The 144,179-nt window shown below is 36.9% G+C and overlaps 1 protein-coding gene across 1 annotated transcript; it reads right to left on the minus strand.

Annotated features, from left to right (window-relative positions):
• Positions 1–1,421: 1,421 nt before the first annotated feature.
• Positions 1,422–118,372, minus strand: LOC307147641 (leucine-rich repeat and fibronectin type-III domain-containing protein 2). The gene is made up of 5 exons (XM_079852538.1): positions 117,524–118,372; positions 75,834–75,971; positions 31,700–31,804; positions 7,860–9,255; positions 1,422–3,178 (listed from the first exon to the last, which is right to left on the minus strand). The coding sequence occupies exons 4-5, from the start codon at positions 9,233–9,235 to the stop codon at positions 2,212–2,214; spliced, it is 2,343 nt and encodes a 780-aa protein (XP_079708664.1). The 5' UTR covers positions 9,236–9,255; positions 31,700–31,804; positions 75,834–75,971; positions 117,524–118,372; the 3' UTR covers positions 1,422–2,211.
• Between the last annotated feature and the right edge of the window lie 25,807 nt (positions 118,373–144,179).

The raw sequence follows: 144,179 nt of genomic DNA on the forward strand, positions 1-144,179 counted from the left end.
AGGCAATTAAACAGTTAGCTTTTCACAAAATAGAAAAATAAAGATTTTTCAAAATAAGAAAAATAGACATTGTATGTTATGATCCTTTGGGTAAAACTTCCTAGGAACACCGGATCTATAGTACACAATATAGCTAAATTAAATATGTCTGCAATGCAAATGAACACTGAATTGACTGAAGATTTTTTACATATAATAACTCTTGCTAATTTAATTTATAAACCATTACAACAAAACAATGCTTCATACAGTATGTAAGAGAATTCTGGGACAGGATAAAGGTAAGATCACAGAAACGTGACCCTATACAAACTCCTGCATCCAGTTTGTCATAAAACCTCACTCTCATAATAACATTCAAAACTACTTTAAAATGTATGCATAATGCAGTATAGATGTGTCCATAGGAAGTATCACCACATTTCGAACTGGTCAAATTTGACATGATGACTGATTTATGGAGGTCTTAAACATCATGTAACCAACACTTTTCATCCGAAGCACGAAGCTTGCGCTACGCTAATAGGAGAGTCCCCGTGGAGCAACCTGAGGTTAAGTGCCTTCGCTCAAGGGCACAATGACGATAGACAAGCTCAGTTTCCCTCCAGTTCATGATTCACCTCTGTGTGAAATCAAGCTTGCCACCACCATTTGGCACTAATAAAGGTTTCTACACAAAACTGTGATCCAGAAATATCAGTCTTTCACAACATATTGTCTGGTGTAACACTCTGACCTACATTTCAGACATTTCAGACTTGACTTTCAAGTCTTGAGGGGCTTGCTGTGAAGAGTACAAACGTAAATCACCAACACTAACAAACTAATAGGGTATAGATGTATAGTTACAGTGTTTGAAAATCATCATTCAGTTTCTAAAAATCCTAAAACTTTGTCTTACCAATACCATGTTACAGTAATTGTGTAAGATGGTAAATAATACCACACTCTTAAAAAACAAATGCTGGGTTTCAACCCATGTTTAGGTCAAATATGGACAAACCCAACCGTTGGTTTACATTTTTTAATTACACTTTTTAAACCCAATGGTTGGGTTTGTCCATGTTTGACCCGAACATGGGTTGAAACCCAGTTTTTATCAGAGTGCATGTACTCACTGATTCTCACATTCACGTACCAGCTTGGTATTTACCATTTTTATACTTTTTTAATAAGGGTAGCCCAAAGGGACATCAAACAGAGCATCTTTTTGGTTGGGTATGCAATGTATTGGTTGGATATTTTGTAAATATCCATTTGTATAAATAATATGTATCTCAAACAGACTGACCAGTACTGTTCTGTACCAGTACTAAACAAAAATTGCAGCAATTTAATCAGACGACAGACAGCTTTCAAACTTAATAACTGATAACAAATATGATAGATGCACTGAGAAAAAAATAAATAAAAAACAGGCACATAATGTTATGATCCCGGAAAATTAGCAGATGAAGTTTGCAGATATGATTATGACAAAGAAATCCTCCTGAATTACAGATTTGTGTAAAATACATATGACATTGTATTGTGTTCTTCAGAAAAAAACATTGTTTCTGAATCTGATGTCATTAATTAAGCAAATGAATGGTCTAACACTGGGGTAACACTAGAATTAACTTAAAAAGTAGAAATGACAACAAAACAAAAACATAAGAACCTACAAAATTTCATTACATTTGCATTTCTTTCTCTTTTTTTTCATTTCACCTGCTAAATTATGTAGTCCTGTCTCATGGGAACACTTGGTCCATTGTGATGCACATCCACTTAGCTGAAGAAAATCCTCTTGGCAAACTGCAGAGCACAGTCGGATAAATTCTCTCTTTTATTCCCCCTGCTTCTCTGAGATACCCCCTCATCCCTTGTTCTTGGGTATTAATTCATATCTGCATTAATGCTTGAAGGCAACTGGAGATATCCTTCATCCAGGTCTCAATAAACAGGACCAGCCCTGGCCTCGGCTGCTCAACTAACTCGGACACAAACCTCTGAACTTCTTTGTGATCAAATGAACAGAAGGACAATATTGACATGGAAAATCATGCATTACACAGTCATGACCACTGCTGAGGTGTCTTTTCATCACAGCCATTTGAGTCCTTCTTGTCGTCATATGATGCAGCAAGTTCATATCCTTTTCACCTGACGGGTTCGGAGAATGTTTTTTTTTTTTTGTTCGTTTTTGGCAGAGGTAATCCGATGTCTCTGTCAGACTGTACTCTCCATGACCCACTCAGAGCTATCAAATGTTGCTTTCTCACCTTCCCCCTCGCTCTCGTCACACTGCAGGAGCATGCCGTTGACCGAGAGACTCCTCTTAGTCCAAATGTTGCTAATGCGTCGTGGGTAGCTAAGGCACTGCGAAGCACCAAAGTCGCCCATGTCGAATGAGTGGCTGCGCTTGGGCTTGTTCTCTGATGGCAGCATTACGAGCTTCCCAAGCTTGGAATCTCCTCGGCCTAGAAGAGGCTCTTTGTCAGTGGCGGGTCTCATGGCCATTGCCATGGTTCCTGAGGAAGACGGTCCTCCCGGATCTCTTGCGGGAACCCTCAGGTCCAGAGAGGCAAATGCCCCGAGTAGGTTATCCAGGTTTGGCCGTGCCTTGGTTGACGACTGCTTCCACCGGTTGGGCAAGGTGTTAGAATCCCCATGTCGGTTGTAGGACTCAACTTTCTGGCTTCCAAGGGAGTCAGCCGAGGAGGATGAAGAGGACGAAATGCTACTCTGCAAGGAGCCACACTTAAACTCCACCACCTCATCTCGCATCACCACTACAGTCTTTGGAGCCTGTGGTGTAGGAGCGGCGTTGTTAACTCGTTGTGCGGCCTGCATTCTCCCATTGGTCTGGGAGTAGGTGTTGCTCACCGTCACTAACTTTGAAACCTGCAAACCGCTGTTCACTTTATAGCGGACCATAAGGATGACGATAAAGACCAACAAAGTGGCTACGATCACTCCGCCAATCACCAAGATCATAGTCCCTCCTAGAAACTGACTGTTCAGTGACTGGCAGCGGGGGTACTCGTCACTTGTCTCGAATTGCACACAGCCAACTATGTTGGTCGCAGTGAGTGTGGTGGCGGTGTCTTCCCAGATGGCCAACACGCACAGGTCATACTGCATCCCTGGCATCAGGTTGTTGACCAAGAAGGATTTGCTGATAGCCGGAATCATCCTGTGAACAAGATGACGTTGATGTTAATACAGACTCTCTAAAATCATTAAATAGATGCAGTAGCTTGAAACCACAGGTATATGATACTGAAGGTAGTTATTAAAATGCTCAGACTGATTGCTCATTGCTTTATTGTGGATGCACACGATGCTCTGCGAGTTGGCAGAAAACAATCATTAATCTTTTTATTATGGAGAAAACTTAATTACTTGGAAAGCACTGATCGTATCAACCTTGGAAGTTCATTTAGATTAAATGATTTTGAAATGAGGTCTATTGTGCAGTCAATGGATCCAGAAAAGAAGTTGTTTTTGACTGACAGGAAGCAATGTGTGGATTGCGTAAATTTGAAAATATACTTCACACATGCAATTCTTGTCAACACTGAATCATTTAAACGGAACACAGTGTTTTGGAGCGAATAAAAAAATAAATAATAATAAATAAATTACTATATTGAAAAAATGTGTGTAGGTTCCTTGATTGGTTAGAAGAAAGATATGGCTTATGTTAATGAAAACATATTTCTGTAAGGTCATTTTCTGTAGTACTTCTCCACTCAACCTCTAAAAAGCACATCGAGTACAGGGGCCAAGTAATCAAAAATTATCTTTTTTCTGACTGCATTAGCTCATCATTATCTAGAATATTCTTTGCAGATACCTGGCAGTGGATGTAGACTGAGAATACTAATTAGAGTACAATCATTTACCCAACTACCCTGCTCAGTGAAGGTTAAGTAATTGAATAGAAAAGTGTCTAACGCTTTTTTCGTCTTCTTCAGACTCTGGACAAATGGAAAATAAATCGTACAATTTCATGCATTTGGAGAATTTTATTTCACAAGTTTAAAATATGTGAAAAATCATACAATAACTAAAAATATGATTTAATAGATTATCAAGACACATAGCCTACCGAGTTTCGTAACGGTACACCAATGCATTCATAAAGTGTAGCATTTAAAATCATGACATTATATTGTAATTAATGGCAATGTCCTTTTTTGATCTATTATAGCGCCACCAAGTGGAGCAGTTCCACAGCTTTTTTGTATGTGTTCTCAGAGTGAGCCCATACATGCGTGTGTCAAATTTGGTAAAAATATATAATTTTGTTTTAGAGTTATAGACATTTATTTGTATGAGAGCTTAAAAAAAGGACCCATGGGCGACTTTGATTGGATCTTTTGCCACTTACTATCAACATTTTGACATTTGAGCATTTGTGTTTAGCCAGCGACCCTTTTTTATCGATTTGGTTTCGTCTCGAACGGACTAGTGGTTTCAAAGATATTTGCAAAAGTTTTTTAAGCGCTAATTTACAATGTTTTGCTAACCATAAGGCGAAACCTAGCATGTTTGGTATTGTTGGACTCGGCAAGGATTCAGGAATATTACGCTGGTCCGAAACTTCTCAGGCTCCTTCAGGGCATCGTACTGATGAACCATACCGAGTTTCGTAACGATACGTTCATAAAATACAAACATTTTAGTACAAAATTCAGAAAGGCCGACGCCTAAAATGGTCGATATGGAAAAATCTGATATCAGTCAACTCGGCATGATGCCCTGAATCTAACAATACCACTTTTTATGATTTTTGGACAAACCGTTCAGAAGTTATAAGCAAAAATAGTCATTTTTCGTATCTCCGCACCAGTAGGTTGCGCTGTGCCGAAACACAGCAAGCAGCCTCAGGTTATGCTTGTGATGACATGTACCATGTTTGGTCTGAATACGATAAAGCGTTGCAGAGATACAACTTTACGTCTGTTTTCGCCAGCGGTACGTAAAATTAGTTTGCGCGGTATCCGAGAACGGGTTGACGAATCGACATGATCTGAAGACGATCTGGTTAAATTTTCATGAAAATGAAAACGGCCTAGGAGGAGTTCGACATGAATTCCATAACTTTTTGTCGACATGGTCTGAAGATGATCTGGTTAAATTTTCATAAAAATTAAAATGGCCTAGGAGGAGTTCCTGCCCTGAAAATTGCAGGACACCCTACGCACTTGCTTGCCCAGTGCTTGGCCCCTAATAATAAGAACGCCAACGGATACAATAGGTGCCTACGCACTTGCAGTGATTGGCCCCTAAAAATAATAATAATAATGAGAAAACAATAATATGTGCAGAGTATCATGGGGGAAGATTAAGAACCCCATTAAGAACAATGTGGATTAACTTTTAATCTGTTACATATTTAGATATACAATAAGTGCAGGATGATGATACATCAGCCAATGTGTTATTATAGGAAATAGATAGAAACATTTGCTAATTTAGTTGTTATAGCACAAAATATTAAATATTAAAAGAGGGGTAATTTGGCCCCCTACCTGAGTTAAGAAAAACAAAAACAAAATTATAACTTTTACTCCACATCTAAACATATTGATGTGTCCGCAAATCCCTCATTAACAAATAGATTCAAAACACTTTGATATTCAACATAATGCAATGTCATAGATCACTATTTTCCAGAGACAGAAAATTAGATCAATTAACCTCAAAATGGTGTTGACTGACTAAATCTCACAAATGTTGATATTCAGATGAAATGTCAAAATTAAAAATAGCATAGCCATTTATCAAGGGTGCTGAAATGGGATTTTGTGCCATCTATGATTATGAGAAAAAATAAGGTAGGGGGGCTATCTTACCCCATGTTACCCTATTTACTAGGGTTCTATGCAGAATGAGATTAAATAAGTAACCCAAACAATTAAAATGCTGTGATTATTTACTTACCCTCATAACAATCCAAACCTCTAACTTACTTTCTACTGTGGAACACTAAAGTAGATATTTTAATGACTTTTCTATTTTCTTTTTCATGCAGATTAGTGAATACATTTTTCAATAAACTGTTTATCCAGTTCTCAAGTTCAGCGATCAATTTGCAGCACTTTTTTCACTGCATAACATACGTTTTGGCTTATTTTACAATTTACACAAAGCTATCGTATGGATTCAGAAGAAATATAGTGCATAAGTCAAAATGTTACTATGCTTTTGCATTCTTTGTTGAAGCTTGAAAGTCCCCAGTCATTGTAAGTGCATGGACCAGAAAGCATAGTCTTCAGATGTTCAGCTTGTGTGTTGCACAAAATAAATAGGCATGATAAAGTAAAAGGGTGAGTAAATGAAGAAATATGAAAAAATGAAAAAAAAAAAAAAACTATATGTCTGGTTTGATAAGCAATTGATATGGTTCTTATTCGTATGCTTTTCCTAGAACGACCACATCATGGGATCCTGCATTTTGTGTTAGAGACATCCTTTACAGCACTAAAACCACATCTAGCAGGGCAGCCTGACACATTGTCTACAGTAAGCCTGTATGCCAGCTAGTCCATTACTCATTAATAATTGCTTTCCCATCACAGGAGAAGACGCTACATTCTGTGGTGACAGCTTTACGAGAGAGCCCAACCTTTTCCACTCCAGCCCTAGTGATTGATTTTTTTTTTTCTTTGTTGTTGCCAACATCCAGGTTAACACTCCTCTTCCAAGACAGGAGGAAGAAAACAGATCTCTGAATAATGCCACATGCAGTTTAACATCATGCAGTCATTAAGTAATAGAGAGGCACCAGTAAATGAACATATTGTGTAGATTATGTAATCTTTCCAAAACATGAAAATCTGTTCTTCGCAAGTCAGAGAAACTAGACAGCCTAATGGTTTAAAATGTAGGCAGTTTGATAAGGGAACCCATCACTTTGATTATAAACTGATGTAGATCATGTAGATGAAGAAACGTAAGTAAGGAACGCGAGTTGAAATGAAAATCAAAAGAATAGAGCATATTCTAATAGCTCCTGTTGCCTCAGGCTTGTAATAGTGATGATCATGCTGGTTGAATTATGTTAAGAAAAAAAGCCTAGAGGTGATAGGGGTTTCTACACATTATTTCACATAAAGAAATTGTTGCATTTGATTAAAAGATGGTGAAATCGATCTTTCAACAGCTAATAGAGGTTCATTTACATTACAAATTACTGTGGCACCTCTGTGCCTTGTGACCTTTACCTTTAACATAAAAATAATTAAAATAAATAAATAAATACATCTGTATTATTGTCCTGTTCTACAGAATCTACAAAAATCTAATCATCCTTAAGATATTAACTAGATAAAAACTATTTATTAACAAAACGTTCAGAACTTAATTATTTTAAGTGTAAACAACCTTTCAGACCTCTATAACAAAAATTGATCAAGTGCTGTTGGTGCATTTTAGACAGAATTTGTAGGTAACTGACTGATTAAAGGGTAAGCAAATCAATGGTAAGGCACCTTATTGTCTTCGCTATAACAGTCACAGAACACCATTAACACAATTTGGATGAGCCTATAAGTATGCATGTGACTGGTCGGTTGAAAAGATGCCAAAACAATGTCTCACCATAAGTGATCCGCCTTTTAAATGTCACTGCATTAACTATCTTCAGCATTAACCTATTTAACCTATTAACATTATCTGCCTAAATGAAGTGAATTCAAAGTAATTTACAAGACTGAATTGAGTTATAGAATACATTATTTATCTCTAAATTAAATCTAATGATAATTTCCACACATATTCAGTGAGAAACTAAAAGGCAGGTGAAAGTACATGCCTAATTAGTGTGTTGTTGGGTGGTTTAAAGGGAAAAGAAACTGAATATTTACCTATAAATCAGGACATCATCCTCTGAACAGTTGTATTGGAGCTGGTACATTTTGACTTTGGGTGCCACTTTGCTAACCGTCCACTTGATCAGAGCAGAGACTGCGGTGACCTCTGACACGGACACTATCTGTTCTGGTTGGGCTTTGGTCTCCCCTTTACCGGTTTTAGTGGAGCTGGTGATGTCAGATAGTCTGGACTTTGGCTGAGATGTGCGGTTAGTTCCATTGCTTAGGTGGGGAAGCTGGATGATGGAGAGCTCAATTGAGGCTGTTGATTCTCCTGCTGCGTTTGCAGCAATACAAGTAAACGTCCCGTAATCCTTAGAGGTGGTGACCATAATGTCTAAAGTACCATTTTCATACACTACAGCCCTGGATGAGTTACTGATTAGTCGGTCATCTGGAGCAACCCAATGTATGAGAGGCATAGGGTCACCCACAGCCTTGCAGCGTAAACTGGCTGTCTGTCCCTCCAGGACCAAAAGCTTATGGGTATGCTGGGTAATTAATGGTGGTTCACAGACAAAATCTTCCTCTCGAACATACCAGAAGTAGCGACCCTTAAGATTTGGAGGGGAGGCGCATGTTTCCATATCGTCCTCTCGCTCTAGACGCCGTAACCACAGAATCTCACAGTTACAGTGAAGAGGATTCCCACCAAAGCTGAGAGACAGGATCGGGGCAAATGGTGTACTAAGGACGGTGTTAGTCTGTGAGCGGGCAAAGATGGGATCTGGCGGAAGCTTCTGGAGACGGTTTGACGTAAGATCCAACCTTGCAAGCTTTTCGAGATCAGTAAAAGTGCCCTCAGCAATGTGGGTGATGAGGTTGTGGTCCAGGCTTAGTTGGTGTATATTGAGCATTTTGCGAATGGCATCCCAGGGAACACCCCGCAGGTTGTTGTAGGAGAGATCTAGGTCCTCCAAGGTGAGCAGCAGATCATCGAAAGCATCTTTGGAGATATGAGTCAGTTGGTTGTTGTTTAGGATGAGGTGTTGCAAGTTCACTAAGCCTCGCAGGGCATCTGGGCCGAGCTCGGTCAACCGGTTACTGTCCAGGTGCAGCGAACGCAGGGTTTCAAGATCTACAAAGGAGAAGGGCTGGATGAAGCTGATGGTGTTTCGTGACAGTGTGAGGTCCACAAGGCCCGTCATGTTAGTGAAGTCCTGCTGGGTAATTTTGATGATGTAGTTTCCTCCCAGACGTAATTCCACGGTTCTTCTGTCAATGTCGAGGGGCACGAACAGCAGGCCTTTGGACGGGCACAATGTGCCCAAGGACTCTGAGAGGTTCTGACAGACACAATATTTAGGGCAGGCGGTGGTCATCATCACTGCGCTTCCCAGGAGAAGGAGGCTGCAGAGCACTTTGGCCATGGTAAATCACAAGCAGGGACCTGGACAGACAACATAAAAAAAACAATGGTCAGTCATTTCTGGTCATACAAAAAACAATTGAATGCTTCTGCAGTGGCTATATGATGAATATAGTCCTCATTATGAGCAATTTTTAGTCCCCATTCTGAACCAGCTTAGGATTATCTTAGGCTCTTAAAGCAGAGAGCTTAGAACCCTGCACACATTGCTCTGGTTTTTAACAGATTTTAAACCCTGAGTAAAAAAAAAAAAAAAAATCCTTCATGAAAAGCTATTGTTTGGATGTGCCTAACTCCAAACTATGGGATTTAAAAGTTGTGCTATTGCTGTTGTCAGCTAACAAAAGTCTCATGTGCTTCATTTGAACTTTACTGAGATAATAACTGAAGCAATTATGAAGTAATCCTCAATTCCCTGTCAGAGCATTGAGAAGAAACTGAGGTATAACACATGTTTTATAGTTGCTGGAAGCAGAAGTGCTTGACGTATGTGAAATCCGCAGCAGGCTCCATACCTCTGACACAGACAGAACGGATGACTGCGCTTGGCCTCAAATGACAGCCCATAATTCCTCTAGACATTTGTATCATCAATTCCAAACATACTCAAAACTTAAATCAATTTTAATCAGCGCTCTGCCAGACTGATTCTCTAATGGTAGGAGCTGTTTGGTGGAGCTGTTTAAGGTGTGTGTGAGAAGGAGAAGGGGTGATTTTTCATTTCCAAGGATTAAAGGATAATAGTTCTCCCAGCTGGCAGCATTCACACAATAAATCTTAATTGCTTTATCAATACCTTCAGTTATATCTTCTATCTGAGATTCCTATAAAACCCCAGTACACAGAGTTCTGGTTGGAACAGCTTATGAGTTTTCAAGCACATCTTTTTGGCGAGCCTCAAGTTTATTGCATGCCACATCAATATACTTACGAAGAGAAAGTATGCAGATCTGAGTATTTTTAGAAAACAGGGAGTTATACAGAAGGTGACTGACATTGGAAAGCTAGTCTAAAAACCAGAGAAAATCAGCAAGCGTAATATTATGATTACCCTAACCATGCAATCAAAATTGTCTGCAACAAAACAAATAAATTGGTAAATCGAGAGGATGGATATTTTCACTTTGACTGACATGCAATCAGTGTCTGATAATGCCAGATATTTATGCCAGGGCTGTGTTTTGCTAGAAAGCAAATTCATTTGCCAAAACTATTTGCCCTCCAAGCTGCAACAAAAACTCAGAAGACTACTAGCACATTAACACTCAACTTCTTGTTTTAATGTCTGGAGATATGCAGCAAAAAAACAAAAAAAAAAAGGATTTAAACAGGGAGGAAATTTCCAAGTTAACTGAAAATGTGATGCATCTAATTATAATAATATCTGTAATACTATAATTTCGTCTATAATAATCTCACACTTAAAGCAGACATCTTGCAGAGAATTAAAAATAGTTATGTTTTCTGAGCATGAATATATTTCCTTTTCCCTTCTTGTGAGAATATTTCCCAACTATCAATCACTCATTCTCAGGAAATCAGATTTTTTTTTTTAATTTTATGAAAGGGCAACAATGCAGTAGACCCGAGTGTTGATAACACATACAATCCAACATGCTCATGTCTCAAACCCATTTCCTATCTTGCTCCCTCCAATTTCCTCTCCCTCTCCATTTTCGTGTACAATAAAAAAGGGCAATTGACAGACAACAGAAGTAATATGCATAAGAATGCAAAGTACACAAATCAAGCATAAACATTGGCACATTGTTCTAGCATGTGAAAGCCGTGCAGAACACCACAAACTTCATCTTAATAAAGAGAGGAGGAAGCAAGTTAAACCATATGCATTTGCAACATTTCATTAGTGCTAGGTTACTTGGAATTTATGACCACACCATGTTTGATCAACTGAAATATACCCTATGCTGAATAAAACTTCATTTTCAATGTTCATTCAGGACTCACTGCGTAGCATTTTGTAAAGTTATGAGAAGTATGCTTGGGACAAGGGGATATTTGTCATGTCTGACAGCTAAAACCTGATTAGGCTGAATACAGCAGAAGCTTGCCCTTTAGCAGGCCCGTATTTCTGAGGTAAGTTTCCTGCATTACCAATTCTCTCATAACTGCTTGTCAAGCCTCATCTTTATTCATTCCTTTTGCAGCCTGCTAACGGCACAACCACCAAACACATATATAACAATTGCTGAGGAACTCAACCCCTAAGAAGATTTCACATATCTGCATTTCATCCAAATCAGACGGAAAAGGACGGAATGGCTGTGTGCCATTTGGGGAAAGGAATTTGCTTCCCCTTATCAAATGAGCCAAACATCTCAGCTTGTTTGTTGGAGAAAGTGTTTAAATGAGCTTAGCCGGGTCACTGCTAACTTCAAGGAAATCAACAAAAGGAGATCTAAGGGATGTGAGAAATCATAGAGCTTTCTTTTTTTTTTGTCAGTTCAGCAGACATTAAGGCCAAAGACTCGTATCTTTAATAAATGAAAGCGTGTAAGAGCACATCAAAAAGTCTTTTATCAAGCAAAGGAGAAGGTGCCCATGGAACAGCAGGACTTGAAAAACTACAGAGACTGCTAAACATCCAAAGGCGAGGTAAAAGCTTAGGCTTTGCAATCATACAGCACTGAAGCGCAAGATGAAGGTAGAGCTGCCATGATATGGAGGGCCATTTACTTGAGATCCAGGGGAGAACTCCCCAGTGCAGACGCCTGATTGGACATGGGCTAACCATTATGACAGTAGGCAGTCAGTTTGACAGCGCTGCTCTGAAGTCCTCATGACGTCTGACTGCGTGATGGATTCTGCACCTGGCATAATATTGGCGCAATGGACTTAGATTTCAATGTTTTTGTCTCAGCAGTGTCTTCTACTTCTACTTTATTATCGTGCAGTATGATAAAATATGTATGATAGAGTTCCTATTTTCAGACTGAAAGTCTTCAAAACAAAACCACTGAATGGACTTTTTTCTTAAGTCAGTACATTATATGTTAATTATTCTTATTATTATCATTGTTCAATTGAATCACTGGCCTACAGTCCAGTACTGCATCGTATTTTTCAATCAGTACATTGTCACAAGTTTCACAGTGGTTGTCAAGTGAATTTCTTTTTCTTTTAGGTTAATTATTATTTACAAAAAAAACAATTACATGTGGATTGTAGCTACATAAATTGTAGGTATAACATCTTTGCCACTAAAAAGCCACATCTGGCATCTTACAAAGAGTTGTGTGACAAAGGTGTAAATAAATGGAGGCTTACAGCTTAAAATATTCATTTTAGTGAAGTTTGTTTCTTCTTATTAGTCTGTTTTGCTTGTTTCTTTGACACTCTGAGCTTGCAAATTAGCAAGCTGCTCTCCAACAACACTGAAAATGAAATCCCGAGTGAGGAAACACATACATTTCCTGTGAATTACAAGCTTGCCAAGGTTACTGTCTTATCATTAATTTCACACATTGTCTTGGATTACCTAAAGTTCAGCCTATACTTCATCATTACAGGTTTATAGAAATCCTTTCCTTATACATTAAAATATTACAATTGCAGTAAATGTCATGCTGTCTTTACACTCTGCCAATCATGTTCTTAAATCAACACTTCTGCACTCTTTTAAAAGTCATTTGCAAAGATGACAAATGGAAAAACGAATGTAGAGGAGAGTATAGTGTCGGAGAGAATGTTATTAGACAATGGTGTCCCAGAAGAAAACTTTTTGGTAGTTTGGTAAGCCTTTGTTTTAATGGTCCACTTTCTACTAACTATAAGTAACTTTGCAACTACATGTCAACTAACTCTCATTAGAGTATTAGTAGACTGTCTGCTTAATATCTGCTAACTCTTTATTGTGATGATCCTCCAAAAAACATTCTACTGACTAAGAGTAACTTTGCATCTACATGTCAACTTATTCTCCAAACCCGAACCTTACAGTATACTAATACTCTGAGAGCAGGGCTGCCCACGACTAAAGATTTTCCAAGTCCACTGTTTGTAGTTAATTTAAGCCATTGGTTGATAAGTCAGGGGAGAAATACTAAATCATAATAATGAGCATTTAAAATATATATTAAGTGCTCAAGGCTTTCCGCAGCGACACCGTAAATATTGCATTAACTTTTATGAGATCAGAACACCAACAAAATAAATAAGCTATAATATAAACAACCCTTGATCTTGACACACAATGTCATGATGGCAATTGACGCCTCTCGCGGTTCAAACAAACAGAGCTGGGAAACTGCGTTTGTCATTACGTTGTGCGTCAAGTTCAAGGGTTACTCTTTTGCCTTTTGCCTTAAAGAGTTCACCCAAAAATGAAAATGCTGTCCTCATTTACTCACCCTCATGTTGTTCCAATTCTGTATGACTTTCTTTCTTCTGCTGAACACAAAAGAAGATATTTTAAAGAAAGTCGGTAACCAAACGACTGATGGACCCCATTGACTTCCATAGTAGGAAAAAAAATACTATGGAAGTCAATGGGGACCAGCAACTGTTTAATTTACCAACCTTCTTTAAAATATCTTCTTTTTAGAAGATACACCATATACGTCATATACACCTAGGATGGCTTCAGGGTGAGTAAATCATGGGCTAATTTTCATTTTTGGGTGAACTAACCCTTTGATGTTAAAGTGGGCGGTTTTAAATGTTTTAAAACCTCAAACATGACTTATATTTAAGTCACCTTTTTGTGGTCATTCTTTACTATCTGTAAATATATGGCATATATATGTAAAGGTATTGACAGTATAACTAATTTTCATCAAGTTTGACTTCTGAAAACGTATGAGACACGAATCATGCAAATATTAAAGTTTTTGGATGTGTTATGACTAGAAAAGCTGTATATTGACAGAAGGGCTTAATGGACTACATCTGGTCAACATGTCCTAGCCTCCATTCCACCAGAGATTATTGTCAGAACAACTCAATGCACTGTTTCCACCAGAGACATGAAAGCTGGATGAATCTTGGTGTTACCTGAGGTAATCTATGCTCAGAAGCTCTGGAGATAATGGCTAATCTTTGTGAAGTATGAGCAAACTACTGTAAGTAGCTTTTGGGGTGAACGTCTTAGTGCAGTGAATACCTTTTCATTCTCTGCAGCTCAAAAGTCTTTGGCAGAGTTTCACAGTTAGAAATAAGTTTTACATAACTGCATGAATCCATGCGCTCTATGACGACAGCTTTGAACCAGTTGGATTTGCTTAGAAGCTTTTTTTATTTTTTATTTCTACATCTCGTTTATTAAAAAGTTACACAAAAACTGTAGGCCATAACTTAGGTGCAAAAAAATGGAAACATTGAGAAAATCTCCTTTAAAGTTGTCCATTTATATTTGCGGTTACAAACTAAAACTGCACTGTAAAAAGTGGTAACCTGCAGTTATGTAAAGAGCTATTTCTACCAGATCTTGCCCTTAAACGTAGCTTTGTTGGTGTAACCTAATATATTTAGGTTGATTCAGTAATGTTAATATGTATATATATAAGCAATTTTTTTTTTTAGGTGTAATGACTAAAAACACTGTATTCTGCTGCCAGGCCAGTAGTTGGCGATGTCACTTTGTAAAGAAACACTAAGAACCTAATAGATTGAATATGTGATTCGCATGACGTCACCGTTTTTTTACAAATTAGCGTTTTTTACACTGAGACAATAATGTTATCTTTGTCAAAATCTTGCTTGCTGGAACCTGTTTATAAAAGTTTGCATTTCAGGCCCTCAATACGCTGTTGTCTTGTAAAAGAACGTCCAAAACGCATTGAAAAGTTTTCCGTTTTTAGTTTTTGTGTAAACGGCCCAAATTTGGTTATTTTGAGTGGCTGTATGACATCAGTTACCCCAACACATAGGTGTCCAGAGTATAGGATACACTGAAAAAGTGAAACAACTGTTTTATTTAGTGCATTTTCATATTGGTCCAAACAAAAATCATGGTTTACGGTTTAAACTCAGCTAGCAAAAACACATTCTAAAAATGTAATTGACAATTATGAAAACATTATTTCTCTGGATGGTCATAAATAACTAAATGCATAAATACATGTAACGTTGTCAGTCTGATGATGAAGACAAAAGGCAGAGATATAAGTCATTTTATTTAAATAAAGACAAGGAAAGTAGACTCAAATAACCCAAAGGTTAGAAATAGCAACGAGACAGCGTGTAACACACACACAGTACACCAACAATACCAGACAACTGAAATGAGCGCACAGAGGAACTTAAATACACAGAGATAATGAGACAATGACAAACAGCTGTGACAATTAATGAGTTTCCATGGAAACTGATGGTGGCGGGAAACAGGCAACGGATGAATACAAACTAAAAGTCCATGAAAACGAAACTAAACATAATTGTGACAATACATACATAAATTATATATATATATATATCTTTGCTAGCAGAAGTTCTGAATGGCAAGTAACTTAAAAAAATGTTGTAGCCAAATTGGCTGGTGAGTTCATTTCAAACCCTGATCACGCACATAAGGAGAATCTTCACAGATGTTCTTCTTTCAAACCTGAACACACTACAATCACTAACCCTACCCACCACAGAAAACTTTCGGCATGTTTACATTTAAAAAAAAAAACGAATTCTGAATGATTTATAAGCTTGTTTCTTTAGGTCCCCATGAGTCAGTGTGCATTCAGGTTGAGGTCCCCACACATACACCTGAAATAAGTTTTGTCTTAATTTTGCACATCGTATTGTTTTAACTTTTTAAACTTTTGTATACTTTAAACAGCGCAACATTTTTTTTTTTTTTTTTTTTATTCTAATAAAGATTGCTTGCTTGTGAGAGAGTTAAAGAAAAAAAATAGTCTCTCTCCACAGTGCTTCCATTCGGTTCTCTCAAGTCATTCGAGCAATAATTCACACACATCGACTCATATAAATCCATATCCAGATACGTGACCCATCGTATTTTCCTCTCAACCGCCAAATCCTCATCCCCTCAGATGTCTCATCTTCAGCACACTGGCATTCTATCTCACCGTTGCCTTGCAAATGGTCTCCTTGCCCCTTGCTTTCATTTATTCCCGATGCCAGCATCTTTCATAACAAGTGCACAACAGAAAAGGTCAGATTTATTAAAAGCTCTCTCTCTATATATTTTCGACCTCCCTCTCTTCCTCAATCGGTTTAGTCACATCCATGGCTGCTAATCGTTTTCGCCTTTACACACAAACATCCTGAATCCCCCTTTCCTTTGATTAATGTGCAGACGACACACAGCGCCATTTTAGCGGGAAGTGATGAAAGCACCGAGAAGGAAAGCGGAGCGCAGCCAAAGGGGAGGGTGACAATGGGTTTATTTCATACTGTGGCCAAATTAATTTTCACAGCAGGATGCGGGGGTTAAAAAATCAGATTGCTTCTCTGCTCGACGTCAGGCTAATTAACCTTAGCAGCTTTTGTTGTGTCTACGCTACACTAATCTACAATTTTGTGTTTATTGTTGCTAAAGCGTGCGTATGTGTGTGCGACTCTTTCACACACCATTAAAAACACTCCATTTAAGTGTGCCTTCAGTCTATAATTTGCTTGTTGATAATGAGATAATGTAACATGGTAGACATTCAGAGCTGATTAAGATTGTGTTTTTCTATTAGCATTACCATTGTGTGATGGAGAAATTAATATACATTTTACACAGTTGACAGGCAAATGTTATTATGTAATTGCCATTGAATGTGGCATGTACACAACTGGGACCCGTGTTCCCAATGGAAAACTTTAGACAAACTCTTTTTTACCTACAATAATCATGCAACTTAATTATTAAATATACAAATAATATTTCATCAGAAGCCTAGGGGAGGGCAGAAATCATTTGAAGATTAAAAAAATAAACACTTCACCTTTAAATGCATCACTGTTAATGTTATTTGATGTGGTTGCTATTACACACATCTAAAGCAAAGCCTCATAAAAGTGTATGCATAACAGGACAACCAGTCATCCATCTGCTCCCTTTAGTCATTTATCAAAAAGAGTTGCTCACAGGAGACAAATTTATTAAATATTACGTCCCTAAAAGCAGAACACAATAATAGGGATATTTGTCTGATACTGTCAAGCTCATGAAAAAGGGAAGAGCTATCTGTCACATTTTGTACTCCAGTGAGTATTTCCCAGGGTATATTTTGGAAAGTCAATTTCTGTACACAGATACCTTAGAGGCATGGCTCCTAAAAGAGATTTTGATCAAGTATGTTATTGCGCATGGAGGAGAGGGGGGAGGGGAGTTATGCTGTTAGAATATCTGGGGCAGGTTGTCACAATGGAACATACCAAATACTGGAATTTGAGGCCAAATTTAAGCAGCAAAACGAAATGTAAAATGTAACATATTGCTTTGGCTATAAATATTTTATTTATTACAGTTGCAACTTGCAAATAAGGGTACGAACACGGAGACGATGACGGTATTGTTTTCAAAAACCTGAAACCAGTCTTCAAAAGTTTGCATATTTAGGCCCTCACAACGCTGTTGTCGTTTAAATGAACGTGCATAACACATAAAAAAGTTTTCTATTTTTAGTTTGAAAACGGTGTTGCGTGAACAGCCCCCTAAAATTTCTGCTAAATACCTTGAGAACATAGTTCAGCCATATATATATTATATATATCTTGCCTGAATTTATGCTAGTGTGGCAATATCATTAAGACAACTGTTATTCTATTTAATATGTTTTAAAAATGCTATTTATTCCTTGATGCAAAGCTGCATTTTCAAAAGCCATTACTTCAGTCTTCAGTGTCACATGCTCCTTCAGAAATCATGTGCTGATTTGGTGCTCAAAAAACATTTCTCATTATTAACATTAAACATTTCTTATTATCAATGTTGAAAACAGTTTTTTGAAAACAGACAAAAAGTAAATTAGATAGATAGATAGATAGAGATAGATATGTGACAGCTTCCCTGTGAGACGTCTAGCCTCAAGTCTGCACTATTAACATTCATGTTTTCTACTCGTATGAATTCTCCAGTCTGTACAGTACCATATTCTCCACATCATTGAGTTTTCCACCAGGAACCTCAGAACCCCTGAAGCATAACAGAGTGAAGATCAGAGGGCAACAGACCTCTTAAGCACAGTGGACATATACGCGCATGAATCTGTGAATACTTTTGACAGCTTTCTAACTGTGCATTTATGGTGCAGAATGAAAAATGGTAACAATTTTTTTTTTTTTTTTTTTTTTTTTACTGCATAGCGCTTTTTCTGTTGCCTTTCAAGCAGAGTGGGCTGTTAGCGGCATTATCAGTGGATCCATGCTCTCGTGTGTTGACAGCTGAATAATGGATCCCAAATTTCAATTTGAGGAGCTAACAACTGTCTTCATTTTCTCCTGTCCTCTCCTCATCCAGTACGTAAGCTGATCTGCAAGTAAGACATCTGCCATGACAGATACGGCTCTTTAGGGAAAAATAATCCGTCTCCATATTGCATTTTGGACAATGACTCCATTTGTTTGGTAATGTAAAGTATAATAAGGGCACTAAACATGAATTAAGAAGCTCCACTGCGGGAGGTGAACGACAGGTCGCATATAATCACTGAGCCGTCCAACTCACTGTCCTTCACCTGTATCTGTCCACAAAAACAATATACTACTGTACTGCTCACTGCAGAATGTGCAACAAACTCAATATTAGCAATAGTGTTGTAAATTAACACAGTATTTACAATAAACATTTCAAATATATGCCACAATATGCCACATTTTCGCAAAACATTTCACAAAAGCTAATCTTTTTTTTTTTTTTTTCAAACAACCTCATTAAGTGCATGTTTAATTCAAGGAGGTCTTTAATATGTGGAGAAAGCTATCAGCATTCACATGTATCACAGATGATCAGCTGGCGCAAGAGCTCTCAGACAAATGTACAGGATTTATGAGGAATTTAAAATGTAATTTATTCCTGTAATGCAAACTGATAGTTAAGTAAGCTTTCTATCTGACCCTGCAGAACTGCTGCGAATAAAAGTGAATGATACTGTTTGGTAACAGGGTTAACTAATGCATCAGCTCAATTCAAACAATTAGCCAACATTTGAAAGAAAAAAGAAGAAGAAAAAGCTGCCTGCTCAGTTTAGTTTATTAAAATGAGCAAACATGACACAATGTCATTTGAATTTGCTCTCAATTTCATCAAGTTCAATCCACCTAAATGTGTAAATTAAAAGTTAACTTAATCGTGTGTGTGTGTGTGTGTGTGTGTGTGTGTGTGTGTGTGTGTGTGTGTGTGTGTGTGTGTGTGTGTGTGTTGGGACTACATGAATCATTTCTGTTGCATTAATTGAACTGGGCTGCAGATTTCAATTTCCTTTGCATGGCGAACGTGATTTCACTAAGAACAACATGTTCCTGGAACATGAAAGTAGAACAAAATTCCAATCAACCAATCAGATTTGAGGGACAAGTTTACAGTTAATGTAATTTAGGCTTACATTCAGTATTAGGTAATTCTGCATCAGTGTTATTTACCTATCATTTCCCTCTGATTGTATTACAAATTATGGGTAGGGTTAGGTTTAGGGGTAGGGAAAGGGTTTAGGACTACATTTTCAGAATGTTGTTCTAGGATCAACAAAATATGTTGATCCAGGAACGTCTTCCTTAACAAAATCACGGTGACCCCTTTGAATACGACTGCTGCTCTTCAGCACAGTAGTAACCCAAAAAAACTAGCCTGGTTAAACCAGACCATTCTCAGTATTAACTGAGTTATGGTCTGGCAAAGCTCCATAGACAAATCATTTCCAAAGGGGCGTCACCAACGGACGTCGCTCAAATGCCTCGTCAAGAGCGATTGTCATCGTGTAAAGCTGCGTCCCAATTCGCCTAAGTTACACTACGCCATAAAAGTATGTACTCTTTTTGTGAAGAAAAGGTATTTACTTTTGAATGTGTAGCAAAAAAGTAGGCAAGCTTTGGGACATACTACTTCGTCATCTTTATCGGACGGATCTGTCGCGTGCATCCTGTCACTTAAACTGCCCTGTCAATCATCGTATCACAGTTAAAATTCTCTATTAAATCTAATTTAATTTCCTACCGTTTTGGAGAGAAATGTAGTAGCACGTTCATCTGCCAGTGGGTCTTTCATGGAGACTGGAGCATGGAGCATATAATAATGCATTTAAAAGTTGAACTGACGTCGCTCAAATGCCTCTGGGCGCAATTGGATAGACCAAAAACCAATCAGAGCGATCGTCATTGTGTAAAGCCCGCCTCAACGTTTCTGATTGGTGCCGCGATTTCTAGGCCATGGAAATGGGCTTGAATGAGCTCTTTGCCAGACTACTTCTCGAGCAAATCTGAATTTGCCGGAAGTTGTCTGGGTTTTCCCAGGCTACAAAAAAAAACTGCAATAACTCCAGAATCTCTTTCAAATGTCCAACATTACTAAACATTAAGCACTAACTTCTCTTTCACTTTTCTCAAAAAACTCACAGAACTCTGTGGCACCAATTTGACCAATGACAGCACTGACTGGATTAATGAAAATGAGTTACACACAAAAGTACAAAAGGTATATTAGGTACTAATATACAAAGTCAAAATAAGACACTAAGTCCCGGTTTCACAGACGAGGCTTAAGCTAGTCCCAGGCTAAAATGCATGTTTGAGCTGTTTTTACTGAAAACAACTTGCACTGGCAGATCTTAAAATATCTCAGTGACATTGTTTTGTCTCAAGATGCACACCAGAGATGTTTTTTTTCTAAGGCACGTTTATAAAAGCAGGATACATGTCCCAATTGAACTAAGGCCTTATCCTGGCTTAATCCAAGCTGTGTCTGTGAAACCAGGCCTAAAATATTAGATTAAATATTGTATCTATTTACCTGAATGACACGTTGCCATTAAACCGTGTGAACCGTGAACATGCAAATGTGTTGTTAAATTATTGAAATATTAAATGTACAAGTAAATATTTTATCTCCAAGGGGTTTCGACTGACAAAAACAGTATGATGACATATCATCAGTATGATGATAAGAGGGAGCAATGGTAGACTATCAGCTTCCATGTTCCTTTTTTTTTATTTCGAATGCTTTAGCAAGGGCTCTGGTACGTAACTGCCTATGGGCGACCCTCCCCAACCAGGTATGAAGAACATGTACATTGTACACTGTAAAAGACCAAATCCCGGGGGATTTCCTATCACAGCCATGCTGCACAAGCACCAGTCTCGACCGCCCACGTCCTCAATAGATTTTAGCACAGCACCATTGATGCAGTCCACAACACCCCCCCCCCCCCCCTCCAGGTCCTGCGGGTGGGAGAACCAGGTCCTGCTCTTATCTGAGGCTGCCAGACATCAACCTACCACGAGCATCCCACGCACAGCCTCCAGACACGGCATGAAGGGATGGCACCCATATCACAACCACTGAGAGAGAGAGAGAGAGAGAGAGAGAGAGAGAGAGAGAGAGAGAGAGAGAGAGAGAGTAAAAGCCCGTTGCCTGAGAGGGTTTGACAAAAAACAAAAAATCTTGCTTTTCCACTCAATGGAAGAATCTGGTTCTGTAGGAGGAGGAGAGGTTGGACCACCCCCTGCCTTTTGGCTCATCTAATGTGGAGAAATGGCATAAAGCCCCCTCACTCTTTGAGAGAGCACGGCACAGCACGTTCTTAAGTGCTGTGATTTATGGCTGTCACTCGAACTCTACAAGTCCTCTATATCGACAGCAAAGATGCAGATTTAGGGCAGACCTAAAAGCTCCATCCATCATTCTCTACACCTCACTAACATATAACACCTCTGGCAAGACACGACTCACAAGAGGCTTTGACTCAACAAATGAAGGCGAAAGAGCCGTGGCGCAGCCATAAGCTGACACATATTCTGCGTATATATTCTATATTTAACCTTAAACGCTTCTATATATGTTGTTCTGTTCTGAAATGTCAGCATGCAATACATAATCCAACATAGGCAATGTTTTCTCAGCATTTCATTGAAAAAATGTGCATTAGCATACACTATCTTTTTAGTCTCATCCCCCCCCCCCCCCCCCTCCAAAAAAAATAAATAAAAAAATATTTATTTATATGTATATGCATTTTTTCAGTGTAATAGAATTGATAAATTTATGTATACATTTTCAAATATGTTGGGGTGCATAAAGTAACAAATGTTTAATTAAAAGGGAATTTGCTGTGGAAGTTCTTGTAAGCCAAATCTGTGCAGATTTAGCGCAAATACTCAACTCATGAGATCATGATATATTAAATACAGCGTATTGTGCCGAATCTGCGCATATCTGGCTTACTTGAACATGCACGTCACTACACAACAAATAACGGCGCACTTGTTCATTTGGATTGAAGCAATAGAGAAGATTAAAAAGCATTTCTTTGCATTGATCTGACAACCTAAAATACATTTTTGGTGATGAGGATGAAAGAGGAAGGGAGGAGATGGCTGGATGACATGATTTTGTTTGAATAAGAAATTAATATATATATATATATATATATATATATATATATATACACATCAAAATGTTCCAATTAAGTAAAAATATCAAATTACTATTTGTTATATTTACATATACGTATGTGTACATTATATATAAAATGGTCAATCATTTTTGTCATTTAAAGATTCATTGCCTTAAGAAAATAAATGAAACTGCATTTGGATGAGCTCCTCTTTGCAAGTGTTGAAGCTTACAGAACTGAATATCCCAAACTATTTCTATTCCAATCTGCCAAAGCATCCCAAAATCCCTTTCTCCACAGCCAGCCCGCTGTGCACTTCTCCAAGTTCCACTATCATTCCACTAGAAAAGCTAATTAACAACTGCCAGAACACCCTTTCAAACATAGGAAGCTGAGCTTGTGAGAAAGAAAGATGAATAAAATTCAGGAAAAAAAGTGATATAGATGAATAAAGATGGAAGAAGAATCCAGAGTGGAGAAGAAAAAGAGGAGCAAATATAAGACTGCAGAGATGTTTATTGGTAAAAGATATAACAGCACGCTAAAAGCTTTGCCTTTTGCGGCTTCAGGCAGGAACTACCAGGAGAGGAAAGCAATCGCAGTCTTCTCTATACGGAAGGTTTCCTAGTACCTCGTTGAGACAATCACAAATGAGAAGCTTTCAACCAAAGGTCTCAGAGCCCTGCTCCATAATTGAGGCCGTGTAGCACAAACAAAACACGCTTGGCATCAACAGCAGCTGCACTTGTTGTTCATTTGTGAGCCCCATGTAGTTCTGTCGCAGAATCTGTTTGTTTATGCAAAGATAGGCAGACCCATGGGAATGATGTTATATAATTAACACTGCAGATGCTTGAAGACAGAATCCAATAATAAGGGACAAACAATCCATAGATTTGCATGTTGTGCTCTGCGTGGTTTTGATAACAAACAAGATCGTAAGCAAGACCGTCAACACTGCATTGATGAACAACAGTGGTTCTTTCTAGATTCCAATTCCTTACATGCAAATACAGTAGCAAATACTGAACAATGTCTCAATATAATTACTGGGTGGAACAATGCCCTTTTTATTTATGGATAATTCTCTGGTCATTAGAGAAGAAAGATCTTAACGAGGTCATGCTAACCTGCCAAACCTTGATCCCTTGACTGAATCCATGAGATGATTCATTTCTAGTGACTGGTCAAATCCACATTTTTCAATTGGCCTAATTGAATTTGTTCCAAATTCAATGTTGTAAAAAGTGATACTACTACTACTAATAATACTTTAAAAATAGTATTATAATTATTTAATTAAAAATAATAATAATAAACAAACCAGGAGGTTATCTAACGATCAATCAGTGCCAAACAAAATGTGATTAATTACCATGGACATCATTGCACGTACAGTAAAATTTCACACTTCACAGTAAAAACTGCAGGGAGACTAACTGAGATAAAACAAGCATGCTAAAACTGTAACCTCATTATGCACCTGTGGGTCATTCTATGAACACCCCATGTAAGTCATTTGTACAAAGCCCTCACACTCTGGTAGTTAAGTTACAAAAATAGTAGGCTTAAGTAGGCCTATGTTCTGGGAAGATGTTACATGAATATATTCATAGAGAGCAGTGCATAGAAGAAGACTATAAAAGGCTGACACACCAAGTGCACATTCAGAAAGCCGGCGTGCCCTGTTTTCAGCAGAAAGGAAAACTGTAGTCTCTAACTCTTGTATGTAGCCAAAAGTAACCCCTGTTTTATTGGAGTTCAGTTTAAGCAAACAAAGGTTCTTGCAAAGACACTGGGCGGCAACCGTGGCATTTCGGGTGCATTAGTTTCACGCTGATGCTTTTGTCACACTGATTCCCCGGGATAGAAAACTTATGCAGCTTTCAGTAGATCAATGATGCTGCTCCTCCTGGGGAATTTCTGAATTGTGTGCACTGCTGTGAGAAAAAAAAACAAAAAAAACATCAGTGGTGGCCTACTTTTGTGATTGTTCTTTCCCGAGTTGTTTAACTGATGAGCGCTCTATTGGAGAGGAATTAAAATGGAGGGAATTGTTTTCTCTGAGACTGATTAATTACCACGGAAATAATTATCCCACAAAAAAAACAAAAAAAAAACAGGACAATCTCAAAGTAATAAGAGACAATACCCTGTTGAGGTATGACTAAGGACTTTTAGTTGGATTAGTCATTTTGCAGAGTCAGAGTCTTTTTTTGTAGGTGGTAGCAAAAGATGATTAAGATTGATAAAGACTCAGGGAGAAAAAAAAAAAAAAACTATTACAAAACAATTCATCTATTTGCATTTTGTTTATAGTATTTGTATATGGTTTGTTAACAAATATATCTCTACAAATCAATTGAAGTCCATTAATGTTTCAATTCAACAGAATCGCATATGTTTGTATAATATTTGGAAAACACTGCAACACTGCCATGGAACATTATTCAGTTGAAGACAGAAAAAAGCAAACAATGAAAATGCTTTAATATGTAATAATATTACATAAGATGAAAATGATCTGTGATTAACACCTAATTACAACAGTGTCTCTTTTTAGATAAAGTCTGTTGTACTTCTAATCTTCTAATCCTCTTTGTTGCTATAATACTATAATTCTACAGAAGAAATTTAAACACACTTGTGTTCACTTAATGTAATTGCATACAGTAAGTGCCAAGCAGAGGATACTTATAGACAAATGGGTACACTAGTTACTGTACACTATGTCCCAGTCTTGAGTACAGGCACGCTGAGATGTAGTTGTGCTTTCTGCTTGTTTTATTTATACGAGGATTACTTCTCTACATCCTTCTTCATTCCTCAAGTGCATAAGGATGAGCCTTCAATATGAAATATGAATGCAAATCTTGAAATGGTCACCACTGGGGCCATAGCACAACAACATGAGCAAAGCAAACTCCAAATCGACAACACAACAATATCACAACAGCATTAATATAATGTTTCTGCACTGTTAAAAAATACAATCTTTATTTATTGACATGCAACTGATGTAATTTGCCAGTGTTTAACGTCAGAACCATGAACTCTTGACAGACACAGTCCCCTCTTGAGAAACCTTGGGTTAAGTGACTTGCTCAAGGCCACAGTTCTGATGGATCCGGTCTCATTTCCACAGGGATTTGCGAGGGGTCAGTTTAACAAAAGGAGCAGTAGCTGGATTCCTGAAAGTGATTTGCCTGCAGTTATTTGACACTGAAGTACAGATTGCATGTCAATGAAAATGTTCAGTAGATAATGAGAGTGTTTATAAAAAGTTTTGTAAACATTCAAATAAAAAGTAACTGAATTGATTGAATGGTTGGAGCATTTCCTGGCGCTCCTGAGACATTGACTGCACTGCACAACACTGCTAAGTGATGTGTATTGGTATTTATATAGATTTGTCTTTGTGTTTGCTTACAACACCTTTCAAGTTTTTGAGGTTGACTGGTTCTGGAGTCTTGTGTCAGTCTAGCTGGTGCTTTGAGCCACTGGGATCTTTCCTTATTCTACTCTGAGCTTGTCTGATGTACAGTATTTGCATGTGCATTCATTATTCACTATGTTTGACAAGAGTTTATATTTTAGTTTTAACACACCTGGGGTGCGTAACAGGAACTAACATGGTTCAAGTGACGTAAGTGCGACCATGTTACTACAGTTTTGAGAAACATAGCTAGATTATTTCTCCAATGTATCATATAGTGATTAAGCAGTGAGTTAAATCAAGCGTAGCGTCAGTTCTGGCAGGACACGTTAGTCAAGCTCTCATCAGTGACTCTCAGCTGATCCACGTCTACCTACAGGAATACAACACCTATCACTGTATACATATATAAGCTCCTTCAGCATTATCAGCAGTGATCGCGTTTCTCAGGAGCTAATAACCCTCCTCCATCCCCAGCTCCTCCTTTCGTCCAGTCAGTATTTGGCATTCTGATTCCCCTTGAATCAGAATAAATTCTCAAAATTTGTTGTACTTTAAAATCTTGAATCAATGATATCTGCAATACATTCATGTTGGTTCTGTTTTGTTCAGGGTTATTGCTTTTCTCCCTTCTCTTATCCATGCAAGGCTGCATGGATGCGCAGGGAGTTCTCGCCCAGAACAAAACTATACCGCCAATCCAAACTATATGCTAATTGTCAATCGTATTTGACGATAGTGGTCCTGACAGAACTTGTTGTATGTGAAACACACACCTGGTTGGAAGCCTAAAAGTTGGCTAGCTTGGTTTGTTTCTTTCACCATTAAATATGGACCCTCCATATCCATGCTAGTTTATGCTGGTTTGGTGTTAGTCTGCCTGGTAGACCAGCACAGTCATTCTGTCCACTAGCAAAAGGCAAACACAACAGTGTAGTGATACTCATTACAGCATGATCTTTCTGATGAAGCTGGTTGATCAAATTGGTGTGAGTAGTCAAAATGAAGCAGCACTCGGTGGTCAAATAATGTGGTATTAATTTAAGCAGCCCACTAGAACACTAGAATCCAATGCTGAAACCGACATAAAAAAAAACATAAGTAGTCACTTAAAGTAAGGACTGTATTTTTCTCTCCAGAGATCTCTGGCCAGTCATTTATCTGCTGCATTAGAGAGTTGTGTGTTGAGGTTGTATTTGTACATGTATTTTCTTGTTTAAGCTGTTGCTGGGTCTGCTGAGGGTTTCTCGTGGTTTACTGCAAACTTAACTCTGAATCGTTCTTTGGAGAACAATGCGTTTATTCTTTTAGCCTCTGATTCTTTAGCACATTTTAAAATCCCTAGTGAAGTCTTAGGTTAGGAAGTGTCAGCTATAAATATGCCATTGAGATTTTAAGCAGCCAGGTGCTTTCCGTAGACAATAACCTTATGTTTCTTCACAGATCCCACAAGTATGTATCTTAGCTTATTTTAGTGTATTTGCTGCACTTATGTATACCATAAGTCCCTTTGGATAATAGTGTCTGTGAAATGTAAAACTGGATCCATAGTCAGTGGTAAATGTAGCCTATATGCAGCTGTTTTCACAGCACTGAGAATTGAAGGTAGATCCATGGAAACGCGCTGATACTAAAACTCAAGCCTTACAATGTGCTGATTCTTTGCTTAAATACTGCCATTAATTACCAAAGGTTTCCAAATGCATGCGCTCAAAGTCCATGAAAGTTGAACCAGTCAAGTCAACAGTTAACAGTTAAAAAAACAATACCTGCAAGTGACAAGTGAAGTTCTATACAAAATATGAGGAGGACTACACATTGTTGACAACAGCAACTTCTCAGCCTCCCAAAACCGTCTTCAGCCCAATTAGACCAATGCTGACAGATTTGTGTGACAGCTGATAGCTGAAGCGAAGCAAAATAATGTGACAAGTAAAACAAAGTGAAGATGGTGAATGAATGACAAGGAAGGACAAAAAAAAAATGAACATACAGTACACAAGAATATATACAGCTATGTTAGTTATTAGTCGCCAGCCGCACACCGGCTCCAGACAAACTGTGCTGTTACTAGAGCTAACATTACAACAACAGTATATCTCGGTTCTGTGAAACAGCAAAACCAATGTTACTCACGTATGGAGCAGAAACAACGCAACCTCACGTCCATTTTCAGGCCTTCCCGCTGGAAAGCTTTTCTAATATTAATGCGTTTCCTAAAGCTCTTGGCTGATCATCACCCTTCTTTTCCCAGTGATATTCCTCTGAGCTGTTCTCTTTTGTAATGTCTCTCAGCCATCTCTCTTTCTACAGTCTTTCTTCAAATCTCACTCTCTCTCCTCCCCCATCATGAGAGGACACGCCCCCCACTGCTGACTGGCTACAAGTGTGTTTTGCTGCTCAGTCCGATCCACTTTCAACAGTGTTTCTCAGAAATTGCTTACTGCACCTTTAAAGGAAAGTGCAATTTGTGGCTTTTAGTTCATTTTTGTTAACTTTGAAGCTATATGATCTTACACTGGACCAAACAAACTTTTAGCATATATAAAGTTCTAACAGATAGATTTCTCAAAATATTATATATAGACATCCTTAAAGAAAACTGTGCCCACCCAGCCATTGTGCCCATGTTCTTCAAAACTCAAAATCAAGATATTTTCTTCTCTGCATATAAACTGAATGTAACTGATCTGTTCTGATAGTTTTTTTTGTGCCTACACAAGCTAATTTGCCACAGAGAAGCAGAATAATGTATTCTTGGAAAAATAAACATTAAAAGGTTAGCTGTAAAAGCCTACTGATGAAATACATATATTTTTTAAGATCTAAAGGCCTCTTTGTACGTATGCTGATGCTTACAAAAAAAAAAAAAAAACTTTTTTATTTCCCCTGATGGTGCATCTGTGAAGTTAGATGTGTCATAGCATAAGACTTTTTTAATTTGATATGTATACTCACAATGTAGACACAATGCTCTAAAGGTAAAAATATATATGACATTGAATATCCCATTGTGAAAGAACTGAAATACGAACGTTAATAACATCTCTGATTATGTAATAAAAATCCCCTGAACTGAAAGAACAGAGTGAAACATCCACTGCTGTTATTTCAGTCGCAATGAATATTCAACAGACCTTTTTCTGACAGTTGACGGGCACAGAAAATTGAAGAAGCCATTGTGTCACATTTTCTCATGCTATGTGCACTTCAATAATGTGTCATGTCACATTATTACCAAAAAACTACCATGACAGAACACACAAACTGATGGAGAATACAAAAGTATCCTTCCCTGCTAGCTTTTGTTCCTGCTCTACAATAAATAGCAGGGAGACCAGTTGTAGCATTTTTACTTTTTCTTGTATAACTCAAAAACTACATCTACTACTCCTTTTGGTATAAGAACCATGTTCCAAAGTGACTGTAACATTAATAGGCTTATAAACAGATAAGATTATAATTGTAAATTTAATAGAAGACATATTGTGATAATAACCCCTGCAATATGGACATAGTTTGGAGCAATTGTAAAAAAAAAAAAAAAAAAAAAAAAAAACCCACCTATTATAAGAGCACAATTAATACAACTGATGCTGTAATATATTTAAATATTACTAATTACAACATTATGGGATTGTTTCCATTTGTATATCTTGCGCGCGCGTGTGTGTGTGTGTGTGTGTACGTGCGTGCGTGCGTGCGTGCTTGTGTGTGTTTCTGGGGACAACATTTTTCCACAAAGATGGCAGTATCCAAAACCCTTGTCCTTGTGGGGAAATGTTTTGGTACCCACGAGGAAACCAGTTTATAAATCATACTAAGTGATGTTTTGTTTTTTGAAAATGTAAAAATCCTGTACGTTTTCTGTGAGGGTTGTGATCAGGGGTAGGGTTAGGGTTGGGTGATAGAATATACAGTTTGTACAGTATAAACATCATTATGTCCCCATAAAACATGGAAACCCAACATGGTAACTGTAACCGGTAACAATGCAAGTAAACATCTGTCATTCATGTTATCTTTTACCCAACAACATTGAGACAAAATAGACATTAGTTCGAATTCAAAGATATGGAAATGTTGGAAATCGTAGTAAAGTGAAACGATCACACTTCGTTTTCACAGGCAGAGAGAGGACTTTACTGAGCATGTGCTGTGAAACTCATTTGTACTTGAACTTATTTGAAATTGAATACATGTAGTTTGCTACATTTGCCCTTGTTATGATTTCCCTCAGTCTCCCATACATTTTTTATTACAACAATCTGGTTAAAAAATGGCTTAACATCTGTGCATCCTGCTTTTGAAAAATGAATGCAGGGAGACAAAGCTACATGCAGACAGACAGATAGTAGTCTCTCTGAACATGTCTATTGCTCTTGATGGTAAACTCATCTGCCATTGCTTCCAGTGACTTTTATCTGCGGTTCGTTTTCTTTTATCTTTAGTAAGTCGAAGGGACCGATGCTAAATTGCCATATGGATTGATATTTTATTGTAAATTGCATTGCATCTCTGGGTGTAAATGAGAAATAAATTAGATTTACTGTCACAAATATTTCTATGTGGAAAATGATGTGGATCAAAATACCATCATACTCATACTTTTAAGTAAAAGATTCCTGTAAAATCATAGATATCTTGTGATGTGAGAAGAGGGATATGACATTATTTAGTAGAAATGTATTCAGATGCAGATGAAAAACAATGTGTGAAACAATGTTACTGTATATTCTGAACTGCCTTTTTAAATGGAGTTTGAGGCTATTTTTCCCCCAGGCACATGTACACTATAGGTATAAACTAATATTATTTCCAAAATATTATTGCTGCTTTTGAACAGTTAGACTTTGTAGATATATGATAACAACATATTTCTACAACTACAGCTTAGGGAGAGCAATTCCTCAACCTTGATCCTAAAGCAACCAGACATGGACACTTACATATTCCATTTAATATCTCATTATATATACATATTCAATGCACATACCATGTCTATAAGGTGAATAAATGTCCAGTCCCAGAAAAAAAAAAAAAAAAGTTGTGGTTGATTTTGGTTCATACAAAATCATTTTTGGTTGATTTTGGTTAATTTTTTGGTTCATACAAAAAAGTATGGTTGTAATATGCTCTCTAGTGTCAATCACAGACGTAACAATCCTAAATGCTTCATTGTCCTTAAAAAAAGAAAAGAAAAAAGAAACCCCAACTTGACCACTAATTCAAGTTACAGTCAATTAATTTTAGGGACCAACCAGAAGCCAAGCGCCCTTCTCAAGGGGACAATGACAATACCATGATCTTTAAAATAATCCAACTAATCTTCAAGGTCTCTCTCCTAAACAAACAAAAAAATTATTGAGCGATGTATAAGCTTAAACCGATAATATCTCTCCATCTTTCTTCATCACTTTCATAAAACGAAAAGCACAGGTAAAGCAGGTGTAGATTGGCTGAATCTAAGGGTGTGAATACATGTACACTTCCACATCAACAAGTGCTTCATTCTTACCTATATTGTGTTTTGTGCCATATGGTTCCTTCTCGCAGCCTTGATTTCACACACTCTCAGACGCTCTCAGCAGGCTCACACCTTATCCCACAAAAAGCTCTCAGTCTACAACAAAAAAGGCAGAAAAAATATCACAATTATTGTCGTTCAACAATGCATACAGTACTAAATGTTATCGCCTAAATGTTCTTGCTTTCGACGCAAATGCAAGGATGTTTGGATTTAACAAACAAGCTATCTTTAAAATGGTGATTTATTTTCCTTTGACGTCCATTTTTGCTTCTACAGCAGTGTGATACCATTTAAATCCCCAGGACGTCCAGATAAAAGTTTATTTATTAAATTACATGTTTACAGCAGGGGTTTGAACAGCAAATAAATGCAGCTTTGTGGTCACAATAAGATTTATGTTAGCTCAATATAAAGTATTGTGTAGCATTCTCCACGATGTCAGATGGCCTGTCGATCAACACGCTTCTACTATAATGGAACATGACACGCTGAAGCGGAGGGAATGTGTTTGAAAGCTCACGGCCTCTTTTTATTACTATTCTTATTTTGTTCTGTTCTTTTGTGTAGTTGTGTGGAGACAGTGTAATGTGCCATAATTTTTGTACCTCACTGGAGAGAGTCTCTTCACTTGTCATGGGTGGACAAACAAAACACACTCATTTCCAAGTAATGTTTATTTGAAAGAGGGAGGATGTCATTTCAGATGATGAGACCAATAATAAGAGGAGCTCCAGTAATATCCTGTTTCTATGTATGAATTCTTATCTTTATACCTCTCCTGTAATAATAATGCCCAGCCCCCCCCCCCCTCTCTCTCTCTCTCTCTCTCTCTCTCTCTCTCTCTCTCTCTCTCTCTCTCTCTCTCTCTCTCTCTCTCTCTCTCTCTCTCTCTCTCTCTCTCTCTTTCTTTCTTTCTTTCTTTCTTTCTTTCCATAGAAAGTAATTTCTAGGGCAAGTATCCTCATGTTAACACTTCCTCACTTAACAATAATGCATTTTCGAGGAAATACTGTCTATTTTTTTCACTATAATAAAGGGTGAGTCAGGACTGTGGCTGTCAACCTTCAAAACCTCCACATTCTGCACTGAAAATGCATTTAGTTTGTATAAAATCAAAGAAAAAAGAAAGAAACATACTGGATATATATATATGGTATGTTCTTTTTTATAAATTATCTTTTTACTTTGTATGATTTGTTTATTTATTTTTTCCTTTGGGAAAATAAATATTTATAGGCTCATAATTTTGTTCAGGGAGTCTACTGGAATACATTTACATTATTTATTTAAATCTTATAATTTACATTGTTGCAGCACCTGTTTTCATATTCTGTTTTAGTATCAGTGTCTTTAAAACCTTCTGAAAACTGTAGTCTACTCCCATTGGTCTGCCAGCCCCATTCTGTTGTGATTGGTCCACCACTCCGAACATGTGTCGGAAATGTAATGACACTGTAATTACACTACGGTGTTACTGTATCAGTTTAAGCCCAAGTTCGATATTGACAGTCAAGAACAACAAGCTGATCAACCCAAATCACCTTCGGAAGCTCAACATCTTTCACTGTGGTCACTTTTTATTTCATACCTCTCTTACAATTCAGATGTTAGGTTATGTGTAATTTCTCTGCATCACTGTAAAAACCGCATGTCCGTTAATGCACTGACCTGCTTTGGACTGCACAGTTTAGAACGCAGTCGTTATAAAAATAGTGAGAATACAACAAAAAGCTGTGGTTGTACTGCTGAGGAGTGCTAAAAATGCATTTAACCTCGGATTCTTCAAATCTTCTGCCTTTGGAAGTCCATGTAACTCCAGGGCCTTATAATAACCTCAGTTTGAGGGCTGAATACATACAATAGAAATGTAAGCAATTATTCACTGAAAATCTTCCAAGGACATCCACCCATTTCTTCTTGCCATATTCGTGAGAGAAACAGTGATGTTTGGTTTATGAACAGATCATTTTATTGAGTCAGATCTTTTCAATCACTTGATTGATCCAGATCATAAAACTAGTCTGAATTATTATTATTTTTTTATCTATGAACTGAACTGATAAGATTCTTGAGACTCAATATCCCACTTGCAGTGTTATCAACCAACTGGAGTGAATTATAGATCATCAGTGAATAGTGTATTCAATTTCGCACAATCATAGCTTCAGAAGACTTGGGACATATCACGTGTCACATGAACAATATTTATGAAAATATTATTGTCAGTCCTCATTTACTATCTGGAAAAGAGTGGTCATCATTTTGTGTATTCATGCATTGTGTTCCAAAGAAGAAAGTCGTGCAAAAACAACATGAGGGTGAGTAAATAATGGCATGAATTTCATTCTATCCGAACATTTGTTTGTGATCCCACTTTATCAAATAATTCCAGCGAGGATGCCGATAAGAGCAAAACATGACAATTTGGAAAACAATTTCCACACTCCTCCATTTGCATTTCTTTTTGCTCTGAGGCATCAACAATTTCCATATGCTCAGAGTCGGATTAGCAGCACGCTTGCTCAAGTCTAGCTAGTGTTCTTTTTTTTATTTCCTTCACACCAGTTTACCGCATCACATGTGAAGCGTATTCCCTATTCGGCTTCAAGTCAGTGCAGCCATGCAGACGACATCAGATGGGTCGGGTATTGACAGCTCTTTAAATAGAACTGTGTGTGTGTGTGTGTGTGTGTGTGTGTGTGTGTGTGTGTGTGTGTGTGTGTGTGTGTGTGTGTGTGTGTGTGTGTGTGTTTGCATACTATGATGCAATCTACTTTTGTGGGACACAATAAAAATCAGCCATTGTGCATTCTAGGAAACGTATGTTTAAATCTCACTATGATCCTAAACTCAAGCTCAGTGATATGTGAACTGACATAAAATGGTTGACCTGCACTTAAATGCATTTATGAAACACCAAAACAAAAAACAAAAAAATCTAAATGACTACAAAAGAAAACAATTGTTTGAAGTATTTTGAATACCCACAATTAAATGAAACAGTACAAATTGCTGGTAATATCTAAAAGCATCAGCATCTAATGGAGGGATTTGACCTTTTTAAAGAGACTTTAGAGATAAATGAGGAAAGATGCAGTAAAGCGCTCAGTGACAAGCTCTGACATTTGCATTCAGAATAAACAAACACCCCTGTTTGGCTAAAAGAGGCTCTTGAGATGAACACTGTTGCTGAGCCTCAAGAGAACAACTGTTGAAATATCATCAATTAACATTAGATTAAACTTAAAAAAGAAAAAGGAAAACACCCTAGGCCGTTCACATTTTAAGACGACAGATTTTCCATAACAGCCTGTTCCATATCATTACACACCGCCTGTTTTGCATGCATCTTTGTGTTTTTTTTCAGTCACAGTGAGAACATTCTGAGATGCATCTTCTTTTGATGGATGACTGGCTCCATTCCATTGATACCAATTTTAGCTAATATGAGAAGATGAAAAAAATCCACATTTAAATATTTGGTGGGTCGCCCCTTATTCACAATAAAAAAGAAGAAAAAAAATATTTCTGATCTTAGTAAACTGAACTTAATTTATCATGTTTATCTAATTGATTTGACCAGTGTATTTGAATTGATGAAATCATAATTTAAAAAAGTTATCTCAATATCTGAAAAAAAAAACAAAAAAAAAAAAACAAACATTTTGTACAGTGTGTCTGCCAACATGTTGATATCACATGGCCGTATCATGCAATTTACCAAGTTACTACTAATAATAATAATCACAATGTTTAATTTAAAGAGCTTACTGCTCATTGTGCTTTACAAAGCATAAACATAAAAGTGCATCTAAACAGAACAAACCAAGTTGTAACAACAAATATAATATACTATACGGTAAGACAGGGTAAGGTGACTATCACACCACCTTAAGTTTTTTTTATGGTCTCTTGACCATAGATGGCACAAAATCCCTTCTGATGAATTGATGATGATGTCTGTTGTCTTCTCTTTTGAAAAAATGGGTAGAAAAACTGCAACACCCATAATGCACTGGGCATGTTGCCTTCCAAGGCCACTCCCACCAGTCTGCTCCTATTGGATAGGCTTAGTAGGAAATACTTCTTAGCAAACTTTTAGTCATGGCATCGACTTGTATTATTCTTGAATGCAATAATTTAAAGAGTAAATGATTATCAGGAATGAGTTTATTTTGTTTCCAGTGAAGGATCCAGTGCGGTGTATTCGGTGGCTCAAGGCTGCACAGAATCGTAAATGCAGAGAGAATGTAGCAACGGAAAAACTGATAGTGTTTTAGGCCACCCGAAGCAAAACGCTGTCGCATACGGGTAAGAAAGCTGTAGCCATAGTGTTCCATTTTTACCATTATGCCATTTAAAAAGTAGACAAAGTATGATACAATTTTCAGTGATAAACCTACTCTTACAATAACTGTTTTGTTAATAACCCTCTGTTTATCCGACCGTCCGTGGTTAGGGATACAAAAATGCGGATGTATAATTTAAAAGATACAGTTAGGCCCTTAGGGTAAGTTACCCCAACCCAGAATTGTTGTGTGTGGGCTTGTTTGAATCAAGACAACCCGTTCTAAATAAAGATGTGTGATTTACTATGGTTTACTGATGTTTTGCATAGGAACAAACCATAACGTGGTGCAAAAGCCTCATCTGTATACTGCTTACATGTGCGTTGGTGGCGACTTTTTATGGTTTTACATCATTAAATTGCAATCGGCTCGTGAAATCAGCCAAGTTTTGTGACTACCGATCGATTCATAGAATGTGATTATCGGCCGATTGATCAGAGCATCCCTAAAAACAATGTTGATTCAAGATTCGAAATAAGAAGTTTCAAAGATTCAAAACAAGCAGTTTCTTGAAAAAAAAAAAAAAAAGAACAAAGAAATGACTAAACAAGAATACTGAGAATGGCGCATCTGAAAGAACAGTCTGTTCCACATGGTCTGAGACAGCCTCAATTTGCCTGCGTCAATACAGAGGCTTTATGGGGGTCAGAGGTTTCAGAGCAGGCTCCGCACACAAATCCAAACACAAAATGGGAGTTGCTCAGCCACCTGACAAAAACAAGCCCGCTCTTATTATAGAAGTAACCTGGGCTAACCTTTGCGCCTCTGTTCAATAAGTTACACTGGCTGAGCTAAGAAACACAGATGTTATTTTCCTGAACTCTGGAGGCATACAAAAAGTTTAATAGCATGAAGCTATTGGCTCTATGCATGATCGCTTCTGCGTTTTGTCTCAGCCGCCCAGTTGCATCCGGTGCTGCGTCGGAAGCCGTTTATGCATTCGGTGGAGATAATGGCAAATTACACTCGCTGTTTACAAGAACTTCCAGCGGTTAACGTGAATGATGTTAACAATATTATGAGGCAGTTAGCTGTCACACCTAAGAGTAAGAAAGAGAAGGGCTTTAAATTATATATTTCGAGCAACATCGACAACTTTGAGGGTGAGTATTCTCTCAAATCATGCGAAATGCGACTAGCGAATCGGTTTCTAAAATAGTTGTCTCCGTTTCTGAGAAAATGAATTTTATGAAAGTTTTGCCGCTAGTACACTTCGCTATAGAACGGGCTATGCGGAAGTAAAGACGCTGGCTGAGATTCTACCGGAAATACGTCAGCAGTGTTCGTGCATAGAACGTATTATTAAGTTATTATGTGGCATAAAAAAATAATCATGAAAATCCTTCACACTGGAAAAAAAAAGTGACAATAAGCTTTGCCAGCTCATTGGTCCAATAGGAGTTGATTTGATTTCAGAAGGACATATAGTATACGATCCTCCATTAGATCTATGGTCAGAAAACATCTATAGCTTTCAATATGGCCAACAGAACTAACATTTTTACCTGACTATGACCTTTATTGTGAAACCAACAGCTCACTGGCCCTTTGATTAACCTTACATCACCATTGATCAGCTGCAAAATACTGTATATTAAAGACAAAAAGTACAATATGCCTGCAGAGGTGTAATTCTCATTCAAAATTGTTAGCATGTGTCCCTTTAGATTTTTTTGCATTTAAAAATCGGAAGGAACATGTGCCCCCTTAAATAAATAGTGTCATCAAAGTCAATTAGGTGAATTTTGCCAAAATGTAAATTTTAAGATAAAATATGTTATTTACCCTGTGTTACCTTTTTTTTTTTTTTTTTTTTTTTTTTTCATGCAGATGATTGAGGGAATTTAAAAAAAATACTGAAAAAATACTGTAAGAGGATTACAGAATCAAGACATGTAAGTCTGTTTGTGTGACATTTATTTCTTTATTTATTTTATATTTATATATTAATATTATATTACATTACTTTATAATATTTCTTTATTATAATTATGAAGTAGATATTAAGTAAAATAAATATACATTTAATTTCAGCTTCATGCATGTATTTTTACTATCTTTAAAGGGGGGGTGAAATGCTATTTCATGCATACTGAGTTTTTTACACTGGTAAAGAGTTGGATTCCCATGCTATACATGGACAAAGTTTCAAAAACTAAGTTGTACGTTTGAAGGAGTATTTTTGTTCCAAAAATACTCCTTCCGGTTTGTCACAAGTTTCGGAAAGTTTTTTTTCGAGTATGGCTCTGTCTTACGTAAGATAGGGCGGAATTTCCTTATATGGGTCCTAAGGGCACTTCTCCGGTAAGATCGCGGCCGCGCGCGCACTCGTAGACCAGAGCAAGAGAGTGAAAGCAGTTCGCCATCAAAGCGCCCTGCCCGGCTTTTGGGAAGTCAATGTCACCAAAGAAGTGTGTTTTTGGTTGCCAGGGCAAGACAACCCTGCACAGATTCCCAAAGAACCCAGCGTTAAGGAACCCGTGGATGGAGTTTGTTTTCATGAGCATAAACGGAGTTGTGTGTAAGACTGTTGTTCCCTGCATTTCGACGATGATTGTTTTATAAACAAAGCCCAGATCCACGGATTTGCAGATCGTCTAATGCTTAAGGATCGAGCAGTCACAATGATAAAGGTTCGCGGCCGTGCGTTGGAACCGGACGGTGAGTAAAACTGTTTGTTGAACAAATGTCTCTGTGTGTTGTCACTAGCTCGGCGCGTTAGCACAGCTAAGCTTCGCCCACACGGCCCGCCCCCAGCCGCTCGGTTTTATCCGGAAAGACTGGGTACAGCCTATCTTTATGTTAAAAATTTAATAAAACAAAAGACTTTTTGGAGATATGAAGGATGCAATATTACTCTATAGGTACTCAAGATTAACAGGAGATTGAGTGAAAATGAGCATTTCACCCCCCCTTTAAATTAGTTTGACATTTAGGCCACTGTAATATATCTGTATGTTAATGTGTTTAAATCAAATATGCTTGTAATAAAAGACAATAAAAAACAACTTAGTCAAGATCTGGAAAGTGGTTTTGATGCACTATGTCGGGATTGGCCATCAATAAAATCAATATCAGTCAACCACTACATGTAAAGGTAAAGGTAAGGTTAAAGCACATGTACTATTGTGACCCAGATAATGTGAATTTGATACAACTGTAACTTTGATACTATGAAGTCAGACAGTAAATAAAAATTGCTCTTGTCATGCCATCAAAAGAGATGCCTTTGAACAGAATCAATATCATGAAGTGACTATTACATTTCATGAAGTTTCATTTGGCTTATGACCTTGTGTTTGGTCTCAAGAATATTGATGTAAAGCTAGTTCCACAGTGTTGCAGCTTATATAGGGGAACATCCTCAGGGAAATAGATAGTGAACATGTAAAGACATGCTATCTCCCATGGACATTCATTTATAATATTATTTTAAACCCCAGTGATTGTTTTTTTTTATCAATGCTGTGATGCATAGATACAGCTAACATTGATCATAGCCCTCAGAAATAGATCATATATTATTTTTCTTTACCAATTGAAATCAAACTGCAAAGTTGACTTCTCAATGCAAGAATTCAGTGCAAGGCCTAATATAAGACATAGCCTTAGTTCAGGAGGCTGTTTTTACGACTACCTTACACTCTCGGTTCTCCTGTAGAGAGGTGTAATCACATTTTCCACTAGGTTTGGGACAAGTGCCCCTCAGATAAGAGCTTATCATATTCCTCCATGTTGTTATTATGTGCCTCTTGCTTGAGGCCCATGGGCATGTCCACTTATCTAGGTTCTGCAATTTGAGAGGGACCGCTGGGTTCAATGCAATGTCTCTTTTCTTGCTATGAGCAGCATGTCGGAAAGAGATGCTACTTGGGATCAGTAATGTTCACTGGGTAATAAAATAACCTAGACATATAATGTGCTTCCTATTGAAGAAAGGCCACAAAAGTAATAAAAATCAGGCTCGCACATTGCATTTTTTTTATTTATTTCAATACCACATACTACCCTTTTCTAATGCCGGAGTTCTTGCAGACTACCATGCTGGACTGCAAACATTCACTGTATTATGGGCATGTGTGTATTATCTCAAACAATGAATACTGGCAAGCCTAATGTCGTCAGTTCAATCAATGTTTAATGCATAATAAGGATTTGTTCTACAGTACCACATCCATCGGGTCTGAATATAATATGTACAGAATATAATAAAGAGGCTTATTTTTTATTTGTACTGTAGTTCAATATTGGTGACTCCTACCTGAAATGCTGAATATAAATCTAAGAGGAAGGATAACACGGTTCTAGATAACAGCAAATCCTTATAGTGACAAAATGAAGCCAAACTGAACTCTCATTTGACTTGACACATGCCATCTTTCTTGGTTATTTGTATCGATTGGATTGCAGTAATACTTATGTTATAAGTGTATTGTGTGTTTTTTCAATACACTGCAAGGATATTAAAGTAAATACTACTGCTTGCAAGGCAACACTAGAATACTCTGGCAAGCTTAAGTTTGAGGTTCTGTGTAAGCAAATGTTGCTTGTATCATTGCATCATCGACATGAATACAAAAATTGTAATGTGACTAACATCCTTCATATGCATGACAAGGTAATGGATAAAACCAGAATGTTAAGGTGTGGCTGGTTAGCATCATTAGCATTAGCCCCCCTGGTATTCAACTACGTGAGTGAAACATCAGTGTATCTAGACCAGAATGATGAAATCGGGGCATCTCACAAAGGCAAGCTGTTATAAAGTCAGCAGTAACCCGTAATAAATTAAACCAAACTGCAGGTGAACAGAGAGTGTAAATCATAATCATACCCAGACCCAAGAAATGATCCTGAATGTCACCTTGTCCTTGATTTCCTTTGTTTAAACCACAAAAATATCCAGAGGCTCATTTTATTCAAGAGACAATAAAGGGATTGATTTTTTTCCTGCATTAAAAATGGCATTGAATAACTTTTTAACGTTTCTGTTGGGAGATTTCAAAATGACGCTTGTGTTGCAGGATTGGGCCTGTTTTACACATCTTCTCGAAGTGGTGCAAATTCAGTTTGGCAGCCTTATTATGTGTTTTAAACACTTGTTTAAAGTGCACCAATTATGCTATTTTAAAGGATCCTAATTTTGTTTTGAAGGTCGCCTAGAATAGTTTTACATGCAAGGTAAAAAAACAACAACAAAAAAACACACGCACATCACCTCATTTCTCAAAGAGTCTTAAAACGGTTTATTCGAAGATTCAGTCTCTCTAAACCCCTCCTTTCCGTGAGAATACTTTGCTCTGATTGGCCAGACGGCCCAGTCTGTTGTGACTGGTCTACCTAATCTGAATTTCAGGTTTCCTCAGCGCTTGATACACAGCGATACAAACAAGAACGATGGCGTTCTTCGTGGTTTGTAACAGGAAACAAAACTGGAATTGCTTACTCTTTTCGGCAGTTCAGAATCAATTATTTCTTTTAGGAGACAACTTTATTTGTCATGCATTTCATTTTTACATTCATTACATTCATGAACAGCTATATTACACACTGCATCAAAGGACATTTTTGAAAAAGCATAATGGGGCACTTTAAATTTTGAGCCTTTTTTTTTCTTTAAGAGAGAAACAAACTTTATGGACAATGGGCACTGGATTTGTCCATGAAAATCTTTAGGTTGTAACAGCTGAATATTTGACTATGTTGTTGTCGTACTACCCAACATAAGGGGGCGCTAATCTTCTTGTTTGTTATGTTTAAATACAGGCATGTACTAGAAGATACATAGAGCTGTTTTGGAAGAGGAAAACCTTCCAATTCATGCTCCTAGCAGAACTATTTAGTTTGTATTTTTAACTCTTTTGTATATATTTTAGATCATTTGTACGACTGGTATATTGAACATTTATTAATGAAGCTGTCATGAAGATCCATCCCAAAAGAATTTTAGATGTATAGCGAACTCTTACTCAAAGAAATACGAGTTGGTTATAAGGTTTTTGCTTGAGGTCTTGGCAATGGGAAATCTTGTGTTAAAGAAAATGAAATTATATTTCATGTTTGTATGCTGAAATAAATCAACTGGTGTTGGGTTGTGAATTGAATGTGTGCCCCCTGGCAACCGACACAAAAACAAGCGTTAAAGAAAAGCCAGTAAGGTGGGCTTTCACAGCATGCAACATTAAGTTGACATTTAAGAAGGGAGATTTTTTTGCAGCATAACCACACAATACCTTTCAATTTATTTCCACTTGCTACCCGTCCCCCTTTCCCTCCCCCAGTTCTGTGTAAACTATTTAAAGCCTGAAAAATGGCATGCAGTGTGAATAAGCTCAATCCAGCGTGTTGACAGGAAGATGTTTAGTGTTTTTTTTTTTTTTTTTTAAGCTCCTGATATTCAGTACTTCAATGCATTTTCTCAGTCTTCTACCGAACCCCAACTTACCCACCCTTCAGACTGGGATGCATTACACATGGATTTTAAACCCCATTACTTCATCCCTTTTTCCTGTGGAGGTTTGAGAAAAGCTCCTCTCCAAGACTTTTTAAGTAGCTCATCTCATCACTCTAAGCATATTTGTAATACATCGTATAATCTCGCTTAACTTTCTGATAGCTCGTCTCTGCGGATTATGAGCAGCCAGCTGCCACTTCTTCTTGCCTGATGTAGTCTACCAATTACATGTAACTTTGATTTTCTTAGGACTCCACGGTCTAAAGACTAAGCACACTGAAAAATGGTGGTTGGTTTCTTGTTCCTAGAGTTTCCTTTGAGCAAGTCACGTGAATGATGGTTTCATGAAGCATATGCAGAAAGGCTGTTAAGATGCTTTCACTCCAAGCTTGTGATGGTTGCACTTCTTGTGCACTTACAGGGTGTTAACCTTCTAAAGTACTGAGTAATATAAGGTAACTACATGGGATAAGATTAGGTTTAGATTTAGGCTCAGGGTTAGTACCAAGTTGTAGGTTTGAAAATAATCCAAGATGTTTTAAATGAACAAAGACATTTGCTTTACTGGTTTCCAACCCCTCTTTCTACCACAAGGACCATTTAGAGTTCCTAAAGACGCCGAGGGGCTGATAGTGATCAAGGCCTGTTGGCCAAGATGTGTGTACTTTGGGGGTCGATGAATTGTCACACCTTTAGTACGGTGGGGGAAGTTGTAATTATCAGTTTGAATGTCTCACATTTGGGTTTTAGTCACATGGTCAGGGAAAGGATAAAAGAAGATTGAAACTGTTGCTCTGCCTCTTTTATGCTCTGGCTCTCTTATTCTCTGGGTCCCTTTCTTGGGTCTCTCTCTCTCTCTCTCTCTCGTTGGTATACCGTCGTTGGTATAAGTAGCAGTGGGAAATCCACCCTTACAAAGTCATTACCCAGTTATAAGTACAATAAGTACATAGTATGCATATGCAGAACTAAAATAACAGTCCTGTGTTTAAAGACAGCAGGACCTATCAGATGTGTCTGGTGAAAATATTGCTTACGTTGCTGTATTTCAGACATTCTCTTGAAGAATTGCAATCAATGGTTTCTTTATCTATTATAGACTCACATTAGGTACAAGGTAGTTATTGTGTTGTACATCAGGGGTGTCCAAACCTGCTTCTGGAGGGCCACTGTCCTGCAAAGTTTACTTCTAACTTGCCTCAACACACCTGCCTGGAAGAGAATCTGGTTTGGGTTTGCTTAATCAGGGTTGGAGCTTAACTCTGCGGGACAGTGGGCCTCTAGGAGCAGGATTGGACACCCCTGTTTTTTCTTTATTTCTTTTTTTGTGTGTGCAAAAAACATTTGCTGCTATGTAGGTGGGATATGGTTAAAGTTAAGTACAGATTTTGTGGTGTGGTTAAGTTTAAAGGTGGTTTAAGGGGTATGATCAACAGTGTAAGTATAGCTGTAATTGCATAAATTAATTATAGATTTAATTACATGCAGGTATTTTTTTTCAAATACAAGTATGACATAAAAACGTGTGTACACAAATGCATTGTATCAAATCATTAATTTAAATGCTAGTACATAGTTAAAAACACTTAATATAACACAGGTAACCTTATCAGCATGGCTCATGAATATTAGGTGACATGATGTTCACTTGGTAGTTGTACTTGATTTTACTGAATAGCAAGTGGCCGCTATCCATGTTAGGATTATGAATTACCAATTGTAAGGTCATTTGATGCACGAAAAATGATTCCTGCTTTGTCTTAAAGCTGTTGTTTCATGTAGCCAGATTTAATAATTTTCTTTTCACTATATGGCCAAGCAAAATATCGCTCTTATACTAATTATTACACAAGTAGTTATAAAGGTTGCTACACCCCCCGGAATTAGTATTTTTCTGTAAGAACAGGTCATAATGATTAAACAAACATCCATATGCTGCCATATATCGGTTATGGAGGAATTTACTGTATGTATGTGGCCTGAGCAATCAGATTAATTTAGCAGAGTTGCATCTAATATAAGTACATCTCAAACCACCACATTCTGCTTGCTGTCCATTTCAATCGTGTCTCGACGGGCATTTAAACTTGGTCTTTACTTGCTCTGATGGCTGCCCGATCAGTAAAAACGTGTGAAAAAGTGACCAAGTGTAAATAAACCCCAAAAATGTCCAAGATTTGTGTATATGTTCAACCAATTACTGCACACCCAGAGGCATAAAACAAATTCCACTAGTATGCCTGTATAAAAATCATCTTGTTCTACACAGATGCTCGATGTTATCATCTATGCCCTGCAAAAATGGATTCTGCTCTCCAAGTGACACTTGAAAATGCGGGTGTCTTGAAGATATGAAATGTTGCAGATTGAGTATGTCTGTGTGGAAGTTTAAGCGTATATGAGAGAGAATGAGTCAAAGAGCGAGGCGGAGAAGGAGCGAGAGAGACTTACTGTGCAGTCTTAACAGTGGCATGTTTGTTCTTCTTTCAGTATGTGTGATGCCTTGAGACATCAGTGAGCTCACAGCTGCAATGCTTTGGACACCGGCGAATGAAATGTCAGACACCCTGGGACAAGGCACAGATCTCAGCCTCAGCGTATCGGAATATCAACACAGCCCTCAAGCTAGATAAAGAAATGAACTGCAAAGAAAGGCGTGTTTTCCCAAGATTCTAGTGAGATGGTTTCCCTTTTCATGCATAGCAATGTCCTCTGTGTTGAGAGAGATGGATGACTTTAGTTCATAGTCGCTCTACCAGTTACGGTCCCTTCACGTGGCTCTGATCATCCTTGTCCAGCTCAATTTCATACTGGCTGTCTCAGGTCGCATATCAACCAGATCATACACTATTTATGTCTCTGTATCAGTTTTATATGTGATCCGAACAAATAATTTCAAATTAAAGTTGACTATCAACAAATTCCAATTACATTCTCGCAGTGCAAACAGAAGACAAAAGGTTATACAAAATGATGTCATGCTCATATTATAACATAGTGCACTGCAAAATAGAGTAATTCATGTTTTTATTTTTTATTTTTTATGTTTTTGAAAGAAGTCTCATGCTCACCATTTATCATGCTCATTTATAATACAGAAAAACAGTAATATTGTGAAATATTATTAGCATTTTAAATAACTTTTCTATTTTGATATAGATTTTAAAATGGCAAAGCTGAATATTCAGCAGTCTTTACTCCCGTCTTCAGTGTCACATTCATCATTCTAATATGCTGATTTGGTGCTCACTTATTATTGGTGACGTGATTTACCCTAATGCGCTATCGATTTGAGACCAAACTCTCTCCATCTCTTTCAAAAATATAGCAAACCAGTTCCAAGAGGCCGTAGCACAGAGCGGCTCTGCTCAGTGGGAACTGTGACCAGAATACCAGATGTAACCATTTAATTAATAAATTCAATGCACCACATTAAATTCTGCTGTCCGCCATTGAGTAACCTATTCACGCCTCAGTCTGTGTGACGGTACTAACACTATTACCCTGTGCTATGGAGGATATTTAATTAACAGTGTGAATTTTTATGAGGAAGACTATTTTCTATGATTGAGAAAGGCAGACGGACTCATATGAGGGAAAGAATAAGAGCTTGTCTGGTCTCCAAACAACTCTGGCCACAAATCAGAAAATGTCTGTTCCAAACAAGTTATAACAACTGTTATTTATACCAGACTTTGCCTCGGTAAATGGAGGGTGCCTATTTCGTGTGCTGTCCAAATAAAAGCTGCAATTTAGACGAAGCTTGAAATATTTGAGAGGAACGATATGGTTCAAACATTGCTTTAACAAAACCTCCTTTTGAAACTACACTGCTGCCTTTTAAAAGCTTGTGCTTTTTATATGAAGCCTGGGGCTATATTTGAAATCAAGCAGCATAGCCAATAATCCTATGAGTCCGACACATTACACATTACATCTTTATCTAAGATGACTAAGACATCAGAGTTCTGACAGGAAATTACTGTGACAATATGCATTTGTTCATAAGTGCAACTCAATATGCGGAGTATATGAAGCAGAATTAGACAAAGACAAATGTGTAAACCTGAGGCAGATCTTGTGCCTAAAGTTGATGGGAAGTCAGAAAACCTGCCGCAGACATCTTATAGCTCACTGGAGGCCATGAAAAGAGGCACTGGCATAAAACTGATGGATGTCCCTGCCCACATCGGGGAGTTCAGAAAATTGATAGAGGAACAGACGAAAGAAGCTCAAGATTTCTATCATGACTGTAGTAATAAACTATGGTGTGAATGAAATATTAGCATGTTATGAAGACAGTCTGCCAAATTTATGCCACTTAGCATAATGTAATATTGAATAATTTTCTCTTCATTTGTAAGATAGACCAGAGGAAATAAGATATCAAATCTGAACCTGTGCCCTAGAGCTGCACCATTTTATTTTTTATTCAAATAGAGATCACGATTCTCCCACGATTCCGAAGTGACAACTAAACAACATAAGGTAATGCAATGTAAACGATGTAATTTACTAGAGGTTCTAGCTAATTATGTTTAATTAATTTGAATAAATTACTTAACAAAATTGGTTTGAATGAATGATTCAGTGACTCACCCATAAATACTTCACTTAACGAATCTATCGAATGAATGATTCAATGACTAATACATTATTTAACAGTCACTTGTTGCCACCTTGTGGCAAAACAATGTAATCGATACATCGTTAGTGTCAGATAGGTGATTTTGATCACTACCGTAGACATCAGTGTTTACATCCGAACTATAACTTTTATCTCAGTACTCCAGTGATAATTTGAATATTTGTAATGCAGAAATAACAATACTGTGTGGTTACAAGCAACAATTTGGTTACCATTGTAACAACAATTTGTGCAATAAAAATGATAAGCGACATTCTGTCCTGAATTAGCACCCATGCTTACATGCTTTAGGACAGAATGTCGCTTATCATTTTTATTTCCATGATGATACCTGTATGCCACTCATATACAATGTGATGAGTCATGTGACAATAACAGGTATATTTGCATCCACTAAATGAATCCAGAATTCAGATGCTGAAAGTTTTGTTTATATGAACCCTAAACATTGCAATATGATTCACATACTAATTTACATGTGCATCACGTGTATTTCAAACAAAACTTCAGTGCATGCGTAGTCCCCAGTCACCACAATCAGAACCAGAGAAAGCCACCGCGATAATGTCACAGGAAGCGAGTATAATTGCCTTGATGGCATATCTAAAAAGAAAATGACAGTTCTGTCAGAAGAGCTTTTTAGCAAATATTTAGTAAGCATTCAGTCTCAACCAGTGACGCAAATAAAAATACATGCATTTGTATGACGTACAATGTATGTAAACATGCATCACATCAATGCATGTGCGCGCAATGTATTTGTGAATATGACTATTTTTTCCTGTTGATTAGAGTATTTCAGGCTCACACCAATCGGATCGAAAAAAAATGTTTACATGAAGGCTTTTTCGGAGCAATTGAGCCATCAGTCTGATTATAAACTGATCATTTGGGTGGATGTAAACATAGCTAATGTTGCATACTACTATATATATATATATAATAAAAAATAATACTGTTTCATTGTTTTTTTTAATGTTTCATTTGTTTTTGCAGTATTCAGCAGGCAATAACCAAGTATTACATTCCACCTGGTCCACATCTTTATCCTATACATGAGTGAAAACCATTCAGCTCTGCCTTAAAATGTGCTGTCCATACCAGTTAGCAACATTAGTCAACATGACTTTGACTTATATCAACGAGACTACTCTGGCATTAAGAGTTTAAGGCCCATTCCTCCATGCCAACAAACCCTGAGCAAAATAAGCCAATCAATTCCCCTGCCAGCACTATTTAGTCTGACATCTCAATCTAGTCGATATGCCATGCCTCAAATTCTGCCATTATCTTTGCTCAGAACATCTAGCAAATCCCAGCATCCCATAATCAATTTCCTCTGGGGGTGCTATGATCCTCTCTATCCATCACCTGCAATACCTTATCAGTAATACAAGCAAAATAAATAAGCTAACATAGACTACCTCAGTGCCAGCTGGTTTTGTTTCCTCCGCCTCGGGGGAAACATTGTGCCTCGTGGGTAAGTTGTTAAATAGGTAATTCAACATGGTTTTCAAACTAGAGGAGCTTGTGGGACAAGGTGTAGGCCAGCTACCAAATTTAGTAAGAAAGAACCCGGTCAGATCTGCTGACACAAACCCTTATACTGATTTAAAATAATTCATATTGTCCATTGACAGCACAGCCAGTGGTGTAACTTCTAGCAACAATCCAATCAGTGAAAAGCTTTTTTTTTTAAGGGGATGAGAAATGGCGAGTCTGCTTTAGCTGGCATGTTCTTATGTTTAACTGAAAAATGACTTTGGCAAAAAATTTTCCTTTCCCCAGAATTTTGCTGTGCAAAGCTGTTTCAGAGTCCAGGGACTGTACTATGTTGGGCAGACTTTTGATGGAGCAGATCTCTGATACTTTATCATCTGCTCAATAATTGCATTCATAATTACATTTGAGGCAGTTATTATCCTGAAAGAGTTGATCCTGAGAGAATGGGCTAAAGCGGTGGATTTAAAAGTGTGAGGTGTCAGTGTATAGAGTATCAGTGAAGAAATGAAGTGAAAAAAAAGTAAACAATAAAAATGAAATAAAATGATTCAAAGTGAACTGAAAATTACAAGAAGACTGATACGATCAGCTTATTAGGTCAGAACTCTGCCTCTGTGCATGTGGTTGTGTGAAAATAAATCCTGGTAAACCAGGGCTGTATAGTGCGACGAAAAAAAATCAAAGTAAATTTACCACAGTAGCACACGTGCAATTCAGTTTTGCATTTGTGTGAGGCAGAGCCGTTGTTTGTGTGAACTGGGAGGGTTTGTGCTTGTTTGTGTGTGAGGTTAATCTAGGGCTGCTAAATTAAACAAAAGTAAACCAAAATCGCAATCTGTTTTATGAAATTGCAAATGCTGCAATTATTAAATTAATAGATCTGTGCGCGGATTGTTTCATGGTAAAGCACAGCACTGTGATTTTTTTTTCTCAATGGGCTTGTTTGAATGAGCTCGGATGAGTCGAGGCTCGTACCACTTTCCCTGTGATTTCTTGCACTGCACATACAGATGAGAATGTACGTTAAAATACGTATTTTAACATGCATCAGAGATGTATCTTTCGTCTCTCACATCTCTCGTTCAACGCCAAAAAACAACTAGTTGTTCAGTTCGGTTCAAGTTTTGTAAATGCAGTTGTCACCTGCATTTTTCAGGAGTTAATTAACTTCAGGAGTTGTCACTCCTGTAAATTACTGAACTGTGTGTGTACAGAGTGAGCACTAAAAAGTGAATTGACAACCAAATTTAGCTGTAAACTGGTAGGTTTTACACCTAGACATGCTGTTAGAATGTTGCAGAACATATTCTTTTTGCAAGTACCTATAGCTTGTCAGAGAAGAAGCTCACTATCTGAGACTTTGAAAACCCCTTGGGGTCATATAGTAATGAATGTTAAGACATAGTCTCCATATACCCTCCATATTTTCAGAGGAATTATTAGCACTAGCAATATTGTGTGTTCAAAACCGTCTTAGAACTGCTGTTCTGTGTGTTATTCCTTTGAAGTGTAGATGTGGGTTGTTAATGCAAGATCAGGTGTGCTGACCTGCTACTGAGTCCAGGGTCTCCGCTTTCACACTTTGCCAAACACTATTACCATAGTCTTGTTTCAAGTGGTGACCACTAAGTAGGCGAGAAGGCATCAAGCATTGAAGGGAAGAACGTAGCCTATTCACTAACACCTACTTTGAAAGAAACTGTCTTTACTTGCAGTGCACTGAATAAATACAAGCATTGTATCATGCTGTAAACTTCTTTCTTTAACTTAATTTGTGCTGCAAATCTCTGTGCTTTGTGCCTGTGTCCAAAAGTCTCATATAACGAGGCTCTAAGTAAGGATTAGCTAATGAACATCTGTTTCCTTAATTAAAGGCAAGACAAGGACCACAATGAATCTGTAAAATGAGGTCTGTTATAGCTTCATACTATGGTGCCATCCATGCTCATGGGCTCTCATTTCCAGAGACATATCTTTGAACCAATCACAACAGTAATGATGTCCCATCCAATTGGCTAAAGTTTGATTGGTTGACGGCCCCACACGAATGTGCAGAGCCCTTCACTACAGACTATTCTGAAATGTTATGTTAGGCAGCAGACAGAGAAGTCTATTTCACAGATTTAAGAGTCCTCCAGTAAAATTGTTCACTGGCAATACATAATAAAGTGAAATATAGATGATTTTTATATTGCTCACAAAAAATGTTGATAACTACTTCTGAATGGCTGTGAATGGAGACAAATCAGAACATCAGAAATCTGCCTGCTGCCAAAAAAAAATACATTTAGATTTGCTTCAATTACTGAACACATACTGGAATATAACAGCTCTGTTCCAAGTGAACTGACTGCCTACAGAATCTGCATGCTAAGATATTATAGGAAAGCTTTCGACATGAACTCTCTTCTAAAATGTATAGGCAACTTAATTATGCTGCCTCATGTTACACGCTTATATGTAAGGAAGGTTGGGAATTAACTAATTTCTGTATCCAATACGGATGCCATGCAACAATCGAATGCTTTGCAACAATCTCAGAGAAAATAAATAAATACATTTAAAAAAAATCCCAATGGTGGAGTTATATAGCACTTTTCACAATATACATGGTTTCAAATCAGCTTAAAAAAAAAAATCATGATTTTAAGGTTTATAATATCTTAATTTCTTCATAGCTTATAGTCAAATTTAGTAGATTAGAGCTGGGCGATTATATAGTTTAGGCTACATTTTGTGACAATACAAGCAATCAAGCATTTGAGATATGAGTTTCAGTCTCAACATTATTCAACCCCCTGAATAGAATCCCTCACAACAGCACCAATTTGCAAAACAGGTGTTGTCTCAAGTACACCTGATGCAACTAATCAAGGGATTCATTAGTTGCACCAGGTGTGCTTGAGCTAGAACACATGCAATATCTGAACTGGCTAGGTTTGTTAAGTGTCACGTTTGACTGCATGTAAGAAATAAGTCAAAATAATGGTCCAAAAAGTTAAGAGAAAGCATATCCTCACCCTTTACAAACAAGGAACAGGATGCAAAAAGATAGCGAAGGCACTAAATGTTCCTAGAGACACAGTTGGAAGCATAGTTCACAGGTTTAAATTTAAAGGAACAGTGGTTACACTACCTGGACGAGGCAGAAAAATAAACTATCAACGGCTGCAACCAGATTTCTGAACTTTTCTGCCCTATGGATCAGCGGTAAGTCTGGAGGAAGAAGAATGAAGCTTATGCTGAAAAGAAAACTCTGTCTACAGTTAAGGATGGTAGTTGGTGATGCTCTGCGGCTGCTTTGCATCATCTGGCACTAGAAACCTGCAGCATGTGGAAGGCAAGATGGATTCATTGAAGTATATCAGGAAATTCTAGGGAAAAAAGACTGATGCTTGTTTCGTCATTGGACCTTCCAACAGGACAATAATCCCAAGCATCCCTCAAGTCCTGGAAGATTATATAGCGGCCATCACAGTCACCTGACTTAAACCCCATAGAAAATCTCTGGTGGGCTTTGAAGGTGGCGGTTGCAGCAAGCAAACACAAGAATATTACTGAACTGGAGGACATTGCTCATGAGGTATGCTAAGATTCCTCAGAAGTGCTGCCAGAATCTGGTTATACATCTCATTAGCAGCAAGTCATAACAGCAAATGGGTGTTCTACTGAGTACTAAAGTACAGTACAGTACAACCTTCCAATACTAAATACTGTTAATAAAATATTATGTTTGTGTGTGCCATGTATTATGCATGTTAGCGCTTCACAATAATTAAGATGCACATGTTTTGCATGACAAGTGGATCATTATCTTAGCAACACTACATTGCACACTATACAGTATATAGCAAACTATTTTGGAATCAGTTGTAAGTGAGCTTCCTATGAGGAGTGCTATTTGTGTTCTGCATAATATAGACTGTTCCAAATTAGTTACTTATGAGGATTCATCTCACACATATGGTTATGAAGGCACCTTAGAAAGCAGCTGCCAGTTCACAAGGTTTTGGAACTGAACAAATTATTCAGGTATGACTTTATATAATACGAGTGCTTCACAAACGTGGCAAGGATATTTTTATATATTAAGGATATGATCGTAAAGTAGATATATATATATTTCTTCAAAACCTGCAGAGCACAACACAAACAGTTTCACCTAAACCATGACGAGGCTATATAAAAAATTCTCTTTTTTTACCTTCACAAAAAGACTTGAGATCCTATGAGCACACCAGGACTATAACAGACCTGAATATAACCCCAGCGTTTGGGTAACGCATGTATTTTATACTTTTGGTTCCTTAAATTCATTAAAGCTCAACTCCAGTATTCAAGACATCTCTGCTCTGCCAAAGCCTTTTAACTTTCGCTATTCTAAACAAATCTTGGCATATCCATCTGTCTGCGTAGCTACTAACATTTGCAGTGTAGAACATCCCAACACCAGTCATGAGTGAGTGACCGTTTGCCAAATCAAAGTGACGCTGTCACGCAATATAATAAGGCTAGCAGTGGTTCCAAGAGATGCCAAGCATAAACGAGTCTGATGTGCTTCTTTGTATCACTGTGATTACATTTGACTTAGATTTTTTTTTGGGGGGGATTTGTCAATACATTGAAAATGGCAGGGCACTTGCATTGTTGTGCTCTCTCGTCACTTCAAACTATGAGATGGAATCGATCATAGATTTATTTCTGCCATGCAGGTGCTAAATGATATAGCGCCCACTTTTATATGTAAACCATTTAACAGCGCATTGCAATCACGTACATGGAAGAACACATCTTGTTGTCTAATGAAGTTATTTTGACTTGCAAAACAATGTTCCATATAGCTAACTAATAAATAAGAATGGAATATTTAATGCCTGGTTTATAAATAGGTCTACACAACATCCACACAGGGTTTTCATCTACATGCTAAAAAAAAAAAAACAATATCATAGTTGAGCAGACGGGGAGTGTTGTACAATTTCACAAGATGTGTTCATAATACATAAGCCTACAATTTCAACAAACGCGAAAGCTTGTGCTATAGTACTCACACATTGTATGTTAAGTTTTAATTAAGAAAAACCTTAATATGCTTAAGTCAGCACAGCTGTGATCACCTGCGGCGTTCAGTGGGCAGCCTTGTGTCTATGGCCAAATTGAGATCACAATGATTTTCAGGGTAATACAGCACAATTGCAAGTGTAATATTGGCCAGCTAGTTCCTATATACCTTCTGTCAATAAAACCGTTCTAAAAGAAGCCAAAGCATTAAACGTTGTGTCACCAAGCAACACAGATCTGGAACCATGTATATGAGATTGGTACAACATCCCCCCCCCCCACACACACACACCCCCCACGAACACACACTCAAAGCATTCTATAATTGTCTCTAACTCGAATTTACATGTACTTAGAATGCAATTTAGTTAAACATATATTTAATACCTTCAACAGACCAATGTAATAAAACATTGCCAGATTCATGTTCATTTATTTTGGATAAAACTGAGCTTTTAACGCCACTAACAGCACTTTTTTATTAAATTTACACAGTTTAGAAATAAGCAGTAGATTTGTAAACTATTATAAATTGTACCAGATTAAAATAGGAATGCTATATTCAAGTTTGACAGACATACAATTACAGACATTGAAACAAACTGTGACAGATTACAGGTTATTACCTACAGCATTATGTAATTATGTAAAAATAAATAAATATTACATTACGTAATGAATACATCTTAATTTTATGATTTAACAGGATTCATATTGTAATTTAGCATTTTTTGTACCCTTACTAAGCCTTTGAGCGTCATTCAACATTGGTAAAGGCCAAAGTAAAGATACAGACTAACAAATTCAATCTGATAATGTAAACACACTCTCCACACTCACAAAGGAGCTTACAGGGCATCCTACTGTTTTCTATTAAATCAAATAGACTGCATATGATATTGTGGGCGCAAAGGACTGATAGAGGACACGATGAACACATGACTAGCCTGTATGCGTCCAGGAGAGATTTGATGGTGAGCTTTCAGCATGAGGCACAATGAACCCCCTTTGAATTGAAATAGCTGATGTCTTCAAAGAAGCTGCTTTCCAGAAGTCACCTTATGGTGTGGCGTCTGATCTCAAAGACAAAAGCTTGGTTGCGGTGTTTCCATATGGAAGGCATATGATTAGTTTCCATATTAAATTATCACTCTGAAAGAGGGGGAGAGGGGGAGAGTGGGGAGAGGGGGAGAGGTCATTGTGAGAGGTATTACTGAGAATGTCAGGATTCAGATGCACTGTCCAGGTGGTAATTTAATAAGAAGTGTGGCAATCAGGAAAATGTGTAGAGAAATTTCCACAAATCCTGTTATAACCTTAAAACACTTGTAGTAGTGGATAATTGGATAAATGTACACATAATCAGCTCCATATGTATGGCTTTTCTGATGTAATAAACTTGCTCAGTAGCTCACCTTGCAACTAGAGCAGGGTTTTATGTCGAGAAAAGTACAATTCAGTACCAAATTTATACCTAAAAACAGATACAGTATATTGTAGAATTGTAATTTATCTTAATTGCAGTTGATTGTCTTTTAAAAACAGGCCTGGTTGGGTTTATATATATATATATATATATATATATATATATATATATATATATATATATATATATATATATATATATATTTTTTTTTTTTATTTTTTTTTTTTTATTTTTTTTTTTTTTTTATTTTTTTTTTTTATGGAATAATAGAAAAATTGGATAACAACATAATAGCCAATTGGACATATTTATTTCTTTACTTGCCATAGTCGGGGTGGGTGGTAAAAACTTTTGGAAAATGCCTACCTTGTCAACCATGTAAGATGTCTCAATCAACATTCATCATAGGAATCTACAACATACATATACTGTACAGCTGAGACTGCTGTGTACAGATAGTAATGAATGTTATCTCCAGTCTGTAAACTCAGCCTGTGATTTAATGAGTTCAGGGCTGGTTGAGGTGTACTTGCGGTGAATTACACTCAACACTGTTGCATTAGTTGAGTGCTGTCTGATGCATTATTCACTTGCAAATGATGGAAACATGTAGCCCAGAATGACAGAGTCACAAACCCTCTAACACTTTCCATCTAATAATGATAATGGTGTTTTTGAGATTGTGACTATTACTGTAAACAGCAATGACCGTCTCCTGGTATTAAAACACTTTTCAGTGCAGAAAGGTGGAAATGAAGTGAGAGAGTTTGGTACAGATATAAATCTGCTTTTACTGTTGTTCATTTATTATTTTGTCCAAGCTTTTTCACTGCATTACATACTTATGTGAATATGTCATTGTTTAGAATCTGATGAATCTTTTCTGTCAGGAAGGTCTGAGAGCAAACTGTATAAAGGTTGGCATTTTTAAAGGCCAGCTCATTCGGTTTTGCCATGACCTCTGTCACCTTGAGTTCCATTTGATTTCCAAAGGAAAAACTAAATATAAACCACCACCATACAGACTAAAGTTTAATGACCTTTCTGTGTAATGAAGAGAGTATGAAACTATTAGTGGTCAGGGGAAAGGGGTTATAAAGTCAGGGCTATAAAGTTACAACTTGTCTTGTAAATGCTTTATACATAAATAGTTTGCAGTCATTCATTGAACATTTGAAGGACAACATTCAAAGCAAATTCAAGTCAATGTTTCTGCCAATTATTGAACTCAAATTTGAATGGGAAAAAAAAAATGCAACGATGCAAAAATCTATTATTTGTAACATTATTTTGCATGACCTACACAAAACAATGTTTTAATATGCAAAACTTTACATGTATTTTTTTATATACAACTTCTTTACTTCTTTACATGTATACTATTATACAATATTATATTTGTCTGCTTCTTTCATGTTTGGTGGGACGTTCAATGTGAAATGTCCAATGAGTGGCACTAAAAGTGCTCTTCAGAACAGATGAACGTGAATACGGCAACATTTTATTAAGCTTGTTGTACAGCAGTTTGGGAAAGAAATATCCGGTGAGTGATGCTAAATCAAGTTTGAAAATAACATACGACCAACACAAAACCCTACACAACACCCGAATAATAGTGTTAGCATAAGCAAACAAGTAATAAAAACACATTTGCTGAATCAATCATGCCATTTTAGTATTTGAGCTCTTTTTCGAGTCATGACTTGTGTTTCGTAACATACTGTAAAAATACGTTTTTATTTAATCAATAATCTGCCCCTGCAATAATAATTTTGTTAAAAGGAAAAAAAATCTGTTACTGTTTACTCTCACTAGTGTTGATTTGAGCTGAAATGTATATGTAGGTTTTTGTAGGTATAGATGTAGGTATAGAGGTACATTGTTTTCATTTACGATACACATTATATGATATATGCATGTTATAATAGGCCAGGCACTGTATTTCTATCTATCAAAGGTGTTTGAAAAAGGTTCCCTGCTCTAAATTAAACAAACAAGTGCCTAACAAAGTGACATGATTTATGACTTATCTGAACTATAATTTATCTGCCAAATTGTGTAATTGTATGGTAGCTTTAAAAAGAAATTGCTCATTTGTTCTGCTTTAAGTATCTTGACAATGCTACATTACCCTTGTATTCTTTTATACATATTCAAAAACCACCAACCCCAAAAGGCAAAATCCTTCCAGATTTTCAGTAACATGCATGAGAAATTAGAGCGGTGCTGGTATTTGCCTTGTTCGTGTGATGCTTAGCTAACAGAGGATTCAGCCTTGAGGGATACCTGGCCTCCAACCAAACTGGCACAATTGTAACCACAGTACTTCTGAGGGGGATCACGTAATGCAAAACCTGTTTCTGGCTTCACTGGTCTGGCTAGAACTAAAAAGTGCCAAGCAGTTGGCAGATGCCCAAGTGGTTGCTAAAATGATGGGCCAATTCTAGGGGGGGCAACAAAAAGGTCTTTGTATTACCTGCCCTACGGACAACAAGCATAATGTAATGCCATCAGGGAAGCACTTCCCACCACCCACAGCAATCCTTTCCAGTTTCAGATGGAAGATCCCCCACAGTGGGAGATTCTTCTAATGCTGAACTGGGTGTAGCCTCAATACAACAGCTACAGTTGTTGACGTAACAAACTTGGAGCAACAATGAAGAGGGTAGCACAAGTACTGCTGGATCCTCCTTCGTGGATGTTCAATTGATTTAGTCCATGCACCGTGTGAGTTGGTAAAGTTGTGCCAGATTTACTTTTACCAATGCAACACATCGTATTTGAATACTACCAAAAATGCGGGGGTGTAGCAATCATTTCAAATGCAACCACTAAACATTCACCAAGCTTTCTCTAGAGTTCTATCTTTTCCTTAATTGTCTTATAGGCAAGGGTGTCCCAAAACATCACCTTAGGAGGGAAGAATTTCTAATTTGTTAAACCTGGGAGGACACGGAATTTACTCATTTCATTTACCAAAAGCAAGTTACATTATAGAGGTCCTATTATGCCCTTTTACAATTTGACATTATTACAGCACCTCTCTCGCCACTCTGGGTTGAACGCACTGTAAAGTTCCTGCTTCGATGAAGCCCCTCCTTCTGAAATACGAAATGTGTTGTGATTGGTTAGCTGGCCCAGTGTGTTGTGATTGGCAGCGCTTAGCGCATGTTCGGGAAATGTCACGCCCCTCCATAACTGTGAGTTCTCCTCTAGTTTAAATATTGAGGATGGCGTCAATTTTAAACCAATTCGAGCCCGATTCAGACCCTGAAAATGTTAACAAACAAGAGGATTGTGCTGAACGGATTTCAAGCACGGACTTTGCAAGCACGGATTTCACAGGACGTTTCAGAGTGGTATGTTTTTTTTAATAATTTATATATCATTATATATGCAATGTTATCCACATTTTTGATATCAATCATGATATTTGTTGGAAAACTACAAAGAGTAATCGAACACAAAAACATGGCTAATTTTTCTAAGGAGTGGTGAACCGACTTACAAAAGTGCAAGCTTACAAAAGCTAGAGAAAACAAGCTGTTCTCCATGAAATGTGCAGCACACAGATAAATGTGATAGAATGTTCAGGAACAGTGTTAAAAATACATTTTAACCTAAGTTGTCAGCCTTAGGAAGGTCAAATAAATGAGTTTTGGAAAAAAACAGCATCTCTTTGACATAGCGACTATGTCTTCTCTAATGCAGCTCAACCAGGCCTCGTCCCCTTTTTTTTCCGCATTTCGTGGCCAGGGATTATTTAAATGAGTAACATCATGTATTCATAAGATCCGGAAAAATTGTGTTGTAGTCCAAATGAGCCATTCGTTGTAGTTCTTGCAGATCTTTTTTATGCTCAAACAGCAACATTACACACTGACTGAAGTTAAAAAAATGGAAAAGCATAACAGGACCCCGTTAATGCAGTGCATTGTTATTACATTGTCATTTCTCATATATTTCTCAAGATTGAATTGTTAAATGGCATCTTCTAAGCATGAGTTAATCATGAATATCCATATATGCAGCAAAGTTTCCCGTTTAAATTCTGCCATCCAACATTCTGCTATTCATTCAGGTTTATTTTCACCTTACAGTTAACACTTTCCCCTCCATAGACAGAAATTTCTGTCATTTATGAGACAACGCTTCCCTACCATTGACAGAATGTTCTGGCTTTGTGTTTTCACTGTTATACGGTAGGGGGCACTATTACACATCTTCTGAAAGAAGACTGAATCTCTTGATCAAAACACAAGTGAAGAAAAAGCAGAAACAAGTGATAATGTAAGCAGAAGCATATGTAAAATATTCCGATCATTAAATCAAAACTTCCTAATGTAACTGAATGAAATGTCGACCCAGGACGAGCTACAAAAACAGGTTTTTCCTAAACTTTTTGCTCAAAATGTTGCTTTTTAAATTAAACTTACCCACATTCAAGTGTAAAAAAGAATGCATGAAGCTAGAACAAAACTTTTTTTTGTTGATGTTTAAAAGGAGAGGGTCTGTTTTTTGTTTTGTTTTTCTTTTGATATGTTGCATGTTCAGATATTCATAATGAAAATGATCATAAATGCTGGTTCTGGCTGGCAACTTTATAAAAAAAAAAAAAAAAACGCTGGTGGGGAAAGTGTAAAGACACATATATACTTCAAAAATATCCTTGGCAAACACTGAATTATGAGTCATAATTTGTTTTAACAAAATTATTCAATGGAGCGTGTGCTGCATTGATAGGTGATGAGACGGGAAAGATCCCACAGTGAGCCATTTCTTGTTATGACTGTGACCTCCTACTAAACCATAGCTGGCAAGAAACTAAAGAACATCTTTAATTTGAAGTTGCAATGACTTCTGTGGGCTGACAGAAAGACCACCAGTGTGCAAATGTCTTTTTAGACATTTAGACAATAGATAGACATGCAAATGCTCCTCTGATATCCTTTTGTAGATGTTGGAGCCAGCAGTTTGACACCAGGGAACCTAATTGAAATGAAAGGAGCAGAGCTCTGAGGCAGAAGAATCAACTGCCTGCCATCCTTGTTTCTAATTATACCAGCTTTTTAGACTATCAGGCAAAGGCCTTGACATAAATATGAGAACATTCTGCCACGTAATGTTTAACGCAACCAGTCTTCTTCCTCCACCTTTGGCTCACTTTTTTTTTTTTCTAGCGAATGATTCATCAACCCACCTTTTCTGCTTTTGTTTGTGTGACAAGGAGATTTGATTTTTAATTTGTTTGCTCTGATCATCTTTTTTGAGCAGTGGTTCTGCTTGAATTTCGTGACTTAATTTGCTGCCAGGTTGACTGTGATTCTCTCTTTACCTCACTTCCTCATCTGCACTTTCTGTGCTTATTCACACAAGCATGCTTTCAGTTTTTTTATCCTGGCTGCAGTGCTCTCCAGGAAGAGTGCTACCATCCAAGATAAGCATGTTTGAAGTGGCAAAACTAACAGCCTGGGGTTAGATAACCCTCAACCTATACTGACAGAACGGAACAAACAAGATGCAAGGCCTCCGCAAAGCATTTTATAAGACACTCTCCAATGGGGAAGTGTTGATCGATAGCAATAAGCATAAAAACAAATCTCAGAGGCCATCTAACACTGCAAGGAATCATCGATTTCGGTAAGACAAGTTAGATCATTAGGGAGACAAGGTGGCTTGGTTTGTAGTGCTGTCGCCTCATAGCAAGAAAGTCCCTGATTCGAATCCCGGTGTGGAGTTTGGTACATGTAAGTGTGTGTTAGCCCTGTAACATTCTGGCCCTCCATCCAGGGTTTTTCCTTATGAGATGTAGGGATACGCTCCATTAAAATTGGATGGATGATGGAAGTTATATCATTAATACATCTGCGCTTATCATCCGCATTTAATGTGGATGTAATGGATTGGATTTGCCACTAAGTGATTCAATGCTACAAGCAACTGTCAGATGGCATTAGTTACATTTAGAGTATGTGTACATGAACAGTGTAATTATTGTCAATGGTAAGAAGAGTAAAGAATGTGGATTGAGATGTTTACATGATATAGGATAATCTTGTTTGAATGCTGCTTCCATTACCTTGATTTTAACTACAAATTATTCTTATTTTCACTAGTTTTGTTGCTATTCCCTTCACCCAAAACAAAATATTAAATTCAAAGCAGGTTTTATTTGCCTCGTTTGCTAAAGGCAGTCCTCAGACAATCATGGTAAGTCTCCAGTTGAGCTAGAGATGATCAACTAATCGCAATGATGGCAGCGATCTTGATCATTTCCAGCATCTCTGACACTGTTATAATGTTGAAGTGTGCAGTTGGATGGTTAAAATAGGCAGCCTTCACGCGCTTACTTTATACACAGACATGTTTGTCAGCTCTAGGGTACTCAGCCTCCCTCTTTTTGTCAGAAACACTACTAAAAATGTCTTTATTCTCGTGTTTTCGACCATCAATAAAGTACTTGACATCTAAGCATGAACTATTTGAAGGCTTCATCTGTTCAGTCATGCTTTTAAACCTTTGCATGAGCATAACATGTCATTCATCTACAGCAGTAACACATGCATTCTTTTTTTTTTTTTTTCAGAGTGGATGCAGTCAAATTGAAGTGTGCATATGCATGTAAAGTTAAATGAAAAACCCAGTTCTCCACATATAATACCACAATTATGGATTTTAATTATGGACTTAATTACATTATGATAATGACAGCATAGGTGCTGATTTATTTTTCCACCGGTGGGTGCCTTTACTCCATATAACCCTGTGCAAAAAAATAAATAAATAATGAAAGCATAAGATTTTGTGTCAGATTGCTGACCCATCAGGATCTGATGTGAGATCCACCAATCAAAGAGGTTCCATAATCTCAATCGATTTGTCACTTGGTTAAAACAAATGTTTGTTTTTTTCATGGGCGAATCACAGCATAGATTATCATAATCACATTCATAAACAAAGAGCATGTCCAGATGTGTGACTAGCTTAAAATTTTGAACTCTGATTAACCACCTCCCAACCAGAGACAGGACCTTAAATGGAACCCGAAATTAAACAAATTAAATTGCTGAAAGCAGTGTCAATTTGTGCACACTGACAACAAAAATAAATGCTTCCGTTGCTATTAGCAATTTTACTTTGTTCACCATTGAACTGCTCCAATTACCATGGCAACTTCTCTCTCAGGGCAGCACAAAAATAATCTCCACTGAACAGGACCACCACAAATAGTATGTCATTATGGGGTGGCCCAATGGACTTATATTATCTTCCAGGACATATTAGAAACAGGCCAAAACAGGGGCATGGCCTCACAGGTTGATGTAGATGTGTACAATACCACGGTAAATAACTTGCTATGGTGAACTTGGTAAAATAAAATAAAAATTAAATTTGCAATCCCTCAAATCAAAATAACAAAAAGTCTCTTTATTATTTCAGATGGACATTGTAGGTTCTGAAATCCATCCATCCATTCTCTAAACCGCCTTTTCCTATGTAGTGATACCAGAGCCTATTCCAATATCCCCAGCTGAAGACGGGGAATCACACTGACGATGGCTAATCCATCACAGGGCTAACATACACACAGACATTCACACACTTCTTCACACCTATGGGCAATTCATTATTACTAATTCACCTGTCCTGCAAGTCTTTGGACTTTTGGGGAAACCAGAGCACCCAGAGAAAAATCCCGCCAATACAAGGAAAACATGTAAACTCCACACAGAAAGGCCTTTTGACTCATGGTTCTTACATTAGTCTTAAAAATCACATCATATCAGCCAGATTTGAGAAATGGGAAAAAATCATGAATAGGTTTAAGTTTTGGAAAAAGTAATAAAAAGATTAAGGTTTTTAAGTAAAAGCACATGATATCAGTGCCATGAATGGCTGAGGATGAAGATAAAGCAGATCTACAATTCAGCGTAGTCTTAACAAAGCATAAGAGTATATCACAAACGGCAATCCAAAAAAACAAGAAATTTAACGCAACAGTGTGCACTACAAACTAGTCTCAGCCCCAGACGTCACGTCCACGGGCCGCACGCTGAACGTCTGATGCCAGGGCACACTTAACTGGAAACACCTCAGGAATTCGTCATCTGATTGGTTGAATTCTACAGGATGACCGGGAGAAGTGTGTGTCATGTTCTTTAATGGTCCATCTGGAAACAAAGATGGCGTAATGCCAAACCCCCTTATGGAAGAAGAAATCTGCCGTGTGTACAACTGTAACGATGAGCGCTTAACAGAATCAACTAAACACTAGATTTTCAAAAGTTATGTGAAGTATGTGAAGTTCGTGGCATAGACTCAAAATACGTCCAAGAGTTTTTCACACCAGTCGGTTATTGTAGGGACATCTACGTTACATTTTCACACCCTTAAGCATGTCATGGAACAAAACGAACTGTGATTGGTTGATTTACATGTCAGTCAGGCGGTCTTTGACCAATGAAAGCTGCTATGAAGTCAGTCAGAAGGTCTGGCTATGAAAGACTACACACAAACAACACCAGACAAAGAACGAAAAGAATTGAGCACATTATATACACTGAGAACTAGTTAACTATTGATGAACAGGTGTGTGATAATCAATAAAACAATGAATAACCATAATACAGGAAATGACGATAAACAAACTAAAAGTCCTTGAAAACATGACAGGTTGTGACGATCAGGAACTGAACTACAAAACATGAACTTCATGCTCAGATTTTCCAAAGATTCCTTCCTAATAATTGATCTCATTAAAGCTTGCACTCAAAGAGAGCCAGCAATACTGCATTATGCTTTTCACAGTACCAGGAATTATTCTTTTGTTTCAGCAGTTTGTACTCTCTCTGTCCCTCCTCAAGAAGAGAGTCTGGCCTGTCACTCTCACTAGACCAAGACTGTTAGTCTGCAAGTTGCAAGTCAAAGTTTTTCATCATGTATATTACATCTCATTCTGGCTAAGAACCATCCATTTTTGATAAGAAGGGACCATCTGATGTGTTAAAACGCAAATCACAACTTTCACATGACTTTAGGGGTCATTAATAGGCCGGTATGAATTAAAAGTTCATACCTCAAACTAAATTCTTGAATATCTTTAAAAGATCTGATGACAGTAACCATATAATCAATGATTTAAAGCACTTGACTGAACGAGAGTCACAAAGACAGTTTGTACATCTAGTTATCGCTGCCCAGAGAGGTGTTATCGTTTATTATACAGTTAGTTCTGCTCCTTTCATTAGCCAAGCTTTGTTTCAAGAGTGCTGATATCGTGTACATTAATACAGCTATAAATACCTGTGACTGAATCACATTTAGTACAACAGCACTCGTGTTTGTGTGATATTGCTCAAATAATTGCATTGACAATAGAACACCTTTCTTTCTATGTCCAAAGACTTGCCGTTTTATTAAACAATTATACTTGATACAGTTGAAAGCTATTTTATAAATAAAAGGCAGTAAGGCTGCAGTTTACTCCAATGGAAATTACACAACTGCTGCTTTTAATTTACAGACTTAGATTTTGTTTTCTCAAAGGTTCCAATTAATGTTCTTTGTGCTGAGCGATACTCGTAGGACAATAAGATCATTGTAAATTGCATATTTGATCAATTAAATATTTGAAAAACACTCATGCATCTCTGATTGAAAAAGAACATTCCTAAAATTCAAAAATCTGTACTGTGAGTCATGGACATTTTTTCGAGCTGACTCATTTGAGAAAGTGTTTCAGGCTAAAGCATTCTAAGAAAAATTGAAAACTATTGAAGGCATTGTTTCACTTCACAAGATAAGAATGTTTTTTTAGAGAACAAACACAACAGAGAGAATTTATTTAATATTTCTTAATGAATTTCATATTTATGGATATACTATTTCAAAGTAGAGCAAAGTTAAGGAACATTAATGAGCCATTGGTGATGTGTAAATGAGACAGACATTGTCATTTCTATGACAATTAAAACCCTGTTAAAAACATTCAAGCTTCCTCATAAGTGACTGGTTTAACACTATACGCTGGCAAGGCTTCTGATGGATGACGTAAATCTCACTTTATTTCAATAGCGTTTGACGTTTATATGTTTCTAAGCTAATGCCACAATACTCTAATAAGCTTTAGTGTGCATCTTATTTTTTGCTGGATGTCATCATCAATAATCCACAGTTCTATCCTGTGATTCTGATTCAGGTGAACACATTTGTGTCACGATAAAAAGTCATGGTTTTCATAGTATTCCACTTCAGATTCAGTGCTGCCTTTGTAAAGATGGCATTAGACTCAGTTACTGGATCATTTATCTTGTGTTATTATTATTTCAACATTGTAGAATAAATTTCTGCTCATTTTCTGAATTTAAAGAAATGTACTTGATCCTTTTAAGAATGTTCTTTGTAACTCAGGCAATGATTATAAGATGAAATTCGTGATATAATTTATCTACTGTATTGTTGTTTTGGCTTTATTTTGTAAGGAAAAATCCATTATAATATAACATTCTTAAGAGAAAATGGGAAGTGCTGCATATTTTTAAAGTAATCGTTTCAGGCTGTAAAAAAAAAAAAAAAAAAAAAAAAAAAAAGAATGCCTTCAAGGAAAGATATGAACACTATTGACTGTAAACACATTGTTTCATTTCATGCATTCATAGATAAAAGAGTTGTTTATTTTGTCTTGCTAATTTGATGTTTTTAAAATCAAACTTGGCACAGCTGGAAGGACAAAATGGAGAAGATCTAGAGAATGTTTTCCCTTATTATCATACCATATTTTAAATGGCACATGAACACAATTTTCTGTTATCCAAATGAGAGTTTAATGTATTATTAATATTATTATATCTTTTTTATGTGGTCAAGATAAGAAATGAAGCAGATCTTTAAAGGGTCAGAAGACCAATCCAATCTTGAAAAACTGGACAGCTAGAATGCAATTTATCATCTTTAATCTGCACATGCTCACCAGAAATGCATCAAGAGAGTGGTAATGGTGACATACATTTATGGACATGTTATGGATTATTTATATATTTATTACAGTAAAGGATTATGTTAAATGATTTGTTCATAATGTAAAGATTTTGACTTAAGCCAGCACAATTACATGATGTCACAATAAAATAAAAAATAAAAAATAAAATGAGGAAGCAAACTTAATCATCTTCAATGTTGGTAATCTTCTTTGAATTTTAGAAGTGTTGGCTTTATTTTTTAATCAGCATTTCATATAATTCAGTCTTGCACAAAAATCTGTGATTTTGTCTTTTGAGAAATAAGAACTGAAATATAAATGTATGCCAAATTTTATGCCAAAAATTGAAAAAGAAAAGAGCAAGAGTAAGATTATTTCTACACACATAAAAATGCATTTGCAATTAGTCTCAGGGAATTGCATCATTATAGCACATTAATATACCGTAACAACGCAGTTGCAATAAGGTGTAATATCATCTGTCTAACTAAAATTTATGAATGCAACTACTTAACTTTACTAAAACATGCTGATACAAACACAATGTGCAAAACTTACGCATGAGGCAAAGGATAGAAATGGCAAAACCAATGACACTCAAGGGAGATTGCTACTTGTGTGAAAAGCTCAAGGACTCAGTATGTGGGGGAAAGCACACACAACATCACTCTTAGCACTCTAACGAAGCAGTTTTTCACACTCGTTTCTTGGAGTTTGCAGTGGAGCTGTTGTCATTTGTGTGACAGGCGAGTGCACTTAATCCCGTCTCAAGAGAGAGAGCAGTGCCAGATGGTCGAGAGACAGTGGTCAGGTGGTGGACAGACTTCCACTCTCGGAGTACACTGACATACTGGCTGACTGTCAGCAGACAGCATGTGGTACGTAGGCAGTTTACTGGCAGGTCACCAGCTAATGGTTTACCTGAAGTGCTAAACATTTATACAGTCTCCTGAGGGGTTTTGGCTAAGCTGACGGCTGACAATCAGCCATCATTTCAGTGTACTTTACAGCAGTCATATTTTAACATGTCGGATGCAATTGAAATAGATCTTGGCAAGGCATTACAGTATATCATTAATTTTACAACATTGCTAATAATTTTACACTTTTGAAGACAACCACATCGCTAATTGTTGCTGTTATTGGGTTTAGAGTAGTAGTGGCAAGTACTAAGCAGTTATTCGAATGTGTTCTTGTTAGTTGCATATAAACGTGAACAAAACTAGCATACCACAAATGACATTTGACTTTTTGAAACTGAAAATTACCAAAAAAGTGTCACGATCTGGTTTTGCTTAAAACGTTTAAGACATGCATTTAATAATTTAAAGGGGACCAATTATGCCACTTTTTACAATACGTAATATAAGTCTCAGGTGTTCCCAGAATGTGTCTGTGAAGTTTCAGCTTACAATACCCCACAGATCATGTATTATACCATGTTGTAAAGGGCCATTTTTGAGTGAAAGGAAAAACATGTTGTTTTCGTGCATGTGTCTTTAAATGCAAATGAGCTGCTGCTCCCCGTCCCACTTTCCAGAAGTGGGCGGAGCCTTTACAGCTCGTGCCTCAGATATTCTTCCAAAAACTAACAAAGCATCTGTTTGGTTTTGATTATCATCTCTAATATCGCGGTCCCGCTCACTTGACATTGAAAGTTAAATGTCTTTCCTATAGCTCAAACAGTAGAGTGTTGGTGCTTGCAACGCCAAGGTCATGGGTTTGATTCCCAGGGAAAGCAAGAGGTGATATGAATGTAAATGTGTACCTTGAAAGTCGCTTTGGATAAAAGCGTCTTCCGTAAATGTAAATCTATCAGTCTAAATTCTGATATTATGGTTTTCTAAGCGCACACATCTGAAACACCGCACACAGAAATCTGGCTGTCAGATGGCGTGTGATAGGTTTAATAATTTAATAGTGTGTTATTTTGTCTTTAAATGTGTCTTAATTTGATGTGCGTTTTTTAATGACTTTTAACACTGTTTTGACACTTAAGTCTATTTTATCATTTTATCATCTGGTAGGTGAAAATCCAACCCAGACTCACTGGAAATACATGATTGTAGTTGCGTTTCTGCCAAACTTCATTGTTTTTCTTTTTAATTTTCTCCAAAATAGTTAAACACGACTGTATCAAGTTGGTTAATGCACGAATCTGGGCAGTTTGGAAATAAAATTCCTGGAGAATGTGCTGAAAGCTAAATGCTCAATTGCATTGAAATTAACCCCCAATACTAAACCCTATACCCTGAACCTAACCGATAGTTTGAGCAAAAGCAAACGAGAGATAAAACACATTTACTGAAGCAACCATGCCATTTTATCTTCCTTATATGTGGCTTTTAGTTCTTTTGTGGCATGTCACAAGTGCAATTGCCAGGTGAGCTACTGAGCACATTTAATACATATGGCAAGCAGGTTTACTACATCATAAAAGTGATGCATATGGCGCTGGTTATGTAATGCAAATGTCAAAATGCATTAGTTTACAAATCATGAACTGTGTTAAACGTGTTTTGAGATCATGAAATAGTATTGTGCAAGGTACCATGTGAAAATAAGTCTTTATTAATAGATATTCTGCCCCTGTAATCATAATTTGAGTAAAAAAGAACAAAGTTGGTCGTCAACTCAGCTGGAGACTTCAGTGAAATGTATACGTTTTTGTAGTTCTGCAGAAATGTATCCAGAGCAAAAAATGGTGTGGGATGGCTTGTGTGCAATGACCAGTAGTATTAGTAATATTTGAGTAAGCAAGCCCAACTAACTGTATTATATGGCTGCTGCTGTATAATAAATATTAAACCTGACCGTATATGGATACACCATTTTTATAATGTGCTGTGTGTCACTTTGTTTACAAATTAATGTTATATAGAAGGAGTGGCCTTTTTATTTTGGAAGCTAGCCAACTCATTTCATGCACACTAGGAGGCAAACCTGTAAACATTAAAGCTTCAAAATGTTGTGTTTGGTAATGCTTGATAAAGGTCATGAAATGGCTTTTCCAGCCCACACAATTAACCCGCTTTCTCTGTGAGCCAGTAATCTGTTGGGAGGCAATTAAAGCCCACTGCTTCCTGTCGCGACTCGTCTTTATTCTACAAGAACCAGATGCAATCACCACTGCAATAGTAACGTGTTTTATAAAACCTTTGCTGGAGTTTCCAATAAACCAATACCTAATACCATCAAAATAAAACATCTGGAACTAGAAACAAAAAAATTGTTAAACAACAAAAATGATATCTAAACCTGTGAAAATCCTGAGGACCAATCGATCTGCACATTTTGTATGTTTATCATTTATGACACACTGAGGCCCTTTTTACACATGGTATTAAGATGCATTTTGGTCGATCGGATCACAAGTAGACGAGGGAGACACATACCATTTACACCTGGTGTTTTAATCCGTCTCTTTTGTCCACTTTCAACCACTTCTGTTGTGATTTCTTCAAGGGGAGGGTCTATGGAAGGGTAAATGTATGGGATCTTTCGATCTAATGGATGAAATAAGCTCACGCAATTTACATATGAACACGAACAGAGACAAAAGAAAAACATACGGAGAGCAGTAGCTTTCATTTCTGCTCTGACAGCCTTAAGACCAGCCGAACGCGGTGAATACGTGTTATAAATCAGGAATGGTGAGAGAACATTGCGCTTGGTGCTTTTTTCGTCTTTTTAAAACAAACTTGAGTCTTTAGCCAATAAAGTTTGTCAAGTGTGCTTCCCATAATGTTTACGCATTAGGTCAGTAGATGGAGAGTAGACGGAGAGTAGACCGTCCAGTCTTTTGTGGCTGTTTGAACACATTCGACCACATGATGTGTTTTCAACTACCTCTAGAAGTAGTCGAAAGTGAGCAGGCTCAAAACTTTCATTTTAGGCCCTTTTTACACCTGTATTTAGCGTCGTCCACATGTGATCAGATCGACCAAAATGCATCTTGATACCAGGTGTAAACAGGGCCTGAGGGTGCGTCTCAATCAGCTCCTTAATTCAGTAGTCGGGGCACTGATCAGGGAGTCGGCCATTTTAAAAGCTGTTTCAATTGCAAAATCCTTCCAGTGCACTGGAACGTTCGCTTCCTGAAAAATCTCACAACGCACTGCAAAAACATACTACGTAGAAGATGTACAAAGTCATGTTGTCGGAAATTGAGTAATCACAACATCCCAATGTGATTGGGATCCCAGTGAGCCAGAGTCCTTACCAGTGCCCATGATACACTGATTATCAAGCTAGGGAGCTAACGAGCTGACTGAGACTCACCTTTAGTTCAGCTCATGAAGTTATCTCCTAATGAGCTGATGATCTGAATCAGGTGTCACTAATGCATGCTACAGACAATCCTATAAGATCATTACAAATCACACTGCATGACATGGATCTAATAATCTTGGGTACGACACGTATTGAATCATAGGTAGTAGAAGTAGATCGTAGCAGCAAACACAGAGTGAGATAATCATGCTGAATTTCTGACACTCTCAGAAAATGATTGCAGGCTATCCTTAGTTGCAAGAACCTCTCTCACTGTACGACGTAGGGCCACCGTTTAGGAGCCACGACCACAGATTGGTCATCTTTTGTCCGGGACAGGCCAAAATCGTACAATGAAACCAGCATAAGAGAGACGGGCTGATCTGAAAACCACTAATCTAAACAATACACCATTATGTCACACACTGACTATATGAGTTGAATGGCAAAGTATGTTTTGTTTTTGTTTCAAAGAACTTGTCGCCAGCCATATTGAAATGTGGATTGTGGAATACAGATGTCACAAAATACATTATTTTTAAATATGAAATAAGAAGTGCCTTGATTTTACACAATATGCACTTAACACAGTCTTGTTAGCCAATCCACTGAATAAATCAGTCTGTTGGCAAAAAGATAGGCATCTGAGGAAGGTTGTAATGGTGTACTGGTACAGTAGCAATGTTTGATTTTGAGAATGGACTAATATACAGCGTCTTCCTCATATTGACGAAATAAATTGTCTTATCAGATAATAGCTGCTTTAAATCCATTATTGGTACTAGTGTGTTCAAAGCTGTAACCAATTCAATAATAGTCCACTGAAATAAATGTGTCAGTCTGCGCATTATAATCTTTTATTTATCTATTTATTTATTTATTTATTTATTTATTTGTTTTCCCCTACAGTTGTAGGTCAAGGTAATTTCTGCAAGACATTTCATCATCATTTAAATCATTATTTTGACAAATACTGTGATTGTGATTTAAAATGTTTGGACATAAAACATCATATTCCTGCTGCTAAGATATCAAGGGTAAAAGAACATAAAAATCACACTGAAACAGCAAGTCTCATGTTCAAAAGGGTGTGCACAAACTGGCAAGCGATGTGTTTTGTCTCCAAATTGCATCATGTTTGGAACGTCATAGGCGGATGACGTCATCGACCAGGAAACTATAAAGCACCCCTGAATCACAACAGCTTCTATGCCTTCAGCAAGCGCTCTGTGTGAATCTTTGTCTGAAAAGTGTTTTGTCTGTCCTTAGTTGCAACTAGGCAGGAGTTTTGTCACATACTGTATATTCATTATATCTATATATAAATGGCGAGCGAACAGCTATGTAGGAAGTGTGTACATCCCTGCACTCATTATCTCATGGGTGGGGATACACACCAACTATGTGTTGTTTGTTTGGGAGAGCAGCATGCCCAGTCAGCTCTCGAGGGGGCCGATTGTGAGCGTTTACCATTAAGAACGCTGCGCCCCCCGCTCTTCGAGGTTGGCGGTTCGGTTCGCGCTCCCCGCGGCACGAGGGACCTGCTGAGGCAGAGCGGCGACTTCAGACGTGGGGTTTGCAAATGGATCTGACAGCGGGGTTTGAGACGGGCCCAGCCCTATCTCAGCCTTCACCTGTTAGATCCAGTGCCTCAGTTCAGGGTTTGGAAGCACGCTCTGCGGTCTCTTCCGCCCAGGCTGAGGCCCCGATGCTGCAATTATCCAGTTCTGAGGAGCTGGATGTTGTTAGTATCGGTACAGGAGATACAGAAGACTCGTCACTTCATTCTCCTGCATGTGAGGAGCTAGTGGAGGTTTTGACTCGTGCTGTAGAAAAATTAAACATTGAGTGGCCTGCGGATAAGTGATTGTGATGCGGCAGGCTGGTCCTCACCGCACACATTCATGAGGTTCTATGATCTTGACTTCAGCTCCACTCCAGGGTCGCAGGTGCTTTTGTGACATTTGCTCTTATGGCGACATGGGTATTAGTGTTTCCACAGCGTTTCGACGCAGCGTCTCGTTCCCTTGAAAGGGAACGTCTCGGTTACGTATGTAACCCTCACTCAAAAAAATGAACGAGGAAGGTTGTGCACTTTACATAATATATTTAGATTTAGTTTACTTATAATAATTGTGTTTGTTGACTTGAAATGTTTTTTTTTCTATTAAGGTCCATGTAATTATGTCTCAACTTAACAGTACAAAATCCTAACGTGTTGTCTAAACACAAACCATTTATGTTAAGTAAAAAAATACATCCAGAGGGTGGCAGTATAGTGCGACGCCAACTGCCATTTTGCCCTAACTTAATTTGATTGTGTTCAATCTGCTTATATGTAAAATTTAAGTTTACTTAATCCGTTTGTGTTGGATTACTTGAATGATTTGTGTTGCATTAACTAAAACTTGGCGGTGCTTGTTAGTTCCCAGCATGCTTTACATATGGTTGAATTAAGAGAGAATAAATGTTAAAATTAAGTGTTATTTTATGTTGTTTTTTTTTTGAGAAAATGAGAAAAGGGGAAGACTTGATTATGTGTAATTGTGTTTAATGTTCACTTACATTGGAATTATTAGAACCATTTAAATTACAGTGGGTTACCATTGTGGAGAAGAGTGGAGCATTTTGTTTGGCTGTGGACTGATTCAGTTACTTTCAAATGCTTTGGTTGAAGGAACATGTAAATCTTACCATTTAAGATGCTAATATGTGTTACTGCTAGCTGATAGCTATTTATAGTCTATCAGTTTAATTATGTGTCAATAAAATTAATGGAATATTAAATGAGTTGGATTCAACTATATTTAATTAAGTTGAATGCAAATTAAGTAAATTAGTTGGTCCAAAACATTGCAAATAAGTTGGGCTCAGGCTGACACTATTAAATTAAGCTGTGCCCAACCATAGTAAATAAGTTGAATCATCCTTAATAAATTAAGTTGACCCAACGTAAGTACATTAAATTGGAATAACAGAATTGCATAATGCTGAAATAAAGCAAGTTAATCATGTGGAAATCCTTTCCATGATTTTTTTTATGTTCATTCAAATAGTTATTTTCAAAGAGTGCTAGTTTCCTGAAGAGGGAACGAGACGGTGCCTCGCCCTGCCATACTCTCGGCATTCCCGTGATCGACTTGCTTCAGCCTATCAGAAGCTAGCGCTGTTGTGATTCAGGGGTGCTTTATAGTTTCCTGGTCGTTGATGTCACCCGCCTATGACATTCTGTCTCGCCATTGGACTGATTCCATACATCCTTCATGACGCAATCACGCAGGGGCATACCCGCAGCATTTCGACGCAGCGTCTCGTTCCCTCTTCAGGGAACTAGGGTTACATACGTAACCAAGACGTTCTCATTGCATTCACATTGTTACAGAACCAGAAAGTGGACTCAAAACGTCCTTTTGGTGTTATGACAAGGACAATATGATTTGATACTTTTTTTTTTTTTTTTGTAACAGAGACAACTTAAATATACTTTGTTAATACAATAAAACTGTATATAACAACCACAAATGTATAGAATAATAGGAGTATGAAAATAGAGTTAGTCTTTGGCAATGCATGTTGTAACCACACCACATAAATTGAACTAGCAGCAATTCCAGATGGAGTTTGTGTCAAGCAAGCACCTATAGTGAGTTGCTCTAAAAGCATTATATCAGGATGGCAGAACAGACTGCTGCCTCTTTATTTGCAAGCAGTAGACAATATGTAGATGATAAATTAATTGAATTAAATTGCCTTGTGTGGTTTATTAATCACACTATTTAGTATTGCAATTCCAATTTAAAGGGGCTGCATGTAGAATTCAGAAACCCTTGTTATTTGCGACACAGGTGGCCGTTAAGTGAACTGCAGCCAGCAACGCATTACTTGTAACGTACAAGAGCCTGATCGTGATTCAATGCCCCAATATACTCACTGCACAGTTATTTTTCGTTCTTCGCTTAGAAGTAATACCTTTGCAGCAGCACTTTTAACTCTTTACCCACCATTGATGGAAAACACTTCCCGTATTTTCACTGTTATGTGGTAGGGGGCACAATTACACATCTTCTGAAAGAGTACTGAATCTCCCGATCAAAACACAGGCGAAAAAGAAGCAGAAACAAGCGATAGCATATGAAAGCAGATGCATGTGTAAATAACGCAATCATCAAATAAATCAAAACTGCCTAATGTTACTGAATGAAATGTCAAACCAGGAAGAGGTACAAAACTGTGAAGCTTTGGGAGTGTTGAAAACTGATTTTCCTTGAACAAAAATAAAGAGTAATAAATAAATGAATGAATTAATAATAGAGTGGCCCATGCCATGGAAAGACACACTCAGGATATATACTCAGGATTGACCATAAAGTCTACCTATAATTGTCTAGAATTTACTAAATCATGATTTTGTCCTTAAAAAAGCACTGTGGTGCCATGGTAGGTGTTAGAGGGCAGTTTGATATATTCCAAGGCACTGAACGATTAGCATATTCATATGCCATGGCATTGAACGATTACCATATTTATTTATTACAATTGTAAGTCAAGGTCATTTATGCAAGACATTGACATTTACAACAGCAAGAATATTTTCTGGATTTTAATGCTGAACCTCTTATTTCATCCCTTTTGCTAAATTACAGCACCTCATCATGTTGTATTGCATTTTTTTTTCTTGTCTCTCTATAACAAAATAAACACAACAAAAATGACAGTGGTCAGAAAACAAGCTGTGCAATTCACAGGCATGTCAATAGATGAGGTCATTAAAATTACACTTTTATGATAGATCACTGTATAAAGTTGATTTGAGACTAAAATGTATAAAGATCTGTCTATGTGAGACTACAGTTTGAATCTCTTTTCTTTGCATTACACAGTGACATTACAGCACAGAAGCTCTTTCGGCATTTTCCCGAACATTGTATAAGCATTCATATAATGTGTCATATTCTTTTGATTTTCCTGGCAAAAATGTCCAGAGTCTTTCATAAAAATCTGTCTACATGCTTTCATAGACAATCTAGAAATTTAGGGAAGGTCTTAGGTGAACAGCTTGTAACGAAACATTTCCAATAAAATGTTGATTAATACATGAAAATTCTTACACATAGCCCCTTTAAATATGTTTTACTTGTGCAGCCTATTACGCAGTATTCCGAATAATTTATCAGTTTTGTTATGAATAGTATAAAAGTAGATTTTAACCCTGCATCAGCTCTGCTCAAAGATCAAAATGATTAAAATCTTAATCTGTATTCATTGAGGTTGCGTTCCTGGCATTTCAAATGGCAGTGTTTACACTGACAGCAGTCAATCGCTGATATATCAAGCAGGGTTCCAAACATCTCTTCCTGTGCTGACATGAGTTGAACATCAGGCAAAATGACACACTGCGGCAGGAGAAATGCAGTCTAGTTTGTTTACTGACCTTCCCGTCTCCCTACTGGCAACAAACAATCAGAGATGTCTGTCTCTCTCCCTGTGCTCTCGGAGAACTGGGGCAAGGTGACTTCTCTTCCAGCACTCCGATAAAGTAGTATTCCACTTCATTGGGTCACTCGTTCACCTGCAAGACAGGGAAAATACATTTATCTGAACATGTGTTTCAAAAGCTGTGGTACTAGATCTTAAAAACTAGATTTTTACATTATCGGAACTTTATGAAATTTTTAGCTGAGTTTGTCCATGAAAAAAACACTATGCCAATGGTCCAAGTCGACAGCTTCTATGCTTATCTGGTCATGTGCACCTCTACCAAAAATCACCAAAACACACTGTTAGTAACACTGGCCTCATGACATACATTATCAAGATTATCTTAATTTAATTGGTGTGCAGAATATGCATCTGCTTCATTGTGAATTCAACTGAATTGAAACAACATTGAAATGGCTGTAGCTGAATCATGACACTTATGTTTTCTGCTAAGGCTGCTCATAGCTGAAATTGAACTTGTTTCATAATCAATGAACTTTGCAACACTGTTCCAATTCAGTTCAATAACTGTCATTGAAGTAATTCAGATGAATCAAATTGAGCTGCATAATGACACTACCATTTTCTGTAGAGCAGCTTTACAGCCGAAAATGAATGTGTTTACTGTACATAATTGATACATTTTTAATTAACATTTTAATTGTTTATTAACTGTTTATTATTGTGTAGCTGCTTTTAAACATATATAACATGCTACATAAATGTGCCTTGACTTTGAATTGACATGGTTTTCCTTGGAGTCCAATGTAAATGCAAATGAACATAAATATGGTAATCGTTCAATGCCAATGCATATGAATATGCTAATCATTCAGTTCCTTGGAATATACCATTTTGCCCTGTACCAAGGTACCACCACACTACTTTTTTAAGAGCAAGATCACGATTTAGTAAATTCTAGACAGATATAGGTAGAATTAATAGTTGAGCCTTAGTAAAAAAAAAAAAAAAAAAAAAAAATGCCTTTTCATAGCATGGACCATTTATCACACACTATTTTTTATTTATTATTCTTTATTTTGTTCAAGAAAAGTCATAAAAAAAAAAAAAAGCCAGTTATCTGCCACTGCCTTTCTTTTCAGGGACTATTATCCAGCTAGAGATTCACACGTTTGTGATAATGCTGCTGTTATCAATGTCACTTAGACCTATCTGAAGCTATAGTCTGTTCTGTGTTGTCATGTGTTTCATTGATGTGGATGTTCACCGTATCTCATGAAAAAGTGTCATACGCAACACATTCTATTTTGGTATTAGCCATGACATGTTGATGTTCCGATCAAATGCCGCTGTGCTGATAAGCCGAGAATGAGACACGATTTATTCCTGTTCTCTTTAAACACTGCTCATCGTTGCTCTTATAAAACGTATATCGTAAAGATATATTCTAAAACGTTAAACATAGGGAACATTTCATATGGATGTGACAATTGTATACAACATACATTGATTTTATCGTATGAAACATTACAAGGCAACACTGAAGTGCCTCATCAAAATATGATGCAGTATCAAGGACACACCTGCAGGCAAACATGATTTATGCTTTATGACGGTGTGCAATCTATCATTGGGGTGAAAGTCAAACACAATTACAGTGCTCTGCTGTGAGGTGAAGACTCACCTCAGATATTCTAATTAATTGTATCAGCATATAACTACACTTTGATATTATCTGAAGAAAATGTGAGTGGCGCTAGCAAGTGTAAAACTTGTAGGTGGTTGCCAGGGTGTTGTCATGCTGTTGCCAAGATGTTTGGAGTAGTTTGGATTTTTGCATAATGTTTTAGGCCTGCTAAAGCTTTGCTGAACAATCAATAGGTGACCAAAAGCCCACCTAAAATTTCTATGACCTTCTGGTCTCTAGATATAATTTATTCAGTCTAAATGATTGTTTTGTACGTGTTTACTTCATTCTCCATGCAGGAATCATAATTTGGCAACACTTAATAATAAGGTCCCATTAGTACACATCGGTTAATATATAATTAACAACGAGCAAGATTTGAGTTTATTTTATTTTAAGGAATCATTATGAAATATACTGTAATTATGCATTTAATACAGTAATATTAACTAACTGCATTAGGGTCAGGATTAGGATCTGGTTTAACTTGAGTTGCATGTCATTATGCATAATTTATAGTTATAGATCTGAGTCTAGAAGTAAACTATTCATTTTGTCCAGAGAAATAGATTTTTAATGATAACTTGTAAAACTTTAAAGCCCTACTGTGAGCTACAAGGTTGTGAATCCATGGTATTTGCTTCTTTTGAAGCTGTTAGCCTGCATTATATGACTCATTTTTAAAATAATAGTTTTTAGGAGCTGAATTCATGGTGAAAAACAACATTACCCATGATGCTGTACAGAAAACTCCAATAAATCAGAGAGTCACCACAAGCAACACTTGCAAAAAGAGTTTTCTAGCTCCGCCCACTCCCATAAAGCACAGCGAATGATCCAAGTCGGTCTCCTTACACTCTCAAAATATTTACATATATGTGATGACCCTGGATCACAAAACCAGTCACAAGTGGTATATTTGTGGCAATAGCCAACAATACATTGTATGGGTCAAAATTATCGATTTTTCTTTTATGCCAAAAATCATTAGGATATTAAGTAAAGATCATTATTAATATATATATATATATATATATATATATATATATATATATATATATATATATATTAGGGCTGTCAAAAGATTAATCGCGATTAATCGCATCCAAAATAAAAGTTTGTTTTTAATAATATATGTGTGTGTACTGTGAATAATTAAATTTGTATATATAAATAATATATAAATATATATTAATTCAGGTTGGTCGAAAATTATCTTCTGTGGTGGCAGACGTATAAGGCCATCCACACACACAGTAAAGTACTGCGTACGTTCAAAAGCCTGACTTCATCAAATTAATTCTACATGCATTACAGACTCAATATGACATTATTATTAATGGCCAATTAAATATAGTGCATTGAACTTTAACAGAATTTGAAGTTGCTCACTTGTGCAGATCCAGCAGTTATTGAGATTCTTCATAATAACAGTCTCTTCCCTTCATTGTTTCTCCATTACACATCTCTCTGAAGTCAAGATCATGTGATAAATGAAGGAATGAAACCGTCAGCACAACATTGAAAGGCCAATAAGTTATCAATATAAGACAGAACCTTTCATCAGTCATTTCAAAGTATATGTTCACAAAACACATTCTGTCATCACCTTCACAGCTTTCAGATGAAAGCTGGACACCGTGATCAAAAAAATGAACCAATCTTGCATATGTTCTTTGAAAATATGTTGTCATTGCCTTTCAAGGATGAGAGGGTCAAAAGAGCCTTATTGCACAGCTAATTTACCCTTTCTTTTACAAGGCAAGCCATTGAAATATGAGTGAATAGAACCACGTCTGCTAATTAGGTGACATACACAGATGCCAAACAGAGAGAATTAATTATAGTAATTAGTAATGTTGCTGGCAAAGCTTTGCCCAGAGATGTGATACTACACAGCATCCACACCCGGGAATCATTTTAGATAACCGAGGCGCAGAAACGAAACGGCATAAATATGTATGATTTCTGAGGCATATCTTTACACACTTGTAAGATCAAATTTGCAAACAGCCAAGTTATGTTGGGGCTCTGAAATATTCACGAGTGATGATGGAGTAGTTTTTGGCCAGAGATCTAATTTTATGATATGATGCTTCACACACAGTGATGGCCTTCATGATAGGCCAATTACTGTAAATCTTTTACCATAGTGACCTACTGACTCGCTCATTTCGACAAAATGCAATATTTAGGCACGCATTTGAGCTTGATACATTGGGTTTTGAAGAAAAGCACTCAGATACCATAATATTTGAGGTTAGAAATCATTTTGTCATAATGATTGTCTTTCATCCTGCTTTTCTTTTTCACTGAAAACATGTCTATCGCAAGCCATATTGCATGCGCAGCGAGGCAAAGAGTAAGCTGATTAGTTATATTGTTGGATTAGTTCTAACAGATTTCATTTCTCGAATCGGGTCTGGATAATCTGTAATCTGATTGAAATTGCACCTCAACTGTGGCATTTTATCTCAGAGCCAGATCAAACTACAAAAGCAAAGGTACCACTTAGAAAGTACGCTCTTGTGTGATGTTTGGAAATTGACTAATCACAATAATTAATTCAGAAACTTAATCACTCTAATATAAAAATCACTTGTCAATGCTTACAAAAATGGCGTAGTAGTTGTGAAACGCACCGAGGGAAATACTGCTTACATTACATGCTTCAGCAACACACCTTGTACATCTGCCACAACATGCACCCTTCAGGGAATGTTTAATAAGCACCATTACAATCTCACAGGATAAGGCAGACTGGCTGCTTTTCATTTTATTATTGACTCTGCAATCAGAAACCCTACAGAGCAAGTGTCAAGGCCGGATTTGTCAGTAGTCTCAGGCATAGGAAACTCCTTGAGAATCCATAATTCAAACAATTTCCCAATGAATCTGTCATTCAACATGACTGGCAAAACAGCTTTTCCTGGTTTTGTTTGCTATAGCCACCGGCTGAGATGTTTCTCCCTTGTCTTCAGTATTGTGATGTGTGCTATTCTTGCTTGAAAAAACACAGATGCTCTATTATATGGAAATGCGTATAACAAAAGTGATCTCATTAGTATTCGTAGGTATCGTACAGTGCAATGTAAACATATTGACAGGCCAATTCTGATATGCAAAACCTTTTCAAATATGTTCAAATGCTTACAAATCCTAAGAGGTCCAGAGAATATTGAATGCAGTAGACATTATTGTGTTTATCTATGATATTAATTAAATGTTTAAAAACCTCAAATTCATTTAACATATTGTGTGATTTCTAAAGAATCATTGTAACAGCACATTCAAATACGCACAATATTTACAAATTATATTTCTTTCAGAGAGAACACAGATGCTCTGGACACAAAATAATGCAACTTTCCCTACACGGCTCACCTCACTTGCTCCACCTCACTACTTTACTGTGTGACCCTTTCACCTGCTGATCATTTAAAATCAGTAAGAATGATGTTGGGCCAGCCATTACTGTCCGCCAACTAGGGCTCAAGGTAATCCTCCAATCTTACATGAACTAAAAACCTACTGAACAAAGAATCAAAGATTTTCCTAAGAAACACATCAAGCAAATTCATAAGAAATCGCCATCTAATAAAATACCCCAGTTTTCTCATGAGAGCAGGCTGGAACATGTGTGTGTGTGGAGGGTTTATTGTTTTATAAGTTAAGGCTGAACATTATGACTGTTTTTGGTTACACTTTAATTTGATGGTCCACTTTAGACATTCTACTAATTATAAGTAATCATTCACTGAAGACTTTACCTTCATTACTGCTGTGAATGACTCTCACAAACTGCTGCACATTTCATTAAACCTAACCAATATTGTTAACAAAAGAAAGGGTGAAAAAAAAATGCATTTGTTGCAGCAACCATCCATTTTAGCTCACTTCTACAAGTCTTTGAGCATGACTGGTCAGGTGAGCAACCAAGCAAGTTTACTAAGTTAGAAAAGCCATACATATGGAGTTATTTGATTCATTTACAAATCATATGCTATGGGGCAGCACTAGGGCTGGGCTAAGGGAGCTTAAGCCCTGAATGTTTTTAGTAAAGCCCTGAATATTTTGTTACCTTGGGCCCTATCTTGCACCCACCGCAATTGACTTTGTACATCGACGCATGTTTCATTCCTATTTTGCACCCGCGCAAAGCGCGCTTTTCCCTCCACAGAAGCACGTGGCTAAACTAGGGAATGAACTTGCGCTCCCTGGGCGGTTCAGCGCAAAAAAGGAGGCGTGTTCCAGCGCAAACGTTCCCTGGTGCTATTTTACTGTTCTATAAAACAATTGCGCCACTGGCCAGAAAAAAACCTAGTCTAAAGTCAATGGCGCGTTGCGCGTTGTTCATTATGCTATTTTAAGGGCGCATGCTTGACCATAATGTATAGCGTGCACAACGCGCATGCACTTTGATTCTCTAATCTACACAGAAGCAGCAGTTTTCATTTTTGCAAATCATATTATTACAAACGATAGATAGATAGATAGATAGATAGATAGATAGATAGATAGATAGATAGATAGATAGATAGATAGATAGATAGATAGATAGATAGATAGACAATTTATTATAAAAGCATACATCTAGCTTACACATTTACCCACATTATTATATGCCTGTTTAACCGAAGCTAATTTGGGTGTGTTTCTCCATCCCCAACGTAACTTCTCTCTCTTTTACGGCCGTGACGAGAGCGTTGCTCTCCTCGGCTGTGAACCACTCCTGGCACGCGCCTGGCAAATCCGTCGTTATAATAGCAATACGCCATGGAACAAGCGCGTCTGCTCTTAAAGGGAATGTGAGATGATGCTCTGATTGGTTTATTTCACGTTACGCCCAAACCACACCTGTAAATAATGAAGCTACTTCAGACCAACCCCTTTTAGATTTGCGCCAGGGCGCAAGAGTCATTTATCCCGCCGGGAAAATAGCAACAGCGCCGAGACCCGCCCACAAAGTTACTTGTGCTTTGTGCTTTGACACTTGCGTTTCAGATTGTTAAAATAGGGCCCCTTGTCTTTCTCATAGAGCAAAACAATTAATCAGAAAAAAAAAAATTGTGAATAAGATTACAGCAGCCGCGATTACCTAATCATGAAAAGTGCATATTACAGTTTTATTTATATTTTTCCCTTTGCATTATAGGAACTTACGACGTGCTTTTGCAGCGTTGAGCATTGTAGCCAATCACAGACATGTCTGTTGAACGCATCGGCCAATCAGAGGCATTTAAATGAGTCGCTGTGCTGAAGATGTGTTTTGCGCGAGCTCACCGAGTTCTACACTTTCGCAAACCTGTCATTATTATTGGCAATAAACTTAAGATGCAAATAAGAGATTCACTGCAATATATTTGATATTCTTGATGCTGCTCTGATGCACTCCATTACGCGCCGCTCTGCTTGTTGTTAGGATGACTAAAAGTTCAGCGGTCTCGCTCATTAATGTCAAAATGATTAAAGAAGTGAACGAATGTCTGGTAAAAATGTAAGTGAGTAAACATTTAATATTTGACTGTTTTACAACAGAAATGTTCAACTACCGACTGTATCCGGTAACACAAATTACTCAACTTTTTTTATTTATTTATCAAATTTTGCCTTTTTGAATTGAAAATATGCTATAATTTCCTTGATTCATTTAGAGAGAATGCATGCATATTTAAAAATAAAATATTATTTGCAAATAGTTACAATTATTTCACTAATACAATAAGCCTTTCTTTTTCTTTATTCCCTTAAATCGCTTTTATAATTAATTCATTCCTTTAAATAAAAATACCCAATTTTAGTTTGGGCTAAAGCTCCGAATATCCACTGACCTTAGAACCGCCCCTGTGCTATGGTAAAACTGTTTTGAGGTCATAACATAGTATTCTGCAAAGAACTACACATACACACACAAAAAAAGACTATTAATTGATAGTCTGTAATAATTTCTGTGGAACAAAAGTTGCTGGCATTTTACTGCCTTTAGTGTTCGTTTCAGGAGGAAACTGCCATGAATTGTGAGCAGTTTTGCAGAAATGTTGGTAGAGACATATGAGTTGGTGAGTACACTCAAATTCACATAAACACAACATAGTTCGTGAGAATATGTTGCTAGTTCTTATTATGCATTCTGATTACTGAAATCTGCACTACGAGAAACATTTATAATTGATGTGAGTTTAACAAGACGTAACAGGATGTTTGAATTAGCAAAACAGAATGGCGAATGCAATATCTGCAGTTTTATTTAAAACACTTGAAGTGATATCTCATGCGAGTCGCAATGCACTGTGAAGTGTGGAATGTTATTTTTTGGTTATTAAGTACAACTTGAAAAAAAAAAAAAAAAAGGAAACCCATTTAACCATGTTAAAATTATTGTAATACACATTCTAAACAGCAAGATTATAAAAGATTGTTTAATATGTTCAATAAATATGTAAAGTTGTCATATATAATCATCAGAATCGACTATTTACATTTATTCATTTAGCAGATGCTTTTTATCAAGAGCAACTTACAAATGAGGAATACAACAAGTGCACATCAAATGCACAGTAATTTATGTAATATAGTTCATAGATTGTTTACAGTCAACCCATTCTCACTACTAAGATGCTAAAGATAATATCAGTGAACTAAGAACTGATCAATCAGATCAATATGCACTTCATTATTTCTGAGCATTTGTAAAAGTAGAAATTATTTTTGTATATATTTATACTTTCATAGATTTTCTGTCCATCTAACCCCCTAGCTTAACCAAACCACTACTCAACTATATAAAACATGTAACAGGCAGATGGAAGTATAATCACAGGTATTTGTTGCAAAAAACAAACAAAAAAAAACACAGTATTACAAATGACTTGATTGCAAACCAAGCCATAAGATAACTTTATGTGAGGAACAGAGTTAAACTTAAAGTTTTAATCACTGCAAATGGTCCAGCTCCTTGAACTCAGTCACCTCTAATTCAAAAGAAATCTGATAAAAAGATAAAACTTTAGCATGATGCATTTGGTCATGAGACACACGAAATTGCATTTCATATAAGCTGACAACGCTTCTTCAGGCACCAATTTGTTTTATGCGTGTTGTGATTTGAGCGCTATGGGGTCAAAAAATGTATACATTGATATGCGATACATTGAGGTCTTATGAAGCGAAACCATCAGCCTGGGCAAGAAACTGAACATTAAAGCTAGGGTAGGTAATCCTGTTCAGAAACACTTTTTTTTATACTGGGTGAAATGGTCCTTCCATCCTGAGAGTAGTCAATACATTATGTGTTCAGAAAAAGGAATGAAAACAATCAGACCTCTGTAGCAGCTGCAGGACAGTAAAAACTCTGACCAATCACTGCCACTCGGTCCGAGTGTAAAGAACCAATCAGATGCCTTCAGAGCCAGGAGGAGTGTCTTAGCAGTGTCAATCAAGTTCGCGTACGCGCTGATCGCCCCTCTCTTGCACAGCGCGTACCGTCATTCAAAATCAAGATTGCCGGTGTGCCGAGCAGCTGTGCTAATGACAGACAAACAACTAAAACTACCAATTTCTCGAGTGGAACCTGCTCATACAACAAAGACAGGTAAACGGGAAAAGACCGATGACGATAAACAAGCCCGTCGGAGCCCATTGACTCAGTGTTAAAACTCTAGCCGCATAACATACAGATAAAATGTCACGCACTGTGCAAAGCAACAATTGAAACCTGCTAATTCACTGGCTTGTCATGTTGCTAAAATAATGTACTAGCAAACCTTATTTAGCATTACATATCGCTAGAATAATTATTTACATAGCCTACTGCAACGTTAGTTACCGTTATATTATCTTACTGGCTATTAATAACTCATAGAAAGAGTGCAATGTTATAAAGTTACATTACATGTGATTCTGACATGATGCTACATGCACTGCGCTCCTTCCTCTCCGCTTGTCTCAGGTAAATAATGCGTCTTCGGTCGGAGTCCGATGTGTCCATGTGTTTTGGGGGCGTGGCTTTGAAAGGACCCCAGAAGGGAGAGGGTGGACTGAATGGAAATAATGAGCTGTCTTTAAAACAGTCGTTAGAGGTCTACATACACTCGATTTTTATACTTTCTTTTTCAGAATACTTACATTTTAATTATGTATTGATATATACATAAAGTTTAAACAAATTTGAAAAATAAGTTTTTTAGACCATTCTTACCTACCCCAGCTTTAATTACAGCATTATTACCTGTGATCAACATCCTTGGCGGGTTTACAGCAATCTGGAGTGTAAGCTTCCTGTCGCATTATGACGTATTATAATTTATAATGTATTACAAGTGTGGGATTATAATGTATCACCAGGAGCCACAGGTATTAATTTTGGTTTGCCTATATGTGTTTTTTTTTTACTCCCAAAGTAACAAAAGCCATTGACTTGCATTACATGAATTACTAAGGACCACGGTCTCATCTAAACATCTTCTTTACTATTCTACTGAAGAAAAAAAGTCACCTGCATCTTGGATGGCCTGAGGGTGAGTAAATTAAAAGCAAATTTGTATTAATGAGTGAACTATCACTTTAAGGCGCTTGGCCCGGCTTCTGTTTTTGATGCCTTGATAGTAAGAATGGGACGTTACAGTTGACAAGAATTATACTGATATACAGTCAAGTAAGTGCATATATTGGCTAATTTATGATGGCTTTGAATGGCCTATCATAATTGAAACCTATTAATTCTCTTTTTGCTATTGTATATTGTGGGGCACTAGATGAGATCATAAAAATGGGCGACAGTAGTATATATATTGCCATAAGATCTTGATGTCAGAAATAATGCTTGTAGTCCGTAGACATGGGTGTAGCCCCTGGGTGTCCTCCGGCGTGGTGGGCTTGACTCTGGATTTCCAACAGTCTCATATTAGTCAAAGAACCCTGGAGCATTCGTAAGCATGGAGAGACAGATCTAAGCCCTGCTTGGACACAGTCTGGCTTAAGCTTTGATGTTCACTTCATCGCTCACTGGCAGCAAGTCAAGACGAGCTTTACTTATAATCAGACAGCTTCCAGTCATCCGGACAAGAGAAGGAGCAGATGGCAGACTTTACACACAGGTGAGAACGCATCAACACACCAACACATTACCAATGTGCACTCACATCGCACCACATTAGGCTCACATTAACACACTCTCAAGAAAAAATTACAATCCATCTTTAACTACACACCACCAATATATAGCTCTCAAACATTTTCTCTTTGATTCTGAGAATCCATTGAAATTCATCAGTTGTTCATCTTTGATGTTATAGAGTTGCCAAATTAATCGTTAAAAGATCTCAATTCAAACACCCACGCAATCTTATTCCTAGATGACAATGATTCTCCCATGTTAATTAAACCTTTGACAAAACCACACCGGAACATTCAAATCTGTATTCGCATTGCCGTTGACCCAGAGAGAGCAGTTGTTTAGGTATGAAACAGCTTCACAAACAGTCTATTCAGCCACACAATTTCATTATTTGTGAAAAATATGCTCAATATGCTCAAAGACTTAGCTCAGCACTCCACAAAACTCTAAACCTAAAACTGATTTCACGCACAAAGTTCAAGTACAATATTATATACAGAAAGCAAAAAGTATCTGTACAGTTACATACTGTCCCAAATTATATTGATTCTCAAATCTCATGAATTTATCTATCTGACCACATCTTTCTCTGCTTTACCAAAAAGTTGCAATGAACTTCTATTTACAAGCTGTCTGCTCTTTTCAACCATGCCATCAATGTGACATTTTCATCAAATTAACCAAATAACCCAGTGGCTGACGAGAAAGTGGGATGACAGAGCTTGTACAAAAAGACACTTACAAGAGGTGACATGCTGTCAAAATAAATACGATATCGGGATGCGCCGTCTCCTGGGCGACTCTTGGAGGTGAGAGGATGCAAGACAGTGGTGTGACAGAAGTTGAATGGAACAAAACAAGATGGGTAATATTTTACACAACGAGTGTTGCAGTTAAAAGGTGATATTTTTCACATCAAATGTTTCCAATTAGGGATGCTCCGATCAATCGAGTGAAGATCGGTATTGGCCGATAATCATATTCTATGACTCAATCAGTAGTCACTAAATTTGTCCGATCTCACAAACCAATCCCAGTTTGATGACATAAAGTGTGTGTGATTACCTGCGTCTGTCCTTCTTCAGGTCAAGTCATATATCCATGAAAGAAAATAGTTTACCATGAGTTGTCAGAGGACGAAAGCAATATCTTAGTCGTAGAATCCTTTCAAAGTTTAAGGGGATGGCGTCAGCGTCAGCGCTGTTCAATGCATTGTGTCAATGCCATTGATCTCTGAAGCGAAACATCAACTACAGCGTTATCCAAGTGACGTGTTATTAGTCGACTGAATACTGTAAAGTTTAATTAATTTCAACACCTTGTTTCACTAATGAATAAATCAGCGTTTTTGATGTTTAAAGGGATACTCCACCTCTGGAAAGATGAATGTGTATTTAAATTGGATCATTTATGTAGTAGAAATGTGAAATTATTTTTGAATTTGGAGCCTTCTAGACTGAGAAAAGCCAGAAAATGTATTTTTGGCTCATGTGGATGAAAGACAACAACTCCCAGAATGCACTTGCTTCGCTGCTCTACTAGGCCACTCCCAAGCCACGCCTACCGGTTAGAGAGCAGTTGTAAACAATAAAGCTAAGCTACTAACGTTAGTCTCCGTGAGTCTGCCCGGGTTTTTGAGATCGCACAAAATGTCCGGGATTCGGCTTTTGCGTTCTACAGTCGCGCACAGAACGAGACTAGGGCCGCGGGAGAATGACGCGGAGGAGCGGGTATTTTCTTAGCAAGGGTAAAACGCACATCAACCGATCACTTGTTTAGCGTTCATGTAAACACTACATTCAAATTCACCAATCGGAATGAATTCAGTTAGATTGAAAAAAAAGGTGTGCATGTAAACAATGAATGGTGAAATCAAACGCACTGGCACTAATCTGTGATAGGTCTGTTAGCGCATTAGGTCCAACCCCCTATGGGCGGGTTTGAAAGGGTGGGAACTAGTGCTTGTAGTCTCAACAGAAATCCCCCCCTCTTACACTTCCTCCGACAATGACGCAAAATGACGATTTGTGCATCATTGTGGGAGGAAGTGTAAGAGGTAAATACGGATTTCTCCCGTCTCAGGGGAAAATGAGAGAGTGTTGCACGACCATTCAATAGTATGACTGGGTTTCTAACAGTGCAAAGCTTAATGCAAATGGGTGGAGTGTTCCTTTAATGATGACTCCCTCATAAAGACAGTCTGCAATTATTTTCCGTTTTAAAGTCTTGTAGGCTCTTTAATAAGCCAAAGTATCATATGGATAGTGTTGGCAATATGGATAGTGTTTTGCATAAGCTCTGTTTTTAAAGGCCTTTTAAAATAATAAATGGTAAAACGAATATTTGTAATGCTTATTTATCCGATTCACAACAATTTACAGTATTACTGTAAATAACATAACCAAGGCAACATCTGTGGTATTACTTTATCTGGAACAACAAGTTAACAGTGATCACAGTCAACAGCGAGCTCACATATCACTTATATAAAGCATGAATGATCAGGATCCGTATCTGCCGATCACGATGACAATTCGGTAGTGAGTATCGGCTGCAAAAATCCTAATCGGAGCATCCCTATTTCCAATTGATGTGCTATGTATGGGGCACAGATTTCAAGGATGTATTGGGGGGCTTTTTATATACACTGTACTGCAGTCAAGCATTGATATCAAAAGTATTGTTACTTTGGTGCAAGTTTGAAAACTAAAAAGAAAAATGAAACCAGTTGTACTATTGGGAGTTCAGACTATATTGGAAGTATTGCTGAATATATTAATTATATTGACAGGTGGCTGAGTCTGAACAGTCAAATTTATATGCGCACATAAACACATCTCCAACAATAGAGAAAGCATGGTGTAGTAACATGAATGAACAATGTTATTTTTATTAAATAACCAACAAAGATTTATAAATAATGTAAACATATATTCCTTATTGTTAGTTCATGTTATATAAATGCATACTAATTAATGTTATAGCTTAATGCAGAGTCTGGTCCTGCTCTTAATTATTTTTTCTCTCTCTTTTTCTTCTTGACACCAAATAAACCTGTTAGTAACTTAGTACATAAAACACCTTTTCCTAGGTTCCTCTAATAAATGCATTGTTAAAATGTGATTACTCCAATTTTTTTCAGAAATGTTACTTACGGCCACAGACGATAATCATTTGTTTTGTGCAGTGTTTCTCAGATTATCACATCAATCAGCAATGCTTCACTGCACTCTCCAAACAAATGCAGGTGATGTAGAGGATCCTTCTATACAGAGTTAACAATAAAGCCTCATTATGTGCAGTTTAGCATGCTTTCCTCACCAGTACAAGGCATACAAATTCATGCTGCACGCTGCACATCCATTTGCAATGCCTTTCATTAAGGAACAAACAGGAATCCATGTAGAATCGATGAATCGTAGCAAACAAGCTCTGGCATAGAGAGAGTTTTGAACATTAATCTTAATGCTTCATATTGTGCATGCTATGACCAGACAGTATACTGTAATGAGCTGATTTGAGTTGATTCACCATATGGATCTCTGATAAAAGGGGAGGGAGGGAAGGAAGGATTCACATTTTAGTTTATGTGCTAACCTATCCATCACTAGCAAAGCATAGCTTAGGGCATGATAGTAATGTGATAAAACATGTTAGAAAGATGCAAGTGACCTGTTAAAACATGCTATCAACGTGCTTATAAGCTAGCAACACGTTAAAATGGGTTAGCACCGTGCTAAAACATCTAGGAATTTGCTAAAAAAAATAAATTATATAAGAATCATGCCAAAATATTCTAGAAATGTGCTAGCATTGTTTTAAAACAAGAAAGCAATTTTCTCAAACATGCAAGCAACATGCTAACGGTGTTCTTAATCATGTTATCAACATAATACATGTTATAAGCATACTAGCAAAGTGCTAAATGGTAAAAGAAACATAATAGCAACATGATAAAACATGCTAGTGACATGCTATGTGTTTGTTAACCAAAAAAAAATTGGTGGAATGTTGGACACTCCATGCACTCAACTGTCTCAGCTTTAATTATGAAATAGAGAGGGAGAGGCTATGAGACTAACTATACAAAATAAATAACTATAAAATTCATACACTACATGGTTACACATATTACTCATGTACTACCGGGTTAAGTGCATCATCAGTCCCATGGTATAACCCGTGTGTTTGCAAGCACACTTGGCAATAACGCTCTTTCTGATTCTGATTCTAAGTACATAGTACATAAGTACATAGTGTATACATTAATAGTGTATAGTGCATAATTTGGGACATAACCATCATGTTTTAAGTGCATCATCCTGGTATTCAAAGTGCATTTTGTACTATTTGGAATTTTCAGTGTGAACGCACTTCTCACACTATTTATACTACAAAACGGCATAGAATATTGCATAAGTACGTGGATTAGGACGCATCTCATTGAAACATGTTAACTTGTGCTAGCTAGTTTGTTAAAACATGCATGAAACATGCTAGCACTCTGCTAACACATGGTACCAACATTTAATTGACATTCTCTGAGTAAAATTTTCAAAACTTCAAGATTTAAAAAAAATTATTTGAAAGTTTCAGACAAGACTCTGTCAAGCCAACATCAAAGTTTGTCATCAACATTTACTCATTTGCCAAGCTTGTTACTACCTCTAATCCTTTAGGTTAAGGATTTAAACAAGCCCTAATCCTACTTTGGCACACAACCTGTCCTGCACCATTTGTAGTACTGAAATGAATAAATTGTCAGGCTTATTGAGGAGAGGACTGATTAGACTTGAGATTTCTTTTGATAACTGGGGAAGACAAAAAAAAAAAAAAAAAAAATCACAGAGACTTTGCAGTTTATGGATCCCATTGACTTCCATAGTATGGGAGATAACTACTATGGAAGTCAATGGGTCCATCAACTGTCTGGTTACCAACATTCATCAAAATATCTTCTTTTGTGTTCAGCAGATGAAAGAAATTGATACAGGTTTGAACATATGGGTGGGTAAATGATGACAGAATTTTCATTTTTGGGTGAACTATCTGCTCATGTGTCCTTTAACTATCAGAGATGTGCAAACAAACACACATTTATCAACTGACTTCGAATACAGCAGTTTTGTATTTGTAAGCAAGAGAAAGTGGGTTTTACAACGCTACAACAGCTTCCTCTCAATCCCAACATGTGAGCCACTAGTCATGTGTCTCAGTCTAATTAATCTGATTGTGAGCTTTGCCCCACTTTTCCCACCACAGCCTGGACCATTACTAAATGACATCAGCACATCTAACACATCCACAACACGTCACAAAAATCTCCAGTCTAACAAACCCATCTCTGTGGGGGTCTCGTAGAGGAATGCCACCGCGCTAACGGAGTCATCATCCTACCGCTGACATAGCCGCTAATGCCCGTGTGGCAGGAAATCTTTAATCCAGTCCTTCAACCCCACAGGACGACGGCCCCTCCTCACACACACGATGAAGTCTTCTCTCTCAATGCCCAAACATTCTATTCCCTCTGTGGAATTCTCTCCTTTTTTCTGGTAAAGGCTTTCCAGCTTTTCCAAATTGAGAGCTGCATTGTCACTGCAGGGGAGGAGGCAATCTTTTTATGGAGTATGGAGTGGGCTCATAATGTTTCATTGAATTATCCCCTTTTGCCAATGGAAGTCAGTCAGTAAAGCCTCTTACACTGACTGTGGGATTCGCAATGAATCCTGATGCAATCTGATATCTCCTCACACCATTTCCAAAGCAGAAAGCAGCACCATATGAGGATTTCAAGCCTGTGCAATTTCCGCCACAGAGTTGGTCCTGTAAAACGGTAAATTGACACATTTTTAAAAGCCTTCAAGATAGGTTTTATTTTTATTTACAAAAAAATGCAATCGTTTTTCTTTTTTTCTAAATTTGAACTTTAAGAAGAAAGAAAATAGTGAAAAAATACTTCATTTCCTAGAATACTCTAATTTACCCAAACTTTGAGCCAAACATCAATGTATAATCTTTATTTTTAAGTGGCCAAAGGTTTACTATAAGTGGTTGCAGCCAATTTGAACCAGTAAAGAACATGTAGATGCAAAATTACATATAGGATGTCGAAAGCAGACTTTCGAAACCCAATGTTTCCCCGAAGTGTTTCACAGGGGCTTGTCTGAGCACTTTATTTGAAGAGTTTGTGAATTCTACCCACGGTTTGTGTTGGTCTTGCATGGGTTCACAATAATGATATGTTTGCAAGGAACTGAAGCTTTTAAGAGCCTTCGAGAAAAGCTTTAGCATTAGTGTGTAAAATTGGAATGGAATAAACATGATCTCACTGCTCACTCCCATAGACTTTAATGTTAATGACAAAATACTGTTGGTTTTTTAACCACCAGAACATATTTTGAAAGATTAATACATCCTTTTCCTTATGTCTTTCCTAGTGCAGTTTTATGAACAGTTTAGACTAGCACTAAAGATGTATATTACAGAAAAACCTCCAAACTTTGCGGCTAAATTTCCAATTTACACAGCAATCATCCATCAAACCATCCAGAGAAAGAAAACAGCATCGCTCTCTTTTAAAGAGTGATGCCTTTGCCGTTTGAGTAGTACATTTATCTCAACCAAATATGCCTTAGCACGCTTTGTAAATGTCACGGAGTGAATCATTGAGTGAGAAAATAAGGCTTTTGGTCTCTATTGTATTTGTTTATGATTGTCTTGTGAATTGGCCCTTCTGATATGGCAAAGCAGAGAACAATTCTAACTCCATTATGTTTGAAGTTTTTGTGTCCATGAATGTTTGTGACTTTTTTTTTAAAATGCACAATCTTACATGAGTATGATTGTATGAGTAAACAGAGTTTATTACCATTTAAATAATGATGACTGCTCTGTTCATTTTTTCAAAGAGGTAAGAAGAAAAGGTTATCTTTTTTTAAATGGTGTTTATTCCACTATTTTTCTCTGCAGAGTTTTAGAAAATAAACTCTCTGAAAACACGCTTCACACATTTCCTTTACACACATTTCCTTTCCTTTATTTCCTTTTCACACATTTGTCTACTGACAGAGGATATACGTGCAACACAGTAGAATTCTGTCATTTTGTCTTTTTTTTTTTTTTTCTGACAGCATGAAAAAAAAATCAGAATAATGTGCTTCATAATATGGATGGATGGAAAATTTCATAGTTTGCATTTTAAATATTCTAAATTCACACAATTAAATCATATTTTCACACTTACTGTATTGTAAATTTGACAAAATTACAGCTTGATTTAAAAATGATGAACAATAAAATAATTCTGTTCATATTACATCTGTTACGGCACGTTGGCAAGGAGTGCTCACAAAGATGAGGAAAAATACAAGGAGATAGACTTCAATAATAAATGCTCAGGAATCAACAACGTAGGCATTAACGAGAACCAACAGACATGAAGGGAGAACACAGGGCTTATAAGCATGGATGAAACAAAAGGAACTAATGGGATAATTGAAGGAGGACAGGTGAAGGAAATGACTAAGTAAGATAGCTCAGGAAAACTACTGTAGGTCCCAGGACTAAACCAAAAACACAATGAAACATAGGAGATGGACCATATATACAGTATATATATATATATATATATCAATCAACATCTTAAGATATCTTCTTTGAAAACCTTTATAAAAGATAATATAAATAATTAGAAGTATCGAAATGGATCATGATTATAGAAGGGGAATGTACATGTTCATGTTTGTTAATGGTATTTAAAGAGGGTTTATACAGTATACAGCTGAGATTCAGGTGTCCAGCTTTCATGTTTTTGTTTTTATCACTGATATACACATTATTTCAGAATAATTCTGCTATCCAAACTGCAAATGCAGACTTTTCCCTCTAGATAAGCTTTATTAATTAATAATTCATTGAACCTCAATTAAACATTTACTTACAATGCGGAAGCTCTTAAATTCTCACCGATTAAATTTTTAAATTGCAAGTTAAAATTATTTCCGAAACAGTAAGGCAACAAATTAATATCAGTCCCTGTGGTGTTAGGTTAGACGTTTATAGAACTCTCCGGCAACAATTAAAGTCTTTATATATAATGCATTATAAATCATCCATTATTTCTTGTATGCACCTTATAATGCATTGTATGGTCTCATTAATAATTGTAACCACAGTTCTAATACATTATATAATACTTATGTTAGACCTTTAGAATGTATAATGCATTAAATCACACGACAAACAAATAATTTCACATGTAACGAGGAATCGTTACATTATTATAATTTTAACTGGTTACAATTATTTATGAAAAAATATCATGCATTATTACATACATTATGAATACCTTTATAATGCATTATAAATAAAGACTTTGAGTAAACCAACTGGACTTTATAGAACTCTAAACACCAACTGGTTAGAAAGGAACACAATCTAAAGTTTTTATAGTTGACATATTAACTGTAGTAAGTATAGAAATATAAGTTAAAAAATGATGATGATGAGATTCAGGTCAAATTTTAACTGTTATTTTTTTATTTTAATTATTATAATCATGCATAATTATGAAAGGAATAAAAGTCTTATATATATTTTTTTTTTTTTTTTTTTTTTACTGTTTACAATATGTAAAAGTTTGATTTCATTAAGCCAAGTACATTGGTTTTGCACAATATGATTTTTTTTTTTTTTTTTTAAGAACTAGGGAATAAACATTCCTCTGTAGGACTTTCCTACTGTTCCCCATTCCTCTGTTCCCCTATGCTGGAAAACCATTTTTAGTTCTAATAAAATCTTTATTTGTAAGGGTGGCAGGGCTAGGACTCAATTTACCCTCTCTATAACATTATAGCATAGTTCCCACTGCCATCAAAACCATTCCTCCTGAAGCAATGGGCCATATGAAGCCAAGCTTTTAAAAAATGATCACAGGTTCGGAGCTTCAGTCTCATTAATATATACTGATCTGATCCTGCAAAGTGCATTCTCTGCACGCTCATTGTTTCAGATACATGTATTCCCAGGGCCACCGGCTGCTTTATTATTTATAGCTGTGATATCAATGCTGAAGGCAGCAGTGGGTCAGTTCTCTGTGAGTCCAGCCAATGAAAGAGATACATGTCAAAATACAGCTGGGTCTCTGCAATTTCCTGCGGCGCATTGACAAAGCTCTAATTCCACAAAGAATCAAGGGTCACACCAAACTTGCAAAATAACGTTTTATAACCAATCATAATGTGTGTAGACATCTAACATCACACATGCCCATATGAGCTCAGATCATTTGTTTAAAGAGCTAGTCACTAGTATTTATGTTACTTTCAAGAAAGTATTTGCAGTCAATTAACTCATCCTTCATTCATAAATGTCATTTGCAATACAATTAAAGTTGATTGAACATTTCATAGAATTGCATGTTTCCTTCTAGTGTTTGATTTGTCTAAAGCTCTGTAAAGTGAGATCACACAGACATATATAAATCCAAGACATCAAGTGATAAAGGGGCCAAGTTCTGCACCATGCAATTGTGCTTATGAATAATTAACACGTCACATGAATAATTAGAACTATTCGGTTGCATGAACGTATATAGATTTCCACAGCTGTCGCGGTGTCACGGCTGCAGGCAGAAGAAGACGAGGGAGAATCAAAAGCTCCAATGCAAACTTTTACTAACAATATATACAGGTACAGACAGGTTCACACACACTTAATAAGACGGAGATCGGACCAAGACTGACTGAACTAAATGCAAACACAGATGAACACTGATTAACAGAACACAGCTGATACAGATGATGAAGATGATGATGATTAGCTAAACACAGGTGATGTGATGACAGGTAGTCCAATGCAAACAAACTAAACCAACATCCAAGAGTAATCCCTTGTGTCTCTTTCCAAACCGCCCTCCTCCTCAACACAGATCGGAAACTCACACTCACACTATAAGTTAAATGGCTATGAAGATCAGGAAAAAAACTTGCTTAAAAAATCTGTTAAATTAAATCTCAATGCCATACTAAACAAACATATCTAAATGATACTGTATTTTCTCTTATTATTTTTTCCATTATTGTTTTGAATGTAATGGTTTCTAATGCTGTGTGTGCATGACTGTAATGCCCACTTGCTGATAATTAAAAAGCTAAATACAAGTATACAGCATTAATGCAATGAAATGTGGGAAAAATTATGTATTTAATATATATTCTCAGCATGTAATTTTTTAAGAACAATTAAAAAGAGAACAAATAAGGAAATGTACGGAGACCTGCACATGGATAAGCAGTAAAAAAAATAAAAAGTATAAAAAGTATATCGTGGTCACAAATTACCAATTTGTTCCCACAACTTACTAATACATCAGCACATTTTACTAATTCATTGTCTCATTTTAAGTAAATCGTGTGCACGATATAATAAATTGTTGATTTACTAAATTTTGGCCACGTTGTGATCATTTGTTCCACGATTTACTAAAACAAGCGATGTTCGTAGGAACGAATTATTAATTTGTGGCCAGAATATATATATATATATATATATATATATATAAGATATATTATAGAAGATTCCACAATCATTGTAATATTGCTTTGGAATGACACTAGGGTGAGTCAATTATGGCAAAATGTTCATGACTATAATGTCCATTTTATAATGCAATAATGTTTGTCAGTGTAAAAGGAAGTTAGATGTCACTGTCTATGTGGTCATCAAGCATTAAACACGCATAATCTGTGTGGATATTTTGTCAATACACCAACATATGCTTCCAATGAGAGTCTCCTTAAATGATTTATTTTAATGTCAAAAGACACACGAGTCAAGGATGGACTGGGACTCAAAAACAGCCTTATTTCCTAAAAACACACTTATTTCCACACAGACGCAACATACACACAGTGGAAAAATAAGTTATGCTACTGCCAAGAAGTAATTAATGAATTAATATGTCATATCTAGGCTGTATATATATAATCTGCGGCAACAGGTCATCTCAAATTCCAACTTGAACATAATTGTAAACCTTCATACTGTCAGTTAAACTTCATTTGGCAATACAACATGATTGAAAGCTTCCAAAAATTGCTGGGGAAGGACCACATCTGACATCCATCCATTCTGCATTAGCTCTGTGCGCATATACATGAGATTAGAGATGGGGTGTAATTTATAGAGTCATGTGTTAGTAGTGTAATTATACAGATGTGCAATAAAGATGAGGAGTCAGTCTGATCAAACTGACTGCGAAATGAAGCTGTTTTTTCATCCAGTGTATTTCGAATGTCTCTACCTCTAGCAAAGCTCAATGGCCTTATCAAGAGAGAAGCAAGACTTGATGTTAAGAGCATCAAATGGTCATAAGAACAACTCCACAGGTAAATCCTGGCGAAATATATAAATAAATAATAACAACAACACTCTACAACAGCACAGACAGAATACATTAAGGTGTCCTGTATTAAGTCTGCATTCAGACTGACTGACAAATTGATTGTAAAATGGACTGAAGCTCAAATACAGTATATGGAAACAAAACCAGTTAGCAACGTTGACCCTGGACCACAAAACCAGTCACATGGGTCATTTTTTTTAAATTGAGATTTAAACATCATCCAAAAGCTGAATGTATAAGCTTTCCATTGATGTATGGTTTGTTAGGAGAGGACAATATTTGGCCGAGATACAACTATTGAAAATCTGGAATCTGAGAGTGCAAAAAAATCGAAACATTGAGAAAATCTCCTTTAAAGTTGTCCATTTATGTTTGCATTTGTGCTGCATCCACTCACAAAAATAAATGTGTTATATATTTACGGTAGGAAATGTACTAAATATCTTCATAGAACATGATCTTTACTTAATATCCTAATGATTCTTGCCATAAAAGAAAAATCGATCATTTTGACTCATACAATGTATTGTTGGCTGTTGCCACAAATATACCACTTGTGACTGGTTTTGTGATCCAGGGTCACATATATCAAAACTTTACTCATCTGCCACAATAATGCTTATTATTATTATTATCTTCACTTGAGTGCAGCAAATATTGGCAGATTAATTGAATTAATAAATCAGAATGTTATGCAATTCAGTTAAAATTTGTAAGAGTGAGATTTACCACCCTAGTAAATATGTATAAATGTCATGCAATATGACCAAGAAACTACCTAAAGCAGATTGTTCACACAATAACAATATGTTTATTTATTTATTTTTTTTATGATGTTGCTATTGGCACTGTATTGCCTTGTCCCACAGTGGGTTCTGTTATACTTGCTTAAACAGTAAATAAATAAAAATCTCTGAACCTCTCGAAACAGCTGCAGCTTGAAAGGTGTCAAGGAGCTGTGGTGCAGGCACCATATGTTCCTGAAGTCTTCTGGCAACCTCTCTGCTCCCTCCCCATAACCCTCCGCTGTGCCCCTGAGAAGCAGACTGCACCCACACACCTTATATACATCACATACAATATGTGGCCGCGAGGAATCGCTTACAACTGCACATATTCCAGAGCAGAAAGAGCTGCTAGTGCATCATTAGCTGGATTTATTTTGCTTTCAAATTGCTGTCAACTGGCACAGCCTAAACATCACCACTGCCACATGGTTTGGCTGTTAGAAAAAGAAAAAAATATAGACAATATTTTTGAGCTACATTTTTTTTTTTTTTTTTTTTTTTTTTTGGTGTAGTAGGAGAAAGATCAGGAAATATCAGGGAACTGTGAAATATTTCTTGCATCCAAATACGCAAATACTTCCCAAATATATAGGCTAGTATTCAAAAAGCAAGATGTCTGAATACATAGTAATCACTGAATATTAGGCCAATAAAATACTTTAAACTGTCTTTTAACAATACAAGGAGTGATTATGTTTTTGTTTTGTTTTTTAAATGAGTGGGAATAGTCACACGGGATGGATTTATTTACATTCATTTCATGGTAATTGTGTTTATACTGTTCAAAATAAAATAGTAAAAAATAAAAAAAAAGATAGTGACAATAGCTGTGTTTCCATCTAAAGTAACACAATTAAAATGAAACATTTGTGAATAAAACAGCGTTTCCATCCCATGTGTTCAAGAGAACAAAATCGTCACTTCCTAATAAAATTGGCGCAAAATATCTGTAATAAAAATAAAAGTTGCTGCAATCAGGGAAGAAACTGTGGCTCTTTTTTCCCTCTATCATAAATGACTTGCGTCTCAGAGCGGCAGAAAAAAGCAATAAACGCTTATCTAGCATTTGGATGCTGGTGTTTATGATGAATGCACTTGTGTGAAACTCTTTTGGGTAGAGAATTAAACCAAATTATTCTGACAACAGACTTTGGCTGAGGTATTTCAGAATGATCAAACCAACATTTGAGATGCTGTGATGCGATTGGTCCGCTGGTTCGTCCAGTAATCCAATCACATCCACTGTTGAGGCAAAGTCATGTGATTTTTTTTTTTTTTGTGATTTATATGGCAAATGTGTTTCTATCATAGTTTATGTGCATGTCTTCTTATCAGATAAAAAATATATCCGCCTCTGTTGATCGCATACGCAATCTTTAGAATTCATGTGCATCTTTGCGTTTACATCCAGCATTTTTTATGCAATATCCCAAAATATGGCTGCCCCCTAATAGTCGACCAAAATTGTATTAATTGGTTAGTCACAGAAAAAAACAAAACTTGTGTCGAAGTCACGCAGTCTGTAAGGGACAGATAACGGCAGTTCGCCTATAGATAAATGTGCACTATTTTTAGGCGTATATCCAAGTGTGGAAGCTGAAGTATTACAATGTTTACTGCAGGACATGGAGGCTCCGGCACGATCACTTGCATCTTTTCCTGACAACAGCGGAAACAACTTAAAATGATCCATCATTTTTGGTCATACAGAAAAGAGTAATACATCATTCGAAGCTGTAAAACCGTACTTTTAATTTGTGCACACTCACGATAACAACAAAATGTTGTGCCTTTGTAAAATAAAGAAAACCAACAAGATGTGCTTTCACAGAAATTAATTGAAACTCAGCGTATGCTACTTGCCTCACAGACATGAGAAATATATCTATAGAAAGCTTAAAATGTCTATTTTTATTTCGAACCAGTTCGAATGGAAAACAAATACTCTCTGATTATGTTTTTTCTTTCTAAAGGCGCGTTCACTGTACTGTGGAGATGCCGAGTCAGCATCGTCAACTGACACAGAAAACAATACTTTATTATTAAATAACTAAAATGTCTCCTTGCTATTTTTTCCCAACACATTAAAAAACAAAGCATCATGGTAACACATGACACTAAAATAATCCAATAAACATTAACTTAATAACAGAAAATGCTACATTAAACACCTTAATACATTACTGATAGCAAAAATGAGAAGAAACTAAATTATTCATATAAAACAATCATATGTGATGCGTCACACAATGAATTTTACCATTAATTATACAGTTATCCATCGTTTTAATTTGCAATAACCATTTATTTGAAAATATTCTACTGTAAAATTACATCTAATGTGATGTTAAACCATTTACAGTTTTTATTATAGAATTTGTAGATATTCTCCTGTACAAATTACAAACTTTTTACGCCATTTGTTAAGATTTTATTTTATGATGTACAGCGGTTAGCTCTATTTGCTGTGCTAAGTGCTACCAAACTCTTTTACTTGTACAAAAACCTTTCATTTGAAATCTCATCACTACTAATTTGCATAGCAATTAACAACAATTGGTTATTGCTATGCTGTGCTAACCTGAGAAAGGCACATGATGAGAAAGTTGGATGTTTTCATTTTAGATGATTATTAGTTATCTTTGTAGCAGGAAGTTATAGAGAGCTGTTTTTGCAGCTAATTGGTTTTGCCGTAGGGGTGTGGCACCGCGCCAGAAGATCCACACTTCTGAATACAGAGCATGCTTTTGAAAGAGACGCTAATGAGAAATAAATCACTTGACATCACACGAGGAGAGAACGCATTTCGCTCAAAGGGGAGCGTGAAAATCGTCACTCTGTATTTTCAGCCCTTTGAAATTGATAACACGATTATTTCATAATTGATAATGCCAGTTGTGAGAGATGTTAAAAGATGCATTAGCTTGAATTAAAATCCCTTTGAATGTCAAAGACGATGAGAACAACGGCACGACTTCATTTCACGCTGCAGTCGACACCTCTGCTGTAGGTGACAGAGACAAACAACAATCCACACTACTGGGACAAGTAATCCTTATAAACATTCCCATAAAAGCCTGCGAGGAAAAAGCTGTAAATTTGGGTGTAGGCAGCTTGAGTTCTTTAGTGTTTCGCAGACAGCAACAACAGGCTGACACAAACTGTAATTGATTTGTCTGGAGAAGTTTTGGCAACTCAACAAACATCAAAACTCAAGATCAAACCATCATACTATAACAAAATTGAAAATCTCTCACTTGGGCATTCTTCTGTTTTTTTGGGGTTTTTTTTTGTGGGGAATCCGTGTAACAGCTTTGTCCAACTGAATCAATCAGTGGCACGGGGTCTGGTGTGGAAGCAGTGATGGACTGTCAGACATCAGCGATCACTGGAGTGGCACTCAAATCCTGGAGCTTGTTTGCCATCACTGTCGCATGACTGACATCTCAACAGGGCACGTGCTACGTTCAGATGGCCAGCTGTGGAGCAAAGCAGGCGAAAAATTGCAACTTTCAGATGAGACACATGCTAGATGGCAGTAGAATACAGAGGAGTTGATTTCTCGGCCATACGTGCCTGTTTATGTGAGAGACTGCTCAAGCCTTTGTTGTAACAGGCCTGCCATGTTTGTGACTGACAGTGTCAATAATTGCTGTGAGAGGGTGTTGAGCTACATGGATTGTGTGTGTGTGAGTTTATGTTTACAGACACCAGCAGCACTTTGTCATTGTTATTTGCTCTAAATCATTGCTTTTTTAACAGACCTTGTAATGATCAGCATGGACATGTAAATACAACTTCTGAAAAAAAACCAAGCATGACAAGGAGACTAACACGTGTGCTTTAGTGCTTGACGGAAATGCACTTGCTTGCCTGTTGCATACAGCTCTAATGAATAAGATACTACAAATCACACTTTGACAAGTAATCCTCGTTAAGCTTTTATTTAAATCAGTAACGCTCATTTATTAATCAGTGTTGTCTGCTTAAAGTGTACTGTTTAACCATGATGCTAAAGCTTCTTTTGGACAGCAATTACTGGTGCAGTCAATTGCTGGTGCAGGACCCCCAAAATTACATCATTTCAAAATGATGTGGAAATATGTGTAAAAAATGACAGCGCTGATTGGACAGTGGCACGGCAACAATGCGCAAAGACCCAACCTCTTACATTTTATATCCTATATATATATGTATTTATATATATATATATATATATATATATATATATATATATATATATATATATATATATAGTGTGTAAATTCTTTTTTTTTTTCTAATTTCAACTTCATTGTTCATGTTATACAAGATTAGACAAGATTTTAAAATAAGTTCATAATGAGGCTCTCATTCGATTTAATATGACTTGTGCAGCCAATGATTGATTATTACAAACAAAATTTAAGGCAGCAACTGAAAGCAACTTAAACATGTCTATTCAATGCCTATGTTCACACATACCACAGGTATATGAGTGTATCTGTCCAAACAACTGCAGATCATACAATTAAATATTTAGATTTTGGCTAATTTATAATTTTAGCTAAGAACATTGTAGAAAAGGCGAAAAAACAACATTATTTTCATTGTATGCGAGAACGGTTTTCTGTACACAATGCCATTATAACTGATATGTATTCTTTATCTTTGTTATCACACTGGAAGTCAAGGAACCAAGGCACTGATATTGCTTAGTTGACAAGCGCACAGTTGTGACTACGGCACCTGATGGAGACAAATGAGCATCATGAGTGTTGCTGAAAAGCTGCAGAAACATGCTCAGCAGGAGACACTGGCGAGAAATGCTACAGGCAGAAGGGCACGACCCCAACGTGTCAAGGTTTTGTAGTAAAAACAGTAAAATTGGTATTTACAGAATATCTGACACAGTAGCTGTAAAGCCTGTCTATGAAAATGTTCATGTTAAATATGTGTAAATTGTGTAACACAAGTGGCATAAACTGTAATTTGATAGTTTCCAAACTATTTTTAAAACATTCTTACCACCCCTTCCGCCCTGCCATCGTTCACCTAAAAGTCAAGTCAAAAGTTCAAATGTTGGACATCTCAAACTAACAGCACAATGTTTTGCACCACAGTATTTATACTTTTCAGAAAGCTACATATGAAAATCTAACATAAAGACTGTTTAAATCAACAAAAACACTTCCTTCTTTCTTAATACAAGTTCTCGGTCTTAAACTGTTTTGAAGATTGCTAAGAGTTGCATTAGGCTTGTTAAAGTTCTAGAAAGCTTGTTTCTCTGAAAATGAGAAGGTCAGTGTGGCTTTGCATTTCGTCGCTGTCAGTTTGTTTCTCCAAAAGTGCTACATTTCAAGAAATGGAAAATACATTTTATTTTTTAAACAATTTAAACACTGCATTGTCAAAGTTGATAGACACTTTACAATAAGGTTTTATTTGTTAACACATGAACTAATGATAAACAATACATATACAGGATTTATTCATCTTAGGTAATGTTAATTTCTACATTTACTAATGTATTATTAAAATCAAAAGTTGTATCTGTTAACATTAGTTAATCCACTGTGAACTAACATGAACAAACAATGAACAATAAGATTTTTTATTACATCAACGAAGGTTAATGGATGCTGTAAATATATAATGTTCATTGTCAGTTCATGTTAGCTAATGCATTAACTAATGCATCTGATTTTTCTCTCCTTTGGCAAATGCGAGACTGATGCTAGACTAAGACACACTTCTTCGCTCCTCAATACATATAACATTAGCCCATATACAGTACGTAAAGTGTTTCTTGAGCAAAGGAAACACTGTGCTTATTCAAAGAACCAGTTCTTTATTTACCGTTGCATTACAAACTAGCTAGCAGATATAACTGCATGCGGCTCTTCATTCACGATAGAGGTGGGTGGAGTTATGAGGTTTGACCGACAGTTTGAGGAGCCAATGGAGTTACGAGGTTTAGTCACAAGCTCTTTTTAATACTTTACATTGATTAAACCCACAGACAGACACAAAGGGTAACCAACACTAATGGCGAAAAAAATAAATCACTTAATAATAACAAAAAAATAGACGAAATATGGAGATACGAGGTTTCTGCTGACAGCGGTGACATAGCAGCATTTATGACGTTATGACTTTAAGATCACTATAAGAAAAATACAGTATATGCATGGTTGAATCATTCACAATAAGTTTAGTAACATGCATTATAAAAATAGGGTCAATTTTGATTTTATGCCAGTTTTACACTTTGGAACATAACTCATCCCACATTGTTTGTACTACAGACATGGATGACACATTAATTGTGTGATTTACTGAGGAGAGTGTACTACTTTAATAAGCAAGTGCACTTATTTCACTTGGTAAATAAAACAAAAACAAGCACCATTTTGAAAGCACCACTTTTCTTAGGTCAAACTACTGTCCTTGTGGCTTAGTTATAACTTTAAAGCAATGAAAACAACATGAAAAGTGAAATTGACTAAGTCCCAGTCTTATTCATCAGTGTTTCTAAAGGAGGGGGAAATGCATTCACAATCTCAACTAAACGTGATAACGTTCTCCAACTCTGAAATTACTTTTACAGACAAAACCAAGATTAAACAGGAAAAATACTATCCAATACCATAATAGCCTAACATGTCTCACCCCCTCCAGATCCAATCAAATTCAAAAGGATAAGATCAACTAAATGCGTTATTCCCCAATGAATAGTGTTTCAATCTAAAACACCACATTATGCCAGTTAAATGTGTATTTGTTGTCTTTAATAGTCCTTCACAAGTAGCCTAGTTCTAGTAGCAACTGCAAATTACACTCTTGTCAGATCAATACATTTATATGACTGTAATTGGATTCGTTTCAGCTTTTCTTTCTTGATTAACAGTGCAGCTCTCCAACCCACAAGACACACCCTGTGACTGAAATGTGGGTCACTATGACAGTAAACCGAAAAGCTCAGCTATGTTTTTTAGACATATTGATCTTCTGGATTGTCTGTTCAGCTTTAGACAGAGAAGATTGATCATTTCAGTCCTGAAATATAGAAATAGTATGAAATTACTGTAGAGCCTCAATAGTATTATACTGCAGAATCTTGAAAAAGAAAAAAAGCATTTCATGGCTTTCATGCATTTGGAATATTTATATGCCACAGGGGGGTTTGGCGCTTTGTTGGAAAGAGTCGAGTTACTGGTTGTGTTCCCAGGCAGGGTGTCTGGAGATTTCTGAAGCTGTGCACGCCAATATTTCTGCCCTCCTCCGCCTGTCAGCAATGTAACCCTGAATGGTGCACATAACCCAAATTGTTCTACCGAAATACATTCAGATCAGCTTGTTCTTAAGGAGCTCTGGGCCCACTCTGGAGACTTTCAGACAGCTGTTTTAACAGCGGTGTTCCGGATTCCTCAAAAGTTACACCCACCTGATCATACGGTATGAAGAGTTAATCAGTGCGCCCACTTACTCAACTGAGCTAACCTCAAACTTGGAGGACGATGACAGACCCCGTTCTCCAGAGAGCCGGTTTGCTTTGCAGAGGCTCAGTATGCGGAACAGAGCATCTCTGTGTTTTTCAGAGCAAACAACACCCAGAGGCTCTTGACATGAAAATAAATGGAGATGTTTCTGTCTGTGTCCTTGAGCAGAGAATCATCTTACTGCTCCCTATACGCAACCCTCACGCCACTCCATTGACCCTTCACCACATCCACACCAGCAGGATCTCTTTCCTAATGCCCGCAAAGTAAAATACTTTAATAAGCAATTAGAATGAATTTTACCTGGCAGATGATACAACAGGTAATGTTTTGAAAGCACCACTTGTCATGAAGTCAACAAATGAATGATTACTTCACTTTTAAAGCCATTAAAACAACATGAATGTGAAATTAAGTGTGTCATAATAAGTGCACGTGATTCTTAAAGCTGAAACTTCACCGATTTTCAACCCGCTTTGTATTCTTACAATGACGGTAGTAAATGTAAATGAACAATGTCTGCTCATTATCCGTGTTACCTGGACCGAGAAATTCACATTTATTTGTCAAGCAAAACGGCGGACTTTTGAACAGTTTTAAGGCTAAGTTTATCACTGGAAACTGTCTACTCTTTAAACAGCATTATGGTAAAAATGGAATACTACGGCAACAGTTTTCTTACCTGTACACGACAGTGTTTTGCTTTTGGGGGAGGACTTATAGAAAAGCAGTTTCTGTCAGTTTTTCCCCTCCTTTTGGCCTAAAACATTGTGTTTGTGGTCAACCAATTTGAAATGTTAACTACAAACACAGAGGTTTATCAGATTTCTTGCAGCCTTTAGCCACTGACTACAACGCACTGGATCCTTCACTGGAAACTGAAAGTAACTCACTCCCGCTAAACGTTTTGAATACTCTTTGAATACTCTTGTCGACATCATAATAACTAAAAGTTTGCTAAGAACTATTTCCTAATCAAGCAAAGCAGTATTTGACTCTGATCAAACCTATCCAATAGGAGCAGACTGGTGGGAATGGCCTTGGACGGCAACATGCCCAGTGCATTATGGGTGTTGAAGTTTTGAAGCAAAAGGGAAGACAACAGACTTTTTTCTCTGTTCTCTGGACTGGAAGAGGTCTTCGTGGACAAGGCTATCCCAGAATGCACTGCGACAATTCGGACCAAATGCGGACAAAGTTAGATAAATGTTTATGGTTTAAATATTTATGAAACCTTTGTGAAATCTAAGTGGCTCTACCGGGACACCTGCCAACCTAAGAAAAACCATTGGCCACCTCAGCTTTTGGAATCCCAGTATATAAAATATAAATGTTAGCAGTTTTTCCCGGTCACTTTTCAGCAGCAGAACTTCAATATGGTGACTTAAGACTGCATACCACACATTAATGATAATAAAACGGTTCTATAGGTTGTCCTCATGGGCAGCACGCAGTGTTGTCCAATTCACTCCATTTATTTTGACCTTTGTTGAGTACAGTAAGCGTTTTCTTGTGAACAGATTAAGGGCCCTATCTTGCACCCAGCGCAATTGACTTTGTACACCGACGCATGTATCATTCCTATTTTGCACCCGCGCAAAGCACGCTTTTCCCTCCACAGAAGCACGTCGCTAAACTAGGGAATGAACTTGCGCTCCACGGGGCGGTTCAGAGCAAAGAGGAGGCGTGTTCCGGCGCAAATGTTCCCTCATGCTATTTTGCAGGTTTAGAAAACAATTCCGCCACTGACCGAAAAAAACTAGTTTAAAGTCAGTGCGCATGTTATTCATATGATATTTTAAGGGCGCATGCTTGGCCATAATCAATGTAGCGTGTGCACAACGCGCATACACGTTGATTCTCTCATTTACACACAGCAGTTTTCATTTTTGCAAATCATACATTATTACGATAGATAGATAGATAGATAGATAGATAGATAGATAGATAGATAGATAGATAGATAGATAGATAGATAGATAGATAGATAGATAGATAGATAGATAAACAGTTTATTATAAAAGCATACATCTAGCTTACACATTTACCCAAATTATCATACGCCTTTTAACCGAAGTTAATTTGGGTGGGTTTCTCCATCCTCAACATCCCTGACGAGAACGTCGGTCTCCTCGGCTGTGAACCGCTCCTGGCGTGCGTCTGGCAAATCCGCCGTTATAGTAGGAATCCGCAATAGAACAAGCGCGCCTGCTCTTAAAGGGAATGTGAGATGTCGCTCTGATTGGTTTATTTCACGTTACGCCCAAACCACACCTATGAATAAGTTAATTGCGCTTTGCGCTTGACACTTGCGTTTCAGATCGTTAAAATAGGGCCCTATATGTTTTGTATTAATAACATTACCATAATTAAGTGAAAGATTTTTTTTTAGATGTTGTTTTTTTTGCATCTAAACTTTTTTTTGCGCACTAAAACCTGTGATTTTATATATCATCCAAGTAAATATTAATAAAACAACTTGTTTTCTCTACTCTAGTAATGCTAGATCTAGTACTACAAGCTCAAAGACATTTAGAATTGGTTTAATAGATATTATCTTGGTGCCCTGGATATTGATATTTTGCATATTCATGGACACAATGTGTGTCAGGCCACTGAGGCCATAAATCCACTAGAACACCTCAAAGTCTTCATTCTCACCCCCTTGTTAAAATACTTTTAGTAAAAATAAAACTAGTTGCAATTAAAATGTAGGTTATGTATTAAACTTTTTTTTTTACTATATGTGTGTGTGCTATGTATTTTTATTCTTAAAGGCCATTCACACCAAGAACTATAACAATAACTATTATCATCCACATTACGCACAAAACGTTCTGTTTATTATAAGTATGCACTGCAGAGTATGTCAGTTGCAGTTTTAAATGCTCGAGCTTTTTAAAGTCAGGAGGATTCTCATTGGCTATCAATGTTTTTATTATTCATTACTGGAAAAAAAAAAAACGCTGTGAAAGTCATTCTAGCGATATCGTTCCTGTGTCATTATCGTTATTGTTGTGGTGTGGACTTATGATTATAAAGCAGTTATAGTGATTATAAAATACTTTATCATTATATTTATTGTCCTTGGTTCGAACGTCCCTTTATTATAATCACATGTTGTTAGCTTAACAACATGCTAATGTAAAACTTATGTAAATAATCAAAAGTTCAGTTTCGTATACACTTCTTGTGAGTTATAGCCTATACTGAGTGTTGCAATTCAGTCTCTAAATTAGGTTCCATTCCAGTTATGATCCTGCCTTAAAATGACAGCAATGCAGCACACAAGGTTTTGGAATGGCGCTTATGTGTGTGTGTATGTAGTTAGCTATGTTTCCCTCTCAGAGTGTCTCATCCGTGGAGTCTCATATCTCTCTCTCTCTCTCTCTCTCTCTCTCTCTCTCTCTCTCTCTCTCTCTCTCTCTCTCTCTCTCTCTCTCTCTCTCTCTCTCTCTCTCTCTCTCTCTCTCTCTCACACACACACACACACACCAGGATGCCGACAGATAAGCCTTGGATCCTTTCTAAATTACAACCTCACAGAGCCAACGTCCCCAGCTGAGCCTGAATGTTATCACCCCGCCACTCTACACGTAGCTCTCCATTTTCGGTCCGTAGAGCGAAACTGTTTTAACAATTTCCTAAGGGACTACAGCTCCCCCTCCTTTAATCCTTCAGAACGTGAGTCCGGAGAAAGGCAGTTACCCAACACATCTGATGTCTTTACTACACATAGTTCTGCTCCGATACAGATCTAAATATGGATGTTAAATGTAACTGGATCCAACTGCCCAAGGCTTGATAATAAAACCACATATGAAACTCTGGCCTCCTGTCCAAACATTCTGTGTGATCGTTTATATGCTGTAAACCCCTGGTGTTATTGCAGCACACTGGTTTCTCTGGACATTATGAACTTAAGCATGAGTATCCAAGGATCCTTCAGGGAATATAACACGGGAATAGGGCTTCCTATAAACACACGCTAAGGTCGGCAGCTATACAGAGTGTAAGTAGGTATGTAAAAGCATGTCTTTTTGATATTTACTCCAGAACACACATATTACCCGGGCCAGCAGTTTATTTCAGCAAAATAAGCATATTTTATTATCAGATGATGTTGTCAGATGATATAACTAATTTTAAGCGTTATTGAAACGTTATCTGGACAAACTGTTTCAGAGTGTGAGAGTTTTCAGTCTTGCCTGTGATGTTGCAAAAATGTCCGGTTACACTTTATTTTAAGGTGACATAGTTACATAGTACTTTCTCAAATAATTACTGAGTGATATTAATTAATTACATGTACTTACTATAGAGTAAGTACTATATTACTGTTAGGGTTTTGTTTAAGGTTATTTACTTGTAATTATGCATAATTTACTGTTATTAATAGGGTCACCTCAAAAAAAAGTGTTACCAAATGTTTGCCTACTGACTTGCCTTAAAGCACACGCTGCACTTTTTCAAAACCTCAAGCCCTATATATATATATATATATATATATATATATATATATATATATATATATATATATATATATATATATATATGATGTCCTAAAACTGAAAAGTTTTTCCTTTACGTTATAGATAACAACGATGTCAAAATGATCCACGAAAACGACTAAAAACGCTGTATTCTGCTCCCAGGCCAGTAGTTGGCAATGTGACATTGTAAAGATGCACTACGCAGCTATAGACTGAACACATTATACACATGTGCATGATGTCAATTTTTTCACAAATTTACATTTTTGTAGTTTACATGGAGATGAAGTGTAAAATCCAACAGTGATTCTAACTAACACTTTTTAGTTAACTTTACTTAATGTCTTAACTTAATTGTAAAAATCTAGTAATCTGCACTATTCACATACTATGTTTTGTTTACTAAGAAAACCCAAGTTAAGATTAATTGATTGGTTTGAGTGTGGTTATTGAGGCGGGGACAATCTAAATGGACTTTTCACTCATTTCCTCCACTTCTGCAGTTAATTTTCTCTGTTTGCATTCACTCATTTCCCAAAGTCATCTTGAATGTTGAAATTTTAATACAACTGAAAAATTTGAGAGAACATCGCACAAGCTGACTTCATAAATTGATGTTGATTTTCCTAAAATTAATGATCTTTTATAATTTTTTTGCTAACACTTATGTCCTAAACACCTTGTGAAACTTTTAATTGGGTTTATATCCCTCTATATTTGTGACAATCTTGCAATTAATCATACTTGAATCACACAGACTTCAACATTCAGCCTGCAAAACACAACAATGGAAACAATTATATTTTATTTAAAGTAAATTATCAAGTACTGTACACTCTACAGTTATTTTTTTAGTTACTAGAACTCTTAAGAGAACTATACTAACTAAGCATTTGTCAGTGCCACATACTATTCCTATTTCACTTTACTTGTTTTTTAAGGCAATCGGTTTGCATGCTTTTTTTAAGTAAGTCCAACTAATTGGATTTTACAGTGCAGTTGACTTAGCTTGAAAAAATAAAATAAAAACCTGTTGCCTTAAAATTATTTAGTAAATAAACCATGCCTAATTGAAAAAAAAAAAAAATCTTTTTTTTTTTCAAGTACGCATGAAGTTTATTTACTTAATTTTATTTAAAAAAATTAAGTTAAATCAACTGATCACTTTTTACAGTATATTGTTTTCAAAAACTTGCACTTTCATTCCCCGTTTTTAAAAGCTTGTGTCACGAAAACACTGGCATCATGTAAATGAATGGCTAAAACACATGAAAAGTTTCCTGTTTTTAGTTGAAAGTGGTGTTGTGTAAACCGCCCCTAAAACTCAAACTATAAAAATTACAAAAACACAAATGAATAAAACATTAACTAAAATTAAAATGAAAACAGAATAAATCAAATCTAATTCAAAATGCTAACAAAAACTATAACCTTACATCAATGACAATAACACTGAACCTATGTATGAAACGTGCACATTCAGTGTTTCAAGCTGTGCAGTTTTTCAAAGAGTTGTGTGCTATAATTAATCAGACCACACATAACACCTTAGCAACCACATCACAATGTAATAAAAACACTTTTTTTCTGAAAATGTAAACATATTGTGCATGCATTGCATATTGTTTCCTACACTATTCTCCCAACACCAATTTTAACACTGAGAAACTATTAATAATATTTGCACTAAACAATGCAATATAGTACAATCTTAGCATTATTTATGCAAATAGCATGTGCCTGAGGACCCATTTATAAGGTGTGGGAATATAGAAATGTTATGAACCTGTCAATGCCATTCCTGAACGTGAGCACACAGGCCTCATCTCTGATGTTGGGTGGGAGTAATGATGTTCTTATATTTCACGGTGAGATGAGAACTGCACCCCCGAGTCCCTGGAGGGGTCTCTAATTCAGAGTGTGGCTTCAGGCCGCGGCCTAGCTCCTTTCCATTCACTGTCCCTGAGGTGCCATTGCTCCAGTTACTCTCTGCCTTTATCAGAAATCAGCTCTTAAAAGCCATTCCTTCATCATCACTTTTATCACCACATCTGACCCGAGATCAGTTCATTTTCCCCAAAGGAAAGTGATCACAATCTTTTTAATAGACAGAAAAAAAAATGGCTTATGCTGAGGGCCACCACACTGGATCCAATATAGCATCAGGATCTAGATCAAAGGTATGCATATGCCATACTTACTCATATCAGACCTCAAGATATTACAATTCTCATTAGCTGTGTTTCCATCCAAAGTTACGAATTTAACTTGTGTGCAAAATTGAAATATATAGCATTAAACATTTGCGAATAAAGAAGCGTTTCCATCCCATGTGTTCAAGAGAACAAAAACCGTCAATTCCCGGGAAATTGGCGCAAAATATCTGTAATAAAAATGGAAGTTGCTGCAATCGGGGAAGAAACTGTGGCTCTTTTTTTCCCTCTATCATAAATGACTTGCGTCTCAGAGCGGCAGAAGAAAAGTAATAAACGCTTCTCTAGCGTTTGGATGCAGGTGTTTATGATGAATGCACTTGTGTGAAACTCTTTTGGGAGAGTATTAAACCAAATCATTCTGATGACAGACTTTGGCTCAGGTATTTCAGAATGATCAAACCAACATTTGAGATGCTGTGATGCGATTGGTCCCCTGGTTAGTTCAGTTATCCAATCACATCCACTGAGGCAAAGTTAAATTTTTTGTTGAGCATCAAGGGATTTATTCGGTAAATGTCTTTCCATTGTAGTTTATCGGATACAAAATGTATGCAGAGTTATAGAATTTATCTTGGCGGATTTTTTTTAATGCGATATCCCTAAGTGCATATATAAAAATAGGTGGATGGAAACAAAGCTATTTTCAGTTTCCACACTTAAAAATGTTTAGCAAGAATATTGTGGATGATTGAATATAAGTTATGTTGGGCATAAGAATAATAGGCTAGACTTCTGCTTGCATTTATTATGCAATGAAAGCCGTGTAAGCGGATGTTTTTGTTCTGTGTAATTAAGGAATGTTTGGGAGCATTTCAAACGCCAATCAATGAGTCCATTAAGTTGTTTACTGCTGATTTTCAAGAAAACAAGTACACACTCTTGCACAGGCTTACAAAACATACACGTCCATATAAATATGGTATTATCTATTTTCACAATACTTTTTTTTCCCCACAATAGCCATGCACACATAAATATACCTAGACTTTCCCAAACGCACTGCCTTTTCTTCTGTCACAATGGCTGTAAAAATGATTGCATCTCCCTCACTATCTGACCTTGTACACTGTAGAACACAGGAAATATTATCAGCTCTGATGGTCATGATCTCTGGCCACCCAAGGAGGAAATACTGCCCCTGACACATTAGTTTTATAATAACAACATGCTAGAAGATGACAGATACTTACAGAATTGACAAAGCAGTTTTGGATTGCCCCTAAACAACAGTATTTTTTTTCTCTCTATTCAGAATTCTATATATATAAATGGGTTGTTTTTTTTCAGTATATAAATGTTTTTGTTTTTTTTCAGTATATATGTGTGTGTGTGTGTGTGTGTATCTTCAGTATATTCAATATATACACATGTATATATATTTTGTATTTTTTTTTTTTTTTGTATTTTATATTTCCTTATACCTCAATTAAATTCAGAATAAAACGAATATATATATATATATATATATATATATATATATATATATATATATATATATATATATATATATAGTCATGCCATATTCGTTTTATTCTGAATTTAATTGAGGTATAAGAAAAAAGGTATATATTTTTTTCTTATACCTCAATTAAATTCAAAATAAAATGAATATGGCATGACCAGTAATTCCCTCTTGGGAGGCCAGATATCATGACCATCAGAGCTGATATTCTTGAATTTCTTACAATTTCAAATTAGTAAGTTCATCTTCCTGTTTAAAATAAACTTTCTGTCGGGTGTGGCCAATCTTTAAATTCTTAAATTTGCCCAACAACACCCTGATTTTACAATTACTTCCAATCAACTTAAACACAAAGACAAATTGGCAAACCTAGGGTTGCCTTTTCTTGAGTTTCTAAATAATTGCCACTTATCATACAAGCTTAAGTCAAGTCAAGTCAAGTCACCTTTAATTATGTAGCGCTTTATACAAATTCAAATCAGCTTTACGTCGAAATAATGCATTTCGGCTGTTGTTCAGCTGAAGTCAGTTCAGTGTTGATTTAGTTCCGTTGTACATACTGTATCATCATTTAATAAATTAGTTAATTTTGTATATAAAGCAGTTCGGCAAAAGATGATGTCATCGTCCAGCTCAGTTCAGATCTCAAACAACAACGTCTGTACAGTGAGAGCAATAATCAAGTCAGATCAAGTCTTCAGATAACCTACACATAGACGCTTGCCAACCCAACAACAACAAACAATTAACAAATAGGAGTCCTGCAAAGATATCATTTGCGTAATGCTCGATCCAGACTGATGCATTTATATGCAGAGTCCAGGGTGCTTCAAAGAGGGCTCTGTAAATTGGGTCCAGTGGGTGAGAGGCTTTAACTGTAAGTTCATTAGGGAAATTTCCCTAATCCCCTGTGGACTAAGGCACTGTAAGTATTTTACTGCCAGTCACAGAGATTAGCCTGGCAACACTTCTGGTCTGCCGTCCCTCTGATTGAGTGGACGTCAGTTAAGAACCCAGAGGTCTCTGCAGCATTTTTATAGTAGACTTTAGTTGAATCTTAGTCTGGAGGGCCCTTTCAGAGTTTGCATAATCTCTGTCTTATGAGAATTCAAGTATAATTGCCCGACAGACAGAGATTACACCGTCTTAGTTTGGTTAATGTCAGCTCCTTAAGATGAGCAGTACACCAAGGAGCAGATGAATTGAAATTTTCAATCAGACACAGTGACCTCATACACATGTCCTCACATATTATTGAACTGCTGAAATGCAAACCAACATTCAATACGCCCTTTGGATCCCTTTCTATAAAACAACTGCAAAATTATAATTTGCATATTGAGAAGACAAATGAGGCTGGGTAGTTCAGAGCACACTGGCATACAAATGATGGTGGCATAATGGGAAATTTGTGTCAACTCTCTTACGCTGACACCAGCTGAGGGGGGACAACAAGTACACGAGCCCTGCTATGCTCGGGCAGCCCGTGAAAAGATGGCAAACCATCTGTCCAGCCCACTGGAATGGTAAAAGAGACTTTTAAGTGGCTAAGTCTAAGCTAAGAAGGTGGATGTAAGGTTAATCATAGGCCAATTGGGAGTAATTGTCTGAGAGGTGGAGTGGCTTTAAAAGTCGACCATTGGTTTGAACTGTCATCACTTTCCTGACCCTATGGCTTCCATGTGATGGAATAGTAAGGCATTAATTTGGGGTGTTGTGCATCATTGCACTTATATTAGGGGTCAAATAACAATTGTAATAATGTATTAATGAATTGTAGAATTATAGATGCAGCACACTGATTAAGGGCTCTAAAGGCTTGATTTGCTGTTTTATTTCACTAACCGTGACAATTGCAACCTTTGTCCTCAGTTATATTTGGAAAAGCTGTGAAAAGGTACACAAAAGGGAGGGGACTTATTAGAGCTGCAGTGCACGTGAGCCCTAATCAAATTGCCTTTGTGCTTGAAGCTTGTTCGTCTAATGAATGTGTTCCTCAGACATTGACACGCTGCATGAGCAGGCCCTCAAGGTGAATGCTCTTTGTGCCCTTTCAATCATCATTGACGTCTGCCAGAGAGTCTCATTAAGGTCCCATAAAGAACTGCTCAATCAAGAGGCATCTTTGCAATCTTTTGGTAGCTATCAGTGCAATGCAAATGGAAGTAAAACTAGACCCGGGTGCTGTCCGTGGTGCTGAAATTCACAGCTCCTGTCCAGTCCCTCTGTTCCCATGTGCACTTGTGTGGTGTTTCGCAAAGACTATAATTATCTGTGCCAGTGTGAACTCGGGTGGTATTATGCCACTTGATGGCCACCCTGTGCATGTGAATTATATGTTTTGCAAGGTTATATTAGCATTGTTCAATAGAAGTATGTAGCCATTAGAAACTCATCCACCACTCCCATGAACACAGGTAAGTATAAACGATCATGTATGCACTGTATACGCAGAGCTTGCATAAGCTTGCTATATACACAACACGATACGAATTTGGATATTGCTCTGAAATAACACAAGGAAAAAACAGAAATTACTGATAAGCCATCAAATGTTACCTCTAGAACAACATTAATCAGATCAAATATTCATGCCAACTGAATTACAGGAGAACATACATTGAACCGTATACTAGGTCGTAACGAAATCATATAGAAGTAATGGAATGGTGAGTAATTTCAGCTGAGAATTATGTTGGGAAGCAAACTGGGATCCCTGAATTGTCGGCTGATTCGTAAACGGGACCAGTAATGGACACGTTGCATATTATTAGAACCTTCAACTTTCCTTATCACAATTATCTACAAATCTCTGAAAGTGCACGAATCCCTTCTTCAGGATTGGTGGTGATTTATTGTTAAAGCGGGCACGTCGAAGGCAGAGTTCTAACTGTAACTAATTGAACGCGTTAACCGATATAAAAAATAAAATAAAAAAACACTAAAAGCCGTGTCGATGTCTTATTAGTGGTGTTTTTAAAATCCTTTCACAAATGACAGGTGCTCGATAAGCAGCGTGACAAGCCCAGCACTTACCTTAATCATTGGGAACGTATCCATTCGTTTTGATTGCACTAAATTCTAAACGGATGCGCTTAAAGCCTCTGCTGTTTCAACACATCTTCTCTTCCTGTTTCATGTAAAAGAAAAGCAGAGAAACGAAGGAAGGTGCATTCTTGTGCACACCGACCTGAGCTGATATCCGAGTCCTACCACACCATTCATGTGTAGTTTCCACCAAGTTGCGCTGAAAACGGCCACACGCACTTCTAGATCAGACCATTATCCCCAGATCTCTCGTTAAATTGTTATTCCTCTCCGAACGCCACCCGTTTATTCCCGTGTTTCAGTTGCTGTCTGTTTCTTCATTGTTTTGTATAGTGAATCCAGTAAAGCGCCGGCAATCCCGTTCGCAAACTAAAGAGATATCCAGATAAACCCCGAGGAAAGAGCCCAGTTTGAGAAAGAATGGGTCGCAAGAAGCGCAGGTCAGTTGAAGCATGTAGCGAACGTGTGTAGACGGCGATCATGAGCTCTCCAGAGCCGTGCAAATCTGTAGATGGCACAAACGAGTTAGAACGGACATGGTGCGTTGCAGGGACAACTCCGAGAAGCTTATCAGGATAACAGTAATGCACAGACGGGCGTATGGCGCATTCCAAGGCGTCCGGATTTACGCATTATATGTGCGTTCACTGAAGCTTCTTTATTAGTCTTTGCGGGGAATGCTCTATCTGGGTTGACTGCGCTTAGACGCAGGATGTCCGATTGTCTCGGATCAACTTGAACTGGGAGTATACGGATTATCTGTACACTTAACCTAGATGATTAGCCTTTGAGAGTTTGCGCAGATTTGTTACACTTAACTTACTGACAATACATAGAACGCATGCCATATTTCCAAAAAAAATATAGCTCATACGTTAAAGTCCACATGAAATCATAATTGAAGTTTTTTTTTTTTTTTTTTTTTTTTTTTTTTGGCTTTTAGTATGAATATGTTAGTCTTACTATTATAGTGTTCTCCAAAACAATGGGGGGAAAATCCGCATTTAGAAGAATTAAGCATTCAAAACATACAGTCTCTCACTTCAGCCAATATGGATCAATGATTTTGATGACATCACTCTGCACTTCAGCTTCTCATCGGATTTTCTGTCCTATCAAATGCTCTCTAGAATCTAAAGCGTCCTGCCCACGACATTATAAATAGACACTGAAGCTGCAAAATCGGTCACTTGTTCACACATTAACTATTTTACATGGTGAATGGCACAATATACAGTAGGGGTTAGGGAACGATTCAGACAGTTTAAATGAAGTCTGGTTTCACGTTGTTGTCATGTGAACCGCGCAGCTCGCACACAGTCTGCTCCGGACCGGTCCAAAGACATGATAGCACAGAGCGGATCATATGTGCGAGTTGGGCAGACCACATATAGGACACATTTCAATTATACACAGAATGCTATATTTTAAAGCAATATGGAGGAGATTAGGAGGAAACTGCAGCTTTACTGGCCCAGCTGTGATATGAACAAAATGCTATTGGCTATTTTAAAAAGGGGAGGATCTGAGCGATGTCCCACCCTGTCTTCCTGTTTCAGTGGACACTACATCAACACATTGAATAATGCTGCACGTTCAAGGCACTTCACTTTCATTATTGACTGTGAAGAATCTTAAAGTGTTTTATAATTGTCAATATTACAATTCTGATTGTACAATAGTCAGTTCCAGCACTCAAATCTGATTTGTTTGAGGGTGTTCCATTAGTTCTGCATTTAAAACAGCACTGGGACATTTCACTGTATGTCTGACTCATTTCTGTTCAAAGCGTTCCAGACTGGTGCACAGAGTGGAAGAAGACTGGTGCTTGGTGAGCTTTGCTATTAAATACGTTCAATATTTTCATACATGCAGAGGTGAATTCATGTAGTTATTAAATACTTCCCTTTCATTAACAACCGAGCAACACATGAAGTCAGAGTAGAATCTCTGAGCTGTCATCTCATACAGTAATTAGGACATGGCGCGAACGAAACATATGTTACAGCCATGAACCGTGATTTGCTTCTTGCTGTTGCTAGTCCATAGCAGGTGGTATGGAGGGAACATAGTCATTCTAGAGCACATTTAATTGGACAAGATTACGCATCTCAGTGCAAGATGATCTCAGTGCATCAATATCTTTGGACTGTGTTCCCGCAAGTGAAAAACTGTGCATATCAAATGCCTACGTGTGACAAAAGTTTATTTGGTAAGGCTTTACAATAGGGTCTCATTTGTTAATATAGTTACATTAACTGTGAGCAATTTATTAATCTTTGTTCATGTTCACAGCACATTAACTAACGTTTTTACAGTTTGTAATCTTGTCACTTGAGCTGCAGCGTTCTTAATCGTGGTAGTATGAACTTTTGGTTGTGGTTTTTCTAATAATTAGTCTAACGGTAACACATCGTTTTTAAGTTATTGTTAATGTTATCAGTTATACCAGTCAGTGCCTTGCCTTATATAGGCTTCCATTGGAAGTGCATTAATGGAAAAACACTTGGCTGCATCCGAATATTTGCACTAACCTACTATATAGTAAGTGAAAAACAGTGTTTTAAAGGTCCCATATTGTCAAAACTGAAATATCCTGGCTTTTTTACATGATGACAGAGGTCTAGGGGCGATGAAACTACCATATAAGTTTCAAAACAGACAATCCACAGACAAATGCTCACAGCCTGCATAAAGTAGCTGTGCCTTTTCACAAGCCGTTGTGACTTCCGTATAAATGTGATGTCAGAACTACTTCGGTCCCACCCCCACCAATGGTGGGTCACTCAGAAAACAACAGGCCAATCAGAAGAGAGGCTCATGAATATTAAGTAGACAGGCCAAAATCAACCTTTTCTTGGTAGAGCTCCTGAGAAAGGAGCTGTAAAAATATATTGAGATGGTTATACCGCAAATATATATTCTTAAGGACATCTAAACCTAAAATAAAAGATCAGAAAGGTGTACAATATGGGACCTTTGTCCGTATTCACAATATAGTCGTGAACAGTGGTAAAATCGGTGTAACACACAGCTTCCCGTGGCTTATTGCTGCTTTATAATGGAATGGTTTCATATTTTTCAGTTGCTGTCAGGCCTCTTTCCATTCCAGGAAGATGATGAGATGGTTCTGTTCCCATGGAGTTACGTTATGCATTTGATAAATCCATCATGAGTGACACAACTGCAGCGTGAGATTTACTGTACTTTATTCCCTTTCTGCCGCTGATATGGAAGAAATATCCCTGCCACTCATATGCTGAAATGTCTGTGAACGATTAGGTGGAGAAGATATCTTTCACTGACAGCAGAACAAAAAAAAACAAAAAAAAAACTGTTTTGCTATTCTTTTTTTTTAACGTCATTATTCCCAAGAGGCTGTTTTCCCCACAGAAAATTCAAGAATGGCCGGTTTTCAATAATGAAAAGTGGAAAGCACAGAGGAAAAAAGGATCTACTTGTGAATAGAAACATAGCTGGCATAAGAACGGGCTCAGTTGTTTTTGTTAAAAGGTATTGTTGCTGAAGGCAGAATGAATTTGAAGTATGCAGAAATATTGGCTCAGAATCAAACAAATGCCTTAAAAATCATTCACTGGCGACTGACCATGCAGTCGGACAGTGACCTCTAACAAACTGCTCGAGTGGCCAAGGAGTTTAAGGCCAGAGAGCAGAAAGATCACCACAGGTCAATATCATCACTCTACTTCAGTTCAGCTGAGACTGAAAGCAAAAACGTCCCAAAACAAATATAGCAGAACAGTCTTGACAGATCATTGGGGTCTTCAACAGGGGATCCACAGATGCTGCAGGATTTTGTTGTTGTTGTTGTTGTTGTTGTTGTTGTTGTTGTTGTTGTTATCAATAGAGGTGCATTAAATATAATATAACTCTTTATTTTGATGCTCCCAAACAGACATACTGACTATAAGTAACTTGGCAACTACGTCAGCTTTTTCTACTAACCCGAACCCTAACCATAATCTAACAGTCTACTAATACTCTAATGAGATTTAGTTGACACATAGTTGCAAAGTTACTTAAAGTTAATAGAATGTCTAAAGTGGACCATCATCAGGGTCAGAAATTAACAGGTGATTGGGGCAGAAATGCCACTAAAAATGAACAAAAATGCCCCCCAAATTGAAGATAGTTACTACAATCATTGTAATATATTATATGTATTGTATTGTATTGTATTGTGTACAACTATACTACTATAATATATATAATTCATATGTCATTATTTGTATGACTAAAAAGTGTCAAGCATTGAAATAAGTATCAGTTTTATTTATGCAAACTGGCAATAGAAAAGCTGTTTTAGGAAACATCTTATTCCCTTAAAACGCTATCGGTGTTGAGTATTTAAATTTAAAAGAATATAATGTTCCCTGAAAAAACTCAGAAGTTTTTTGTTTGTTTCTTTTTTAAACCCTGCCATTTTACTTCATATCGTTGGTTCAAACTTCTAAAAGCATAGTTCTGACATTTTATAGGCCGTACTTGCTCTTTTTTGATGTAATATTCTGATTATGCACACCTGCCAAGAAAAAAAAACATATATATATATCATTGCTGATGAAGAATGTTCGTTTGTGCTTGCTGGAGGTTAACCCAGGAATGAATGTGTTTTTTGGCAGACACTCTCGATGAACACCCCCCTTTGATTGGGTTCACAGAGAGGGCTCCACAGACTCCCCTCGGAGAATGATCGATGTAGACCGCAGGAGACAGAATGAGGAGCGCGTCTCTCTCCTCTCTCAGCTGCACTGACAGCTGTGTCCGAGCTACACAAAATACCAGAGCTCAGAAAACAGCTTCAGGAGGAGCGCAATTCAGGACCTCATTACTGAAGTTTGACTTCAAGCAGAACTTACATATTACTACTCTAAGATTATACAATACAACTTTTAGGGTACAAAGTTGTCCCTTTAAGGGCACTGCCCCAGTGACAAGCTGATTCACTTTTTTACTCAATTCACCAACAGGTAACTTTTTTGTGTGTGTGTGACTTGGATAGATTCCTTGGTAGTAAGTTATAAGGGCACATGTATGATCTTGTATTAATACCTGAAATAATACTTACACTTCAGCATGAACTAATGATTAGAGAAGGCATGAATTAATCAGGAAAGAACAAAGTGCCCAACCTTAACTACGACTGGAGTCATATGGATTCATGCGTGAATAATGGCAACCTTAACTACATGTTAGTACATGTTTGATGCAAAGTTACTTATACTTAGTAGAATGTCTAAAGTGTACCATCAAAATAAAGTGTAACCAAAATAAAAAAAGTTTTAAAAAAAGAAAAGAATTTGCTCACAAAAGAAATAACTAAACAGGAACCATACACAATACAGTTAGAGGAACGTTAGCTTGGGACCACTTACTAGTATATGGGTTTTATAGCAAGTTTTACATGTCATCGTCTGTATCCTTTGACTCTCACATCATCATTGTGTGCTTTAATTAAGCCGAGACTCTACATGAAAAAAAAACAACAACAAAAAAACAATGTTTGTTTTCATGCACTTATCAGTTTAGTAGTCAAAAGATAACATCCAAAAAAAACACATTTAAGTGTTTATTTTGTTACATTTGATCTTTGTGCATCTTTAGATTTCAAATTCAATGCATATCTTTAAAGATGAGTTTTTTTCTCCACTTCTGTAACACTTAAACACTTATTTATATTTATTCTGAAGGTTTTACTGAGGGGTTTGTTCATGTATCATTCAACCTGATTTTTCTAATCAGTCATGACCTGATTTTAATTAGTTGTTGAGTAAGGGATAATGCACACCTTTAGGCTGATGAAGACCGTCAGGGTCCTGATCACCCTGTCGGTGTTTATTCTAAGATAATAATTAGACATGAAATATTGATCTGAGTCAAAAAAAATGATTAGCTCTTTAAACGCAAAGCTTCACGGAGAGAGCAGTTGCTAGCGTGGCAAGTTCAAACTAGACGGACATTTAAGAGATACGGTATACAGTCATACCACTTATTACACAGCATTTCGCCACATAAATAATTATGGGGATAAGAGATATTGATTTGAGATTTTTATCTTCTAATCAATTACGTTTGAATAAAACAAGAGAGAGCGAGTCTGCGATACCGGATGACATAATTAAATAACTGTACACAAAATATTGATTTGACTGAGTTTTAATATTTTATTAGCTCACCAAACGCAGAGCTTCCACAAGGAAAAAAGTTCCAAGCGTATAGCGCTGCTGAGTTCAGTAGCCCGGATGAGCCTGTGGAATCTGCTTTTAGTGGCTGTTATCGAGGAATAACATACCGCTGTATGGCAAGATTGACCAATCAGAATCAAGCATTCCACAGAGCCGAGTAATAACAGTGAGTTAACTATGATGGACCCCCTCATATAAAGTCATGACACAATAATTCATCAACAAAGGATGTGTAACCCCTCCGGATCTACTCACACCGCTCCGAGCGGGATTCAAACTGGAGTTTCCAGGCATGGGAGGTGGGCGCGCTGACAAGAACGCTAAAAACCGTAGCCTCTGGCATCAGCCGCTAGTGCACCTCTTGAGGCCAAGGGAGTGAGGTTTACTCACACAGCGACTACTAGCCGACCTCCGTTACACTCATGCCCCACAAAAGTGTTTATTGCAAATCTCTCAAGGACAGACAGCTGAATATGGAAATGGTCTAAAAATATAGTCATATGAAAATGTGCAACGTTTGCTAGATTATGGAGGACACATTTTACCCACTAATACATCTTACCATCGTAAAAAAAAAAAAAAAAAAGCTTATGGCATAGTTTTAATATTACAGCATTCTGTCCAGTGACAACTCTTAAGTTTTTGTGCACAAACAGACATCAGGAGGAAATGCTTGTTCAACTTTTACCTTCAAACTACAACAGCAATGATGAAGGACACAGGGGATCAGGACAACATTACTCATGTGTCTTCATTAGTTCTAGGTAAGCCTGCTGGTAGAGCATTGATCCGTAAAGACAGATACTCATGAAAAACCGCACCTTAAAGGCACAGTTCACCCAAAAATGAAAAGTTTGTCATTAATTACTCTCCCTCATGTCATTCCAGCCTTATAACACATTCATTTATCGTCTTAACACAAATGAAGATATTTTTAATGAATCTGAGTGCTTTTTGTTCCTCCATTGAAAGACTATTCAAATAAAACACTGATGGTCCAAAATTTTCATAAAGAGATCCATTTGTATCAAGCTGTAAAGAGACATAATCACTTTAGATGATGAACAGATTTTGTTTCTCCATTTATTCAAATATTAACCGTGATCAGCGAACTTACATAGAGCACCCAAAATATGGTAAGCGGAATGAGGTTCATTCTCGTGTGTCACACCAGCACATTAAGCTTGTGCAAGAACCAATGAGGTTTGTTCTTGGACGTCAAGCAAGTATGGTTCCGCTTACCATGTGAGAGTGCTCTATGTTCACTGATCAATGTTTATAGTTGAACAAAAGCCTAAATTGAAGGTACACTATGTAACTTTTGACCCTCTAGCAGTTAAAAACAAAACTGCATGCACTTTGCGGAAGAACATTGTTTTGGTTGTGCTTCGGCTCTGCTTGACTGTGCATATGAATAATTATGTGACCCTGGATCACAAAACCAGTCACATGTCGCAAGGGTATATTTGTGGCAATACATTGTGTGGGTCAAAATTATCGATTTTTCTTTTATGCCAAAAATCATTAGGATATTAAATAAAGATCATGTTCCATGAAGATATTTTGTACATTTCCTACACTCAAAAAAATGCTGGGTTGTTTCTGTAAACAAATTGTTGGGTTGATTGTGCTGGGTCAAAAAGTTGGGCTGTTTGGGGTACTGTAAACACATTATTGGGTTGATCATGCTGGGTCAAATGAGTTGTAAGGGGGTCATTCACAAATAAACCGCTGGTTGGGTTATTTTGACCCAGCAACTGGTTACTTTTTTCATTCTTTGCGGAACTTTCTGGATTCTTCACTTCTGACTCGAGGAGCACGCCACTCGGAGCAGGCAGTGTTTTATGGTAAGTTAATATGAATGTTTACCTATATTTTTACTAAGTTGTGGTGGTAGCAGCAAGCTAATTTCACTGTTCAACATACAGTCTTTGATATGGAAGTGTGAGGGGTATAACTATTTATTTCTGTGAAACATTAAATAAATAGCCACAGCTAGCCGGTTAGAATTTTTTTGACAAAATGCCACGTTAAATCCTTAGTTGAAATTAAACCAGCTATATCAGCAGCCTTTTTGAAATATGCAGTCTAAATTCTAAATTCATCATGTAATTATCGTAGGCCTATTCATTGTGGACGTTGCGTATTTAAAAGTGAGATAAGCGTTTTGTATGAAATCCATACGCGCACTTTCCTCACAGGGCTCGCACGTAAAATCAGCGGGAAATGAGTCTCTAATGTACGTTAGGCTAGCTAGTGAGTTGTGAGTGAAAAGTCTGCTGGCGTAGTTTTAGAAATACTCGTCAGAAGAAGTGACTGAGGTAAGTTCCAGCACAGTCTGCGTGTGTCTTCTGTAATGTCTCGAACCATCGTTTCTGCCAAAAAAAAGGCTTTCAAGAGCTTGATATAGCCTAGTTTTTATGTAGGATATGACTTGCAATCTTTATATACAGCGACTGAGGAAAGGAGAAATAAATGGACAGGCGTTAGTTTTGAGAAGAAAATTATACCCGTTTAGTTGAACGAATGATCGTCAATATTTAAAACTTAAAAAATGCAAACTTACATGATAGCCTACCCGAAGTATTTTATTGTGTGTAACATCTAAACGAGGCGATCATCAGCGCCAGTCAGGAGATTACCGAGCAGCTTTGTGGGTTTGTGAGTTTTAACGTTAAAGACACTATCAACATTACAGTAATATTTTACTTTTAATAAAGTAATGTTTTATTTGAATGCCTTAATGTTGATAATATTTGTCCAAATTACTCTTTTATTACTATTACTATAATTCAGTTTGCAAATACTGAATACACATTTTGTTTGTTTTTCACATTTGGTCATTTAATGTTTGCAATATTTTAATTGCATATTCAATAATAAATTGATACTTCCACAAAAAAAAACTTAACTTGCATGTCAGTTTTATTGCAACACTCTAAGTGATTGTCTGGGAAGCAGACACACTCTGTCAGTTTAAATCTAAACTAAAACGCATATCTTTTACCTGGCATTCATATAGAACATTATACATTTCTATTATTCAAATCAGTTAAATGATTATTAGGCTGCATAGGTCAGCCGGAACCAGGGACACTTTCCTATAACACCTGATGTAGCCTACTCATTATTTAATAAGAAGAATGGCATCTATGCTAATTTTTGTCTTTCTGTTCATTCTAAAGTTTACTGAAGTCAGCCGGATCCAGGCCATATCCAGATCAGAAGGTGGACCTGCGCCTGGACCCATCCATGACGCATCCCTGAAGGGCCTGCCTCATCAGCCCTGTGAAGGCCTCATCGACACGACTAATCCTCAACAAACTCGTCTCCATACCGGTGTGATGACTCCGACTTCCAACCAGATGGAACTGGATAAATATTCTGAATTTTCTTATTCAATCTGACCTCTGACCTGTAATGCTGCCTGAATCATAATCATACACTGTTCGCTCGATGGCCAGAGGAGAACTGAACGACTGAGCCTGGTTTCTCCCAAGGTTTTTTTCTCCATTCTGTCTCCTGATGGAGTTTTGGTTCCTTGCCACTGTTGCCTTGGCTTTTGGCTTGCTTAGTTGGGGACATTTAATATTCAACAATATTATTGATTTGCCTTAAGGTGGACAATGACGCAATTTTTCATCTAGAAACAAACTTTGTTGTATTATTTTCATGTTACAGTATTACTGTGAAGCTGCTTTGATACAATCTGTATTGTAAAAAGTGCTATATAATTAAAGATGACTCTACTTGACTTGTGTAATCAACAGGTGAGGACCAACATGGTTGAATATTTACAAAATGAGATGACTGGTGAATTGCTGCACATTCTGTGCCTCAGAGATGAAATGAGGGGGACATGTCAGACCTTTGACATTGATTAACATTTGTATTCAATAACGAAAAGTATTAAAGAAATGTATAAAATTTAAAAAAAATTAAATGAGATTGAAATCACATATACTGTGGCCTCTCTGGTTTATTGTATTACAGAGATAATAATTATTTTACATTCGTAATATAACAAATATTTGTTACTAATTTTATTAAGGCAATGAGACAAGAAATAACCCAGCACATGAGTAAGACTTAACCCAGCAAGAGGGTTAATTTCACCCACTGGTTGAGTCAAATGAATGACCCAGAAATATGGGTTAAATGGTAAAACCCAGCACTTGGGTCAAACCAACCCAGCGCGTGTTCTGTCCAATAGTGACCCAGCGGTGTGGTTAAGGTTGGGTTATTTTTTAACCCAGCAGTTTTTAGAGTGTACCGTAAATATATAAAACATTTATTTTTGTGAGTGAATGTTGCACAATCGCGAACATAAATGGACAACTTTAAAGGCGATTTTCTCAATGTTTCGATTTTTTTGCACCCTCAGATTCCAGATTTTCAAATAGTTGTATCTCGGCCAAATATTGTCCTATCCTAACAAACAATAGATCAATGGAAAGCTTATCTATCCAGCTTTCATATGACATATAGATCTCAATTTTTTTTAATTATTGAGATTATCCTACTGCTCATAAAACATTCACTTCTAGGCTTAAGAGATATAACCAGTTTAGATGGAAAGGATCTAATTCTGTGTGTCATATGCATGTAAAAACTCATATAAAATCTAATTAAGTCAGGTTTAATTTTTCTAATTCTCACAATTTAAAATAATAAATAATTTTGCTGGGTCTAAATATAATCTTTTTTTTTTAAATGCAGTATGTTGTTAGCTTGTAGGCGATACACAAAGAGTTATGTTGCCTTTTCCCTCATATTCTAAATTACAAACGTCCACACAGAGGACAATGTGTCAGATGCACACTTGCTGATTATTCGTGTGCATGACACATACATGAAGGGCATGACAGATTCTTTCATTCAAGGTCATACATCAGCCCAAATGCAGTGTGATTCTTTTCAAGACATTCAGGGCTCATAAAATTTGACCTGAGATGTTACAGACAAAATGGACACAGATTTTCTGTAAATAAATAAATAAATGAATAAATAAAGCTTGACACATTGCATTGTTTACATTTGGCTGTGGAATACACTGTCATTGAGCTCCAACCCTGTCTTAAAGAGGCTCTTTTACACTACAATTAACAGTGAACAGCTTGTTCGTGGACTCCATTTCGATATGCCGCCAAGTGTTACTAGAGAAGCTATTTAGCCTCCATTCAGCACTGCTCACAGCACTTTTGACCTTGGCTAAGTGCTTCATAGCTTTGAATGATTTATTAAAAATAACTGCATCTGCCTGAAGACTCAGTAAGATATTCTGAATGAGGATGACTGTAGTGCTGAAGAATAAAATCCTCTGCAGATCATGCACACAGATTTCGAGAAAAGAAGATTTGAGCCTTTTCCTCTTTGTAATACAGTCAAATATTGAAAACCTTATTTCCATCATTTATTTTTGTAACTTTTCAAATGCCTTGGTAACACTTTACCATAAGTTTAACCACATCAGTTAAACTACCAGTAAACAGGTTAGGTGGTGTGGTGCAAACCACACATGAACAAATGAGAACCAACCAGGAGGAACTGTAACACAGGGCTTAAAATATGTAAGGCAAACAATGGAAACTAACCAAGGCACAGGTGAAACTAATCAGTAAGTAAGGCAACCTAACTAACCAAAAGCATCGTTAGCCAACTATGGTCGCAAGTTCTGTCATTATCATCATAGTTCCAATGAACATTCACAAACAGCATCACAAAGTTGTGTTTAATCTCAAAAAGATTCATTAAAAGCCAAACCCATATTGCCGCAAATTGGTCGTTCAACCACGTTGGTTAATGATGTCACGCAGGTGGTGAAGTAATAACTATTTTTAATGAATCTGAGATCGAATGAATGCTACATGTTTTGCTCTAAATTACATGGCATCTGAGGACTATTTATAATTTTTTTCATTTATTTTGCTTTATTTCAAGATTCAACCATAGGCTCGTTCTTACTTACTAGAGCAAGTTTGCACATGCGCACCATTCAAAAACGATGCTTTAAATCTCTTGACAAACTAAAAGACGTAAATGACATTTGTATGTATTATAAATAAAAGATATAGGTTGTACTGAATGTCAGCTTGCTTATTTTGCCCAAGATTCCACATGTCATTAAAACAAGCATCTATGCTTCTAACCACAGGGCGAGAGCTGTTCACACAACTTTGCATTGTTGTTTGCCAATGTTCGTTAGAACTATGCTGATAACGATGGAACTTGTGACCATAGTTGGCTAATGATGCTTTTGGGAAACGCCCCCCTGATAAGGGAATACAAGAAACAGAAACACAATAACAAAATGACTACTACACTTAGGGTACGTTTACATGACAACAACAACGTTGTCAAAACGATCCACGAAAACGCAGTATTCTGCTGTCAGACCAGTAGTTGGCGATGTCACTTTGTAAATAAACACTATGTGCCTATTGACTGAACACGTGAAACACATGCACATGACCTCACACATTCGCATATTTGTAGTTTACAAAGAGACCTCAAAAACTTGCACTTTGAAACCCGTTTTCAAAAGTTTGTATTTTCAGGCCCCCAAAATGCCATTTTGGTGTAAGTTGAAGAAGCATTCAAGTGCAAAAATACTTTGACACAAAATTACCAACTATTATGCATTCACCAATATTCACTCAAATGCCTCTTTTTCATCAGTGTTTCCTCATAAATAATAATAATAAACCTCTGAAGTTATTGATTGTGCAGTCAACACACTGATGAAATCAGTTTGACAAAGTTACATCGACTGTTTAAAACTGGCTGTGCCTTCTGAGATATTTGGATTTGGCAGCATTCTCAAATTTATTTTTTATTTTTTTATTTTTTTGTGCTAATTTATTGGATTGACAGTGAAGATGAGACAGAAGATTATTAGATAGGCCAGACTTAACTTACATGACTCGCATGAGCAGAAGATGGCAGAAGGTTAAAGAAGTAGAACCAGGTTTACAGTTGTTCTGAACAGTATGGCTGTGATTCGGCTGCAGGTAATTCCATTTCAAAAGCAAAACTGCAAGTGTTGTACTGTTGTTATGCATCAGTTCTAAAAACAAGAAATTACTACTGAGAAACTTATGTTTTAGACAAAAATCGGGTCTCCTTTGTAACAGTTGCCCCCCTTTTTCCCAACATGAAAACATCACTTACTGTATCTTGGTGAGCAGTTACACATCTGTTTCCAGAGGATGATTTTTTTATTTTTTTTTACCTTCAGAGGCAGGTTGTACATCAGAGATGAGGTCGATAAGCCAATTAGTATCCCAGAGGGAGTTGAAGATCATGTTGTCCCTGTTTGTGAGTAGGTGAGTGATTGTGCCTTTGCCTGAAGCTGACCGTTCTCCTGGGACATGTTGTGTTGGCTAGCAGCCTAAGGCCACGTTCAATACCGTGGCCTGCTTATGCCAGTAAACGAGAGCAGTAAAAGCTTCTTCCGTGTTTTACACATGGTATTAGCGAAGTGTAAGGCGACTTAATTCAATTCATTTCTGATTTATTTGTAAAGCACTTTTAGCAATTGGAACTGTCACAAAGCAGATTACTAAAATTGGGGACTAGAGCCAGACAGAAAAAGAGTTCAACCAAGGGGAAAAGAGTTCAACCAAAAGCTGAGAGGGACCAGTGCTCCACATGGAAGTAATGCCTTGGGTGTATAGTTTACTTCTGGTGTGATAAGTGTAACATGTATATTGTGTTTTTGGTTTTGTCACGTTTGCCTGTGTGCCCTGTCATTTGACCCAGTGTCTAAACGTTGTGTTCGGTTCACCTGCTCTCTAATTAATATCGTATTAGTTCCTCGTTTAGTCTAGTATTTATCCTCCTTGTGTTCCTGCAGTCTTTGTCATGTCCACGTCAATGTTAAGGTGTATGTGGCCCATTTCTACAGAGTATTCCTAAGTAAGTTCTGTATTAAGGTTTCCTGATTTATTTGTATCTGTTTGTTACTTACTACAACCCGTGATAGTAAGGTAGCACATGTTTCTTCCTTGAATTAATCACTTCTGCTTGCATTATTCTCATTTGTACATCGGGGGAAAATTAACAAATTGCATGTAATTACACATCTCTCTCAAATACTTGACTCTGATTGGTTAGTTGCAACTGTGAGCGGTCAAGTAATTTTGAATATTGACCACTAAAGTTTATATATTTTTTCCCATGTTGTAAAATATACTTGCTTCATTGTAGAGAAATGTTAATTCGTTAACTATTTCAGAGATACTATAAATAAAGTTAAACTGCATCATATTACTATTAAAATGTATTATTTTACAATTGTTGTAGACAGTTGTATTTTTTCTATAAGCTGAATGTTTTACTATAAGTCATTTTTCATAATTCTTTTTTTCAAAGAAAACATAATTACACGTACATGCTAAAAATGCACACAGTGCAAGTAACCGATTATGTGTAATCTGGAAAAATGAAATGCTTGCAGTTAGATTACATTATGTACTCAAATACTCATAATCCGACAGTTGAATACATGATTACATAATAAATACACAAAATATATTCTCCCTAATTCTCCTTTTTTATTTGAATATTTCCTTTCTAAAAAGCCTACTGCGTATGTTCAGAACTCTTGCAGATGTGATTAATTATTAGCTTTTCATCATTTTATGATCCCACTGCACTCCCATCACAAACCCCAGTCAGGGAAACCCTGACATAATGTAATATTTAAAGCACTTGCTAACAAAGAAAAGGAATACATTTTCTCTCTCTTTGTATTTTTATATCTATATACAGAATTTTCCTATTCAAATCGATGAGTTTAATGAGTTAGGTCAAAAGTAATCAAGCATTCATTATAATAATGTGATAATGTCCATCTAGTTGCACATTATCCTGTAAAATATACAGGGTACTGAACAGGTGTGGTGTAGTTTGGTGAGTAATGGTAACTGGAAAGGTTTGAGCTCTGCAAAGAATCAAGGTTGAACAAGGTGCTTAACCCCAGTTTGGTTCAGAAGGATCGTCCCTGTAGTGTGTGTGTGTGTGTGTGTGTGTGTGTGTGTGTGTGTGTGACAGCTGCAGAATCAAATTATGGATGTGAAGTGATAGAAAACAGATTAAATTAGGCAGCGACCTCTTTTCAAAAGTCTTTTTTCTCTACCAGTATCTGATTAGAGATCAGAGCAGAACGCTGAAGGAACGTCATTTACAATTGCATGTGCAATCTGCTAAGGAGCCGGTTCTTCTTGCCAAGTGGTAAGTGACTGCATGGGGGAACTGGGAATGCGACAACTGACCACAATGACAATTGAGTCCTGGCTACTTGCCAAGTAGTAACTGCTATGATTCATGGAAGCACTAGGGGGCAGCCACATGTGATACCTCCCCCTACTGAGTGCAAGCGCTTTAATGTGTTTAATCCACTAAGAGGCATCTGCTTTTGGCTAGTTGATCAGTAGCGTCTACTGCTGGGCTAATGTCACCAGAGTATCGGGTCATTGCTGGTGACAGTGGCTTCAACCATTCGCTGTTGCTGCCAGCCCGCAAATTCCTCTTGTTGGACTTTTGCCATTGTTATTGGAGAGAGATGACGAAGATGCTCTTCTGTTTTGGACATTTGCCACTGTTATTGGATAGAGATGATGATGCTCTTCCGTTCACTGTTGGGGTTGTGTTAGGCTGTTTTATCCCCTTCTCTTCCACCGGCCATGTTGGCAGGGGCTGCATTTATTACACACCCAATATAAAGATCGCTGCTCATCATGAGTCACGAGTCATTCTGACTATACACATAACCAACAAAAGCTGAAACTTGAGAGTTTACTGTTCAAGACTAATTATTCATATGGAGATATATACTATATATGCTCAAACTAATTATTATAAGCTTTTAAGCTTACAATGATTAACTTGGCTTATGCTTTTTAATTGCGTTTTAAGTTACTTAATGTTCTGTTTTATTATGTCGTATTTGTATTGTATTGTATTTGTATACTTGTAGCGCTTAACATAATAAATAAAATGTATTATTTATATCCCTAACCAAGCTACAGCAACATCTATGTGCACTGGAGTTTCAGAATAAAATCTATCATTTATTAGATCACTACAACAGTTCGAACATCTCCTAGCTTGATATACATATTTACTAGCTAAAACAGAATAATGCATAATAGTTTAGTTTAACATTAGTATTTTGATTTTTTTGCTCACAAACTAACATGGATTAAACTAACTAATTAATGTATTATTATAAACAGGAAACATCCATTAATAATTGCCTTTTCATATGTAAATGCTAGCTTTATATTACACTTGTTGAAAAATTCTGTATAATTCCTTTGAAATATTTGGTTATTTCATGATTATCATCATGATAAACCACACAGACTGGTGCTAAAAGGGATGCTTCTGAAAAAGATGGATTTGGAATAATTAGCATTTACTAAATCAGCTTATGAACTGATCCCCAAATGCAGTTTGTGTTTTTAAGAATGCATAACTTGAGATAAAAGACATTTTAAGTAACAATAACCAGCAGATTTTTTTTTTTTTTTTTTTTTTTTTTGGTGTTGCATTTAGTTGACAGAAGCCTCTGACAGAAGTAAGTTTACACTGCAGATTTACTGATCTCCTAAAAATAATGTTTTTGCCCTTGAGAGCGCCCATGAGCAGATCTGATAGTCATTGATGTCATGCACTGGAAGAGATCGGTCAATACAGATTTGAATTATGTGATCTGATTCTCTCATTTTTCACAGGCCATTTTGTGCCACATAAAGAAAATCCTGTTGCAGACACTTAAAGTCCACTGGCAAATTAGTTGATGTTGTAGATTTTTGAATAAAAAAATAAAAAAAATCTATTACAACAACTGCATTAAATACATCTAAATGTTGCATATTCCATTTCCTCTCCTGTCTGTTTTTGCTTTGGGAATGTTTTCTATATTTTCTTGTGTACCTCTTTAAGAGCCATTGATCTTCTGACAGTGTTGGTTCTAAATACCATGTTTCTTTTCTAAAAGCAGACTTAACATGTTCCAGTTCAACAGGAAGATCATGAAACTATAATGTCAAGATCAGTATTTTATTCCCAAGGAGCAAACTTAGTTTACTAGCAGAGTAACCTGAATGCATTTACTCGTTTTAGATGAGTCTCAATGAAATGTGTAGAGTAAATGTAACATCCAGCCACGTTTCAGCTACAGGTTTTACACTTAAGCTCCAAGGATTTATTGACAGGTAAAATACAATCTTCTTTGCGACTATCTTATGTACGACTAGATGCCAAATAGCCCTGAGGCATAACAGAGATACTCCCATACTTGACAGTTGGTGACATATTGTGCTTTTCTTCAGATGCTTTTCCGTTTATTAATTTTTTTTTTTCTAAATCCTGCCTTACATGATGGCAGCCAAAGAGTTACACTTTAGCTTCCTCCCAAAGCCTCTGGGTTATGTAAGTGCTGTATGGCATAATACAGTACAAACGACAACGTTGTCAAAATGATCCCTTAGATCCATGAAAATGACTAAACACGCTAAATTATGCATACCAGACCAGTTGGGATGTCAATTTGTAAAGAAACACTACACAGCTAGACTGAACACATGAATGACGTCGCCATTTTCACAAAATCACTTTTTTGTAGTTTATACGGAGTCGATAACAATGTCATTTTCAAAAACGTGCACTTTGAAACCTGATTTCAAATGTTTGCGTGTCCAGGCCCCCAAAACGCCATTGTCATGTAAATGAACACCCCACATTCATACGTGACTGTTTCTAGTTGAAAATGGTGTTGTGTTAACGGCCCTTAAATGAATAGATCAACCTAGGGTGCTTACACCTCGTCGTTGCTGTTTTTTTCATCCAATCAGTTCAATTCAAGAAGTTAATTTTGATTTTCTTTACATCTCGTTTTCTTCTTTCCATTTACAAAATATTCATTTGATGTGGCTGACGGTATATATTTGCTTAAATCTGTAAACAGTTATATGTTATTTGTTAGGACACCTAATTGTGAGGCCAAATACAAAGCATACAAAAATAAATTGACGACAATTTTAAGAGAAACTAAAAGAGATTTTTATAATAAACAATTGAAAGATAATAAAATATGAAAATAACATGGAGAATATTAAATAATATAATAAAACCAAACTCACAACATATTAAGTTACCTGAATATTTTGTGTACAATGAAACTGTTATGAACAATAGCATAGATTTGGCCAATGAATTTAACTCATTTTTTATTAATATTGGGGAAAATATTGCCAAATCAATTGATATATCTAACCATATATCTAAGTCAAAATGCTACCTGTAGAATGGAAAGTAGAATAATGCAGTCCATGTTCCTGGGTGAGGTTCAGGAAAATGAAATTTCGTCTATTGTTAGCAAATGTGAAAATAAAACATCTACTGATATTGACGGACTTGACATGACCATTGTAAAAAGGACCATTGACTTTATTATTAATCCACTGACTTTTATTTTTAATTTGTCTATACATTCGGGTGTCTTTCCTGAGAAGATTAAGGTCGCTAAAGTCTTTCCACTTTTCAAAAATGGAGATGTACACCACTTTAACAACTACAGACCAGTGTCACTGCTCTCTCAGTTTTCTAAAATCCTTGAAAAGTGGTTTGCTCAAAAACCACTTTTTTTTTTTAGAAAAACATAAATTAATTACTGAAAAACAATATGGCTTTAGAGCAAAAAGATCAACAGCTTTGGCATTAATTGAACTCATAGAAAAACTAACATCTGCAACTGAGAATAAGCAACACACAGTGGGGGTCTTCATCGACTTAAGCAAAGCATTCGACACCATAAATCACAGTCTGCTATTGTCAAAATCATACAACTATGGCATTAGGGGTCCAGCTCATCAATGGCTCAAAAGTTATCTCAACAATCGACAGCAGTTTGTTCAAATTAATGGTCAAAGATCTGAGTTAAAAGATATAATATGTGGAGTTCCACAAGGGTCCGTTTTAGGCCCATTACTTTTTATTTTGTTCATTAATGACCTCTGCGAATTGTCTAAAGTATTACAGTTTTTGATGTTTGCCGATGATACCAACATTTTTTATTCTGGAAATAATCTGTCAGAAATTACAGAAAATATAAATTCAGAAATGAGAAAAGTTAAGAAATGGTTTGACAAAAACAAATTATGTTTAAATTGGGAGAAAACAAAATACATGATTTTTGGTAATTGTAAAAAGAATGAAAATGTAAGAATAGCAATTGAAGGAACTGAAATTGATAGAGTTAATGAGATAACATTTTTAGGTGTTATTTTGGCTGATAAATTGAATTGGAAAGATCACATAGTTTATATTAAGAGTAAAGTTTGTAAAAGTATCGGGGTCTTGTATAAAGTCAAAGATGTTTTAGACTATTCTCCGTTGCATATGTTGTACAATTCCCTAATACTCCCATATTTTGGATACTGCACAGAAGTCTGGGGTAATACATACCCTAGTAACACAAAATCTCTGTTTTTGCTACAGAAAAAAGCATTAAGGATTATCAGCAAGACTACAGAGAACACACTAATAGTTTATTTGTAAATTCTGGACTTCTAAATTTTAAAGATTTGGTTGATTTGAAGATTTAGATTTTTATGTGGAAAGCTAAGCAGAGAGTTTTGCCTATGGTTTTTACAAAATTGATTTACTCTTGTATCAGAGATGGCCATAGAAGGCAATATCATTTTAAAACTCTTTTCGCACGTACTACACAAAAACAGATGTGTTTGTCTATTTACGGAGTTAAACTGTGGAACACCTTGGACTATGAACTGAGTTGTTTCAAAAGTGTTTGTAAATTTAAAAATTTGTATAAGGAAAAAATACAGGAATGTTACTAGAAAAATGATGACTAACACGCTTAAAATGATGATAATTAAGTGTAAAGATATAGGTATTACTGAAAATGTTTGGTGTTTGGGGTGAGGATTGGGGTTGATCCATTTATTAAGCAGCTGTTTTTATTTTTTTCTGATGTGCACAAATAAGCTACAGGTACCATAAGATTTTCTTCTTCCTGTTCCTTTTTTTTATTATTCCTTCATGCACGTTATGAATGAATGAATGAATAAACATTTATATGTAGTTGCAGCTGAAGTTTCTTGAAAATTTCACAGCGGGCATAGATGAGCGCACCGACCACCACCCAAGTGCAAAAACACAAGGATTATACACACATAATAAAGCACCATGTTTTTTGAGGTAAGGTACAGAATTATGTTACAAAGAAACATCATATTCCTATAACATTCTTTGATGGGTTAGCCTAGAATTATTTGAATAAATGCATGCTGGAGCCAAATGGAAAGATTTGTGTATTGTTTTATTTGTATAATGCTTTATTTTATGTAGATAGACTGAAAAGATGTAGATTTCAATGCATGGCAGAAATATGCTTAGAACTCAGCTAAACCTTTTCAGAGAGGAAAAGAGAGAGGGAAAAAAAAAAAATATATGCACATGTGCCAACACGGCTAGAAGCTACATGGCAAGTTTAATGCCATCATTTTTATCTTTGTGAAGCAGCTAAAAGGTAGTTATTGTTCTGCCATTGGCATTCAAAGTAAGCTAATCATTAAATCAATCATTGTATCTCTATAGGCCAAACAGAACAATCTGTCTTCAACACCTATGAAGCTCACACATCTGAAGTGTAATCACTATTTAAATAAGCAGTAATCAATGGAAAAATCTGTGTGTTGTACCATATGCAATGCATAACATTACTTTTATAAAACATATTTCTACAACATACCATGTGATTTATTTATGCATGATTTCAGGTCAATATGAAGTTGCATAAAGCCAGTCAGGAAGGGTGAGTAAAGACTCATTAGCTTGATGCTGGTCATAATGAACATCTCAATATTATTGAAATACAGCACTGAAATGAAATAAACTAATCGATACCATCTGCTCTAGAGTTGCCTTCCATCATCTTTTATGTTTCCTGCTGGTAAATATGTTTTTTACAGTGTAAAAACACAAAGTTCTATGTTATAGGTTAGGATTATTGTGTGGATTAGTAAACGTGTGTGTGTTTTCCGGGGAAACCATATGTCCCCACAGCACAAACATAGTAAAACTTGAAATGTTTGTCCTTGCTGGGACCTTTTTTGGTCCATGTGAGAAAAACAGCCTATATATTTTTTTTATTCTTTATTTAATTATTTATTTATTTTATTTTATTATTTAATTTTTTTTTATGCAAAAAATGCAGAAAGTTTTCTGTGAGGGTTGCTTTTAGGGATATATATGTATATACTGGATAGAATATAGAGTTTGTACAGTGTACAAATCATTGTCTATTGAAAGTCAGATTAAAACATGGAAACTCAACGTGTGTGTGTGTGTGTGTGTGTGTGTGTGTGTGTGTGTGTGTGTGTGTGTGTGTGTGCGTGCGTGCGTGCGTGCGTGCGTGCGTGCGTGCGTGCGTGCGTGCGTGCGTGCGTGTGTGTTTGTGCATGCTTTCTTAACTCATAATTACAATATTTATGGCTCCACTTGGAGGCCACATTAAACATTATCTGTGCTCTTTTGATGCAAAAAGGAAATAAAATAGAACAAAATTAGACAAAAGCCAGCAGAATTTGAAGACTAGACAATCAGCACTAGACAACACTGAGTAAATTTCCTTTATTCTAAGACGAACCTCCAAAATCAATCACCCTGCAGTCTAGACACACAGAGACAAATTACCAAGTCAATTTGTACAGCACTTTTCACAATACACATTGTTTTAGCTTTACAGAAATGAATGTATAATGAACACATAGACTTATATGGTTCATGAAGTCTCTTCTGGACAGTATCAGCAGCAGTTTAACTGTTTATTCCTCTCAGAAACAGCCATTGAGACATACTGTATCCACTAAATTGACCCTTTTTAACTCCAGATATAAAGTCATTGCATGACTGCAACTTTTATCGGCAGATTTAAAAAAAAAAAGCCATTTAAAAAAGGTGTTTGGAAATATTTTTTGTTAATAAAAGAAGAAAATGAATTCATTTACAGCAATTTAGGCATACAGTATGTGCATGCCTTTGAGAGTTTGGCATTTTAAAATGTTCCAAAACACACAAAAAATAATAAACCAAAATGATATCATGTTTTCCTTTGTAAGGATGAGAGCATATAGGGGCACGTCCTCCACCGCTGTTGGCAGGGTGTGAGGTGAGTAATGCAGTCTTATCAGCCGTCCCAGCGGAGGCACTAGCCAATCCTATTAGTATCACTGTGGAACTTAAAAGGCCACATACAGGCAAACACATTTAACACTATGTGACTCCTCCATTACCTTACAGCATTCGCAGGAAAAAAAAAAGATTTTATTAAGCCTTATAAGGATTGTAAGGCTCATTTTAATGTGTATATGGAATTGTGAGATTTTCAGATGGTGAGCAAGAGCGGTGAATGTGATTTCACCAAGTACATAATGTTCCTGGATCAACATCTTTGTTGAACATTCCAATCAACCAATCAGATTTGAGGGACAAGTTTACAGTTTATGTCAAGATTAGGCTTACAATCAGGGTTAGGTGCTTCTACATCAGTGTTCTTCACCGATCACCTCTGATTTTAGGGATAAGTTATGGGTAGGGTTAGGTTTAGGTTTAAGGGAAGGGATTCATTTTGTGGACGGGAACGTTGTTCAAGGATCAACAAAATATGTTGATCCAGGGAACATATCTTACTTGGCAAAATCCCGGTGACCGAGCAAGAGCGGGAGTGCGGAATAACACATGGAGACACAACTTGTGTTCTTGCATGATTGGTATTCGAATAAACCCCCATCGTAAAACATGCTTGTTTTCCAGGCTTACATTACTATTGCAAACATGTTCCCTTCCTTTCTCTTCTGTCTTCCATCATAGAAAGAAAATCTTTGCTGCTAATTAACTGGCCAGCGAGGTTTGATCCCAACACACACTCCGGTATCTGGCAGCAAAATGCTGATTAATCAATACTTCCACCCAAGAGGTGCCATTACAGAGCCTGCACAAATCCTGCTGTCTTCAGTTCTGCTGCCTCACCATCTAAAAGGTGGACCAAAGAGGTAATCAGACCAATGAGATTCTCAGAGGAGCAAGGTGATGAAAACAAAATCAGAAAGGTCATAACTAGGTTTCATCATGGCTTGGAGGAAATCCCAAAGCTGGAGGCCCTCCATACCTACCTCCACATCGGCATGGGTTACACACCCGGCCTTTGACAAATGCCGCAGCTTTCAATCAATATATAATTACCAGCCATTTAATTGCCCATTTTAACTGCAGATCAGCTTCCCGTTAAGTAGTAATCGATAAGCTGCCTTTACGTGCGCGTCGGCTTGAAAGGGCAATTTCAAAGCAAACTATAAGTGCATTAAATGTCATCAAGGATCTTATTTGTGGTGGGGGGAAATTAGTCTTTTGAAGCTGAATCATACGTCTCTAATTGCCGGGGATTACGGCGTTACCCAGCAATCGGCAACGATAGCTTCAGTTACTGCTCGTTCATGAAGTGGAGACAGGAATAAGTCCTCAGCTGGGTTTTTAAGAATTACATAACAGGAACTCAAAGTGGATGAATGGTCACAGCGGAGCTGCTGGTCTGGTTCGGAGAGGGAAAGAGCTGTCAAAAGAAACGACTGTGACTGCAAATGTTCGGCTGAGCCATCTTGCCTTTGTGACACCCGCCACTTGTTGTGAATGCAAGACAGTATTTTCTCTCTTTTTTTTCTTCTCTATCTGCTACTGTCTGCCTGTTTTGTGTGAGCAACTTGTGCTTTGTATTCTTTCATTCTGCATAAACTGGCAGAAGCGATTTGCCACAAATCCTCCAAGAATTACATTCCTCAATATGTTTGACAAAGAGCCTGAGCAGCTCAAAGCAACAATGTGCGGCCGAGATTATTATGATGACTTTTGAAGATCGAGACGTGAGTGACATTTTATTTTCCCACCTACCCGCCTCCTGTCTTCCTATATCCAAAGGCCATGGACTTCCATTTGAATGATTTCGGGCTGCAGGATGTCGGATGTTTTTCACAACGAGGCAAAATAAACCAACTAAAAACAATGAAAATGGAGTTGTAGCAATTTTTTGCTTTCAAAAGCCAAATGTCAGCACAGGAAAATAACAATCTGCAAATAGGGCACAAAAGTGTCTAAATTAGGAAGCTGCAGCAGTTCTTGCCTTAACACAGAAAGAGATTGGGCCAGGGAGAAGGGGAGTTCGTGCAGGGGAGACAATCATGTGCATGTGGACGAGGATTGTGACAGACTGCTCAACCGGTTTTGATGTAATACTCAGCATTCAGAAAACATGACAATGTAGAAGGAAGTAAATTGTCAGAAAGTCAATAATGTCTTTGTTACATAGCCCGATATCCCAGTGTTTTGCATATCAGTGGAGTGGGGGCTACATTTGGTCTGTTGATTGGCAGGAGATCACCATGTTTATCATTGGAGAAGTGTAACAGTCAGCAACTTGGATCACATGCACATTATAAGCTTTCATAAAATGGCCTTGGCAGCATTATGGTAAAAATGGAACACCATGGCAACAGCTTTCTTACCTGTACATGACAGCGATTTGCTTCGGGGGTTGGGCAGAACTGAAAGAACAGCAGGGTTTTTTGTTGTTGGTTTTTTCACACCGTTTGGCCTGTGTTCATAGTCATCCAATTTGAAGTATTGACTAGAAACACAGAGGTTTATCAGTTTTGCCATCAAAGTGTTATCTACAATTCTCTACACACTGGATCCTTAACTGCAAAGAACTCACTTCTGCTAAACGTTTGAATTTCTACATTCGGACGGGAACGATACAAGTCATTGTGACTAAAAGTTTGCTAAGAAGTATTTATTAAAGCAAGGCGGTATTTGACTCTGAGGTGAAGTGACGTGATGTAACATGTCAGCGAGAACGTAAAAGGGCACCTACGTCACGGATTCTTTTTTTTATTTTATTTAAGTTTATATTACAGTAATTACAACATTTCCTTACATTTGGATGGTACCTGAAAACTTAGTAAAGACATTCAACAACTGGGTATATTGGCTGAAAGAAAGACAGCAAAACAGATTTTGTGAAACAGATATTATTATAAGGACATAAAAGACATCAATTGTAGTATCAATACAGTTAGTTACAAGGCAATGTCAGCCAACACAGTAGCTGTTTGTAATTTAATCAGCTATATAGTTCTATATGTATTACTCTGCCAGTAGTTTGGGTACCTGATTTGATCATTTTTATAACTATATACAAAAGAAAAACTTGAGGATGATGCATTTTACTCCAGAAGTACTCTCATTCTCAATGTGGGTATTTATTTGATTTTTATTCCTACCATTACCATTATTGTTTCAAGGTGTTTAGGAAAGTGCTGCAGTAAGTTTGTGTGCTATCTAGTGGTTTAGAGGAGAAAAAAAGGTGGATTTTACCTTGGTGCGCCTTTAGTCCCGTTGTATATCCAATTGTAATCCAATCATTTCGATAGGAATCCATGCAATTGGAAATATTGCTAAATATTTCCCCTTACAGATTTTGCTTTGGGTACAAGTTGGTTACTCAAATTAAAAAGTTGCTTGGATTGAAAGTGACCTTTGTACGACCAGTGCTTTGTGCATTGTTAAACTAATTTTTTTTTTTTTATGCTTGCAAAATTTCACCAGTGTGATCGCACATGCAATTTAACATTGCACAGCTAAAAGCTCATTTTCTATCAACAATATGGACACACAATCGCAAATTTGATTATAAATGTGCCTGTTTCCCTCACTGAATCATGTACAGTGCATTTCCAATGCTGAAACATCATGAACACATTACTTGTCAAGTGTATTTGTTCACTTCAGTACTTCATAGGCTCTATGCAGTGAAAGCACCCTACAGTGTATGTACCTCACACATTTGCTACTCATCATAATGTTGACCAATGGATCACTGACAAAGCTCCCACAGTTTTTCTAACAAAATATTAGCACATGAAAGGAAGAACATGTGCTGTGTGGCCACCTGCGGTTGAGCATCAGAGATTCCCCACAGAACACTGTCGTTTACCTAGACTCTGCCAAACTAGTGTACTGTGACAACAGTTAATTCATCCGTCCATTCTTCCTCTTTAGCTGTATGTTTTTAGACCATTTAAATAGAGCTCCCCAATCTATTTCTATGTTCTGACTATACATTGTGGAAGATGTCCTAATCAAACCTCAGCTTGTTTGTGGTGGCATGTCTGTCACTAAAAGATTGTGAGCTTCATGCTTAAAATGCAGTGGCCTAACAAGCTGTTGCCAGTAATAGTAGCAACATTTTTGTGATTCTTCATCTGAATACCAAAGCTTCCAAAATAAGGGCCTTGCTCTGGGTTTTTTTTTTCTGTGCATTCTGAACTGGCAACAGCATCATGGCTCCCTTTATCTAT

This window comes from Squalius cephalus, assembly GCF_949319135.1.
Source record: "Squalius cephalus genome assembly, chromosome: 20".
Classification (NCBI taxonomy): domain Eukaryota; kingdom Metazoa; phylum Chordata; class Actinopteri; order Cypriniformes; family Leuciscidae; genus Squalius; species Squalius cephalus.

What these genes read in the sequence shown, in the direction of transcription:
- LOC307147641 (XM_079852538.1), bottom strand. Translation starts at nt 9,235, where the DNA reads ATGGCCAAAGTGCTCTGCAGCCTCCTTCTCCTGGGAAGCGCAGTGATG. An exon ending in GATGATGTCCTGATTTATAG is followed by an intron (nt 3,179 to 7,859) that starts GTAAATATTCAG and finishes TCTTGTTCACAG; the next exon opens with GATGATTCCGGCTATCAGCA.